General features: G+C 36.2%; 3 protein-coding genes and 3 long non-coding RNA genes across 13 annotated transcripts; 4 read left to right on the top strand and 2 right to left on the bottom strand.

Moving 5' to 3' along the window:
- Window positions 1-5,191: 5,191 nt before the first annotated feature.
- On the top strand, window positions 5,192-6,903 carry LOC130646922 (uncharacterized). Of its 2 annotated transcripts, XR_008982791.1 has the most exons (3): window positions 5,227-5,342; window positions 5,936-6,089; window positions 6,419-6,903. It is a non-coding gene; the product is annotated as an uncharacterized LOC130646922 (long non-coding RNA). The 2 variants fall into 2 exon arrangements; XR_008982790.1 differs by lacking the exon at window positions 6,419-6,903 and having other exon boundaries at window positions 5,192-5,342; window positions 5,936-6,206.
- A 16,063-nt stretch (window positions 6,904-22,966) lies between these two features.
- LOC130648294 (uncharacterized) lies at window positions 22,967-23,734 on the top strand. Its single transcript, XM_057454333.1, has one exon. The coding sequence runs from the start codon at window positions 22,967-22,969 to the stop codon at window positions 23,732-23,734; it is 768 nt and encodes a 255-aa protein (XP_057310316.1).
- Window positions 23,735-36,039: 12,305 nt separating this feature from the next.
- Window positions 36,040-37,556, bottom strand: LOC130647460 (uncharacterized). Its single transcript, XR_008982857.1, has 4 exons — window positions 37,403-37,556; window positions 37,182-37,287; window positions 36,875-36,959; window positions 36,040-36,798 (listed from the first exon to the last, which is right to left on the bottom strand). It is a non-coding gene; the product is annotated as an uncharacterized LOC130647460 (long non-coding RNA).
- Window positions 37,557-63,027: 25,471 nt separating this feature from the next.
- LOC130646919 (uncharacterized) lies at window positions 63,028-79,432 on the bottom strand. Of its 7 annotated transcripts, XM_057452579.1 has the most exons (24): window positions 78,831-79,432; window positions 78,485-78,567; window positions 72,891-73,008; window positions 72,654-72,804; window positions 72,128-72,320; window positions 71,881-71,934; window positions 71,686-71,754; window positions 71,522-71,599; window positions 71,048-71,112; window positions 70,917-70,941; window positions 70,647-70,715; window positions 70,425-70,475; window positions 70,010-70,040; window positions 69,584-69,630; window positions 69,277-69,375; window positions 68,777-68,812; window positions 68,609-68,644; window positions 66,737-68,369; window positions 66,585-66,662; window positions 66,263-66,400; window positions 65,854-65,901; window positions 65,563-65,670; window positions 64,512-64,613; window positions 63,028-64,437 (listed from the first exon to the last, which is right to left on the bottom strand). In XM_057452579.1, the coding sequence occupies exons 2-24, from the start codon at window positions 78,515-78,517 to the stop codon at window positions 64,304-64,306; spliced, it is 3,396 nt and encodes a 1,131-aa protein (XP_057308562.1). In that variant the 5' UTR covers window positions 78,518-78,567; window positions 78,831-79,432; the 3' UTR covers window positions 63,028-64,303. The 7 variants fall into 7 exon arrangements, with proteins under 7 accessions (XP_057308562.1, XP_057308563.1, XP_057308565.1 ...); XM_057452580.1 differs by having other exon boundaries at window positions 78,485-79,432; XM_057452582.1 differs by lacking the exon at window positions 66,585-66,662.
- Window positions 79,433-84,676: 5,244 nt separating this feature from the next.
- On the top strand, window positions 84,677-87,452 carry LOC130647456 (uncharacterized). Its single transcript, XR_008982856.1, has 2 exons — window positions 84,677-86,157; window positions 86,392-87,452. It is a non-coding gene; the product is annotated as an uncharacterized LOC130647456 (long non-coding RNA).
- A 42,170-nt stretch (window positions 87,453-129,622) lies between these two features.
- On the top strand, window positions 129,623-131,887 carry LOC130648293 (uncharacterized). The gene is made up of 4 exons (XM_057454332.1): window positions 129,623-129,877; window positions 129,956-130,404; window positions 130,510-130,730; window positions 130,779-131,887. The coding sequence occupies exons 1-4, from the start codon at window positions 129,623-129,625 to the stop codon at window positions 131,885-131,887; spliced, it is 2,034 nt and encodes a 677-aa protein (XP_057310315.1).
- Window positions 131,888-134,726: the final 2,839 nt, after the last annotated feature.

The following is a 134,726-nucleotide window of genomic DNA, read 5'->3' as shown; positions in this document are numbered from 1 at the left end:
AAACTCAAAAATGAAAAACCTTTAGAGCAGCACGTTTACCAAGTGTATAAACTGATTTTGGGAAACTACCAGCAACTCCAATACAAATACACATTAAAATTAGCTAATGCTTTAGCTGATCATGATTATTGTGGTGTAGCCTTAACAACGAAAACATTATAAGACATGACATTAAAAAAGAGCAAAAAATAGTAAAATATATCCACAAACTAAAACAAACACTACCACCATAATAAATGAAATAATTAATCAAAATATAGTAGCTGTCCAAATTGAAAAATCGTTTACAGTGTATACTTATAAAACAGATGAAATTAAAATTTTACATGCTGATATCAATAAACAAATGAACCCACATAAATATTGAAAATTTGACGTATTTTTAATGTTAGAAAAATTATACTGTTTTGAAGTAATAGACATATTATCAGAACGTATTTTTTGTTATTATTTACCAATAGCTTGTTTTGAAATTTCATAGTTGCAAGTTCCTTATTTAACCTAGTGATTTTTTCTTGGGATTCTGTAAGTTCTTTATTTAGTCTTAAAATTTCAGCATTTGCTTTTTTCAATTTTTTTCTGTATTGCAACATTTAAGGGTTACGTTTTTTAGAAAAGATGTATGAACTAGATTTCGTTAGGGTTCTTCGTACTTTTAATGAGGATGGAATATTTATATTTTGGTTCATTGTATTTCTAGCAGTTTCCAATTTTTGTTTGGCATTTCTAAATCTTTTTTTGTGAAGTTCTGTGGCTGATTTATTACCAAATTCATACCATTCTCGTTTGGTGTTTGACTCCATTCGCTTCATTTTAGAAGTCCAACAAACCCCCCATTATGGATTTTTTCCCCACAAGCAAAACGTTAGCGCCCATTCTTCCGGCCTATGAATTTGGCTAATAGTCCACAAAGAAGTTATATCAATTCTTATAAAATTGTCTTGCCTTTAAACCCATCCTGGAAATAATAGACAGGGTATATCCCTTGATATTTGCGAGGCTAGCCATGTAAATTATGCACATCTATCTATCTATCCTACCTATTAATATTAAATATAGTCGAGAATCCCGTGAAAAAATCCACCTAGGTAAAAGAACTATGGAAACTAGAAGCGGCGGGCGGCTTGAAATTACACGCGCTATATACTACGTTCGCAGTAGATCCTTTCGTGTCCTGGACGAAATGCCTATTGTGCTGTGGCGAACAATGTCTTATTTGCTACCCCTACCTACCGTTTTTAAAAATTTTAATTTGGGCGGAATTAATAAATCTTTCATGAATTATAAGGTTTCCAATGATGTGAAAATTAAAAATATGGCAAAAATGCCCTTTTTATGTTTTAAGTATCCTTAACCCCTCCCCCCACAACATTATGATAAAAATAAAGGTAGAACTGGTTCCTTCTATAATGGCATCAATTTCACTACATTTCCAGTTGAGGGATTAAAATGAAAGTTGTTTTATGTAGCCAAGAGAAGCAATGAAAGCTGCTTGAACTCCATGTCTGCAACCAAATATGCTGGAAATGCAGTTGATATTAAGGTTCATGGCATTGAAGTGCATAATGGCTGCCATAACATAACATAGTAAACTTCTTGGTAGACTTTTTACGTAGTATTTCTTGCAACTTAACACTCGAACACTTCTGGCACTTGTACAATCTTTCTTTCTGTTGCGGTATGGCAGTTGCAGGTCAAATGACACATATGGCTATCAGTAACTGCTATGGCAACAGTTGTTGCATGAAGAAGTTGTGTTGGTGCATTTCTTTCTGGTGATGTGTAATCTTCTATCTGTTTTTCACTTATTGTGTAGGATGTGTTGTTAACAGTTAGTAAAACCTCCATAACTGATTTTTATGAGGTACAAAAAATCGTAAGTGCTACCACTTGTCAATTGAGCATATTCACGCCATAAGGTGACCAGTGTCATCAATCAAAAATCCTTTGCGGATTTGTACTTCATCATTTCCTACCGAAACATATTCTGCCTCGTTCAGGTCCAATACTCCTGATACATTCACATGGCTATTCAATGGAACTTGATTAATGACTTCACTGATCGAGTAGAAGAAGTACATGTTGGTTTTTGGAAATTATAGCTTCTTCGTACATAATTTCGAGTAGTCGGAGACAAAGACAATTTCGTTATCTTTAATAGATACATTCTTGATTTCACACCCAGTTCTATCATTTGCTGCTGTTTCAAATAATCGACGTTTAGACGGCGAGAAACATAGAACACTTTTAACATCATGCTGCGTCTCCAACTCAATATTGAAGTATGCTTTGTTTGATTTCTTGCTGTTTTTCATTGGCGACACAGCCAATGCATACTCAGTGGCAGTTTTTTTCTCAGGTTCTGCGGCTAAAAGAGAATAATGACGACAACACTATGAAATATGAGCTATATGAAAGCTATATGAGATTTGCAGATCCATATTGACCCTTAAAATAAAAAAGAACGATAACTTCAACGTGCAAGCCATGCAGAGGAAGTGGTATTTGCAAGCATCAAAAACAGAATTCTAAATGCAAAGAATACGGAGGTGGTTAAGTCTGTGAGCATAAAAAAACGACAATCTCAATGTCCTACAGGCAAGGGCATAGTATGCAGGCACCAGAAAAGGCATAGGATGGGTAGGTAAAGGCAGGCAAGGAAACAGGAAGAGGAATCAGCAAGGCAGGGTTAGGCAAGGCAAGGGAACGACAAGGCAGGGGCAGGCACCTTAATAGAAAATCTCCCCCCTACAACTCAAAGATTACGCATACTTAACATATCTAAGATATGTATCATATTAGTCCAGAAGTATAGAAAATATTGAGTTGCAAATATTTCAAATTTAATAGCTTAAACAAAGGTCTCAAATTTATATCAGGTCAATATATATACAGTGAATCATGTTAGCAGAATTATGTGCCAATGCAAGTATTTAAATCGGTCATAACGCCAAAAAAACTATCATTTTTTGATAAATCTGGGATTAAAAGATAACTTGGTTCCAATGACAAAAACATTAAAAAGTCAAGATATAGAAATAATCAGAGAAGTCCACGAAAAAGGCAAAACTTTTACCTGGTGCGAGATAATTATGTTTTTCCTAGCCCTGTCCAGGATTTGAACCTGGATCTCTCACTCGCATGAGTGTCATAGCCATTAGACCAACAGGGCATGAATATATCTATATGAAAAACTTTACATGTGTATCTTATATATGCTCACATAGCCTTTTTACTAACTAGGCAGGGGACCTGGCGTTGAAATGTCTGGTTTAGTCACGAGTAACTATAACACCTGGCATTAAACGTCTGGTATAGAGCGATTTATACGTTTTGTAAACTGTGCGCTTTAGTACAAGTATGCAGTTTATCATAAAATTATGTGAAGCACACACAACAGTAAGATGTTACAGGTGCCATATATTTTTTAAATTAATAACTTTTCTGCAAAAATACAGTTTATATGTTGTGCCTTTCTTAGCGAATATTTTTAAAATGTTTCTGGCAAAACTTAAAAAGTGAATTTCAATCCAGGTTGAGCGCTTAGTACACGTAAACAATGTTGCACATCCATATAGGTTTAATACCATTTCAAACAACAGATTAGCGCAACTTCTGTTAAATAGACACACAGGTAACAGCTTTTTGTTAACACTGGGCTGAGTGATTTGTACAGGTATACTTTCGCACATACATTTCGGCATAATACCCATTTTCAAAAAACTATCCTAACTTCAGTTCAAACAAACAGACAGTTAACAACCTGTTGTTATCCTACGCAGCTAAAACAACTTTACTTTGTGGAAAATTTTGTAACATTTAAAAATCAAAATATTTGCAATATTTTAGGGAAAACGTTCCTGTGAAAGATCAAAAATTAATCGTGACATCTGATAGACGTAAAACAGTTTATACGTACGTACAGACGTAAAACTTTTATTGCAATTTCGGTTTAAAGAAACACAGCGAAAACTGCCCGTTGTTACCCTGTCCAGCTAAAAATCAAACAGCAGTATATCTCTATAATAATACGCTAGGTGTGTCTGTCTGTGTGTCTGTGACAGGCAAAGTGGATGTCTTCATTTTCCTTTGATGTTTCCGAAAAATGCATGTCTAATATGTTAAATTTTCTGACGTTACGACGCGACGAAAATAACACTACTTTAACGTCAATATCCTATATTAAATTAATGAAGCCATTACAGTGCACCTAAAACTTTGAGGCCAAATAACTTGGAAACGAGGTGGTGACGTCAATGATTTTTCACCGCGTGGGTAACTAGGGACCAACTAGGACCAATTTGGGTAATTTTCCCAAACCTGGGTTCCCGAATCCGTTTCGGAATGGACGGGTTGATGACGTCATCAAAAAACCTTCAAATCCTAAATATCTCTGCAACCGTTTGTCAAAAATACGCGATCCTATACATTTTCTTGATAAGCGTTTCAAGACCTATACAATGAAGGCAGCAGGTATACAAATTTTTAAAAAAAAAATTAGGGGGGTTTGACTGGCCATTGCTGACATCAGCAAAATGTTAAAACCCTTATGTCTCATTAACTGCTTATCAAAAAGATATGATCATATACATTTTCTTGGTCAGCGTTTTAACATCTGCATAGTACAGGCAACGAATAAACTAAATTTCGCCAAATATTTTTGTAATTGCACTGCTGACGTCGGCAAAAAATCTAAAACAACCTACTTTTCCATTGTCCTTCTGCCTAAGTGGATTTTTCCACGGGCCTTATCTACTAGTCTCTTATAATAATACGGAGAGTGTGTCTGTTTGTGTGTCTGTAACAGGCAAAGTTGATATCGTCATTTTCCTTTGATGTTGCCGAAAAAAATCTCTGATGTTGCCGAAAAAAGTATGTCTTCTTTGTCGTGAAAAGCCGCGAGTTTTGTGTGGTTTGTTAAATGAAGTTCTAGCACAAAGTAACGGAAATTGTGTTTGCAAAAAAGATGGCTGTCCTTTTTAAGCATTTGTCTTCTCTTGCCTTCAAAATAAATCTTTACAAAAGCATTTAAAAAGGGGCATGGTATATAAATGAAGTATAGAAAGGTTTCTGTAAGGTTTGTTTATGTTTTTTAAAGTTTTGATGATATTATTGATGCGAGACATGTTTGTTAGCTAGCATTGTTCTGCCCAGATTGCGAAAACGGCCCGTTTAGAACCGGGACAGCCGGATTATGTACGCATGGTCCGATTATGTTTTTTTAGCCCTAATTATGGCGTGGTGACCGGTTTATGAACGCTGATATAATGGCAGGCAGGCTGTGATTGGCATTTCCTTCCGACTTTTGTAAATGAAACATTGACGAATCTTTATGTACGTGGGTAAGTTTATTTTATCGTTTTAAACACCTGTTATTCCAAAGAACTAATTTCAAAGCTGTGAACGTGGTAATCTGATAAAAATGAAGGTTTTGAATCTGATAAAAAATCTTCTAGAGGATGTTTAATATAGCTAAGTTTTTCGCGCAAATTAGGTATGGGGTAATGTAGCTAGCATGAAACATTAGTCAAAGATACATTTCTTCTCGATATAAAGCAGTATTTACAATAAAAATATGAACTAAAAAGGGTTTCACACTCGTTATTTTATGTTAATTCTTCGTTGTTCTGATAAAATGTTTTCTTATAAAAAGAGTGTATAGTACGATAATTTTCTCTGCTTTATAGTACGATAATTTTCTCTGCTTCACCTTTTTGATAAATGATAAAACCATGTTAAAGAACATAATATGAATATAAACAAAGGTCTGGGGTAGCCAAGCTAGATTCAGCCTTAGCATATTGAAAAAATCTATGTCTAAACCGAACATAAAACGTGCTGTATATATTCACAATATCAGCCAGAATATATTCAAACAATGGTTTTTCTCAAACCGTTGAACCATCTCCTCTCTCGTTTTTTTTTAACTTTTTAGAAGCTGTTGTTCGTGGAGTCCAATGTCGTTGGAGTGTTGACAATGCTGTAATATATGCAAGAACTATTAATATAAATATAAAAAAACTGAGTATGGACGTTACTATTTCTTATTGTCTTGTGAATGGAAAAGCACCATGTTGATGGTTTTCATGGTAAATATTTTTATGTACTATATGTTTCTTCTTTGAAAATTGATTATTTTTCATTAATATGAAGGTCCACTTGTAAGTTTTTATATTTTTTTTTTAAAAACGTGTCAGTACTTACAACCAGTTTTGCAATCGTCTTCAATAACATGTGCTTCATTTGTGACGTTCTTCGAATTCGTATTCTCTTCGCCTACACAATTGATTCACAACAAAGATTAAACACAAAATTCATAATAAAACGTCAATTTTAATTTCAGTTCATTTGAAGAAAAAGTACATACCATCGTGTGGCTGTTCAGCATGACGTTTGTAATTCATTTGTTCTTTAACAGGTATGGAGAAAAAGTCGATGTCTTCATCATTATCAAAGTTCGAATCAGTGATAACCTTCAACTGTTTTGAAACAGTCGGTATGATTGTGGTTGATGGTGGCTGTCGAAATACCAGCTCATACGGAGTAAATCCTGTAGCGCTGTGTTGTTGTGTGTTGATGACATCTATTAAAAAAATGAAAAATAAGTAACGACAATTCGATCTGCATTTCGGAACTATTGTTATCAACCTACAACATATTTGTGGCAACCACGAGCTCCAAGGTTTAGTTTCACTGGCACACTCAGCTATCATGACTGATATTTTATGCTCCACATTGATATGAGCCTGTTCTATCATGCCTTGACTCTGTGGATGGCGAGGACGACCACGAACCACCTGAATCTCCCCTGGCCAAGCTTCGATAAGATAATCTACTGATTTTTTTACAAATTCTGAATATTTTAGTTCAGTTGTGTGTGAACTTACTTGGAAGCGTTTCATGAAGCCATTTGATATAATAGGCTTGATTGGCGGTACAGTCTTCTGTGGCTGTTTTAAGTGGCAAGTTTCGCAAAGATTGATATACTCTTCAATAGCCGATCTTGGGATACCCCAAAATGAACTTGAAACCTTAGTAGGAAAAATACGAATTGAGTAGTTATTTGTATCAATCTTTATATTTTGTCTTGAGTACAATTTTTTATGTAAATATAGTTATTAATTCTGATAAGAAAACACTAATACCTTTTTGAATGTCTTTTTCACACCAGCGTGTTTTAATTCATTACAGTGAATTGAGGGTATGATGTCAAAGAATTCATCTACGTATGCCACTCTTAAGTAACCTTCAGGTATCGATTGATTACTTGTATGGTTTTTCTGAAAAAAGTAACGGTTATAATAATTACTTACATTGTTGAACATCGAACTAAAAATTTGAAATCACTTCACTTACAGCTTCTTGTGAAGGCACAATCAAAATATCCACCATTCCCAGCTCTTCGCAGTTCATCAGCTTAAACTTCTGGGTCAATAATCTGAAGCGACGTGCTTCTGTACCCTTTTTACTGTCCGACTCATTGCTTTTTAAGTTCTGGGAAATTTTCTTCTCGAATTCTCTTGTTATTGTGCCACTCGTTGGTCTTTTACCAGTGCCTGTGTAACGCTGGGCAAATTGTTCAAATTTTTGGCGATGAACTTCCATGGCTTAACTAAAACTAGTGTAGCTCCGACGATTGAAAAATTTAAATGAAAGTTTTTTCAAACGTTTTCTTCGAATTTGTAAGAAACTAGACATCCTGTCTGGCGAAAGAAAAAAAGGCTCCACGTACATTGCGAATTTCGTTTCATTTGCGATACTTTCCTATTTGCTTGTCACGAATGATATAAAAGCCGGTCGGCCCCGATTACGTTCGTTGTGTAAGTGTCGAATAATATTTGACTGTCATACATAAGCCGGCCTTCCCCGATTATGTGCGTTCTATAATAAGTGAGAAATAATAGAAAAATGTCATACATAAGCCGGTCGGCCCCGATTACGTTCGTTCTATAAGTCTCGAATAATATTTCACTGTCATACATAAGCCGGCCGGCCCCGATTACGTTCGTTCTATAAGTGTTGAATAATATTTGACTGTCATACATAAGCCGGCCTTCCCCGATTATGTGCGTTCTATAATAAGTGAGAAAAAATAGAAAAATGTCATACATAAGCCGGTCGGCCCCGATTACGTTCGTTCTATAAGTGTCGAATAATATTTGACTGTCATACATAAGCCGGTCGGCCCCGATTACGTTCGTTCTATAAGTGTCGAATAATATTTGACTGTCATACATAAGTCGGCCTGCCCCGATTATGTTCGTTCTATAATAAGTGAGAAATAATATTACACTGTCGTATATAAACTGGCCTGCCCTGATTATGTTCCTTTTATAAGTGCCAAATAATATTTTTTGAGTAATAAGCCGGCCTGTCCTGATTATGTTGCCCTGATTATGTATTTTCTGCCCTGTTCTTAACCGGGGCAAGCTGCCGTACTTAATCAGGCCAATGTTCATTATCCGGGCAGAACAGCATCAACCACAACAACAACAACTAGCTAGCTAGAGGTAGCTAGGAATTTATAAATATGTAGCCATGTTCTTTATACCTAGCTAAGTCTCCAGTTTATATTTAAGTGACCAGCTATTAGCTGCTGTAGCTACCTTATGCTAGCTTCAGTTTTATGTTGCTTTTTACATGTAAGCTAATCTTAGTGGTCTTTGCTAAGAATGTGACTGTAACTTATTTTAATTGACATTTTAAGCTTAAATTAACAAGCCACAACAACTTTTAAAAAAGTATTACATAATATTTAAGAAGAGTTTAAGGACTGTTTTTAAGCAAATAATGTATTTTTCACAATTTGTGTATGCAAATAATGTATTTTTCACATTTTGTGTAACTAAACTTATATACATCGGTTACATGCAATATGACGAAACGATTTTTATTTAACATGTAGTAATTCTGGTTCCTTAAGTGTAGTGATTTTTTTTGTTCTAGATGTTCTGACTAAAATGTTTTTGTTTATGGCATTTTGTCTCAATTAAGAAAAGTTTCAACTTTTTTGAGGGAGTACAACACCGAAAAAACTTGTGTTTTTTTTATATTTTGTATAAATTCTTACCGCGCAGGACTCTGTACAACATACTGAAATGACTGATCCCTCTCTATTTATAAATTTGATGCGTTCCAAATCACAGTTTTTTGAAATTTTGGGTAATATTTAATGAGTACAAGATGCAAATACTGATTTTTGTTGAATCAGAAGTATTTCCTACAACCATTCTTTTTTTACACTTTTGTGGAGAAAAAGTGTATGCAATATCATCAGAATAACTGATTTTGTTGCAAACTGTTTTTCTTTTTCACATTTTGGATTGAAATATTGTTATAAAGGGCATATATCAATAGACATATATATAGCAAAATAATTAAATTCTGCAAACTTTGATTTTGTCGTTCACCTCTCATCTTTTATATTTTGATTAAACTTTTGAGGAAAACTATAGGAATTATTTAGAATTTGTATTTTGTGTTGCAAATTTAGTGCAAAAATTTAACTGTTGTGAGGGAGGACCATATTCAATTATATATACTAAAAATAATAATTTGATATTCTACAAGTTGTATTTTTGTATGCATTTAAATGACTGCTTTTTCTGAGTTGAATTTGATGGGTTTCATATCAATTTTGTGAAAGATTTTATGGCTGAAGACAATATAGAACATGCCAATTGAACTGATTTTTGTTCATATTTTGATTTGCTCCTCATAAACCTTTGTGTTCTACCTTTATTGTAAACTTTTGTGAGGAAGGACCATATATATATATACAATGTTTTCAAAATAATGATTTTTGTTGATTTGAAATTTACTCCTTGCTCATTGCTTTTTCGACATTTCAGGTTAAAATGTTTGGTAAAGTCAGTACGGATCATTAGACAAAAAATTGTTTTGTTAACCGGTTAATTTTTACATTTTGTGCATATTTTTGCGGGAGAGGATGGTATGCAACCGAATAAATGATTTTTCAAAGTTTAACTTTTTGTTTTTAGGTGTTTTGTGTTTGTTTAAGTTTGGCTTTTTGATATTGTTCAGGTTGTATTGTTGTATAAGCATTTAGGGAAAAGACAATGTTTAAAATGCGTAAAGAACTTATTTCATAGATTTGTGCTTACTGTTGCAAGCCTTTCTTTTCGACACTTCAGATTAAAATATTGAAGGTTTTCAACATAATCACATAATAAGATGTATACATATTTGAGATATGTGTTATTTCTGACATTATTATTATTGTTGTCGTAACTGTCTGGGTTGTGACTGTCAATGTTGTAACTTTCTACTAACTAGATTTTACACCTTGCACGCCGTTGTTTTTCATATTTTGTCTGAAGTTTTGTTGGGAGGATTTCATGCGATTTGACATTTGATATTTTGTGTTAGATTTTAAAAACTTTTTTGTTAAATTATGACTTATATACTTTCTTTTTATGCATTTTCAGATTATTTTTTTTAGTAAAAGGCATATTCAATATACTGAAATATTTGCTGATGTCATCAAAATTCAAATGACAGAACTTTTCAATTGTTGGGAGGATTTCATGCGATTTGACATTTGATATTTTGTGTTAGATTTTAAGAACTTTTTTGTTAAATTATGACTTATATACTTTCTTTTTATGCATTTTCAGATTATTTTTTTTAGTAAAAGGCATATTCAATATACTGAAATATTTGCTGATGTCATCAAAATTCAAATGACAGAACTTTTCAATTGTTTTTCTGCCTAAGTGGATTTTTCCACGGGCCTAATCGACTAGTCTATCTATATAATAATACGCTAAGTGTGTCCGTCTGTCTGTGACAGGCAAAGTTGATATCGTCATTTTCCTTTGATGTTGCCGAAATTTCCTTTTAAGTCACTGAAAAAATTATGTCCATTTTGCTGTGGGTTTACTTTGTTTACATCACGTGATCAAAATGGAGCAACTTGATTTGCTGAAATAAATTTAACGGCTTTCTTTACAAAAATGGTGTCCCTTGACACCGAAAAAAAAACAACAACAAAAGAACGGTCCCTCTGTTTTGAAAAAAGTAATTCAGAGAAAGAAGAGTCCAAGAAGTGAAGTAAGAAGTGGTAGTTAGAGCTAGAAGTAAAGTAGTAAAGTTAGAATTAGAAAATAAAAGCTGGAGTTTGAAGTGGATTTAAAATCAATAATAGTAAGAACTTTGATGTATTCAGACGTTTAGTTTTTATGTCACTGGAACAAGCAGACTCGCATTTTCCAAGAAAAGCCTTAAATTCTTGAAGTTTTATATTTTACCGCTTTTTTTAAAAAAAACCTAGCCACCATATTTGTTTATTTTTTTGTTGCATAATTAATGTATCCCCTGGCGCGTAACTAATGTGTTTGTCCTAAAATTCAAATTTATGGCGTCGTAGATTAGTGGTTATAGCTCTTGTACTCTGTGCGGGAGACCGGGGTTCGATTCCTCTTGACGGCGATTCAACATGGGCGAGTGAATGTTACCATAGCCCCGGGTTAACCCAAGCCATGTGAGGGAAATTGGGAAGATGGCACACTGTGTGGGCCGTTGGATGTTGCCGGGAGTTGTCTAGTAGAGCGTGGGCCCTAATTGGGTCTGCGTCGCTCAAAATGAGCATTAAATACTCTAGGACTCTCCATCTAAGCCATGGCCCCTCCTGGAAATAATAGACAGGGTATATCCCTCGATATTTGTGAGGCTAGCCATGTAAATATGCACATCTATCCATCAAAATGCTGCATAAAGCTGTTAGCTAACTAACAAACGGAAAACTTTGGTTTGTTGAACTTACTGCTTATTGTAATGTTATTATTTTTACATTACTATTGTTTCTCTTTATGTGTGTTTTACTAAGCATAAATAGCTAGCTTTAGTTATAGCTAAGTGTTCCCAGTTTAGATATATTTAACTGGGGGTCTTAGCTACTGTTAGCTAGCTAATTTAGCCTCTCCAAGTCCTGCTCTCTTATCCCATGGCTAGCTCTAACCTATGAATTATGTTGTTATTCCTTTTTTTTAATATGTATAGCTGGCTAACTTAGAGTTTACCTATCTTAAACTTCTCTTCTTTTATGAGCAAAATATTTCAAAGACTTAAACTTTGGACAGGATAGTAGGATGTATTTTTCTAAGAGTATAATTATTTTCACATTTCCTGTAAACTTTACAAGGGGACCCAAGCAATTTTTTTCAGAATTTAAAGCATGTGTGTTAAGTTATTTTTTATTGTTTTGTTTCTGACATCCTGTTAAACTTTTGTCAGCCTACATGTAAAATTCCAGGTTATTTTTACAGGGGGTTGTAGACATTTGATTGGCAATTTTACGTGGGGTTATGACTTTATTTTAATTTATGAGAGGATGGTATGGTTGTTTGTGTTTTTGTTTATGTTGCAAACTGCTGCTTTTTAAAATTTTGTGTAAACTTTTGTGGGAAAAAGACCACATGCAATATACTGAAAGAACAAATTCACGTTTTTGTTAACGTTTTTGTTAAGAATTTTAAAATTGTAATAATAACTGTGTTTGGTGATAATGAAAACTTTTTTGTTTTTAATATTATATGAAATGCCTGATTTTTCTATGATTTGATGTGTTTCATAACCTTTTTGTGGAAGATTTATGGGCAATGGCAATATAGGACATGCTAAAAATAGACTGATTTTTGTTGATTTGGATGTGCTCCTCAAAAACAAATCTGTTTTACATTTTGTGTAAACTTTTGTGAGGACATACCGTATATACACTCTGTTTTCCAAAAATAATATCTTTGTTGATTCAAATTTACTCCTTATTCATTTTTGACATTCACGTTTAAAATATTTGGTAACGGTCACTACAGATCATCGTACTCAGGAAAAAAATTTTGTATTCTTAACCTGTTCATTTTTACAATTTGTGTATATTTTTTGGGAACAGGATAGTATGTAATCGAAGGAATGATTTTCCAGATATAAATTTTATGTTTTTTGATACTTTGATTGAATTATTAAAGGTTTTTCACAAAGTAGAGATGTGTTATTTCTGACTTTATTATTTGTTGGTGTTGTACATGATTCTATACATTATTTTGATTATTGTTTCAAGCTCTACACATAATGATCTTTGTTGACTCAAGTTTATTCTTTGCTCATTGATTTTTTGACATTTAGGTTTAAAATTGCTGGTAAAGGGCAGTACGGAACCAAAAGTGAAAAATTTTGTGTTCTTAACGGGTTGATTTTAACATTTTGTGTAAATTTTTGTGGTAGAGGATGGTATATAACCGAAATGACTGATTTTTCTAGATTTAAATTTGATGTTTTCCAAACTATGGCTTTTTCGTATTTTTGTATAAGTTTCTAAGGGAAAGACAATATATAAAATGTGTAAAAAGTTTATTTTTGTTGATTTGTGCTAACTCTTGCAGGGCTCCTTTTTGACATTTTAGAATAAAATACTAAGGGTTTTCAACATAATCACTTTTAGGATGTATATACATATTTGAGATGTGTTATTTCTGACATTGTTATTATTTGTGTTGTGGCTGTTGGTGTTGTGATTGTAGGTGTTGTAACTGTCGGTGTTCTTACTGTCGGTTTTGTGAGTTTGGTGTTGTGAGTGTCGATGTTGTCAGTGTCGATGTTGTAACTTTTTATCAACTAGATTTTACACCTTGCAAGTTGTTTTTTTTTTATTTTGCGTAAGATGTGAGGATTTAATGCGATTTGATATTTGTCTATATATTAATATGTACGTCAGCAGTGCATATAAAAATAAATGTCCTTAAAATCTTATACAAAATGCCAAATGTTTCCTCTTTTCGTCACAAAAATCGTTTCAAATATCGTGCAGTGGAGATTCGGCTTTAAGGAATTGATTGACTCTCTAACAATAACTTTTTATTTATATTATTCCGAAATGATACACGAGACATGGTACACGATGAAGAAGAGCACGACAATCTATCTCTTATAATAATACGGAGCTTCTGTCTGTGACTTTTGCAAAGTCGATAAAATTTCTTTGATAAAGTCTATAAAACATCGTCTATAAATTTGTTCTGTAGATTATCAAACTTTGACGTTAGAGCAATATTGACGTCAAAGAAAGTATATTAAGATTAGTGAAACCATTGCATTGCACTTTTAAATTTAAGGCTAAATAACTTGGAAACGGGTAGAAGTAACTGACGACATCTCCTGCGTGGGTAACTAGGGACTACCTGGGACCAATTTGGGTAAGTTTCCCAAACCTGGGTCCACGAATCCGTTTCGGAATGGGCGGGTTGATGACGTCATGAAAAGACCTTCAAACCCTAATATCTCTGCAACCATTTATCAAAAGTACATGATCCTATACATTTTCTTGATCAGCGTTTCAAGATCTATGCGATGAAGGCAACATGTATACAAATTTCTAAAATAAAATTTTAGGTTTTGACGGGCCATTGCTGACGTCGGCAAACTTTTAAAACCCTTGCATTTCATTAATCGCTCATCAAAACCACACGATTATATACATTTTCTTGATCAGCTGTGTAAGCTCTACACAATGGAGGAAACATGAAAACAAGTTTCTCAATTTATTTATTGTTTATTTGCACTGCTGACATCAGCAAATAATCTAAAACAACCTATTTTTCCATTGTCGTTCTGCCTAAGTGGATTACTCCACGGGCCCTATCGACTATCTATATAATAATACGCCAGTTCTGTCTGTCTGTGACTTTTGCAAAGGGGATTATATTCTTCACAATTTCCTTTAACAAATTCTATAAAACATCGCCTATAAAATTGTTATGTAATTTACCAAACTTTAACGTTAAAATAGTATTGACGTCAAAGGAAAGTTAATTAAGATTAGTGAAGCCATTACATTGCACTTTTAAATCTAAGGCTAAATAACTTGGAAACGGGTGGAAATAACTGACGTCATCTCCTGCGTGGTTAACTAGGGACTACCTGGGACCAATTTGGGTAAGTTGTCCAAACCTGGGTCACCAAATCCGTTTCGGAATGGACGGGTTAATGACGTCATAAAAAAACCTTTAAACCCTAATGTATCTGCATCCGTTTGTCACAGGTACACGATCCTATACATTTTCTTGATCAGCGTTTCAAGATATATACGATGAAGGCAACAGGCATACACATTTCTGAAAAAAAAAATTTTGTGTTCTGACATTCTCTGCTGACATCATCAAAATTTAAATGACGGTTGTTTTTCTCTGTTATCCTGCCTAAGTGGATTTTTCCACGGGCCTTTTCGACTAGTCTATATAATAATACGCTAAGTGTGTCTGTCTGTGACTTTTGCAAAGTGGATAAAATTTCTTTGATAAAGTCTATAAAACATCGTCTATAAATTTGTTCTGTAAATTAGCAAACTTTGACGTTAAAGCAATATTGACGTCAAAGGAAAGTATATTAAGATAAGTGAAGCCATTGCATTGCACTTTTAAATTTAAGGCTAAATAACTTGGAAACGGGTGGAAATAACTGACGTCATCTCCTGCGTAGGTAACTAAGGACCACCTTTGACCAATTTGGGTAAGTTTCCCCAACCTTGGTCCCTGAATCCGTTTCGGGAATGGACGGGTTGATGACGTCATCAAAAAACCTTCAAACCCTAATATCTCTGCAACCGTTTGTCAGAAATACACGATCCTATACATTTTCTTGATCAGCGTTTCAAGATCTATACGATGAAGGCAACAGGCATACACTTTTTTAAAAAAAAAAGTTTTGTGTTCTGACATGTCTCTGCTGACGTCATCAAAATTTAAATGACGGTTATTTTTCTCTGTTATCCTGCCTAAGTGGATTTTTCCACGGGCCTTATCGACTAGTTTTTATTTATAATACGCCAGTTCCGTGTGTCTGTCTGTCACTTTTGCAAAGTGGATTATATTCTTCACAATTTTCTTTAACAAATTCTATAAAACATCGCCTATAACATTGTTCTGTAATCTACCAATTTTACCGTTAAAAATAGTATTGACATCAAAGGAAAGTTAATTAAGATTAGTGAAGCCATTACAGTGCACTTAAAATTTGAGGTCTAATAACTTGAAAACGAGGCGATGATGTCAATGATTTTCCCCCGCGTGGGTAACTAGGGACCACCTGGGACCAATTTGGGTAAGTTTCCCGAACCTGGGTCCCCAAATCCGTTTCGGAATGGACGGGTCGATGACGTCATCAAAAGACCTTCAAACTCTAATATCTCTGCAACCGTTTGTCAAAAGTACATGATCCTATACATTTTCTTGATCAGCGTTTCAAGATCTATACGAGGAAGGCAACAGGTATATAAATTTCTAAAAAAAAATTTTTGTGTTTTCACGTGGCTTTGCTGACGTCAGCACAATTTTTAGACCCTCATATCTCCTTTGGCGTTCCTCGAAAACATATCATCCTATACATTATTTTGATCAGCGTTTCAAACTCTACACATTACAATCAAAGAATAAAATAAATTTCTCTAAGTGGATTTCTCCACTGGCCTTATCGACTAGTCTCTATAATAGTACGCCAGTTCCGTGTGTCTATAACAGGCAAAGAAGATGTGCTCATTTTTCTTCCTGCGTGGGTAACTAGGGACTACCTGGAACCAATCTGGGTAAGTTTCCAAAACCTGGGTCCCCGAATCCGTTTCGAAATGAACGGGTTGATGACGTCATCAAAAAACCTTTAAACCTTGATATCTCTGCAACCGTTTGTCAAAAGTACATATTCCTGTACATTTTCATCATCAGGTTCAAGATCTATACGATGAAGGCAACAGGTGTAGAAATTTCTAAAAAAGAAAACTTAAGTTTTGACAGGCTTTTGCTGACGTCAGCAAGATTTTTAAACCCTTATATCTCTCATTAACCGCTCATCAAAACCACACGAACATATACATTTTCTTGATCAGCAGTTTAAGCTCTACACAATAGAGGCAACGTGAAAACGAGATTCTATTTTTTTGTGTGGATAGGTTGCTGAGGTAATCAAATTTCATTTTTATCCTATCTCAGTGGATTTTTCCACGGGCTTTATCGACTAGTTATTGAATAATCCCCGAATGTTCTGATGTAAAATGTTCAATCCCTTAACACCATAAAATGAATCAAGGTTGCCAAAAAACGGCCATGGCTCAATATTTCCACAGAGTAGTAACAAGCTACAGATGAAAACATTTCTGTATATTTTCATAGGTTCACTTTTCTGAAAAACACATCCAAACAGTTTCTTTGAGACAGCAACATGTACTAAGTTTCTACAATTATCAGTTATTTCATTCTTTCCATGTACAAACAATCCAATTTTAAGGCGTAGTGTAAGGTAAAAAACTGCTACGAACAGGAGAACGTCCGTCCGTGTTGCCGCCATCATACGGAGGAGGGCGATGTTAATAATACTGATTTTACTGAAGTGAAAAGTATCATAGATACTTCCTTTGGCGGCGAAGAAGTTTTTTACGAACGCGAGAGAATAGGACTTAATCTCGAACTTCAAACTATATAGGGGAATTTAAAATTATTAAAAAGTAAAATGATTTCTTATGATAGTGAGATATGTAGACTAGAGGCCAATATGAAAGAAGTAGAGGGGAAGAAAGCACTGCCTGGAATGACTGAACAACAGATAGAGATTTGGAACAACGACATTGCAAAGGCCAAGGAAGATATTGAAAAGCTGCAGGATAAAAAAGCAGCAACATTAAAGGCTCATGCTGAACTAGCATCCACGATTCAAAGCCAACTTAAAAATATTAAGGATACATTAATGAAAATCGCGGGAGACGATACGTCACTGGTTGAAAAACTTAGGATTTTATTCAAAGAGCAGAAGATTACTATAGCGAGTATCGTTTCCGCTGTTGGTTTGCTCATATCCATCATTGTTTTAGCAGTGACAGGAGGTGATTGAGCTGGTGCTGAAGCGGCAGGAAGCGCTGGTGGTAGTAAAATTTTTGTACACAAACAGCTAGAAAGATTGGGAAAATTTTTAAAATATTAGGCAGGGAAGGCTGGTGCGGCTCTTCCAGGAACCATAGGGACGGTAGTCTCCTTCTTTTTCAAAATTGCCGCAAAAGTTGTTGAATTTGCAGCCAAACATCTATATATGGCAATTGCAGCTGCCTTTGCTCTTGTTGTAGGTTACATCGGTAGTAGGAAAGGCAAAAGATCGTAAATATTAGTCTAATTTGTTGATCAAACACACTAGACTTTTCTTACTCTTTTAACCATATATACGCGATGATGAGGCCTATTCCAGTTGTTACTAGCACAACCTTGTTGTCCGCATGTTGCTCTGCCTCTATTACATGCTTACCGAGTATTGTCTCGTGCTTAGAGAGCTTTGTTGAAGTATGAGGCTCCAACGTGGTTAGATCAGGATGGTTGTGCTTTGGTTTTGCCTTTGAAATGGGCTTATTCACCATATTCAGATCGACTTGAGCTTCAACGTTTACATTTGCAGGTACAATCAAGACATTGCTATTATACCTTTGAATTTTACCTAAATGAAGATTCATGTCTGATGACAACATCTACACGCTGGGCATGACAGCAAAATTGACTGGAGATCTAGCGTATTGGAGCACTTTCTGGAAACGTGTTATATCTTTCCCTACATTCTCACCCAGGAGCACCATATTTTTAAACTTTTGTAACAGGATTTGCCTCGCCGTATAGTTGTCTGCACCGGAACCTAGTAAGGATGCTTTTCCTTCAGACTGAGACCCAAGCAAAAAGACCACGTAGACGCGAATACTTTCTCTCTCAATTTTGTCAAACCCTCTGCTGTAAGTCCCTGGCTTATTGGCATGATAAATTTTGCGTAATCTACATCAATTTGGGGACACCATGAACTGTTGGATAGTGAAGCACCCACTGCTTTAAATTTATACAAACCATAGGGATCTGCACCGTATTCACGACACACTTGTGCAAATCCAGATGTCGAATAAGGATTCTTGTATTGGCTAAACCCATCATTAAACGGCATGAGCACTTTCATTCAACCAAGTATACGACGCATATGATAGTAGACATAAAATTTAAAGATAGAGTTTACAAGGGGTAAGGATCCTCTCATATGTTTGGCAGAAATCCCCAGTGCTGTTTTTGCGCAATGAGATTCAAAATTAACTTGAATATTTCAGTAATCCAATGCTTGCCCATCCCATCTAATTCGGACAGGATCGTTAAGGTGAGTCTTTGGAACTTTGATGGGATACTTGCTAAACTCTGGGAATACTACAGGGATACGCGATTCTGTTGAAACCTACAGATCCTGATGTTCCAGATTTGTGATACCCAGAGGCCATTCTCCCCTGTTTGATTTATATTTTGCTTTAGGGTTAAACGAATAAATATTCATGTTTCTTATAATAAGAAACATAAAGCAACTATTTATTACTGATATTGTTAAACCGACAGAATCTCTTTGATAATAGCCTTATTTTGTCTGTGTGTCCGCGAAAGCCGCGTCCCGTAACGGAAACACGAAATTTTTAAAATGCTCACCAATACCAAATGCGATATATTTTTATCCACTTTGTTGTGACGGATAAATATAAAGGACGGGCGTACCCGTGGATTTTTCCACGGGCTAACGACTAGTCTCTTTAATAATAGCCGTATTTTGTCTGTCTGTCCGCGAAAACCGCGTCCTGTTACAGAAACAAGAAATGCGATATATAAAGGACGGGCGACCCCGTGGATTTTTTCACGGGTTAACGGCTAGTCTCTTTAATAATAGCCATATTTTGTCTGTCTGTCCGCGAAAATCGCGTCCTGTTGCAGAAACACGAAATGCGATATATAAAGGACGGGCGACCCCGTGGATTTTTCCACGGGTTAACGGCTAGTCTCTTTAATAATAGCCGTATTCCGTCTGTCTGTGTGTCCGCGAAAGCCGCGTCCCGTAACGGAAACACGAAATTTTGTAAATTACGTGCCGATACGAAATGCGATGTATTTTTACCGACTTTGTTTTGACCGCTCGCGCGTTGAATACCATTCACAACGCCTGATTCTTTAAAAAAAAAACAAGATTTTCGCGACCAGAAAGAATCCAAGATCTTCGCGGAACGAAGGCCATTTTGATAATGGTCGTGTTTGTGGTCAGTGTGTGAGGTTTGTAGGCCTGTTTGACTTTTTTATCTTCTAAAAGCCTTATATATTTGTAATATTTGTTTTCTGTTTGTTTTCAATGTTAGGATAAATATATTGTCACGTTTTTTAGCCACGTACAGATCTTAAACGCACCAGTTTTAGGATGTTTGGCTAGGAACGAAGATTAGCTAGTTATAGCTACTAGCTAGCTAGAGCCTCACTTATTGCTATTCTGTTTGGTATAAGAGCTTTTTATCCTAGCCAACATTTATTTTTATGTTGAGGCTGTGGCTATTTAGCTAGCTCCTTAAAAAGTGAAAGTATAAATATGCAGTTTGGCTACAACAATATTCTTAAGCAATATATAATTTTTATGCAAAATGCAGTTAGCTAGCTAGGTATAGCTACATATTTTATTATTTTTCTGCAAACTTTTTCTGCAAATGAAGTGGCTGAGCGATTGTTTTGGCTGGACGAGTAACGACAGGCTGTTCCCTGTGTTTTTATTTAAACCGAAGTTGCAATGAACATTTTTGGAAAAGGGTAATACGCCTTATGCGCCTGTTCAACTGTGTTTAACTGTACCAAGCGGTTAGCCCAGTGTTAAAAACAGACTGTTTTTTGTAAAAGGCTGTTACGCCTATGGGCATGTGCAACACCGTTTACCTGTATATACTAAGGTCAGCCCACCACTGTGACAATTAATTTTTAAACTTTCTTGGGAATCACGCCTGGACTAACCGCTCGGCCCTGTGTCTGCGAGAAAGTTTTTTTCAAAATGGTATTATTCCTATACGCTGTACAAAACGGTTTAACTGTACTAAGCGCTCAGCCCAGTGTCACGATTAATTTTTTAACTTTTAAAAAGACTTTTCCACAAAATAAAATAATATTGACCGATTGTTTTTGCTATGACAGGGTAACAACGGTTTGTAAACTCTGTTCATATCAGCTATTGTTGCGGGAAAGTAATTTAAAAAAAATATGTTACAGTCGCACACTATAATGGTGTATGCGCTTAACTTGATTTACGCCTGTGCAACACGGTTTAACTGTACTAAGCGTTCAGCTCAGTATCACGAGTAATTTTTTAACTTGCGCAAAAAGTTATTCCGCAAAATGAAATAAAATTGACGATTGTTTTTGCTATGATGGAGTAACAACACTTTGTAAACTCTGTTTTTACATCAGTTATCGTTGCATGAAAGTTATTTTTTGAAAAATATGTTACAGTCGCACACTATAATGGTGTATGCGCCTCAAACGACAACGACGACGCCTCAAAATGATTAACGACATACTGTATACCTGTACTAAAGCGCTCCACCTGATCGTGTGGGACAGTTTACGGCTCTTATTAAGCGCTCCACAGAGTGTTCAATGCCGGATCACACCTTTACTTGTGGCTTAACCCGGCGTTTCGACGCTGGGTTTCCCGGCTAGTCTCTTTAATAATAGCCGTATTCCGTCTGTCTGTTCGTGCGTCAAAAGTGACTTGTGTTAACCACGTACGAAATACAAAATCGCAGGGGCAAGATACCCGTCGGGCCTTCGCTGGCACAGGGACGATTTCCGCTAAAATAAAGGTCCAATCAGGAGCGGAGTTTTATACAATTGACCAATCAGAAACTAAAGCTCTTTATATTTCTTAACAACAATTTTTACGTTGCCCTAATGTCAGTCCGAAATTTGGCAAGCAGATCTGAACAGCTCAGCGCTGCAGCGCTGAGCTGTTCAGATCTGCTTGCCAGATCTGCTAGGTGTTTAGCTACCTAGCTATTGTTTTTCTTATGACTATGGTTTGGATTTTATATTTTTTGAAACATCTGTAAATAACATTATGACTTGGCTATCCCTTTCCTCCAAGGCTATCCTAAGCATGTTGGGTTGGTGGTATAGCTAAATGAAATGTGTTTAGCTACCTAGCTATTGTTTTTCTTATGACTATGGTTTGGATTTTATATTTTTTGAAACATCTGTAAATAACATTATGACTTGGCTATCCCTTTCCTCCAAGGCTATCCTAAGCATGTTGGGTTGGTGGTATAGCTAAATGAAATGTGTTTAGCTACCTAGCTATTGTTTTTCTTATGACTATGGTTTGGATTTTATATTTTTTGAAACATCTGTAAATAACATTATGACTTGGCTATCCCTTTCCTCCAAGGCTATCCTAAGCATGTTGGGTTGGTGGTATAGCTAAATGAAATTTATTCTTATTCATGGCTGTTGACTAAAACCTCGTGCTTAACTCAGTCAAGCCATCGTAAGCGCTGGTGAATGGAAAGTTTTTAAACTGTTTGCTTTATTTTTTGCTATGTAATACTTCTATTTGTATTTTAACAAGATTGCTGTTTCTTTTAAAACTACTTTTCGGGATTTTTTTTTTGTTTGTTGACATTTTTATTCACCTTATGTTATAGTTAGCTAGCTAGCTCAGCCACCTGACACCTGAAGCTTTCTATTAGTTCTATAGATGGATTGCGTGTTTACGGAACCGAACGCATGCGCACTAGGTGGCAGGATAGTAGCGCCAGTGAAAACAAGAGGTTCTGGTTGTGATTTGTACTTATATTTGAAGAAATGCCTGATTCTTGTGCAGTAGGCTGCTCCAATAATCACACTGGCACTGATGCTGACTTTGATACAGGTGTAGACAATGTTGAAAATGATACAGAGCTGTGTACAAAATCTTCACAGACTAAAGTTACATTGGAAAAATTGCAGCAGGAAATTTTTAGTCTCCAAAAGGAAAAAGAAGGCATTCAAAAAGAGTTATCTGCAGCTAGGGTGGAATTATTAGAACTTAAGAATGATGTGGTTCAACCTTTAGAAAATGCTTCAAGCACCAAATTTTCTTATGATACTGTGGTTGTGCTGAAAATATGTTGAATTTTTATACTGGGATTACCACGCCTGCTTTATTTGAATGGTTTCTGTCGTTATTTGTTAGAAAAGTGAGATATTTTAGCGAAAAACTTTCTCATAATGATCATTTGTTGCTGGAGCTTCTGAAGCTAAAACTAGGTCTATTAAACAAAGATTTAGCTTATCGTTTTGGCTTGCGCGAGACAGTAGCTTCTCGAATATATCGTAGATGGATCCCTATCATATCTAGAGAGACATGCCATTTAATAATATGGCCTGATAGAGAAGCCTTGCGACGTCATTTGCCAAACAGCTTAAAAAAAAATTTTCAGAATTGTACATGCATAATTGACTGCACTGAAATTTTTGCTGAACGACCATATAACCTAAATGCACGTGCACAAACATGGTCCAACTACAAAAATACTTGCACAATGAAATATCTTATCGGAATAACACCAGCTGGGGCTGTTAGCTTTTTGTCACGTGGTTATGGTGGTCGAATTTCTGATAAGGAAATAACAACACAAAGTGGATTTCTTGATAAGTTGCAGCATGGCGATTGTATATTGGCTGATCGTGGTTTTACGATAGCACAAGATCTTGCTACTAGGGGTGCTTACTTGAAAATACCTAAATTTGCATGTGGGAAAGCACAAATGAGTGCAAGTGATGTGGCGATATCCCGGAAAATTTCCAATGTTCGTATACATGTAGAACGTGTTATTGGAAGACTTCGAAAGTTTCGTATCCTGCAATTATTCCAATATCGCAAATTGACTTAATAGATTCTGTTATGTCAGTTATATGTGTGTTAGTAAACATTAACAAAAGTGTTGTTACACAATAGGTTCTTTATTGTAATGTTTTTTTGTTTTTGCATGTTTCGCAAAACCATTTTCCAAAAGGTGCACGGAGTAAATTTACACAGCAATAATGATACCATTCTATTGCATAATTTTTGCCATCACATGCAATCATTGGTAGGAAGCTTGGTCTTTTGCAAATACAATACAGCTTTTCTGTGTTGTCACTTTCCTGATCCATGCTTCGTGTCACAATTTCTGGCAAAATTATTGTGAAAAAAACATGCTCAATTTTTGATATTAATTTTTTACAAAATTCTGTGTCTTATGGAACATTGGATAGTTTATAATTTTTATCACTCCACAAAAAAGTAACCAAATTTTGTGTTTGTTACAATCATTTGCTGTTGGATTTGGAAATAATACTGATGATTTGTTTCCATGTTGCCATCCGAATCAATAGGGAATGTTTTATCACACTCAACATCATCCAAACCTGAGCTGTATTTATAAGGACATTTTATTTCTAAAACGCCTAAGCCGTGACATTTACACAAAACAAGAGCATCAGGTGATGCTCCCATAAATGGGTATTTTTCTGACACATGTAAACCAGTTTCTTTTACAATAACGTTTTCATGATTTTTTGTGAACACCTCAACAAATCTTTTTCTAGCAGTTGCTTCCATGTCAATACCATATTGTTGTGCTCTTACAGTTATATTTGTAGAATATTGCATGATTGTTTCGGTAAATTTTTTTTAGAATTTTCATTATTTAGGTTTAAACTGTATGCTCTTTTTGAGACAGATGCTGTGATTCTACCTGCTCTATGAATTTGCCATGCTGTTGACAAGCGCTGTTCTCTTGTTTTGTACTGACTGTCACAGTAGCCATTTTTGTATTCGTAATAAAGCTCTCTGCACTCTGATTGAATTTCTTCAGGATTATTATTAACAAGAAAACCGTCCGGTTTGATCACACATTCGTATTGTACACATACTTTGTACTTAAATATTGTATTGATTATGTTTATATCTTGTATCTATGGCAACGTTCTTGTTTATATAGACCTGTTGTATAATTTTATTTTACTTGAAAATGGGTGTATGACACCCGAAACGTCGTAAAATGTTGTTTTAATTTGTACACATACACATGGTGTCCAAGTTTTAACATAAAATATTGTCAATCGAATTTCTAATGTCTCATGTAAAAACAACAATTTTTCTTATTTCCAAATCTCGTTTAGACATATCGAACCTTACGATAATCTCTGAGCCTCCACAGTGAGCCTTCCTATGCTTGGGTTTTATATTATAGAATTTTTTTTTTTTTTTTATATATATATATATATATATATAGTTATCACATTTCTTAAAAGTGCTGGCTGCTACGGTTTCAATGAGCTGTTTATTTCAACACAGCCAACGTTTTATCTCTAACGAAGTCTTTCAGAGTCGAAGGAGCCTTCCGCTGATATACAACTATAGCCTATGCCTTTCCTCTATTTAATCTATCAACAACCATTTAACAAAACCTAAATCTACAACTCTTATTGAAACCTAGATCTCCATGCTTCTTGTATCATTTTTATTCTAAACTTTTTATTCTTATTGTTGTTATTATTATGTTATTATAGGGATAAGAACCATTGTACAATGGAACCCGAATAAATGTCAAAAAAAAAAAAAAAAAAAAAAAAAAAAAAAAAAAAAACAACAACAAGAACTGAAGCGGTTTGAACACTCACACAACACTATGATGATAAATAATTAAAATGTATTTATTAAAATATAAAATATACAATAATAAAATTTGGTATAAATTATTAAGGCACAAACTTAGAGAAAGAGATGAAAATAAATTGAATCGTATTAAAAGTTGTGACTATTTTTCGATAACTGAGATATGGCTGGAGAGCAAACAACACGAGTCAATTTCGAACATTATAACATTGTCAACATACAGTAAATCAAAACAATCATTTCAAGACAATGAACACCCTCATTTGATGCGAGATTTCTCGAAATTCGAATAGAATAAATATCTACTGGTTTCATTATTTTGGGTATACTATATAAAGCTACACGATAATAAGAAAACAACAAAAAAACGCTGCTATACGCAAAAAAACAATGCATAAACAAAAACTTTTGGTTAATATAGCGCGTTATTGACAGTTGTTGTTCCTTTCGTTGCGTTCTCACCCACACAAGGTGTGAGTGAAAAGCAACAAGAAACCGGAGCGGTTTGAACACTCACACAAATCACATATAGCAGTTTTAGGCTATGTGATATAAACTGAATAGCACGATTAGATCCTTGCGAAAAAGTTATGGCTCAGCACACAAAACATTTGCTACTTCACTTGCTACACTACATGCGTACGAAAACATTGCATTGCTTTTGTTTGACTCCATTTCGAACATAGCCTACTGATAAACCCGGACTTTACTGCGTTCCTCTGGGTCTATTATGTCTTGTTAAATTTTCTGTACAGAATTCTCAAGTTGTTGAGAATCCAGAATCGGGTAGAAAAACTACAATATAATAGAAGCAGTCAATCGGTGAATGTGGTCAGTAAATGACGGCAGAAAAATGTTTTGTCTTCTAGCGTTCGGATTTCTCAACATTGGTTGGGGTTAGCATCAATTTTTTGTAAATCTTTTGTATTGTTGTTAGCAACATGCTTCAAGCTCAGATGTTCAAAAACAACGGCTGTCGTTCTGTATTAGGGTGTGAAAATATTTAGGTGGAGTGTGTGAAAATATGTGCGCTCACTTCGAAAGTTATAATGGCAGGTGGATGATGACGTTGGTCGTTCGATATAGAGATATTATTCAACTTTGTCCCCAGTACCCATAATTTTTAGACACTGTAACCAATCAGAATGTTTCAATTTTCCACCCTCGCGATATATACTGGTTTCCACAAAGCATACTCCACTTGAACAATATTCTATTCATAGGGGTATTTGTTTTTCCCGGCCATATAAACTGATCACAAATAACATGAAAAAGAAAGCAGTAATGGGAGATATGGACCTTCAGATCAAAAAAAAATTTGTTCATTGATAACTTTAAAAATTTTTCCCCATTTGGACATTTTCTGTCGTGATCCCCGCCCACTTATCTGAAGGTTTATTATCGTTTGTCAGAGAACTACCAATCTCGTTCTCATGACTTCTTACCTGAAGGAAGTAGGCTTTTTTTTGTCAACACGTCCTGGGATCGAGGTTGAGTGAACTATGTAATAAAAAATACATGAAAAAACAAACAAACAAAAAAATGCCGAATAATTAACTTAAAATCTACTGTTGTGCATGATAAAAACAGACACACAGAGTTTCTCACTCATAGAGTACTTTTTCTCTCATAAAAAACAAGCCGATCACAGAAAAACGTGAAGAATAAAAAAAATGTGCGTAATATAATGCAAGTGACAGTTCTAACATAAAATAATAGACCCACCGGTTCACAACTAAATAAAAGATAGCAAGTGAGCGTCACATATTTCAACACTCCCACTTGACGGTCACTCCGTCACGATAGTTATTTCGTCAATGTCAAATTCAATGTATCTTGGTCACTCCAAGTTCTAAGCGAAGCTTCTCGAACTGTGGTCGAGGGAGTCCCTTTGTCAATAAATTGGCAATCATTTCCTGTGTTGGACAGTATTTCAGCTTAATCTCCTTGGTCGAGACAGCGTCGCGTATGTAATGGTACTTGATGTCAATGTGTTTTGTTCGTGAGTGATGTGCGGGGTTTTTCGCAAGAGCGATTGCACCTTGGTTGTCTTCAAAAATCATAGTAGCATTTGCCTGTTTGAACCCCATACCATCAAGCAGGACTCGCAACCATACTGCCTCTTGTGTTGCACTGCGTAATGAAACGTATTCAGCTTCGGTCGAAGAAAGCGCAACGATTGACTGACGTTTCGATTTCCATGAAATCGTGGAATTTCCGATTTGGAATACGTAACGGAAGTCGATTTTCGTGTTACCACATCTCCGGCCCAATCGGCGTCGGCGAAGCCACGTAAACAGTTCATCGTTTCGTAAGCTTTACTCCACTTGTACACCAAACCATAGTCGATGGTTCCTTTAACGTATCGGAGAACTCGTTTAACACCAACCCAATGTTGCTTTCCAGGTTTTGACATGTGTTGACTAAGCACTCCCACTGCAGCGGACAAGTCTGGTCTGGTCCCAATCGATGCGTACGTCAGGCATCGAGTGACAGATTGATACTCTTTCAGATTGACTTGTTCTTCGTCATCTCTCAGCTTTTTGAACTTTGTGTTGGGTTCGAGTGGAGTAGCTACTGGCTTGCAATCTTCCATTCCAAATCGTTTCAGCACAGATGATAAGAACGCGTGTTGGTCGATTGTAAGTACCCCATCCTTACGGTTTCGTTTGACGGCCATCCCAAGAATGTAGTGAACTTCCCCTTCGTCACCCATTTCGAAACGTTCACCTATCTGTTTCTTTTCGGAGAGGAGTTCTTTGTCGTTGTTTGATGCAATCAGCAGGTCGTCGACGTATACAGCAATAAGGAGGATAACTTCCTGTCCGTCCTTGATGAATCGTTTGAGATAGATGCAAAGGTCAGCATCGTTTTGTATGTATCCTGATTCCTTGAGGTATTCGTCGATGGTTTTGTTCCAGCACCGTGCAGACTGTTTCAAACCATAGAGACTCTTTCGCAATCGACAAACTTTGTTCGGATGTTTCTTGTCGATGAAGCCTTCCGGTTGCTTAACGAAAATCTCTTCCTCGAGATCTCCATTTAGGAATGCTGTTTTACCATCCATTTGGTGGAGGTTTAAATCAAGTTGATTAGCAATGGCTAGTACAGTACGAATAGAACTATACTTTGCGACAGGTGAGAAAACTTCGTCATAGTCGACACCGGGTTTTTGAGAGTATCCCTGTGCAACAAGACGAGCTTTACACCGGGTGATCTCGCCTTTAGCATCACGTTTGTGCTTAAAGACCCATTTACTGCCAACAATGTTCTTACCAGGGGGTAAGTCAACCAAGTCCCAGGTTTGGTTCTGTTTCAGCGAATCAAATTTATTACGAAGTCAGACCACACTGCTTAAAGCTTCTTTAATGGTCGTTGGCTCCTCAGTGTCCATAGCTGCGACCGATGCCGCCTCCATCAGGTTTCACCAATTACCTGTCAGAACGTTCAGTCTGTCAGGTGGTCTCCTTGCTCGTTGTGGTCTGGCATCTTCTTCGACAGCGACTTGCGGTTCACCGATGTTGTTTCCTGGTTGTTCCGTTTCAGCTTCTGCCTCAGCTTCTGCCTCAGCTTCTCTGAATGTTCCAGTGAAAAATTCGTGAGTTACGTTGTCCGATTTTTCGATGTCAAAAGCGTTCTCTACGAAGATGACATCATGACTTCGAAGCATCTGTCTCGTTTCAGGATTGTACAGTTTGTACCCGTTTTCGTTCGCAGGGTATCCAACAAAAACGCATGGAAACGATTTCTTCTGGAGTTTTCCATTACGTTTTGATTCAGGAATATGCACGTACGTTTTGCAGCCAAACACTTTCAGGCCACTAACTTCAGGCTTTTTACCGTGCCAAAGTTCATAAGGCGTTGCTCCCTTCAGTGCAGCAGTAGGACTTCGGTTCCGTGTGTAGGATGCGGTAGATATAGCTTCAGCCCATAGGTTAAGGGGTTTCTTTGCGTGATGCAGCATTGATCGTGCAGTTTCCAGTAGGGTGCGGTTCATGCGTTCAGCAACTCTGTTTTGTTGTGGAGAGTATGGAATGGTCGGTTCACGTTGAATTCCTCGATTGTTGCAGAATTCGTCAAAGTCCTTTGAGAAGTATTCACCACCATTATCTGAGCGAAGGCGTTTTATAGTTTCGTTCTCCACGTGTAATCGTTCGACTTTCAATCCAGTGCGATTTTCAACAAGGTTTACAAACTGCCCAAACTTTTCAAGTACTTCAGACTTTTGCTTCATCATGTAGACAGTAGTGTATCTTGAGAAATCGTCTATAAAAGTCACAAAGTACCTGGAACCTCCCACTGAAGGTACATCCATCGGTCCACACACGTCACTGTGAATCAGCTCGAGCAATCTGGTTGTGGTGCTTTGCGATTTCTTTGGGAATGATTTGCGATGCTGTTTCCCCATTGCACATCCTTCGCAGATTCGATCGACGGCTTCCTTGGTATCGATATTCAGGCCATTTACCATCTCTTTATCGTTTAAGAGTTTGAGGTTGTCGTATCCCAGATGACCGTATCGTTGGTGCCGCAGCTCGATTGAATCCTGTTTGATTGTTTTCCCGATACAGCACGTTTCCTCGTTTCGTGGCTTTATCGTGTTAAGTTTGTAAAGTTTACCGTACTTATGTCCAATAGTATACTGCTTCCCCTCCTTGGTGATATCGCAATCCTTGCCTTTGAACTGCACATCGACTCCCTTATCGGTTAGGTAAGATAGAGAGAACAGTTTGTTTTGGATCTTCGGCACGTAAAGTACGTCGTGTAGCACAGTTTTGACCTTTTCATTTTTGCTCAAAATGGTCAAATGTACATTTCCTTTCCCGAAAGCATTCAGCACGTAATCATCGGCGAGTTTTACCTTTATAGGCGTTTCAAAACTGGAATAGTCTCTTAAGCTTTTCAAATTATGGGTCATGTGAGAAGAAGCACCAGAGTCAATCCACCACTCATCGTCGTTTACTTCAGAGGATTTCAGAGCTAGTTCATTATCGTGATCATCGTTAGCGAGATTTGCGTTTTCTTTCTTCTGGTCACTTTTCTTCTTAAAACAGTCACGAGCATAATGTCCTGGTTTCTTGCAGTAATGACATTTACCGGATTTCTTGTTGTTGGGCTTCGACGAAAAAAGGGCATCACCAGAAGTTTCAGCTTCAGCAGGCTTTTTCTTTTCGCTTTCGTGAATAAGCCTGTCCCTAACATAATCCCAGGTTAGATTGTCCTCAGCAATTGTTTCAAGCGCCGTTATTAAATGGTTATACTCTTTGGGTAAACTACTAATAAGAAGAATAACTAGGTCCTTTTCTGCAATAGCATCATCAATCGCTTCCAGGTGTTCTGACAATGTCTTAATGTTGTTTATGTGTTCAGTCATATTTTGACCTCTAGCCATCTTTACTGAACATAATTTTCTCCGATAGAAAATCCTTTTTGAAAGTGTTTTTTGCTGAAAATGATTTTCAAGATTTTCCCATGCTTCCTTAGCCGATTTCGTGGAGCGAACGTAAATTTGTAAGTTTGTCGAAATTCCCAAACAAATGGCGGCAAACGCTTGGTTCTCGCGTTTCTTGATTCGACGTTTCTCAGCCTCCTGCATATCATCCTCTATGGTTTCATCACCGGTTACAATCTCCCAAAGATCTTTTCCGATTAAATACATTTTCATGTTAAATTTCCATGAATGATAACTTTCAGCAGTCAGCTTCTCAATTTTGAAAGTTGCGTCTTCAGTTGCCATCGTAAAAAATCAAATTCAACAAAACAAAATTATTTCAGTACTCGATATAACATTAAAAAGTGTCTGGGCACATAACCTGATAAAAACAGACACACAGAGTTTCTCACTCATAGAGTACTTTTTCTCTCATAAAAAACAAGCTGATCACAGAAAAACGTAGAGAATAAAAAAAATGTGCGTAGTATAATGCACGTGACAGTTCTAACATAAAACATAAAATAATAGAACCACCGGTTCACAACTAAATAAAAGATAGCAAGTGAGCGTCACATATTTCAACAGTGCAACCACAAGACACTCAATGTTTCAAACTCCCAAATATAGTGACAAAGTGGATTGAATCCGCGGGCTTAAAACTGGAATTCAACATTGTGCTCAAAAATTTGTTTGAGTTTGGCTCAACCAGCGCAGCTTACAAAACAACCGATTTAAAAAATATTTCCGCAAACTAGTCTTGTAAACAAATCAGAGGGTGAATCTAAAAGTCTAAAAGCTACCTATTTTCGTCCTTGTGCTCAGCTGATTTGAAATCAACGAAATATTTGAGTACCAATGTGTTAACCCTATTCGGTCCGGGTTTTTTCGAACATACTATGACCGGGGGGGGGGGGGGGCGGATTCCGCCCCCCCCTCAATAACTTTTCATAGGGTTGTTCATTTTGAATCAAACTTGGCACACTTATAGTACGTCATAAAAGGAACAAAATGGCGCCAAAAAAAATTTGCTTGCGTCAGCACATTTTCTGTGACGTCATCAAAAGCTTAAAAATTGTTAAAAATGCCACTATCTGCTTAAAATATAATTACTTTTGTTCTAGAGCGAATTTTTACATTCTGTTTGAAGTTTCTGAAAGCTAAATAAAAGTTATTTAACATATCTTCCGGTTTTTACATGGATCGGATAAAAAATTGCCAAAAATTGCCCGAAAATCCGTCTTTTTCCGATTTTCGGGTAAAAGCCGACAAAATCGGGAAATCGGATTAGTCACGTGTTCAAATTATTCAAAATGATTCTTCTAAATGAAACAAAGTTGTGTTGCAAGTTTCAAGTTCTAAGGATAATCCTAACAGGAGTTATTATATTTTTTCAATTATAAGGATTTCATAGAGATTTTTAGGGGTAGTTTCGAGTAATGGCCAATATCAAAGCCTCTAAAAGGTATGGGACCTAAAAAATTTGCATGCAGGTGTCTAATAGATAAATGTTGAAACTCAGTAAGTATTATAGCCATGTAACAAAGCAATCAGGAGTTTTTAAAAAAAAACCGTCAGGGGGGGGCGGAATCCGCCCCCCCCCCCCGGACCGAATAGGGTTAAGCCTCTGATTCAGCCTCTGAAGCAATTTTCAGGAAAAAATTACCCTGGGTTCAAGGTTGTTTTCAATGTAGTAAATTCGACTCTTATTACCAAATGTTCTCTTAAGGGTCTGTTTATATGGAGGCGGGATGGCTTGGTAAATGAGCTGACTCACTTGCCGGGCTGGTTTTTTAATTGTGGTGAAAAAACTTGTCTCGGTAGGCGGGCTCTGATAATCTTAGAACAATAAAAATATTAAACAATACAGAAACTATAACTGAAATATTAATAACAGAAGAAATTGATTACGTAGGCATGAAATTTCTGACCCAGCAAGTGAGCTGAATGAAGTGTTCATATGAGAAAAAGTTCATCTCGCTTACAGGGGGGGGGGGGGGGGGAGGGGGTTCGGTTGTGATAAATGAGATCCCGCCTACCGAGCCAGCCTGGTTGAACATAAACAAATGAAATAAAGTATAAGGAAAATAGGGAAAGAGTGAGATCTCGGTAAGCGAGCCAACCCGCCAAACGGGCTCATATAAACAGCCCCTTACCGTGACAAAATTTTCAGTAAAAAACAATCAACAAGATTTTTTTTTGTGCATGACCTGCATACTATTTTTTAAACATAAAATGGTAGCTTGCAAATAATATACTGAAGTAAAATGGTAGCTTGCAAATAATATAAAGTTAATAAAAGAGAAATACAAATACACGAACGATCAAAATTTGAAATTTGGTATGACCAGATTTCACACTGTCTATGAAGTCGCTACGCACTATTTTTTAATAGAACATACAATGATAGCTTACAAATACTATACCAAAGTAACTATAAAAATAACAAAAATTGAAAATGTGTTCGTTCTTGGGTAGTTTTTTTCAACACCCTGTCAACATATGGAAAAGTTTACAAAAAACAAATACAGATATCATGTCTGTCAATTATGAAGGATGTCTCGGAATCTTTTAAAAGAGCAATTGTCAAAGCTTCCTCGTTATTTCCATTAAGCTTGTACTTTAGCGCATACTCGAACAGCTGTGGTTGGAATATTGTGATTTCCTCCTTATTATCCTGGGTAGTGACCTTAGCTATGCGGTTCACCTTCAGTTGCGAAGAACGTGAAATAACACCGCATACGCACTTTACAAATTCGCAGTCGGGAGTAAGGTGATTAACGTCCTTACCACACTTGTGACATTTGAGTTGTCGGTTGACAATCACAACATCAGCCAGAAGAAACTTTGCTTGGCGATAAACTTTGGCGCAGGTTTCAAAATGAATTTTTTTGTTGTTACTTCGAATATTGTTTCCGGACCCGTAGCGAGCACCTTGTCATCATCATGTAATACACGAACGATTGCATTGGAAATTTGGTATGGTCCAGTTTTGACACTATCTATGAAGTCATTCCATAAGGTCAATGGAATTACATCGGATTCGTCGAATAAGTACACTTCCATCTTCCGTGAAGATCCTTCTCTGAAGTTTGTTTCGTAGCAATCTATGTAACAATAATAATACGCTGACAATGGATTTTCCAGTGGGGGAGAAGAAGGAGAGGTTGTGTTCTTAATTGATACAATTTTCATGCAACTTTGTGTGGGTGTGGTCTTCACTTGTTCAGTTGTCGAGCAGGCAAAATGAGGCATAGCTTACTCGCATGTAAATTTAATTTACCTTTTTTGTCAATGTATCCTGTGACAGTAACTTCTTGCCGATCATACGAATTCAACTTGATGTCTTTAATTTTAAGTTTTGGTGAAATAGATTTCGAAAGCTTGCAGTGAGGAAAAGATGCTTTTTCAAGAACTTGAATTTTCGTTCCTCTGCTTATTTGAATGTCGGTTGCAGCATTATTTTTGAAATTTGCTTTCCTTTTGAAATTCTACAACTTAATCGGTGATTTTGATTGTTGAGCTTCATCTAACGTCGACTTTACATCTTTATTGTACACCACTGAATCATACGTGCTGGAGACTGTTTGCAACTTTAGATTAAAGTACTCGACTTTGCCATTTCTGCTTTTCTTAATTGGTGACACCTCATGAACGTAAGCTGTCAAGCTCTCATCTAATTTGAAATTTAAAGTGAAATTTTACTAAAAGTGGTAGCTGGCTAGAACTTTGCAAAATGTTCCTTGAAAAAAGAGAAAACAGTGACAAGGTTTTTCTTATTTGTAAAAAAGAGAAACTTCTATTCATTCACCATTATTCATGTAGATAGAATTTAATAAAATATATAAGTGAACTTGTATGAATAGAACTGTATCAAAATGAGAAATCTTCTCGTGTTTATTTTTTGTAGAAAAAATTTCTGGCAAAATTTCTGGTGAAACAAAAACTTTATACCAATCAATATTGTACCTTTTGGGACATTGAGAGAGAAAAGGGAAAAAGACAATAAAATACTGAAAATTCGAGGTTAAAACGTTATAGCCATAGCAGGGAATATCCTTCGAAAAAGCAGTGACCAAAAGCAAAAATACCTCACCTTTTTTATAAGATTCCCCCCCCCACCATTGTTTGTTGAACTACCTTGACCTAAAAATGAAATTTAAAATTTATTAAATCCAAGCAGAAGGAATTTACCTTAAAAAATCAAATCAAAAATCATATCCGCAACTGACTGAAAAAAAAGACTCCCTTTTCTTTGAGCCATTTTCGCACTTCACTTCTGTAGAACATGTGCGTGCGTGAAGTTTTTAAAAAACCCAACACAATTAGAAAAACACCAACCAATCAAATTCAAGAACCTTTCAACCAGGATGCATTTCGGCAAAATAAAGAATGAAACGTGGCAGCTGGAAAAATTCGGAACTACTTGCTAATGGTGGAATTCCACTATGCGAAATATTCGCCTAGTGGAATTCGTGCGAACAGCCACAATTCAACTTTATACTACTTTTCACTATCAAAACAAATATAGTGTTGAATATACCTCCTTGAATACAAATTGACTACGAACACAAGGAGGAGCTCACGTGATAAAAACAAACGACCCAGGGAATAGAAACTGCGTTTTTTGCCTGTAAATGGAAAATTCCTCGTCAGAAAGAAATTTATCTCACAGTAGGTTTTCTAAATTTTATGCTAATTAGATTGATGAAGGCTATAGAAAATGAGGAAACTCTAATAACTAAAAAAACTGTTTTTTGCTGATCAGGAAATTGTACGAAAACTTGTTTTCTAAACTCTTTTTTTCTCGATACTATGTAGAAGCAATGTCTATGTAGAAAGACAAGTGAGGGGTACAGGAACTTTCAAACATGTCTAGTTAGGAGGATGACGCACCTTATATTAGAGTTGAACCGTGGTTGAACTGACTAGGGTGATCTGCGCCTTCTTAGACCGGTGTCAGAGCTGTTTTGTTTACGTTGCAAATAACGCACTAAGTAGTGAGAAATGTAAAACATTTGCCATTTTTCTGCCGAGAAAATTCTTTGAAATGCGTTACACGCGAAAATTTATTCCCGCGAAATTATCAAAAGACGTCATCTGCGAAAGTTTATTCCCACGTTTGCGGGCAAAAGACTTTCATATTCTTAGGTTTTTCCTGTAATTATTCACACTTGTTAATATAAAATCGTTTAGGTTCTCTCGCAATTGGCAAAGCAATTTGCAAGGGGCAATCAGTTACTCAAAACGACACAGTTCAAATGAAGTGTATGTATATTATATATTCACAAATGTAAAACAAAGTCAATGGTCTCCACGGGTCGATTTTTTAATTCCGGAAGCATCATCTTTATCTTCTACTGAACATTTCGTGAAAGAAGTTGTTGTGTTTTTTTCGAGCTGAGATTAGGGATGAAATAGTATTACGACCTATCAATCGTATCGAAGTTCGTACTTCTTCTATGCGTTGCGAACGAACATTACGAGCTATCAGTTGTACACAAATTCGCACTTATATACGTTGCGAATGAACATTACGAGCTATCAGTTGTATCGAAGTTCGCAACTCTATACGTTGCGAATGAACATTACGAGCTATCAGTTGTATCGAAATGCCACTTCTATACGTTGTGAAGGAACATTACGAGTTATTAGTTTTATCGAAATTCGCACTTGTTTACGTTGCGAATGAACATTACGAGCTATCAGTTGTATCGAAATTCTCACTTCTATACGTTGCGAATGAACATTACGAGCTATCAGTTGTATCGAAATTCGCACTTCTATACGTTGCGAATGAACATTACGAGCTATCAGTTGTATCGAAATGTATCGAAATTCGTACTTCTAGGCGATTGCTCCATCTAAAAACGATTGAAGTTTGCACGTTATTCAGAAACCATAACAAAGTTATAAACGATATCTGCAAAAATTTCTTACCAACAATGTTCTTTTTGAATTTCGTATTCGTTCCAAATCAATACGTAGTAATGCATTTTGTCAGCTACATTGATGCTCCAAAAAGCTACAAAGAGAGACAAATCGTGGAACGAATCACATTGCAGTACTTCCACAAATTTCGAGTGTGATAGCCTACTTATAGAACAACCGCATATGAATCAAAAATAGACATCGTTTATCTTGCGTGTTTGCGTCTCAAGAGCTTTTAGATTTCTTATATCCTTGAAAGTGATACATTTTTTAAAAGTAAGGAGTTCCGAAAAATGAAACACGAAATTAAACTTACTGTCTGTTCATTCCCAATTGAATTGAAGAGTTTCGTATGAAGTTCTGGTTCGTGGACTTGGTTTGATTTCTTGATGTCACTCTTTTTTGCGTGATAATGTTCATTTCTGAAAAAATGAGATGAGATAGTAAGAGTTATTACAGTATGTACTTTACTTTCCGCGCATTCACCAGATTATTGACGTTTTGACGTGTGTATAAAGTGAAAAGAATACCACTCACCAGATATTCATCACCCTTAATTAACACTTCTAAACAACAGAGTCGATGCATTTCTCGATTAGTCTCTTTGACATTCCACAGCCTTTAACAATACCAACATATATTCCTAGTGCCTATAAAAAATTTTACATTCTTATTGCAGACTGACTAAAAAATCGATTCACTTACTTTTTCTCAGTACAAAGTCACGTACTATACAGATATAGTCATAAATAAAATTACAAAGCTATAGCATGTACAAAGAAAAATATACAATGAATATATACAAACATTAAACCTGGAAAAATTGAAAAAATATAAAACATATCATCATTGCCTAACGATGAAAATATATTCGATTTTAGCTGGACGATGGATGGGCTAAGTTTTACTTCTGCTGAGATGAAACTGAGATCAAGGCAACAATGTTCATGTGGTGGGCAACCAGGCTTTAAAGCTTCTTTGCTATACTAAAGTTGACAGCATCATGATCAGAAAAGTGTACACATTTTACAAAACATTTCACATCATATGATAACACAACACTGTTCTTTATATAAACATGATCAAGAGTGGCTCCAGCTAAATGGGTAGGTTCGGTAACAATTTGAGTGAAATCATGCATAACATCTGATAATCTTTGTGGTTGAGCCTGTGCATTGATGTTGAAATCTCCAAGAATGAAATGTACACTGGTATTTTGAACTGCGCGAGATAGGGCATCATAAAAATGTTCTAAGGCATCATTACATTTCCATAGATAACCAATGCATTAAAAGTCTCAGCTGAAAATTATGTCTTAGTAAACGAAAACATTGTAACACCTTGACCAAACTGATGATTTTGTACATGTATGCTTCTTCTGAAAAAAAGTGAAATGCTTTGAAACTTGTCAGTGTTACAATTATGAAGTGGACTGAAATTCACCAAATAAATATCGATACTTTCAGTATCTTTCCCAGGATTTAATTGTGTTTCTGTTAGGCATATTATATCATGCAATGTAAGCGCTGCATCGAAAGATATGTCAACAGCATGCCGAGATAACGATCTTGTGTTCAACAGTGCTATAGTCAATACATCATGTGATGGGGCAGAAAATTTTTGAATCTGCTGAGAAACACACTCATTTCGTAGTCTATCATACTCCAACGTAGCACGAGAATTGCATTTGATAGCAGACCTAGAAAGTTTTCCTGTCAAACACATACCATTCAAAGATGTAACTCTGCTAAGTGCAACATACATCTGGCCATTATTAAATGAATGCTGCTTCTCCAAATCAAAGCTAATAACAACTTTATCCAGTGTTAAACCTTGAACTTTGTGTACAGTGCATGCCCAGGATAGCATTAGTGGGAACTGAGTACGTTTGATTACAGGTGATGTATCTTTGCTGATTTTCAGTTTGATATTTGCCTCTGCTCTCTCGATTGGTACCCATCTATTTGAACAATTGCTTTTAAATATGGCCTCCTTGCCTGCCTTGGGGTCATCAAATAACACGTATATCTTCGAAACTTTGTTTGCATTGTCTGCTTTTACATGCTTGACAGTACCTATTTGGCCATTGATCAGTCTGTCAGCAATATTAATATTGACTGTAAGCATTACTTTTGCACCAACTTTGATTTTTAATTCAGTAGCAAGACCCCCGGTTTCACTTTGATTGCGATTCTTCAATAATGCCTTTCGCAACATTCTTTGGAAGTTGATCAATGGATTGTATAGTAAAACAGAATGCATCAACAGACTCTAGCATAATATTGTTGTGTACTTTGGCAGGAGCATTTTCTGCAAAGATATGGAGTGCATTTGCAGGTTTATTAGAATCATTTGGAGAAATTACTCTATTCTTCAATAACTCCTCGTCTTTTTTATCAAGTTTGCCAATTCTCACATTATTTATTCTATATAATAGTACGCTAAGTGTGTCTGTCTGTGTGTCTGTGACAGGCAAAGTGGATGTCTTCATTTTCCTTTGATGTTGCCGAAAAAAATTTTTGATGTTGCCGAAAAAAATATGTCTTTTTTGTCGTGAAAAGCCGCGAGTTTTGTGTGGTTTGTTAAATGAAGTTCTAGCACAAAGTAACAGAAATTGTGTTTGCAAAAAAAATGGCTGTCCTTTTTAAGCATTTGTCTTCTCTTGCCTTCAAAATAAATCTTTACAAAAGCATTTAAAAAGGGGCATGGTATATAAATGAAGTATAGAAAGGTTTCTGTAAGGTTTGTTTATGTTTTTTAAAGTTTTGATGATATTATTGATGCGAGACATGTTTGTTAGCTAGCATCTATCTATCTAGAATGTGACTGTAACTTATTTTAATTGACATTTTAAGCCTTTTTTTTAAGCATTTTAACAAGCCACAACAACTTTTAAAAAAGTATTACATAATATTTAAGAAGAGTTTAAGGACTGTTTTTAAGCAAATAATGTATTTTTCACAATTTGTGTATGCAAAAAATGTATTTTTCACATTTTGTGTAACTAAACTTATATACATCGGTTACATGCAATATGACGAAACGATTTTTATTTAACATGTAGTAATTCTGGTTCCTTAAGTGTAGTGATTTTTTTTTGTTCTAGATGTTCTGACTAAAATGTTTTTGTTTATGGCATTTTGTCTCAATTAAGAAAAGTTTCAACTTTTTTGAGGGAGTACAACACCGAAAAAACTTGTGTTTTTTTTATATTTTGTATAAATTCTTACCGCGCAGGACTCTGTACAACATACTGAAATGACTGATCCCTCTCTATTTATAAATTTGATGCGTTCCAAATCACAGTTTTTTGAAATTTTGGGTAATATTTAATGAGTACAAGATGCAAATACTGACTTTTGTTGAATCAGAAGTATTTCCTACAACCATTCGTTTTTTACACTTTTGTGGAGAACAAGTGTATGCAATATCATCAGAATAACTGATTTTGTTGCAAACTGTTTTTCTTTTTCACATTTTGGATTGAAATATTGTTATAAAGGGCATATATCAATAGACATATATATAGCAAAATAATTAAATTCTGCAAACTTTGATTTTGTCGTTCACCTCTCATCTTTTATATTTTGATTAAACTTTTGAGGAAAACTATAGGAATTATTTAGAATTTGTATTTTGTGTTGCAAATTTAGTGCAAAAATTTAACTGTTGTGAGGGAGGACCATATTCAATTATATATACTAAAAATAATAATTTGATATTCTACAAGTTGTATTTTTGTATGCATTTAAATGACTACTTTTTCTGAGTTGAATTTGATGGGTTTCATATCAATTTTGTGAAAGATTTTATGGCTGAAGACAATATAGAACATGCCAATTGAACTGATTTTTGTTCATATTTTGATTTGCTCCTCATAAACCTTTGTGTTCTACCTTTATTGTAAACTTTTGTGAGGAAGGACCATATATATATATACAATGTTTTCAAAATAATGATTTTTGTTGATTTGAAATTTACTCCTTGCTCATTGCTTTTTCGACATTTCAGGTTAAAATGTTTGGTTTTTTTTATATTTTGTATAAATTCTTACCGCGCAGGACTCTGTACAACATACTGAAATGACTGATCCCTCTCTATTTATAAATTTGATGCGTTCCAAATCACAGTTTTTTGAAATTTTGGGTAATATTTAATGAGTACAAGATGCAAATACTGACTTTTGTTGAATCAGAAGTATTTCCTACAACCATTCGTTTTTTACACTTTTGTGGAGAACAAGTGTATGCAATATCATCAGAATAACTGATTTTGTTGCAAACTGTTTTTCTTTTTCACATTTTGGATTGAAATATTGTTATAAAGGGCATATATCAATAGACATATATATAGCAAAATAATTAAATTCTGCAAACTTTGATTTTGTCGTTCACCTCTCATCTTTTATATTTTGATTAAACTTTTGAGGAAAACTATAGGAATTATTTAGAATTTGTATTTTGTGTTGCAAATTTAGTGCAAAAATTTAACTGTTGTGAGGGAGGACCATATTCAATTATATATACTAAAAATAATAATTTGATATTCTACAAGTTGTATTTTTGTATGCATTTAAATGACTACTTTTTCTGAGTTGAATTTGATGGGTTTCATATCAATTTTGTGAAAGATTTTATGGCTGAAGACAATATAGAACATGCCAATTGAACTGATTTTTGTTCATATTTTGATTTGCTCCTCATAAACCTTTGTGTTCTACCTTTATTGTAAACTTTTGTGAGGAAGGACCATATATATATATACAATGTTTTCAAAATAATGATTTTTGTTGATTTGAAATTTACTCCTTGCTCATTGCTTTTTCGACATTTCAGGTTAAAATGTTTGGTAAAGTCAGTACGGATCATTAGACAAAAAATTGTTTTGTTAACCGGTTAATTTTTACATTTTGTGCATATTTTTGCGGGAGAGGATGGTATGCAACCGAATAAATGATTTTTCAAAGTTTAACTTTTTGTTTTTAGGTGTTTTGTGTTTGTTTAAGTTTGGCTTTTTGATATTGTTCAGGTTGTATTGTTGTATAAGCATTTAGGGAAAAGACAATGTTTAAAATGCGTAAAGAACTTATTTCATAGATTTGTGCTTACTGTTGCAAGCCTTTCTTTTCGACACTTAAGATTAAAATATTGAAGGTTTTCAACATAATCACATAATAATATATACACATTTATATACGTATACATATTTGAGATATGTGTTATTTCTGACATTATTATTATTGTTGCGTAACTGTCTGGGTTGTGACTGTCAATGTTGTAACTTTCTACTAACTAGATTTTACACCTTGCACGCCCTTGTTTTTCATATTTTGTCTGAAGTTTTGTTGGGAGGATTTCATGCGATTTGACATTTGATATTTTGTGTTAGATTTTAAGAACTTTTTTGTTAAATTATGACTTTCTTTTTATGCATTTTCAGATTATTTTTTTTAGTAAAAGGCATATTCAATATACTGAAATATTTGCTGATGTCATCAAAATTCAAATGACAGAACTTTTCAATTGTTTTTCTGCCAAGTGGATTTTTCCACGGGCCTAATCGACTAGTAAATCTATTAATACATTATCACCTTTTTGTCTCATTACCTCTGTAAGCTCAGCAAATTCGAAAAGCTTCCATATAGATGCACCAAGTTGAGCCAGTCACTTTTATAATCAGCATACACAGGTCGTTGTTGAACAGGTGGCAGTTGATATAAATCACCACATGCTATCACTGTAATGCCGGCAAATGGAATCTCATCACGACATGCAAATATTTCAATTAAACGTAGATGAATATAAAATAACTGCAAGTTTGATACCATAGAAATTTCATCAACAATAATGGCCTTCAGCTCACTAAGTTTGTTCCGTAAAGTACTCCTCCTTTTGTCATTTAAACGTGGCAAATTCTTTCCAAAATGACCAACAGGTATTCCAAAAGCTGTATGAATAGTAGCACCATTGATATTAATTGCAGCAACACTAGTAGGAGCCACAAGAAAAACTTTGGGTTTGTTCAGGTCCTTAGATTTATATGAAAGTACCTTGGACATTGATTGATATATGGTTTTAATTAGATGTGACTTTCCGCAGCCACCAGCGCCAGTCAAAAAAATATACAATGGTGTAACTTCTATTTTTCTTATTGCCGATAAGTTTTTTATATACCTGCAAGCCCAGTCATATACTAAATCGAACACTTGTCTTTGTTTGTAATTCAAGGATGAAATCATGGGATTCAATTCTGCATTGCTCAGGAATTCTGAATTATTTGTTGAAACATTGATTTCACTGTCAAAAAGTACAGCATCTGCAACAACATTTTCATCATCCACAATCTCATCTATTGTTTCAATCATTTCATCTTGAACTTCATCATTTTCATGAGCAGTAAAAGCATCTTGATTTGTAAGCAAGTCTGTACGCAAGTTTGATAAGGCAGTGTCAATTAGATCACTAAATGGCTCAAATGTTTGCTTATGTTCATTTATAATTGATAATACACCAGGTTCGTTGGGTTTTTCAACATAACTGTCAGAAGCAGATTTCAAGTCACATTCATTTCGAAATGGATAGTATAACATTAGCAAATGATGTGCATATAACTCAGGGTATTTATGTTTATTTGGTGTATATAATCGTAACACTTGTTTAACTTTACGACACTTCAATTTTTCATTGGATGACATTAATGGCAATATTGCAGGGAACCAATTTGTTATATGGTTCCTTTCTATGTTGTCATCACGTAATACAGTTGGCTGGCTATCATTTTCATCATCAAACCTTCCAGCAAGGTAATAATTTGCAAGAAATTGTGCGTAGCAAAATTGATCAAGAATGGCATATTCTGCTTTTGCAAATGTTGGGTTGGGTCTATCGACATACCGATCTAGCATATTTCTTTTAAACATATCAGTACTATCTTCAGGAAGTTCATCAATTTCATGTTTACTGCGACACATTCTATAGCGCTTTTCTGGGAGGTTGGTGTTGGCAAATACAACTTTTGGAAATGTTTTCCTGAGCCAAAGTTCTGGCATTATTAAATATACAGCTTCTTGAACAGAACATTCCCTTTTTGTAGTGAAAACCTTTGCAATCAATTTCATTTGCTCAGTATAGGATTTATTTGAATTGAAAGCTTCTTTCGCTGCTTGTTTCATGGCCTGAGAAGTCTCATCTTCACATTTTGAGAAATATGCACACATATATGTCACAGCCTTGTAGTGGTTGAAGACAGGTTGAATATCAATATTTGCTTCCCATGCTAGAAGACCTTCATCAAAGTAATTATTTATGAAACACGAATCAGGCGGCCTCTTCAAATAAAGTTGAAAGTCGCTATCATTAGAAATACTCAAAGCATTATAATATTCACTTTCTGGAATATCAAGTTCATCTAATATTTCTGATATTGTTGGAGTAATCTCGAAATTCTCTTGATTGGAATTCAAAATATTTTTCTTTTTTGGATTCAACTCTGTGTCAATATAGTCTTTAACCTTATTCAATATGACTTCCTTATTCTTTAAAATTTCACTACGTTCATCTGGATCTATATCTTTTGACAGTGGCAAAGCAACAATAGTCCTTTCGGAAAAAAAACGACCAAAATGATACCGACATGTTTCATTTGTATACTTTCGACAAGATTTAGAATGAGAGTGCACCTGATAAGTTGTTACTAAGTCAAATAATTCACGTTCATGTTCACGATCTGGTACATATGCTTTAATAATTGCATCTACGAATTGTATGTATTTATCAATATTGTTTTCAGTCAAAACAGGAGCATTCAACACCCACAAAAAGGAATGAATATGAGGACTTCCACGAATCTGAAACTCTACACGAATTGCACAGTATTTAACCTTACCAAGAGGTCCATCAACTACAATTTCCTTAAAAGAAAGCTCAACACGATACTGAAAATGCCTGGCAAGTAGAACAGGATTCAAGTTCAAAAATCTACATCTTTCAAAGTATGTTAGGTTGATTATTTCCTCATCAGTCAGATTCTCACTATTCAATTTTGCTATGATAGAAATCAATTCATTCCATCTTAAATCCGCACAGCTCAATGTCATAAAAAATGTTGGGAGACCGAGTTGCTTAACCATTGCTAGAACTTCCGAGAGAAATCGCTTCCAATATGCTGGGGTACCTTTGATAGGACTCATAAATTGAAAACCTTTATTTTCAGCAATACAAGACTGCACTGTTTCAGAGAAATTTTTGGACAACATACCAGCTGTGAGAGAATCTGTCTTAACCTTTTTCACAGCAATATTGATTTGACTACTCATATTGAGTTGTTGCAGAGTGGACAACACATAAAAAATGTAATCAGAGTTTGAGGCAAATTTTTGTTTATAATTCAACAGCCGCTGATTAAAATACTTTGTTGGACTAAGCTTGATATCACGTTCAACTTTGTAGCTAAACTTACCAGTTGGGAAAAGATAAGGATGAGCTAATTCCTCACAAAATTGATCATTCATCATTGAAAATGGTATTTCACCTTCTCCTGGTGCTATGCTAATATCCTCGGCTTGTGGTACATTTGACAACATCATACTTTCATTTGCATTAAACCTATGAGCATTTAGTGGATTTTCAACTTCTTCAAGTTCATGATCATTGCTTTCTGAAGTACATTCTGTTTCTACAGGGTCACGTAAATCTACCAGTGAAGACGGAATCAAGTTTTCATCAATGGTTATATCAGAATACAATGGGTTGTTCTGTTTCAAGTAAAGCAAAGCCAATTTCACAGACTGTGGGTTGACAGCTTCAAAATATACATGTCCACGAAATGAAAGTTTACGCTTCAATTTAATCATAACTATACCGTTACTGTCAGCTCCATGTGGAAGTGTACTAACAATAGTTTGACAATTAATAGGGACATTGCAAATAGTTCCTTTTAGCTTAGGAGATTGACCTTTCGGCATAATTGTTATCTTTTTGAACAATATTCGTCTAGCAATAATGGTCTTTTTCAACCTATTAAGTGTTTCTAATTCATCAGGAGAATCAAACATGTCTAACTTGTTACAAACAGCCTGTGCAGGAATTTCAGATTTCAGCAACTTCTAATGGCAAGTCAAACAAATATAAGCACTCCCATCACTGCTTGAAACATAACATACAAGGTCAGTTGTGTCAATTTTGTAATTATCATTATAAAAGACAACTACAGATTTTCTATAAAGACAGGGATTGCATACAATACATATAAATACTGGTCCTTCTTTTATAGCCTTTTTAAAATTTTCAATTCTTTTCAACGTGCTCATTTCCTGAGATTTTTGTATTTGATGGAAATCACAATTTCGCTTTAACTTTTTCAGATGTTCAGGGCTACCTATTTTGCTTTGATATTTATGTCGTTGTGAATCTCGCTTCTGTTTCAATTTGGCTTTGTGCTCTTGGGTGCCCATTTCGCTTTGATATTTATCTCGTTGCTGTTTCAACATGGCATCATGCTCTTGGGTGCCTATTTTATTTTGATATTTAACTCGCTTTTTCTTCAACATAGATGCATAACTTGGGGATGTTCTATCAGAAGCACTTTCAGAGAGCTCAATACATTTACGCTTTCGTAAATTTCCACGAAACCCTTCGAGAAAAATCTTTACCTCTTTCACCACATTTCCGTTAATCAAGATTTGCACATACTGGATATCACATTGGATATTTCTGAAATCATTGGAATTATCTCTATAAAAGTCACTTATATACTTATGTACCTGACAAAAACTTTTAAACTTCAAAAGAACTGAAAAACCGTTTTGGCAGCATTGGCCTTCTTGATCTCTACTATGAGGATCAAATAGATAAATGAAATTTTTATCCCATATAATCGCTGAGCTATAACCACATGTATTGAAAATTAATCCATTACCGATTGTGCATAGAGGCATTATTTTATGAGCTTCAAAATAATAATCATCACTTAACAACACTGAAAATCTGGCAAGGTAGGTGATATCAACATTGAAACCTGCAATCTCTAATACTGAAGGTAACTCTTGGAACTCTATTGGCCGATTCAACTCTAACTTTTTGAAATTAGTATTTCCATATTCTAAAATGCTGTCCAAGTCAAATCCCTTCCAAATTGAAATTTTTTTTATGGTTCACCAACAAATAGCTGATAGGGAATTGCATATACACTGTACACCAGCAGTTTCACCAAACCTGGGATCACCTTGATTAAATGAACCAATAACAGACTTGATGAAAAAAGTAGGTCCTGGATTAGTTTCCACATCTCCACAGCAAAGCAATAGCAATTTTGATGCACATATCAACAAATTGCAGTAACAATCTACTATCAGGAAACAAAACAAAAAATATTTCAAATAAAAATACAATGAATGATCAAAAATTCTCAAGTAAATTTCAAATAACAAATTCCTATTACAGTTGTCATGCTTGTTCTCGTTTCTATGTTTACAATAGAAAATACCCATACATACCCGGTGATAGGCCTGTGCAGTTGTCATGTTCGCAGATATCAATGATTGTATGATTAACCAAGTAACCACTGTATTTACGAACTTAACACCAAACAAGTGAAATATAGCTAATAGTATATATAAACGTTGATTGCGTTGGTAACAGACAGAAGGGAAGTGTGCAACAATAGCAACACAAGACAAAGTGCGCAGCAAATACAGCACAAGAAATAACACTAGCCAATGATTATATTATTCAACAAGTACGGTCAGAGTATTTTCAAGTATATCAAATAAAATTAATGGGTGCTTCAGAATTTAATGGGTGCTTCAGGTAGCACTAAATTCTTCTCAAAGAGGAAACTTCTTTCTCCCCAATCGATTCCTTCGCTGGAGATGAATGCGTGCTGCATGCCAGTGGTCGGTCGAGTAAAATTGATGTGATTGGACGGTCGGTTGAGAATCTTAGAAATAAGGAACTTGCGCAAACCCCTATTTTACGAACGTACGAGCCTCTGGGACGCGGAAATCGGTCCCGATCGTCGGTCGTTTTGATGTTTACAATCGAACTTGCGCAAAAGTCAAAAGGTGGCGAACGGTGGCGCGAAACACTTGAGAATGGTTTCTAGAGAACTATTATGTACTGTTTACACTATTATGTACTGTTTCCATTATTATGTTTTATACGTTTGGTTCATCCTACTTATCATTGTATATATATATATCTTTAGATTCTAACATTGCAAACATATTATAAACATATTGTGAAGCAAATGGTCTCCATGCCTATCTATGTTAGAATCTTTTATTGACTGTTAATGCTGATTGGATTTAAACATTATTGCATAAATCTTATAATGGATATTATTGCTGCCAATTGACATTGGATAGATTTATTTACACTATTTTTGTACAACCACAACACAGAGCCGACTATGCCGTCTGTTGATTTCCCGATCCCGGGATGCACATATACAACACCAGACTTAGATGCCGTTATTGTTGCCGCACTACTCAACACCCACGCCACCACTCATGCTGCACCTACTCCACACGTAGCTGGGGCGGCCGTGAGAGTCAAAAGAGTGAAACGCCCGACAATCTCATCTGTTGGTACCTCAGAAGATTGGAAGTACTTCTTTTCTCGTTGGGGCGAATGCACAACTGCTACGAAAGTTACAGGTAAAGACAGGATCTTGCAACTCTTGGAATGCTGTGACGAGGTACTTTGCAAGGATCTTACCAGATCCACTGTCGGTTCGTTGACTGACAAGACAGAAGAAAACGTCCTCGAAGCTATGAGATCCCTTGCCGTCAGGGAAGAGAACGTCATGGTCGCTAGGGTTTCCTTGAATAACATGCACCAGGACCGGGACGAGTCGATTCGCTCCTTCGGTGCACGCCTTAGGGGACAAGCAGGTGTATGCAAATATGTCACCGAGTGCCCTGCATGCCATGATGATGTCTCTGCAGAGGTATTTCCGATACCGACATTCAGTTGGACTTACTGGGCCACACGAAGCAGGACATGACATTAGAAGAAGTACTTCGCTTCGTGGAAGCGAAGGAGGCTGGTAAGAGGTCGGCGACACGTCTCCTTGACCATCAGGCCGCCGGAGCGATAAAGAGTAGCTACAGCAAAACCAAGAGGGATGCCCTTCTCTCCCAGAGCACGAACACTGGCCACGAAAATTCTACATGCTCCTACTGTGGAATGAAAGTTCATGGTGATAAATCCAACGCGGCTGTACGTAAAACGAGTTGTCCTGCCTACAATCATATTTGCGGACACTGTCAGCATGCACATCACTTTGAACGCGTGTGCAGGAGTAAAGACAAAACCAAGTTCAAACCGAAGTCCCAGGCTGCACGTGTTCATGACATCGAAGGGGCAGTCTTCGATGCCTTATGCTCTATAGAAACGCCAATCGGAAAGCCACTGGGCCAATCGACGGCTGGTAAGTATCGCTACAACCCATTGACCAACCATTGGGTGGAACAGCCCTCGAAACCACAACCATTCCTGAACCTGTCCGTTCGAATCGTGGACGAGGACTACCAGCAACTGGGTTTCCAACCTATCATCAAATTCAACCCAAAGGCAATTACTTTACGAGCCATGGCAGATACTGGTTGCCAGAGTTTCCTAGCCGGCTTTCAATGCATACAGCGCTTAGGGTTAACTGTGCACGACCTTATCCCCGTCAAGATGAGGATGCATACGGCCAACGATCAACCAACCAATATCCTCGGTGCTGTCATCATACGGATTTCTGGAGTGAACCGTCACTGTGGGACCACAGAAACTCGCCAGTTCACATACATAACGAATGATTCAGACAAGGTTTTTCTTAGTGAAGGCGCCTGCATCGACCTTGGGATGATCACCAACAACTTCCCAACGGTTGTTGAAACAACGGCCAATGCAGTTGCTGGAGGAGATGCCTCGGCAGACAGCTCAACAACGAATTGCGCCTGTCCGATGCGCACGCTGCCGCCACCACTCCCTACTGAGTTACCACATCCTGCGACCAAGGATAACCGGGTTAAGCTACAGAACTTCCTTCTCGACTACTATGGTGCGAGCACCTTTAACACATGTGAGCATTAGCCCCTACCGCTGATGGTAGGACCACCTTTAAAGCTAATGATTGACAGCGATGCTGACCCTGTGGCCTTTCACACACCCATCCCGGTCCCCATCCACTGGCAGAGAGAGGTCAAAGCTGACTTGGATCGGGATGTCCAGCTCGGTGTGATAAAACCCGTTCCTGTAGGAGAGCCAGTTACCTGGTGTCACCGCATGGTCGTGTGTGCTAAGAAGAACGGAAAACCCAGACGAACTGTGGATTTCCAGCCCCTCAATGCGCATGCAACAAGAGAGACCCACCATACCCAATCGCCATTCCATCAGGTACGATCCGTGCCACATAACACTAAGAAGACGGTGTCTGATGCATGGAACGGCTACCACAGTGTCCCATTGCGTCACGAAGACCGGCACTACACCGCGTTCATCACGCCCTGGGGTCGCTACCGATACTGTACCACCCCCCAGGGTTACATATCTTCCGGGGATGGTTATTCTCGAAGATTTGACGAGATCGTTTATGACTTTCCCAACAAGATCAAGATCATCGACGATGCGCTTTTATTAGCAGATACATTGGAGCAGAGTTTCTTCCAAACATGTCAGTGGCTGGATACTTGCCGGAGGAACGGTATTATACAGAACCCTACGAAGTTCGTGTTCGGAGCGGACACTGTCGAATTTTCGGGCTTCGAGATAACAACTGACGATGTGAAACCGTGCCAGAGGATCATTGGAGCCATCGCGGATTTTCCAAGACCTAAACACATTACCGATATAAGGTCTTGGTTCGGACTCGTTAATCAGGTGACTTACGCCTTCAGCATGACCGATAAGATGATACCCTTCCGTGAGCTCTTGAAATCGAAATCAACCTTCTACTGGGATGCTCATCTGCAACGCCTATTCGAAGAGTCGCAACTCAAAATAATCAAGGAAATTGAGCATGGAGTCAAGATCTTCGACAAGTCTATGCCAACTTGCCTTGCAACCGATTGGTCTAGAACCGGCTTAGGATTTTGGCTCTTCCAGAAACACTGCAGCTGTCCAGGCACCATACCATTTTGTTGTACTGAGGGCTGGAAAACTGTTTTAGTTGGCAGCAGATTCACTCATCCCGCTGAGTCACGCTACGCGCCTGTAAAAGGCGAAGCATTAGCCGTAGCCGACGCACTGGATAAAGCTCAGCACTTCGTACTGGGATGTGAAAACCTGACCATCGTCGTCGATCATAAACCACTTCTTGGACTGTTCAACAACCGATCACTAGAAGATATTCCCAACAACCGGCTCAGAAACCTCAAGGAGAGAACGTTGCGATATCGTTTCACTATGCACCACATCCCTGGCATTAAGAATCGTGCTCCAGACACAGTCTCCCGCTATCCCACCGGTAGTCAAACTCCAGATAAGACGCACCTACCGGATGACGTTGCTCACATCGACGATGATCAGTCGATATCGGCATTGATCCCCTTCGTAACACCACCTCTGCATCGCATGATATACGACGAGGCCCATCCTACGGTACGCACTATCGACACCGATGCTGCTGTAGAAGAGGGTATGCGATTCACTGCTATATCCACTATAAACTCTCACTCTCTGCAGTCAGTATCATGGGACAGAGTCCGCCTGGCGACTGCCAGCGACACAAATATGAAAAATCTGTTGGAGATAATTGAATCAGGCATGCCACCTAATCGTCAAGATCTCCCTCTGGACCTCCAACCATACCACCAGTTCAGAGAGAACCTATCGACAGTTGATGGTGTTTCAGTATATAGGGACAGGATAATTATACCACCACAGCTTCGCAAAGACATCCTTGCTGCGCTCCATGCCGCTCATCACAGAGTCACGTCCATGACAGGTAGAGCAGTGTCTTCGGTCTTCTGGCCCGGTATGATCACAGCCATCATTCAGCAGAGGAGCAATTGCAGCCACTGCAACCGCATGGCACCTTCTCAATCTGACGCACCACCTTCACCGCTTAATTACCCGGAATACCAGTTTCAGTACATCTGCGCTGACTTTTTCCACTATAAGGGCCACTACTATCTCGTCTGCGTCGATAGGTATTCCAATTGGCCTATCGTGGAAGAATCTTCCGGCGGAGCGCAAAGCCTTATTATCATCCTTCGACGCACGTTCGTCACCTATGGTATCCCAGACGAATTGTCTTCGGATGGGGGCCCAGAATTTACTGCTGCATCCACCAAATCCTTCCTGAATAATTGGGGAGTGAGCCATCGTCTGTCTTTCGTGGCATTCCCGCATAGTAATTGCCGTGCAGAAGTCGGTGTGAAGACAGTCAAACGCATGATTACAGACAACACTGGGCCCAATGGTGAACTTGATACTGATGCCCTCCAACGAGCAGTACTACAGCATCGCAATACGCTTGTTTGTTTGTTCGTAAATTTATTTATAGTCGGTACATTATATACAAGTTTCGTGAAAAGAAAAATTATATGCATATCTCTAAAAAGTAGTGCTAATCAAAACCGACTAAAATTAAAGTGCAAATAGAAATAATATTAAATAATATTAATTGAATGAGAGAAAATATTTTTAAATTTTTATATATACAAAAAAGAGTAAAATTTAACTAAAAGCGTGTTTGGGACAATTCACATACCTCACAAAAACATTTACTTCCATTCCAACTTTTGATCGCATTTTTAAAAGTACTAAGAGACTCTGAGGATTTCAAGTGATTGGGTAATTTATTCCATATTTTTGGCCCCAGGGAAGAGAGACTTTTTGTTCCAAAACTAACGGTATCTATATTTGGGACTGTTAAATTATTAACATTTTGTGATCTCACTGGTCTACCACTCCCATGAAATTTAAAGATATCTTTAATGTATGTCGGATTGAGTTCGTGCAAAGTCTTATATATTTCTGTACATAATGTTTTAAGTCTATAGACGCTCATTTGGTATTTTCCTGCTTTCAAAAGGAGTTCGTCGTAAGTACTATCATTATCATTTAATAAGAAACGCAAAGCTCTCTTCTGAATTTGTTCAATTCTCAACAAAGATTTATATAAAGAGAAATTCCATACTAAAGGGCAATAATTAAAGTTAGAGTATATAAAACTTTGTACCAGCGCTAATTTGGCTTTGTGAGATAAAAACGTGCTAAGTCTAAACAGTGCATTCAATTGTGCTGATGATTTTTTGATAAGTTTAGAAATGTGAGAGTCGAAATTCAAGCCATTATCAATGGTCACTCCTAATAATTTAACTTCGCTTTCTGTTTTAATTAACTTGTCACCAATTTTTACCACTAAATCACAATTGTTACATTTATCTCTGGTGACAATGATTGATTGAAATTTTTTTGGATTCGCCATCATTTTGTTATTTTTCAACCACACTAGTGCTATATTAGATTCACATTCTAAAAGTTTGAGAAAGCAGAAAGGGAAATGTCATCAGCATAATTATGTACACTGGCTTTTTTAATAAAATAAATAAAGTCATTAACAAAAATGTTAAATAAAATAGGTCCTAAAATTGATCCTTGGGGTACTCCAGACAGAATTAATTGGAAAAGACTATGCTGATTATTTATGCGGGTAGATTGCTCTCTGTCAGAAAGGTACGATAAAATTAGAAGTAGGGCATCCTGGCTAAAGCCATAGGCATTTAATTTAGCAATAAGTAAATCGTGAGGCACGCAATCAAAAGCTTTAGAGAGATCCATTAAAACTGCACCAACTACGTAATGTTTATCTAATTTTTGTTTCCATTCTTCCAATAATCTTATAAGTACATGTTGTGTGCCATATGATTCCCCATAGGCTGATAAAAATTCTGAAAGTTTTTTATCAATATAATCAACAATTTGAGATTTAATTATTCTCTCATAAAATTTTGAAAATATATTTAAAATGCTGACTGGTCTATAGTTGTTCATACATAATTTATCTTTCCCACCTTTATCAGTAGGGGATACGGGAGCGCGTTTGGCTCTCCTCGGAAAAACAGAAAGACAAATACTGTTGTTAATGACATTTGTTAAGGGTTTTATCAAATAAGGTTTTGCTAACTTCACCATTTTAGCCGTTATCTTGTCCTCTCCAGATGCCACACCTACTTTTAGATCCCCGAAAAGTTTAGAGACTTCATTTTCCGAGACTTCCTTAAAGTTAAACAACATTTCATTATTTTGATCAACTAGTGAATTTTTAATTTCAAGAATACTAGGGTGATTTTTATATGTTTCCAGAATCTTTGAGACTTCATTTCTATTTTCAGATTGATAATTTCGTAGCGACACTGGTTTAACTCCATTATATTTTTCAACTATATGTATGTACTCTTCATTGAAAATTTCAGCTAATTCATTTTCATCCGTTACTATAATATCATCGTGAACAATCATAATTTCATTAGAGCTCTTACCTGATTTGTTAGTAAGGAAAGGTTTGACAGTGCTCCAAAATTTCTTATTCTGAATAATGCCACCCTCCATAACACTATTAAAATGCTCTTTAATCGCCTGTCGTCTCATACTAACACACTTATTTCTTTGTTTTTTATATTTTGCCCTATTTTCATCTGTTCGATTTTTGTTAAAATTGTTTTTAAGACGAGATCTTGTGTAAATTGCTTTTCGTAATTTTTTATTCATAAACGGGGCTTCGTTACCCCGAACTAATTTAATTTTTATAGGTGCATGTTTATTAATTATATTTCGAAATTTCAGTACAAGGTTCTCATAACTTTCATTTGGATCTATGTTATCACAACAAAAATCTGTGCTCCTCACTTCTTCAAGAAAAACTTGCTCATCAAATTTTTTAAAACACCTATACGATATCTCTTTCGATTTTAAACGTACTAAAAAAGTCTTCATAAAAGTAGAAATCATATGGTGATGGTCACTAAGTCCAGTTTCAAAAGATTTAGAATTATGGAAACATGCATGTTTATTTGTTAAAAACACATCTATTCGTGATGCACGAGTATTTGTGAAACATGTTTTTTGCTTTATTAAATTTTTTAAATTGTAGGTTTCGCAAAAAGTTTCAAAACTGTCAAAACCTGTCGAACTTGAGTCATCACAATCAATATTTATATCGCCCATGACTACAACATTATCATAAGTTTTGAAAGCCAAATCAAGTGAGCGTTCTATCTCAATGAAAAAGTTACTTAAGTTAGAAGATTCTGGTGGTCTATATACACTAAAATGGCCCATTTTTTATTTCTCACTGTAATCTCAGAACAAATAACTTCATTTTTCTTTGGCTCAAGGTTCGATAATTGCTTACAAATCAGCCCTTTTTTGACGTATTCAATAAGTCCCCCTCCATCACGCCAAACCAGGATACCACGATGTCCCCAGCCATGTGTTTGTTTGGTAGACCAATCAAGGATTTTATACCGATCCTTCCCGGCAAATATAAACCGCACCCAACCTGGCAGAGCACCCTGCGGGACAGGGAAGGGGCCCTCCGAAACCGCCACATGAAGGTTGCGGAGAGGTTGTCTGAACATACACGACGACTCCCCCCGCTTCTGGTAGGTGATCGCGTCAGGATCCAAAACCAAATCGGTCCTAATCCCCGGAAATGGGACAAGACCAGTTCCGTGGTAGAAGTCAAGCAATATGACCAGTATGTCATACGTACAGATGGTTCCGGCAGAGTAACGCTTCGTAATCGCAAGTTCCTCCGGAAGTATGTCCCTGTTCGTCAGCCAACACCACCAGTCTCTATTTTGGACACACAGAATGTACCACAACCAATTCCGGCTACACTTGGTCACACCTGTCTGCAGCCTACATCATCCGATACGCCCATGCCCTCAACGGGTCCCCTATCCTCAGATGATCCGCCGACCGCGCGATCGGTCCACCAGGAGCCGAAATCACCTAACATCCCATTGGATTCCGAACCACCAGTGGAGCCGTGCCCGGCCCCTTCGGGCCTTCTGCCGCCTCGTAGATCCACCAGGGCTCGACGACAGCCATGCAAGTTGAAGGACTACGAATTGTCATGACATTCCCCGATCTCTACACTTTCGTCATCTCTGTTGCCACGATGACTGGGGGGAGATAGAGAACTATTATGTACTGTTTACACTATTATGTACTGTTTCCATTATTATGTTTTATACGTTTGGTTCATCCTACTTATCATTGTATATATATATCTTTAGATTCTAACATTGCAAACGTATTATAAACATATTGTGAAGCAAATGGTCTCCATGCCTATATCTAGTTTCATTGATGAAGAAGAATATTTTTTTTTTCTTGACGAAACACGAAATAAAAAGAAAAATCCTGTGTTTCCCTATTGGGAGCAAGATAAATTTTCTCTTGATAAATGGTCAGATGATGAATGTTGGGCAGATTTTAGATTTAGAAAGACAGATTTGTTACGTTTGTGTGATGCCCTAGGGTTGTCAGGTGAAAGAGTTAAAACCGAAAATCGGTTGACCATAGACCCAATGGAGGCCTTACGTTTGACTTTGCGTCGCCTTGCCTTTCCATGTAGGTTTTCAGATCTTATTCCGCGGTTTGGGCGGTCTGTACCTGATATGTCCTACATATTTAACAGAACTTTGGATATCATACACAATAGATTTGGACGACTTCTCACATCATTCAATCAGGCGTGGTTGTCAAAGGATGCTTTGAAAGATTTTACAGACTGTATACACGCAAAAGGTGCCCCCCTTGATAACTGTTGGGGTTTTATTGATGGCACTTTAAGGGGGATTGCTCGACCAGGTGCAGATCAGAAAGCCATGTACAGTGGCCATAAAAGAAACCATGGCTACAAAATGCAATCTGTTTCCACTCCCAATGGTCTCATTGCGAATTTGTTTGGTCCAATTGAAGGCTCGAGACATGATTGTTACCTTCTTGCACAATCTGGCTTTATGGATATTCTCCAAAGATATTCAATTGCTCCTGATGGCACAGTTTTATGTGTTTATGGTGACCCTGCATATCCTCATAGGGAGCAGCTACAAACAGGTTTTAAAAATCCCCTATTGGAAGAAGAACGTGTTTATAATGAGCGCATGTCATCAGTCAGGGTGTCAGTTGAATGGGTGTTTGGTGATGTTATCGAAAGATTCAAATTTACAGACTACTCAAAGATGCAAAAGATAGGTTTAAGTGCTGTTTCAAAACAGTATATTGCATCTGCTCTCTTAAGTAATGCAAGGACCTGCATTTATGGCTCTTGCACATCAACATTTTTTAAATGCCAGCCCCCAACATTAGAAGCGTATTTATCTGGATGATTGAAATTAAAACGGCTATTTTTATAGCCACAAATCTTCTAAGAAACAATATTGAGGCAAATGTATATTTTCTTGACCGTAAAACTCATTTTTTTTGGACGTTTAATCGCAAAAATTAATATCGCAAAAATTTATCCTGCATTAATTTATACGCTTAAGGACAGAAAATTCATAAATTCTTTATAAAATACATAAACGTTTTATTTTTCAAGTTTCTGTAACAGCAACTGCATCATTTGGCTCTGTTGAGCTTGCATTTGCAGTAATGAATCTTGAAAAAGTTTCTGCTGGTCTTTCATTAAACCAGTTTCTTCCTTTCTTAAGTGCAGTTCCGCCTTTCTCAGCTTCCTTTCCTCCTCTCTATCTCTCATCATAGATTCATTTCTTTCTCTAAAAAATCCATACTGTCATTATCCTTGTTTTTTTTTCTTTTTCCTGGATGTCCCTTTCTTTCCATACACCTTTTCCTTATATTTATAGCTTTTTCGCTGTCATGTTCTGTGTTTTCTTTTTTACTCTCAGTTGCTTCTTTCTCACAGTCGCGCTCTAAATCAATTAAATTCTGCATCAACTGCTCCAACTCACTGTATGTACATGTGATTCCACTGCCTTTTTCTTCTGCCCTCATTTTTCTTAAAAACTTGTCTTTTACTATCTGGAACCTCTCTCTCACCACTCTTTCGGAAACAGGAATTGTTATGCTTGACTTCTCGCAATTTTCTGCAATGTCTTGCCATGCCATTCTTCTTTGCGTTGATCCTTTCTTTGTTTGAAAGGGGTTTCTTACTGATATCTCCTTCATCAGGATCAGTAAGTCACCCTCTTGCCACCTAGACCTATAGACAGGAAGCACAAATATATATAAATTGTAATAAATATACCCTTTTGAACTGGAACATTAATCAATGCTAAATAGTATAATTTACCCCTTTTCTGTTAAACTGATGGTGTTTTTTTGTTGTTGTTTTTGTGGCGGTTGAAATTTTGATTTCGTTATGTTACCTGATGATCCCAATGTCTGACTAAATATATAAAAAACTTTACAACTAATTCCTATTGCAAGATCTACTAGTCTAGCAAACTATATAACTATTAAGGCTAAAATATGATCAATTTAATAATATTTACCCTTTTTCTGATGAAATAATAGGTTTTTTTTGTTGTTTTGGTTTTGTAATTGTGCACAATGATCCCAATGTCTGACTAAATATATAAAAACTTTTATTGCAAGATTTATATACTGGGAAAGCAAACTAAATAAATTTCCTTTTTCTTAAAAAAACTGAATATATATATATATATATATATATATATATATATATATATATATATATATATATATATATATATATATATATATATATATATATATATATATATATATATATATATATATATATATATATATATATATATATATATATATATATATATATATATATATATATATATATATATATATATATATATATATATATATATATATATATATATATATATATATATATATATATATATATATATATATATATATATATATATATATATATATATATATATATTAAAAAAACACTTTATTTAAAAATAAAATTTACGAAGCTTTTCAAAACAGTGTTATATTATCAAGGATTTTTGGCTGATTTTATAATAAATATATATATATATATTATATAAACTATTTAATATACTAATACAGCTAAATTGTGATTCCATCTAGTTTTTTTACCTATTAAATTAAGCTAAATTATTAAGCTATTTAAGCTAAGCTTTTACCGTTTTTCTGTTAAACTAGTTGATGATGTCTTTTGTGTAGGTTCGTTCTTTTCTTGAAATTGCATGGTTGATGATAATATTGAGTGACTAAATAAAAAGAACTTAGTACGTTGTACACTTGTTTCACGCTGCGAGATTTACTTGGCAACTTCTAGAGATCATGCAGTCAGCATATAGCTGTGCTACACAGTTTAAATTACTCTAAGACCTTTCAATCATGTCGGAACTTTGTGTTGTCTAACAAGAAGCTAGCCAGCTAAAATGTAGCAAGCTAGCTATAGCTAAAACTATTCTTTTTACTATATATATATAGCTAACTAGCTAAATAAAAAGACTATTCAACTATACTATAATAAAAAGGCTCACTATTCAACTATGCTATAGCTAGCTACCTCGCACATAATTTATCCCACTCTTCCACAGCTTTTTTGCCATCACTCCCATGTACTATAAAATCTGTTGGAGTTGAATTTGTTTTAAAAAAACTTTGTCCTGTGTTGTCTCTAGAACTTTCGCCAGGTGACGGTAGAGATTTGCATAATTTTTGCAGTATATCTTTGTTTATAACAATTCTTTTCATCCTGCTTATGCTTAAGAAGTTTTCTCTCTGACTTTGTTTATGCTTGTCAGTTTCATTTTTGCTTTACCATTTATTTGCCGCACATTTTTTTCACCCTAAGCACTTGTGCCTGAAGAAATGATTGTATAAATAGTCTTAGGTCACAACCACTGTATCTTACGTGCCTACGTATGGTTTTCACGTCGGCAAGAAAAGGATACGGCGCGGGGAAGTTATGCAGGGTGGTTATTTCCATAGTCATAAAAAAAAGATAGTCTGGACAGTAACAATAGGCCATTGTTCTATCGTTTTGTGGCCGTTTCTAAACTCGGGCCCATTCTCTGGAATGCATCAAAATCTAAAATGGCGGTTTTCTAGCATGTTTGTTAGGGAAATCGAAAGTTTTGTTTGCTAACATTGGTTTTATTTTGGAAAATTACTTCGAAATTGTTATTTGATACGTTGAAAGTTGTTATGCCTGGTGCTAATTGTTCTATTTACGGCTGTTCAGTCTCACGTCGACCAGAGTATAAGGGTTTATCGTTGTTCAAAGTGCCAGCTGGAAAAAGCGATTTCGACAAGACATGGAATCATATCTCAAAGCTTTTTCATGATGATTTAGATTGTGGGTTACACTTGGTACCAAAAATTACAAATGAACACATTTCTTTGACACCCTTTTCAGTCATAAATGTGCGACTTGCAGCTCAAGTGTTGAGCGAATCTGTATTTCAAGCTTTACAGACATATGGTCCACCGGATGCAATTGGTACGGCCACATATTGCAGGATGTTGGACAAATTTTTTGACTGTATGAATGTCAGCAATTCTGTGGAATGTGTCAGAAAACAAAAACCATTTCTAAAACCATATGAAAACCTTGATGATGAACGTTTCACATGGTTGATTGATACCTTCTTAAAATACTTCACCGACTGGAAAATTTCTATCGCTGACCGAAATGATGCTCAGTATACTGATAATGCTAGAGCGAATATGTTTATTTCTTGGCAAACCTATGAGGGACTTCAATTGACCGTTTACTTCAGTATTGAGCTCATAAAATACTTGCTATCTCAAAATGTACCTTATGTATTTACCGAAAGATTTTGTCAAGATCCACTTGAAAATTATTTTGGCCAGCAACGGTCAATTGGACACCGTAGAGATAATCCTTCACTTAGAGATTTTGGTTACAACGACAATACAATTCGTACATCAAAATTATTTCGACCGATAGCTGGTAACTGCTGCAATGATGACCCTATACTCGCTACAATAGATGTTGAGACTGTTCCATGCCGTAAAAGAAACAAAAAGAACTAACTTGTACACAACGAACTAATTAAACGGCTATTTTTATAGCCACACATTTGAAAAAACATATTTTTGGTATTAATCTTGCTCATGAAGTTGCTGCAATGTGAACTATTTTTGCAAGGTACGTATTTTTTCAAAAATTTTTATTTGCCTTTATTTTTTTGAAGTTTTCAAATTTTTCAGTTTCACGGTTTTTGGCGATGATAAAATTAGCTTACTTTATTTTCTTTTTTACTGTAATCTTAGTACCTTAGGCAGAAATTTACGAGATTTAATTTAGCGATTAATGAAAAATTAGAAAAATATTGAAGAAATCTTTTTTGTGTGATACATAAACTTTCAAGAGCTGAAAAACCCCAAAAATAATTTTGATTTTTTAAAATATTTGCGAAACATTGTATTGAAAAAATTATTTTCTTCCTTCCCAAATTTTAAGCGAAAAGAATCAAAATTCACGAAATCTGCTATATATAGGGATGAAGTTCAACATATTTTTTCTATACAACAGCAATAAAAAATAAGTGCCTTACCATATATATAAAATTCTGGGACACAGTATCCTTCTAAAATATAAAGTTTATATGCCATTTGCCATAATAATGCTTTTTTCAAGTGTGTGGCTATAAAAATAGCCGTTTAATTAGTTTGTATAAGAGGTTCAATGACCTTTGTCCAGTGATACAGATGATTTTTTTATCTCGGTTCGAAGTGATCTGGTCTTCTTTTTTTTCGAGGCAATTTTATCTTTCACCAAAGAAAACGTTCGCACACGGATGTTAAGTGTTATCAAGTGATCCAACAAATTCAACGCTATTTCATATATATATATATATATATATATATATATATATATATATATATATATATATATATATATATATATATATATATATATATATATATATATATATATATATATATATATATATATATATATATATATATATATATATATATATATATATATATATATATATATATATATATATATATATATATATATATATATATATATATATATATATATATATATATATATATATATATATATATATATATATATATATATATATATATATATATATATATATATATATATATATATATATATATATATATATATATATATATATATATATATATATATATATATATATATATATATATATATATATATATATATATATATATATATATATATATATATATATAACGCTATATCAACCTTAGGTGGACACTCTGAAAATTCGAACTAAAAGTGGACATATAAAAACCATGTTTTTTCGCAAACCCTTACCCCCTATAACCTTTATTTTTGTATAAGGAGTATTCTTTTTGTCTGCGTATGCGCCCTGTATGCCTTTTTGCCTCTTAAAAAAAATTTGAAATTTTTGTGTCTACATAACGATTCCATATGATTTGTGTCTACTTTAAGAAAATTTTTACATTAGATCGACTAAATGTAGACAGATATATATTTTATATACATGAGCGTTAAACCCGATCATCTGATAATTATTAATATTGAACTGCAATATTGTCTTTTTAAAGACATTTGTCTCATTGTTGTAAGTGATATTTTTTATAATCTGTATGAAAACAAAAAAGAAGCACACGTTAGCAGCTGTCCAGTTCGGAGAAAAAATATAAAGGAAAAAACACAAATTATAGCATCCTTAACATGTATTTAAGAGTATGTGAATTTGTACCAAAAGTTTGGTTACAATTTAAGAACTAGCTTAATGAAGCAGCAAAATGCGTGGAAGTGGTTTATGTGGGTACAAAACCAACAAACAACGAATGCAACAATTGCGCTTTGTAAAGAGGATCTTAAGCAACATTAAGGGCATTAAAACTGTTGCTTTTGCATGTATTCGATCCGATACGTTTTTTACAGGGTTCACATACAGCTTTTAAACCAAATTTTTCCCTGACTTTTCATTGAATTCTATATTCTTTGCCCTGAGTCACTGAGTGGAAAGGCCATGATTTCCCAGCATACAATCAGTAAAAAAAACCCTTTCAAGACATTTTGTAGTTTGCAAACGAACACAACTTATACTGTTTTTGCTATGATGTAGTAACTACGGGTTATAAATTTTCCTTAAATTTTTTTAAGATTTTGAGGTTTTTAAGGCTGCTGGGTTTGTTTAAAAAGATACAAAACTAAGAGTGTCAAAATAAAAGTGTATTCCTGAAACTTCCAAACACATGACATGCGTAGTAATAGACTCCTTTGAACATAACAAAAATCAAAAAAGAAAGAAGAACACCTAAATCTATAATATGCGTTATTAAAAACAACAGAACAAGGGTAAAAATGAAAAAAAAGGGTAAACACATAAAATTCAGTATTTTCATACATTTTTATATGCAAACAAAAAAACAAAAAACGATTAATCATTTGCTGCTTCTTCGAATTTAAATAAACGAACCTGGATAACCAAGCAGTTATATCTTACTAATTCCACAGAAATTAACTTCCTTTTCCTTTTTCTCATTTGACACTAGTTATATAATGGGGCTGCGTAAGGAAGGACTGAGAAATCAAGAAACGTACGCTAAATGATAATCTGTTTAACGCCTTAAACCTTCCTAAATGTATCACCTTGTACGAACTATATCACGAATAAACGAGAAATAACTGTGTAAACAAGATACCTTCAGGGAATTAATTTTCGCGGGGACTTATTTTCGCAGAATTTTTTTTTACTAGAATTTGGCGGGAAAAAAGGGAATTTATTTTCACAAATTTAGTGTTGAAGAAAATTTCGCGGTAACTTATTTTTGCGAATTATGCAAATTTGGAAAAACAACTATTCCGGTGAGTTATTTCGAAACAACATACAGAAGAGAAAGGAAAATGTCCCAGAGAAAGTTATACATCATTGTCTTTTGTATCAGGCCGATTTGGAAATTTCCCAGATCAGGGATATTTAAACTTTTCGCGGCGACGTATTTTCGCGTTTTTGGAAAAACTCCGAAAAAACCGCGAAACTTAATACCCGCGAAAATTAATCCCCTTAAAAGATATACTTCACTTATGAGAGCCAGTTTTCTTATCACATACAGTTATGAAAACCACACAGTTCAAAATATTTTTCATGGGAGAGGGGGGAGAGTTGAATTAAATTATCGTTGATCATACATTTTGATTGTTAAAACATGATTGAAACCTGTATAGAAATTATCCTCGTGACTTTAACACTTTTTCTTGCCTTTCTCCCCGTCTAAGGGGTGACGGAGTGATGTGTTGTTTAGACTTGAATTTTTTAGAGTATACTCAAGAAAATTTGATGATGATAAAAGCTGTCACATTATTTATAAAAACATGTATAGTGTACATGTTTTTATAAATGTACTTTTGTAAACATAATAAATAATTATAAACATGTACTTTTATGGTAACGTAAAAATAATAAAAATAAAAGAAACCAAAGCTCTATCACAATTAAACAATGTTCATTTTCTTTTTTTTCGCTTCCGCTTGTCGTGCTATTTTTCCTCTTTCATTGTTAATTTTATTTCGAACAGTTCCAACAGTAATTCCTTCCTCGTTGGCGAATTTTTTCAGATCATCAGAGCCTACACATACACAAATATTAGATATTCAAAAACATGTTTTCATAATTAGTGCAAAACATACATGTCATACATACAAGGCCATCCATTTTTTTTATTTTTTATATGTCTTGCAAATTTTTTGTATAGTTTATCCTCTTGCTCTGACGACCATTGAATGTATTTTCTTTCTTGTTGACCTGTAAAAGAAAACATTACAAGATTAATTTATACACGAAAAGGGCATACAAATTTCAATGATTTCATTCTTATTTCGTCCTCCAATAGAAGAGAAGAAATTGTCGCGGAAGCAATTTTTGCGGATGGATGCTTTCAAAAATTGTATGAAATATGCGAAATAAAAAAGTTACGAATAGTCTCATTTAGTTGCAATTGAAAATCTTTAATCAGATTGTTGGAATCTCAACTTTGCGGATGTCCGCCCTTGTCTGGTAATTTGTGGAATTTTGGTTTGTGAAAACAAATTCGCAAACATTAATTCCGCCATCTTTATTATCATTTTCATTTCTTTATTTCAGTATTTCTTTAATGAATTTTTTTCCATATTTTAAAAAGGTTAATTATCTATATTATAATACCCGTTTACGTCTGTCTGTCTGTCTGTCACGCAAAATGGTAGCTTAGCTGCGCAATAGCGAGAAGCACGCAATGCGGTATAAAAAGGACGGGCGAACCCGTGGATTTTCCACGGGCTAACGACGAATAGCGAATTAATAATTATTAAGTATTATAGGGATTAAGATAATCTATTTCTTTTTATTAGTTTCTGTATATTTTCGGACTCCAATTTCAAGAATATGGAAATAAATATTGTGAAAACGGATACGATGATTTCGGATCTAAGCTGTCTGCGAGTTGTATCAAATAAACTTTCGTGTTCAAGTACAATAATTTCATTTATTTGACGCAAAATATTCCACTTTAGCAATATTTTCATTTTCGGCAATTACGCAGCAATTTTTAAGATATTATTCTTTTTAGCTGTTGTTTATCACCGGTAAGTACAATCAACTAATTTTTGCAATTTCATATACTATATATAGACAGACCAAGAAATTAAAAAATATGGTACTTTTTGATTTTTCTTAGTAAGGAGTTATACAGTATTGTTGATTAACAAAACCTCACCAGTGCATTTTACAGAATTCTCGAGTTCGCTATCTTCACTTGATTCAGACCATTCAGAAGGTTCATCATCGTTCACATTTGTAAAATGTTTGGATTCTTCAGATGTTTCTAAACCGTTAAAAACATTGTAACTTTATTGAAAAATCAGGAAAAAATTAGGGAAAATCAGAATATAAAGCATCACTTTGCAAACAACCAGTAACTTGTTTATAAAGAAGTTAAATGCTGACAAAAAACAAACAACACAGGATATCATTTTGAAAACACAAAATCATGGAAATCAAGACATACTTTGAGAAACGTTCTTTTCTTTTCTAAGTGCATACTTTCTCGTGGGTGCTAAAAGGAAAACGGCTTTCAGTCATTTTGCAATCAGGTATTGTAACAAAGTTAACTTACACAACAGAAATACTAAAAAAATTGACTATTTATACTGTCCTTCCCTAGTAACAAATATTATGTGTGATGTTTTATGACGTCACTATAAATCTGAGATCGTGTTTTCGCTATTGACCATCTAAGTCGAATAGGTTGGTTTTTCACGTAAATTTTGTTTACATAGGGGCTTTTATTCGAAGCCCTGTTCTGAAAACAAACATTTTATTTGCAACGTAAGGCTCTAATGATTCAAAAACGAAAATGTTTCCAATAATACATAATATTTTGTGAATAAAATCTTATTGTTACGCAATGAACTAACCGCAAGTTTTCTCTTTTTTAAATGTATCGTTTCGATGAGTTTGTCTTTTTTCTCCCACTTGTACACTTTTCTTCATTTTCTTTTTATTCGGTAATTTTACAGTGTTCGCTTTACTTGTGTCTTTTTCAGCATTTTCATCTACAAAATACATTTACAACGTAATTCAAGCCTGTATGTAGGTAATTACGAACAAGTTAGACCTGAATAGAATGAAGAGTCAAAAGAACTTACTTTGGAAGAATTTCAAAATTAAATTTCTTGTTTGACTGCTCACAAGGAAAAGAAGTATGCCAATATGAACAGCCATAATTCTAAGTTTTACCTCTAAATTTTTTTTCATTTTCTTCAACTAAGTTAGGACCCTTTTTCTCGAAGTTATTGTCATTCTTTATACTTTGCGCTATAAGAAGATATGCGTTTGTTTCACTTTTAAAAAATTGATACACAAGAATAGACTACAGAAAAACAGCTCACCATTATCAAGGACAGATAGATGTTTCCCAGTTGACAATAGTTGTCGATGAGCAGCTGGTGCTTGGTATATCGTTTTGTTAATTCTCTCACTGTGCCCAAAATGATCATAGGCCAAACTCATATCGGACTCTGATAGACCTAAACCAGCAATTAAGGTACTAAGGCGATGTCGGTTACTTGTACCACTAATTCTTTCTCTGTTGGCAATTGGAAGTTTTGCACAAACATTATCTAAGCTATGCCATCCAGAGCAATGATTATCAGAACCTTGGGTACTGGGAAATATGTATGAGTTTTCTTCAAGGACACCAGCATCTTTCCTTACTTGCTCGTTAGCCAACAACTTCATTGCAGCAACAGTATCTTTAGGAATAAAAACAGGAACTAAATGGTTGACTCCTTTTCCCGATTGAAATGTGATCTTTGTCCCACTGCTTAAGTTAGTTTCTTTTGCAATATCCTGTATCCGCTGTTTGTCTAACCATTCATCCTTTTCAGCTTCAATCCACTGCGTAACGGTTAGACGCGATGGTTCTCCACCTCTTCGGCCATTATACAGCACAAGACGAGTGCAAGCACAATCACGTAGTTCAACAAACGTATGTCTGTCCATGATGATAAATGGATCTGATGATAAGTGGCGTATCCTTTCAATCACATAATCTCGAATTAGTTGGACATCGCCTTCGTTTGGAAGTTGTGCAGGTTTTTTAGTTTTTACATTCCTTCTCATGTTTAAATCATACGTTGCGTCAGCGAATATTTCATCTTTGCGTAATTTCAGCAATACCAAAAAGTTTTTAATTTTTTCTGCATCAACATCATTATTTTTACCAAGGTAATAACCAATTAGTTTTTCGGCGGCGTCTTTCAACACGTAGTACAAGGCTGCCTTAAGTCCTGACTTTTGAACTTCCAAATCAGAATGAGTGTAGGATTCAATAGAATATTTCAGCACCTCAAAATTTTCCCTCAGAAACATGTCACCAGCATTGTTTTTGTCATTACAACAATCTCTTGGTACTTCCAACACCCTATCTTTAAATCTGGAATAAACATGTGCCAGACGACGCATGTCGCTTCGAACAGACCGTTCAACTTCCATCTTTTTGTTTAGTCTTCTTTTTATTTTGCCATAGAGGCGATGACCAACCATCAAAATAACGGGATCCGATTTGGCAAGAGTACCAACGGCATCGTCTCTGATGATGTTCAAAATTCTCTGCTTAAATTGATCATCCGATAGCTTCCATGACTCATCACTAGTACAATCCAGAGCAATTGTAACAGGAAATTGACAGGAGTTCTTTGAGCAGTCTGCCTTGTGCCTAGCTTTAAAGGTTTTGGCATAAAATCCTTTGCAGGTGGTGCACATAACAAGTGGGTCATCTGAATCGTTTTGCTTTTCACGCAACAAATTTCTACCGCCCTCCTCAATTTCTTTAACATTATGATTATATATGCCAATTTTTCGAAAGTTAGCGAAGGCTCTCAGTCTTTCTTTTCGAGGCATGTTCAAAGCATCCTTTACATCTGGATGATGCTTATGACATAAAGTGATGTGTCTATTTAATTTCGAATGCTTGATCTTTTTATCGCAAACAAAACAGGGTCTCAATGGTCTTGAGTTTATCTACGAATAAACATCACGCCTAAGCTACTTAACCGTTTATTCTTACAAAATGTTTAGCATCAGATTTATCAGATTTGTCGGAGACAAAGGGGTTCAAATAAGCAATTTAGGAAAGAAGCCAATATTACAAAAAGAAGCTCTTGAGCATCAGTTATTCTTGTTTCAGCAAAGAGTCTGGATTCAACTTTTAAATGCAGTGACTTAACGGCGTCAACGAAACACACAAAAAATAAAATTACCTGTTTGGCTTCTTTTTCCTCAGATTTTCCCACTTTCTAGTAAAAAAAGCAAAAGGTTATAAAAGTTAATATATCAAGTGCAAAACATAAGAATACATTTTTAGCATCCAGTGAAGTTATGGATTATCTTGTCAAGATCTTTTAAAATAAACAAAAAATAAACACTACCTCGTTGGCGCTTTTCTTTACAGATGTTTCTTTCTTCTAATAAAGATACAAATCAGGCTATAGGAAAGATGTCAATCGCAACATTATGTACATACATTATGTTCAATTCTTATTTGATTCGATTGCTACGGCATGTCATATCCTTCCAATGTCAAATGAAACGCCGCCTTTAGTTCGTTTGATGTAAATTCTAGGCCTTATTATAATATATAAAATAGAGTCGCTTTTTATAACTAGAACAAACTAATAGTTACACAACATCGGGTATTTTAGAAGGCTAAAGAGGTACATACTTAAAAATATGATTAATACTTTCGACATAAAATACCAATAAACCCTATAATTAGAAGGAACCTAACTTTAACTTTGGATTTTAAAGATTGCGTAAAAAAAGTCAGGGATTAAGAAAGAGAAATGACACTATGCGTAAAAAAATGATAACGTCAAAGATTGTAGTTATGCAAACCGAACATTCTCCTTATAGGACCACGGAACATTACCTCTATAGCAATACTGTTCTCCACTTTTCCTTCCTCGTCTGTATCAATGATTTCCATATCGTCTTCAACATTTAATCCGGAATCATTTTTCACAGAAATCTGAAAGAATCGGCATTAAACAATTTATTTTAGTAGGGTAATTTTATAGCATAACGTGTTATTTACCATAAATCTTCTTTAAATACTTATGATCAATTAAGATAAAAACCTTTTGATTTTTACGTATCCATTTACACTTTCCTCGTTTGCATAACAAAGTATTGTATGGAATTTCGGAATATCATACACTAAGCTGCTATCAAGTTACCTCACATATGGATGGACTGTCCGTAGTAAAATCAACCTCAAGATTGTCTAAAAAAATTAAACCTATTTGAAACCAAAATAACAAAGGACACTTTTTAGCCAATGGACCAATTAAAATAAATACTTAAAACAGACACAGTATGGCTTTTTTAAAACAGATAAAAACAGTTTATAAAATGGGACTTGATAAAGGTGAGCGGGTTAGTATTTACGAATAAAAGCGAGCAGGTTATGAGTTCTAAGTTACAACAACAGAGTCCTTTTTGGAAATCCAGTTATATATCATATGAGAACATGCTTTATTCAGAAGGATTTTTTGAAGGCCCAGAATTCGAATAACAACTTAAAATCATTGCACTAAATGCAAAAAGAATCAGTCACATTGGAGCTTAATAGAAAATTAATTTAATGTAGATGGCAGCTTTACCTTTATCAATACTTGTTTGCACACCTGAAGCCTATGAACAAGACAAATGTGACTTTTACTTTTAAGTTAAATTAAATTAAAGAAGGGAAGAGAATAAATTTAGTTAGCAGAATTTTTTCATGGCATACAATTAATATTTATGCTATCTTTATACTTCCTAGATTATGGCAAACAAGCGTCTAGAGACTTTCAATTTAAAAACGAACACGCGAGATTATAAACTTAGAGAATTGACCACTGAATTATAAAATAGCAGTTGTTTGGTATCTTTGACGGCAATAAACAAATCACTCAATCTATTTATGGCGTTATGATTTATAATGAAAAATGTTACACCATGAAAATTTTACAGCGTTCATTTTCACAATTTTAATGAATTAAAATTGTGGAAGTTGTTTTGAAGTTCCTATCATACCTTATACTGAACTGATAGTTTTCTAGTCTGTATCGGAGTTGAAACTGTGACCTAAGAGCATTTAAATTTATATAATTGATAGTAATTTTAAATGCAATTATGTCTAGGAAGCATGACATTCAACAAAGTATGTATTACAAAAGCCTATACCAGTCCGATTTCCTCATATGGACAAAGGTTTAGGTTTAATTTCTTGAATACGCAAAATTATAAATTACTTACAGACGAAATATGATTCAAAGTATCCAACTCTGAAATATCTTCTGCCTCTTCAGAATCTTCAACCATGGACTAAAAGGAGAACAAACATTTTTATTGTTATCAGCAATTATGCTAACACAAACAAATTATGATTTAAATTAATTTAACATTAGTGCCGTAATTTCTGTTATGTAAACCGTCAATGTAATCATAGAAATATATATGACCACAACAATAATAAAGCAAAACTAAAAAGTCCATGAATAGTGCACCAAACTCAAATAGGCTTACCATAAAGGGAAGTAAATTTATTAACCTAGTAAATAAAGACGTAAAGAATTTAAATAATATTAAACTTTATAACACCAAGACTCTCCATTGCCAGCACTGTGACATTAAGAAAAAAGAAACAAAAATTATACATGTTGCCACTTGATTTTAGTCCCTCATCTTCACTGTCTGAAAAATCTGGCACCATATTTTCCATCTTAAAAATAAAGAATGTTAAATTTAACAAGAACTAGTTTAAGATTTGGCACACTCAATTTACAACATTTTTTAAAAAAGTTTGTCTTATTCCTATGCTAGAACAGATTGTGTGCTATGTTTCATAAAGCTTGTATTTCTTAGCAGCCACTCTGAAAACGAGTCTTAGAAGCTTTGAATCAAAAATAACAATTTTAAAAGAACCAGGTATGTAAAGATTCAATTCTCTAATAAAAAAAATCATTTTTACTTGGCAGCCCATGGCTCAACTGGGATTTTGTACCTGGCCTTTAAAAAATAATAAGGTGATGCTTTTCCTTAAACAGCAAAATGTAGTAGCTTTACCACTTTACATACTTCAATTTACATTGAATTTTTTATAAAATTAGAAAATATAACAAGTTTATCACCTGAGTTGCCACCACATCATCAAGCAATTTTTTGAGAATATCTGTAATGATACCCACATTTTCGTCATTATCCTCCTTCTAAGAAGATATTATCAGTGTTCACATTTCAAAAAACAACATTCGTTTTGCTATATCAACTGTGTCTTATTTTTTATCACGTTTACCTTTTTTGCAATGACATCAGAGGTCAAGTTATTCTTGCCTTGGACCAAGGTCAAGTTCTTACTCAACACCTGAAACAACAAATATCATAGAAAAGGAAGATCCCAAGAAACTAGAAAATGGATAAAACATATTGCTAATGGACGACCTTATTATATGCACACTTACTATTTATTACATGTAATATAAAAACTTACTAGCCTATCTGAAACTAGGTCTTCTAAATTGAATGGTATATTATGTGTTGGATCCTACAAGAAACAAACAGTTTTATTTGACTGTTCTTTCATATATGTATATATCTTTTATCCTAGAAGTTTTTTTTAAAACATGTCCGAAAGCTGTGTTCAAAATAAAAGCTGTTTGACATACAACATACTTGCAGACAACAAGCTTAGGCATACTCAAAAGAGGAAAATATAAATTTTGTTAATTGTGTGCTACCTTTTGCCATTCTAGCCCTGAAATTCCATAATTGTATCGCAGTTCAGTTCCTAAAGGAATGTCATAGGAAGCAAACAAACATATGAATGCATTTCCACCCTCCTCGATCAATTTTGGATAACAATTCAAATATTTCCGATGACTTGAATGGTTCACATATTTTCCCAGCCTGGTCTCATTTGTAGCATCAACACTAAAAATTTAAAAAATATATTAAGACATAGAGAACTATAGAAGGGAACTGTTTGTAGTTTCGTTTTTATCTTTACCATAAGATGTTTTAAATCAAATTGCAAAAAATCCAAAACAGAAATTGTTTATGTCTATATGTAATTTGATGTAAAAGCTAAGTAGTCTTAACTTCCTGGTGCTACTTTGGTACGTCAAGCTTACATAAAACACATCTACACTCCAATTCCTAAATAAGACCTTCTATTTTCACCTTAGCTATTAGGTGAATGTGATCCAACTTCAAGTGCCTCCCCAAATGAAACTGAAAACAAAAGGCATTCTCAATTCGACATACCACTTTTTGTCCATAAAGAAAATAAATGATCCACAGGAAGTTGGATACTCTAGCTCTAATCTCTCTCCTTCCTTTCTTGTGAGAACTTTTCCAGGATATTGCAGGACAAACTGGTGATGTTTCAGGGGCAATGTTGTAAACACACCATATCCTACAAATATATGTTTACCACACATCTATTCTGTAATCATTAAGAAGTTAAGTTATAACAGTTATTCAAAAAAATAACAAATTTACCAATGTGATCATTAATCCATTTCTTTACAAATGATTTTGGATCAGTTCCCCTTTTACAATAATATAGTGCAGTTTGTCTTGGCGATTTAACATCATTAGCTCTACTTCTTTTCGTTCTCTAAAGAGAATTAAGTAATACAAGTGAGTCAGTAAAATAATGCCGAAATTATCATTTGAAATTGGACATATCAAAAACATAAATTTTAAAACTTAAAGTGGACATATACATGGATATTTCCTTTATACATATTTTTGAATAGTTGAAACTAATATGTCGAAATTGTCATCCTAAAGTGGACATATCAAAAACATAAATTTTAAAACTCAAAGTGGACATATACATAAACATTTCCTTTTTAAATATTTTTGAATAGTTGAAACTAATATGTCGAAATTATCATCCTAAAGTGGACATAACAAAAACATAAATTTTAAAACTCAAAGTGGAAATATACATACACATTTCTTTTTTAAATATTTTTGAATAGTTAAAATAATTTTATCTCAAAATTATCATGCTAAAGTGGACATGTCAAAAACATAAATTTTAAAACTCAAAGTGGAGATATACATAAACATTTCCTTTTTACATATTTTTGAATAGTTAAAACTAATATGTCAAAATTATCATCCTACAGTGGACATATCAAAAACATAAATTTTAAAACTCAAAGTGGACATATACATAAACATTTCCTTTTTACATATTTTTGAATAGTTAAAACTAATATGTCGAAATTATCATCCTAAAGTGGACATAACAAAAACATAAATTTTAAAACTCAAAGTGGACATATACATAGACATTTCCTTTTTAAATATTTTTGAATAGTTGAAACTAATATGTCGAAATTATCATCCTAAAGTGGACATAACAAAAACATAAATTTTAAAACTCAAAGTGGAAATATACATACACATTTCTTTTTTAAATATTTTTGAATAGTTAAAACTAGTCGAAATTTTTCTTTACATATTCTTGAATATTAAAAATAATTTTATCTCGAAATTATCATGCTAAAGTGGACATATCGAAAACATAAATTTTAAAACTTAAAGTGGACATATACATTTTCTTTTTACATATTTTAAATAGTTAAAACTAATATGTCGAAATTATCATCCTAAAGTGGACATGTCAAAAACATAAATTTTAAAACTCAAAGTGGAAATATACATACACATTTCTTTTTTAAATATTTTTGAATAGTTAAAACTAGTCGAAATTTTTCTTTACATATTCTTGAATATTTAAAATAATTTTATCTCGAAATTATCATGCTAAAGTGGACATATCGAAAACATAAATTTTAAAACTCAAAGTGGACATATACATAGACATTTCCTTTTTACATATTTTTGAATAGTTAAAACTAATATGTCGAAATTATCATCCTAAAGTGGACATATCAAAAACATAAATTTTAAAACTCAAAGTGGACATATACATAAACATTTCCTTTTTACATATTTTTGAATAGTTGAAACTAATATGTCGAAATTGTCATCCTAAAGTGGACATATCAAAAACATAAATTTTAAAACTCAAAGTGGACATATACATAAACATTTCCTTTTTACATATTTTTGAATAGTTAAAACTAATATGTCGAAATTATCATCCAAAGTGGACATATCAAAAACATAAATTTTAAAACTCAAAGTGGACATATACATAGACATTTCCTTTTTACATATTTTTGAATAGTTAAAACTAATATGTCGAAATTATCATCCAAAGTGGACATATCAAAAACATAAATTTTAAAACTCAAAGTGGACATATACATAAACATTTCCTTTTTACATATTTTTGAATAGTTAAAACTAATATGTCGAAATTATCATCCTAAAGTGGACATATCAAAAACATAAATTTTAAAACACAAAGTGGACATATACATAGACATTTCCTTTTTACATATTTTTGAATAGTTGAAACTAATATGTCGAAATTATCATCCTAAAGTGGACATGTCAAAAACATAAATTTTAAAACTCAAAGTGGAAATATACATAGACATTTCCTTTTTACATATTTTTGAATAGTTGAAACTAATATGTCGAAATTATCATCCTAAAGTGGACATATCAAAAACATAAATTTTAAAACTCAAAGTGGACATATACATAGACATTTCCTTTTTACATATTTTTGAATAGTTGAAACTAATATGTCGAAATTATCATCCAAAGTGGACATATCAAAAACATAAATTTTAAAACTCAAAGTGGACATATACATAGACATTTCTTTTTTAAATATTTTCGAATAGTTAAAACTAGTCGAAATTATCATCCTAAAGTGGACATGTCAAAAAAATAAATTTTAAAACTCAAAGTGGACATATACATAAACATTTCCTTTTTACATATTTTTGAATAGTTAAAACTAATATGTCGAAATTATCATCCAAAGTGGACATATCAAAAACATAAATTTTAAAACTCAAAGTGGACATATACATAAACATTTCCTTTTTACATATTTTTGAATAGTTAAAACTAATATGTCGAAATTATCATCCTAAAGTGGACATATCAAAAACATAAATTTTAAAACTCAAAGTGGACATATACATAGACATTTCCTTTTTACATATTTTTGAATAGTTAAAATAATTTTATCTCAAAATTATCATGCTAAAGTGGACATATCGAAAACATAAATTTTAAAACTCAAAGTGGACATATACATACACATTTCTTTTTTAAATATTTTCGAATAGTTAAAACTAGTCGAAATTATCATCCTAAAGTGGACATGTCAAAAAAATAAATTTTAAAACTCAAAGTGGACATATACATAAACATTTCCTTTTTACATATTTTTGAATAGTTAAAACTAATATGTCGAAATTATCATCCAAAGTGGACATATCAAAAACATAAATTTTAAAACTCAAAGTGGACATATACATAGACATTTCCTTTTTAAATATTTTTGAATAGTTGAAACTAATATGTCGAAATTATCATCCTAAAGTGGACATGTCAAAAAAATAAATTTTAAAACTTAAAGTGGACATATACATAGACATTTCCTTTACATATTCTTGAATATTTAAAATAATTTTATCTCAAAATTATCATCCTAAAGTGGACATACCAAATACATAAATTTTTAAACTTAAAGTGGACACATACATAGAAATTCCTTTACATATTCTTGAATATTTAAAATAATTTTATCTCGAAATTATCATGCTAAAGTGGACATATCAAAAACATAAATTTTAAAACTTAAGGTGGACATATACATTTTCTTTTTACATATTTGAAATAGTTAAAACTAATATGTCGACATTTTCATCCTAAAGTGGACATATCAAAAACATAAGTTTTAAAACTCAAAGTGGACATATACATAAACGTTTCCTTTATACATATTCTTGAACTAATATGTCCCAATTATCATCCTAACATGGACATATCAAAAACATAAATTTTAAAACTCAAAGTGGACATTCATATTTCTTTTTAGATATTCTTAAAGAAAGTTAAATTTATATGCCAAAACTATATATTAAAGTAGATATGTCAAAGTCATAACTCGTAAAACTTAAAATGACCATATACATAGGCATCTCTTTTGATATTACATGTCTTTTTTGATAAGAAAATGAGCCTCAACAACCTTAAAATCTTAGGAAAGTTTTAAGAAAATCCCCGTCCTCCACGTGTCAAGATGCAATTTTTTAGACCACTTACAGTTACCAAATCACCACAGTTTCAAAAAAATACAATCAAGTTTCTTTCTTTTAGTCAAATATACATCCTAATAAAGTTTTATCCTAAAAGTAACAAAATAAATCTTTTTTTTATTAAAAATGTCTTCAATAAAATACATAAATAAAAGCATTCAACTAGTTCAATTTGGGAAAGTCAAAATAAGGGTACGTCTCAGTAAACGGTCACCACTCACACACCACAAAAGTCATCTCTGGCGTACCACAAGGAAGTGCGCTTGGACCGCTCATCTTCCTGATCTTTCTGTAAAGGACGCATCTCTCTCAAGCTTTGCAGATGATACAAGACTTACAATGAAGGTTAGCTCTGAAAGTGACATTGAAAATGTGCAAGCAGACCTAAACTTAGTCTACGAATGGAGCAAACAAAACAACAAAGAAAAAAGTGACTGACGTCCGTCGTCCACAACTTCAAAAGTTAACATAAGTAACATAAGTAATGATAAACATCATAAAGTGCACACATTGTAAAAGTTGAGTCAGTGGACACGCAGACATTTCTCTTACATATCCCTAAAAATTTTAGAACTGTTATGTCGAAATTATCATTGTAAAACTCAAAGTGAACATATATATGCATAAATATTTCGTTTATATGTTCTTGAATACTTAAAACTTATGTATTGAAAATATCATCCTAAAGTGGACATATCAAAAATATAAATATTAAAAATCAAGGTGGACACATATATAGAGATTTCCTTTACATATCCTTAAATACTTAAAACTAATATGTTGAAATTTTCATCCCAAATGCGAGTCAACAATTACAACTTCACACACAACAATCTGGAAAATGTGCCTTGAAACAAGCAAAATTCCACCCATTTTTAAAACTGCTACCATCACCCCACAGCACAAAGGTGTCAATGCTCAACATAAAGCATGAGATAATTGGAAAACAACAACATGGGTAGCAAGTTTTCATATTCGAAGCATGTACATTTGTAAATATACTGGCATATAAAAGTACTTATTTCACTTAACAGAAATAATTTTACACCCAATTAAGAAAAAAATAAATTTACTTTTCGTTTTGAATGTATAGTTGTGACATGTTTATCACTTTGCACAAGATTAGAAAGTCGTACATTTGAATCTAATAGCTATATAATAGCCTCATTTGAATGTGAATCTTACGGGATGGTTTGCACTCACTCGCACTCACTTACTAAGCATGAATAATATATAAGCATTTAATTTCTGATTAAATTTAAAGTATATATATATATATATATATACCTGAGTTCATGTTAAAAAAATCAGAGGCAAAGAAGGGTATATAATTACTTGGTCTGTAGAATAAAAAGAGGGTGCCGATAAGAACCATCAAAAACAGTTCTTTTAAGAACTTCGCTACCACATAGTAAGTTTATTTTAATTTTTATAGTTTTTATGAATCATATCAGTGTCTGTTTCCTTTTGTTTTTCGGGCATTGTTCGGGCCTATGCGGGTTTTTTCGGGCGAATACCGAATTTCTTACAAAACGCCGAACTAGCCGGAAAACGCCCGCACTTTTTACGGCGTATGCGGCTTATCGGCACCCTCGTAGAATAAAACACTACTAACATGTTTTCAATTAAGTCATGCAAAACTGAAAATTCAATCCTGTTGATTAGTGGCCACCAAAAAGTTTTGTATCCTAGATGTAAAGCTCCGGATATCATGTCATATATAGCTATTCTGTGTTGCCTGGTGAAAGAGAAAGTTACCAAGAAAAATGAAATCACAGAATTAAAATGTTCAGGTGACACACAGCAGTTTCCTAAAGAGCTTTCACTAAGTGGCAAGAATTAGAAATGCTGAACACATAGTCCAACAACAAAATTTAAATTCCTACTTACAGTATTGTATTGAACTTGAGCTACCTTGGCCATTTTTTTAACAAAATGGATAGCTTAAATCCACTCTCAGTGCTCACACAACCCTAAAACATAGGAAATATAGCAATATATATCCATCTAAAGGTAGCCAGATACTTAGCTAAAGCTTAGCCACTTATATATTTTTTTGATTTTTCGATAACTAACATTGGTGGCTACTTGTTTGACTACATAAATAGAAACGTACATTAGCTAGCTAACCACTCTTTTCTGGCTAGTTAGCAAAGTAGCTGAGCGAAACTTGGCAATCAGATAAATTATATTACTTGTTTCTGCACATTGAGGTGAAATATAACATAGGGTTTACCTCATCTACTTTATTCACATAAACAAGGCAGAGAAATTCCATAAAAACAAAATAATTAACACTTTATCGTTCCCACAGGACAATCCACATGATAAACAAAGGTGCCATTATGGATGTACGGCATGCCGGCTGGTGAGAATATGTGCTGAAAATTTTCGCGGTATTTTTGCAGGCCAAACCAATAAAATTGCAATATATCTTTTATACCGACATAATTTTGCATAAAAACAATATAATTAGGAGCCTCCTTTGTGTTACAGACCACGTCATCAAAACGACCGAGATATAGCCTCCCGCTGCTTCAGAATTGCAAGATATATATCGTGTCCACCTAATGTACGAAAATTACAAAAGAGAGATATATACCCCAAATCCAATATGCCTATTTTTTAATAATTGCGCTGCGTAAAAATATGCATACAGTACCTTAATTAGTACTCTGTTAGGCCCTTAAGAATGACAATTAGATGTCATTATGACTGCGTTAACAAAAGAGGGTTAGAAATTAGCGCAAACGTTACGTGGACACGAAAAATGTCCACATTACGATCGTGTCCACTTTACGATAGTTTTTTTTGCTTTAGTTGTCCACATTAGGGCGATTTAGCAATATATATATATATATATATATATATATATATATATATATTAAAAAAACACTTTATTTAAAAATAAAATTTACGAAGCTTTTCAAAACAGTGTTATATTATCAAGGATTTTTGGCTGATTTTATAATAAATATATATATATATATTATATAAACTATTTAATATACTAATACAGCTAAATTGTGATTCCATCTAGTTTTTTTACCTATTAAATTAAGCTAAATTATTAAGCTATTTAAGCTAAGCTTTTACCGTTTTTCTGTTAAACTAGTTGATGATGTCTTTTGTGTAGGTTCGTTCTTTTCTTGAAATTGCATGGTTGATGATAATATTGAGTGACTAAATAAAAAGAACTTAGTACGTTGTACACTTGTTTCACGCTGCGAGATTTACTTGGCAACTTCTAGAGATCATGCAGTCAGCATATAGCTGTGCTACACAGTTTAAATTACTCTAAGACCTTTCAATCATGTCGGAACTTTGTGTTGTCTAACAAGAAGCTAGCCAGCTAAAATGTAGCAAGCTAGCTATAGCTAAAACTATTCTTTTTACTATATATATATAGCTAACTAGCTAAATAAAAAGACTATTCAACTATACTATAATAAAAAGGCTCACTATTCAACTATGCTATAGCTAGCTACCTCGCACATAATTTATCCCACTCTTCCACAGCTTTTTTGCCATCACTCCCATGTACTATAAAATCTGTTGGAGTTGAATTTGTTTTAAAAAAACTTTGTCCTGTGTTGTCTCTAGAACTTTCGCCAGGTGACGGTAGAGATTTGCATAATTTTTGCAGTATATCTTTGTTTATAACAATTCTTTTCATCCTGCTTATGCTTAAGAAGTTTTCTCTCTGACTTTGTTTATGCTTGTCAGTTTCATTTTTGCTTTACCATTTATTTGCCGCACATTTTTTTCACCCTAAGCACTTGTGCCTGAAGAAATGATTGTATAAATAGTCTTAGGTCACAACCACTGTATCTTACGTGCCTACGTATGGTTTTCACGTCGGCAAGAAAAGGATACGGCGCGGGGAAGTTATGCAGGGTGGTTATTTCCATAGTCATAAAAAAAAGATAGTCTGGACAGTAACAATAGGCCATTGTTCTATCGTTTTGTGGCCGTTTCTAAACTCGGGCCCATTCTCTGGAATGCATCAAAATCTAAAATGGCGGTTTTCTAGCATGTTTGTTAGGGAAATCGAAAGTTTTGTTTGCTAACATTGGTTTTATTTTGGAAAATTACTTCGAAATTGTTATTTGATACGTTGAAAGTTGTTATGCCTGGTGCTAATTGTTCTATTTACGGCTGTTCAGTCTCACGTCGACCAGAGTATAAGGGTTTATCGTTGTTCAAAGTGCCAGCTGGAAAAAGCGATTTCGACAAGACATGGAATCATATCTCAAAGCTTTTTCATGATGATTTAGATTGTGGGTTACACTTGGTACCAAAAATTACAAATGAACACATTTCTTTGACACCCTTTTCAGTCATAAATGTGCGACTTGCAGCTCAAGTGTTGAGCGAATCTGTATTTCAAGCTTTACAGACATATGGTCCACCGGATGCAATTGGTACGGCCACATATTGCAGGATGTTGGACAAATTTTTTGACTGTATGAATGTCAGCAATTCTGTGGAATGTGTCAGAAAACAAAAACCATTTCTAAAACCATATGAAAACCTTGATGATGAACGTTTCACATGGTTGATTGATACCTTCTTAAAATACTTCACCGACTGGAAAATTTCTATCGCTGACCGAAATGATGCTCAGTATACTGATAATGCTAGAGCGAATATGTTTATTTCTTGGCAAACCTATGAGGGACTTCAATTGACCGTTTACTTCAGTATTGAGCTCATAAAATACTTGCTATCTCAAAATGTACCTTATGTATTTACCGAAAGATTTTGTCAAGATCCACTTGAAAATTATTTTGGCCAGCAACGGTCAATTGGACACCGTAGAGATAATCCTTCACTTAGAGATTTTGGTTACAACGACAATACAATTCGTACATCAAAATTATTTCGACCGATAGCTGGTAACTGCTGCAATGATGACCCTATACTCGCTACAATAGATGTTGAGACTGTTCCATGCCGTAAAAGAAACAAAAAGAACTAACTTGTACACAACGAACTAATTAAACGGCTATTTTTATAGCCACACATTTGAAAAAACATATTTTTGGTATTAATCTTGCTCATGAAGTTGCTGCAATGTGAACTATTTTTGCAAGGTACGTATTTTTTCAAAAATTTTTATTTGCCTTTATTTTTTTGAAGTTTTCAAATTTTTCAGTTTCACGGTTTTTGGCGATGATAAAATTAGCTTACTTTATTTTCTTTTTTACTGTAATCTTAGTACCTTAGGCAGAAATTTACGAGATTTAATTTAGCGATTAATGAAAAATTAGAAAAATATTGAAGAAATCTTTTTTGTGTGATACATAAACTTTCAAGAGCTGAAAAACCCCAAAAATAATTTTGATTTTTTAAAATATTTGCGAAACATTGTATTGAAAAAATTATTTTCTTCCTTCCCAAATTTTAAGCGAAAAGAATCAAAATTCACGAAATCTGCTATATATAGGGATGAAGTTCAACATATTTTTTCTATACAACAGCAATAAAAAATAAGTGCCTTACCATATATATAAAATTCTGGGACACAGTATCCTTCTAAAATATAAAGTTTATATGCCATTTGCCATAATAATGCTTTTTTCAAGTGTGTGGCTATAAAAATAGCCGTTTAATTAGTTTGTATAAGAGGTTCAATGACCTTTGTCCAGTGATACAGATGATTTTTTTATCTCGGTTCGAAGTGATCTGGTCTTCTTTTTTTTCGAGGCAATTTTATCTTTCACCAAAGAAAACGTTCGCACACGGATGTTAAGTGTTATCAAGTGATCCAACAAATTCAACGCTATTTCTTTTTCAACTTTTTCAGCAGAAATATTTCTCAATTTATTGTACACAAAATGTATGAATTTTCCATAAGTTTTGATACCATTTTTTTGCTGTCTATTTGTCTACCAAAATTAGCTGTTGATTCGCGAAATGATGTTTCGACTTCGGTAAATATTGCATGAACTTCTGCGGTAACACTCCATAGACCGCCTCTATCCTTAGCTTTTATTAGGACATCACTTTCGCAACTTTCATCGGCCGATTGCTTGCCAACTATAAGTATGTTCAAACATTGAACACCCAACATACTCTGTGTAGCTTTTGAACGTCTCAATCGCCTGTACATTGTGGAAAAGACATAACCACTCAAATATTTTATGATATTGATTTCCTTGGCACTGTAACATGGTTTCGGAAATTCAACGGTGTTTTCTTTCACAATAGAACCTGTGATATGAGCCAAGACATGATTTGCTACCTCACAACCAAGTAGAACTGAACATTTCCGTGATAATTTCTGAAAGATGACTTCATCTGCTGATATACATTTGTAAAATTTTGGATAAAATTTCTCAGCATTTCCCTTGAATTGACCAATTACATCACGAACACAAGCATATGATGCATTTGCCTCATCAAGTGTCACTGTGTAGCCATCAAATTCTTCACGTGTTTTCTCAGAGTAACAATCATCCTTTGCTAGCTTCAATGCACTAGCGTTTACATATTTCTTGAAGTATAGAGGATGTAGCAACTCTTCAGGGGTCTTTTTCACATTTTGTGATGTCGAAGCAATGGCAGAATCAGTATTTGTGGGTGCGTGTTTTACATTACGATGCCTGGTTAAACCACGTTGACTTTTGCATACTTTTTCGCACTCAGAACACTGAAATCCCGCGGCAGGAACCTCATCATTGATTTCATCAACTATTCCCTCGAACTCTCCAGTAAAATCTGTATTATTTTCGAGAATATTCTCCTCAAGTATCAACAAAATAGCATCCAAATCTTCATCTCCAAAGTAATCTTCGGCTGCGGCAGCCATCTTGCTGATTTTAGTGTATTGGCGCTCGGGCCACCCCCATTTTGACAACATGATTAGCGAGAACAATAGAAACGGCCCCGAGACGCCAGACTATCTTTTTTCTTATGACTATGTTATTTCCAAAGCAATTCGCTATTCCCAATCTTTAAAGGTACCGTCATCCGTCAATTTTGAGTTTGCGCAAGTTCCCTAAATATTAAAATGCCCCACGTTGAGTGGGTCATATTTCTGTTCAAAGTCAGTCATGAATCGTCAGCCCTACGGGGCGGTTTTTATATATTCAATCAAAATCGGAGCAAAAGATTAGCCCTACTTTGGGTATATGTATGCTCAACCTCGTCCCTGGGGGCATTTTGTATCTTTTCTAAAATCCGGACGGCGACTAGCCGCCCGGGATAAAAAAAGAGACAACAGGCGCTGCAACCTTGTTCCCAGCGCTTGTTGTCTCTTTTTATCTCGGGACGGCGAGACGAACCGTCGATGTTAGAACAGATGCAAGATGCCCCCTGAGGACGAAGCTGCAGGCGCTGGGGGAACGAGGTTGATGTACCTTAGGAGTACTAATTTTCGCAGATACATTTTTTCGCGAATATCGCGTTTTTTGACCATTTTTGAGAAATTAAATGCCCACGAAATATTTCGCGATGTTAAATTCGCGAAAATTAATACCCGCGAATTTCTTTGATTTCCGCCAGCGAAGGCGGAATCTTTAAAATCGTCTGAGGAGATAGATAGAGAGATAGATAGAGATAGGGCGGCAGGTTGGACGCCCGAAACTTATCCAGGCTAAAGCCCAAATCCTCGTTTTGACAATTTTTTTTCTGAGAACGAGGCTAAAATGAGATTTAAGCCAATAAGAATCCTAACAGTGCAACAAATTGTTTAATTATCCAATGAACAATACTTTATTGCGCCCCGCCGAAGGGGCGCACATTTAGTGGACCGCGGGTATATAGTGTTTGTGTTGTTAGAAATTTTTTTCCCATTCTCCTTCGCGGGGGACTTCTGATCGATCTTCCGACACGGCTCTGATATAACACAAATGTGTTTGGTACCACCAAGACAAAAAAACACTCATCGAGCAAATCTTTTTTTGTCTCGGTGTCCTTGTTGTCTCTAAAGATTTGAATGCGATAAAACATGTTAATCGAGATTCTTTTGTTATGCTAAATATGGAGCTTTGTAATACGAGGCTTCGTTTGCCTCGTTTAATGTGCTTAATTGTGAATTTATCTTCAAGAATAGATTTGTTTTTGTCTGAACCACGTTATTGCTAAACCTGTTAACGGTGAGTAAGTGAAAGGATTACTTTATGTCTTATATGAAATTAAACTTAGGACGGTTCCGGGAGTTGATCCAAAGGCGCAATACACCATTCTCCGATTTCAGCTTGTTCTGTAAAATACATAATTACTGCGTGGGACCTCGGCACTAATCTACATTTTCGTATGTAAACAAAGCTACGATGGCACTGAAGGGTCACACTTACAAAAAAAATTGAGACTTCTATTCAAAAAATTTAGACTTCTGTTTAAAAAAACAAAAACTCGTATACAAATAATTGAAGTAACTAATATTGAAAAACATGCAAACTTCTATTCATAATAGTAGAAACTTTCATTGAAAAATTCAAAAAACTTCTGTAAAAAAAAAATTGCGAACTTCTGTAAAAAACTTTGAAACTTCTATAACTTTTTTTGAAAGGTTCTATCGGCTACCGTAAAATTAATGATACTAAATTATAAACAAACATGGACGCCGTGCTGGAGCAAATTGTACGCAGCCAGGTAGAATCGTACATGATGAATACTTCAAAGTCAACAGCAAGTAGTTATTGTAATGCAAACAACCCCGATGACGGTTGTTCAAGTTCTTCGAGCACTAGTAGTGCTAACAAAAAACGGAAAACAGAAACTCGTCTTGGCAACTTATTGTCAAGAGTTCGTCAAAAGGCCTCATCATCCTCTTCGAAAAGTTACACACCTCGAAAGATCAAAAAAGTACAAGTGAAATGGGAGCGACATAAGGATCGGAAGGATAGGAAGGATACGAAATAGTAAAACACAAAGATGGCGGTGGATATCGATTCACCAAGGTGGAAGTTGGAACACCATTGAATTTTGAAGAGCTTAAATACAAACCTTTGAAGTTGTATTTTGACCAAAATGACTGTAATAGTTACATAGAGGCAGAATCAGAGTGCATGAAGTCGTTATGTGGTCCAAATGGGGAAACATTAGATGAAGATGAAGACCTTTGGGCATACATTGAAAGGAAAGGTCTATTTTTATGGAAGTGTTGGTTTGTTTTATCAACTAAATCTGTAGCATATGACCATGATAACGGGTATGAAGAAGCTGGTCAGGAAACTTTGAGTAAACAAAATGATTACTTGAAACTTTCACTGAGAACTTTTGCCATGCAATAATAGTACCAAAGGAAATTAGCAGGCGACGTATATGTTCTGTTTGTAATTGCAGCTATATCGGAAACCAATTATTATTTGCATCCAAAATAATGAGTATAGTGCTTCTTGTATTGCAGATATCAACTTGAACTTGTTTGGCAATTTGTTTGAACCTTCCTGTGTTGATGATGATCAATAGCTATAGCAACCAGTGGGAACGAGCCTTTGAATTTGGATAATGCAAGCGCAAGTTCTGATGTTACAGACGTAGTACGGCACATTGCTAAAATACACCGCATGACGATAAAGAAAGAGTTGATGGATTTATTTATTACTAAGCAGGTGAGACCATTTTGTATTTTACAATAATTAAGACCCTCTCTGAATACAATAAAACAATAATAAAAACACATGTCTTATTGAATTAGTTATCTTCTTTAAAGTCCAGGTATCCTAAGTCATAAAGTCCAAAGTATTCAGTTTATTATTTTATGTTGCTTTTCTATAATAACAGTTATCTTGTTGCATATATAGAATATAACACAATGACACATTGTATTTTGGTTTTCATCTTAGATCAATGTGACAGATGACATCCAATATATATGGATTGATCCTCGTGGCCAAGAAGAAAATGGTGCAGGGTCAAGTGTTTCTCGGGATATTTATTCTTCATTCTGGAATGAAGTATACAATGCATGCTTTTATGGCGAGCAAGAAAGAGTGCCACAAATGATTTGTGCAAACAAGAGTGGTGTGCAATTGGCATGATCATTTTAAAGGGGTATGTTGACACTGGTTACTTTCCAATCAGTTTGAGTCGAGCATTTTTATGTTTTTGTTTGTTCGGAGAAGTTCCAGAAAAGCTACTGATATCTTCATTCCTGAAATACTTGTCATCAGATGAAAGTCAGTTGGTGACAAAAGCCATTGGTAAAAACGAAGGTGAGAATGTTATTCACAGTGATGAATTTGCTGAAATTTTGGAACAATTCAAATGCAAAACTGTAGTAACAGAATGAAATGTGTAATCAGTTATCATTGAATTAGCTCGCCAGGAACTTGTACAGAAAAGTCACATTATAGCCTCATGTTGGGAAGTTGCCTTTTCAGAACTTTAAAAGAAGCCAGAATTTTCATCCATGGAGAATATTGTGAAGTTTTATGAAAGATTGGAACCAACCACAAAAAAGGTTGTAGCCTTGGTCAAAAATGTCCATACGAGTAGCAGTGCTGAACAAGACTCATTCAATTATTTAAAGCGGTATGTGAGAGGTTTGGAAACCATTATGTTGAAAAAATTTATGAAGTTCATAACAGGCTCAGATAACATGGTTGTTGATACAGTAGAAATAATTTTCACGCGACCGCAATCGAATTTTAGTCGTAGACCAGTAGCTTACCAAGCTTAGAACTTCCTTCAACTTATAATAATTATTGCGAACTCCGTAAAGAATTCAGCAAGAATTCTGAATGGGAGCTGGACATCATTTAAACTGATTTTGGATCCTTTTTTGTTTTGTTGTTATGTTTGAACTGACACAGAATAGAGTTTCCAGTATTCTGTTTTGTTAACACTTTTTTATACAATTTTTAAGAGGGTTTTTAGGTCCAATAAAAAACTTTGTTTCGATTTATTTTCATTGTGTTTTTTTTATCAATTGTATAAATATCTGGGAAAATTGAAGAATGCCTGAAAATTATGAAGGGGTCTGTTTCATACTTCGATATTAAACACGTAATACTAAATTTGGATTAAAAAAAGAGTTTCAAGAGTTACTATGTTCTATGAATACTGTTCGATATTTGATAGCAAGTACATGTACAGACGTAACGCATCTGAAACAACATTAGGAAAGTCCCATCCATTTTGCTGCATCAAAGTTTTTGCGAACTCCTTAAACTCGGGGGAAACATCTTCAACTGTGTTGTGGGTAACGCATGGATAAAATTGTTCAATTTCATCAGCATCTACGTTTATTAGGCAATCAGTGGAATGATACAAATGTGGCAAGTAATACATTACATCCGGTCTTCCACGGGGGCCAGAGTTCCTACTCTTAGAAATAATGTGTGAATTCCACTCATCCCGAACAGTCTGTAACTCCTTGCAGATTAACGGCATAAAGCAAAAACGTATGCAATCGACTAACACAGGATCCGAACTCGTAAAAACATTTAGGTCGGTCATATCTCTGAAAGATGATTTCCACCAACCAATGCGATCACGCTTTAAGGTAGACCAGTAGGACTCAATTCTTTGATTTTCCGGGGAAAAGATAATACTAAAAGAACCCAAGCTGTTTTGACTGTCAGTTGAACTATGTAAATAAACATGAATTGGCTCAATTAAAGAATGTTCGGTACCGTCATCTGCCTTGATCTGACTGGGTATGCCTCCCAATTTCTTGATCGAGTCTAAATAAAATTTTGCTACGATTTCCGGGAGTTTATTGGAGGATCCCACTTCAAGCCAGATTAATTTTCTCGAGAAGCCATCAATACAACCGTGGATCGAAAATCCAATGGGTTTCAATTTGTCATGACCGTCAATGTGCCATGCGTAATTAGGCCCTCGCGAAACATATTTGCGTCTGTGAAGTCGTCTGTTTTTTCGAAGAATTACTCCTTCGGGGTTTAACGATTTTATTATCAATCTTACGTCTTCGTGACGGCAAATAATTGACCTAGACATCATTGCTGCTCGCATTCTACGATAACCTAAGATGGAACCACTACCATTCATCTCCTGCTGGATTGCTTGAACAAGTTCCTGTTTTGAATTACGATTGCCCTCTACAGCTCTACGTTTCAAGCCATGCTGTCTGAGTCTTCGTTTAAGAGTCAATAAACTAATTTCAATCCCATGAACATGTTTCAATAACCCAATTATTTCAGAATATGAAAAGCCTTTTACAAAATAGTCTCGGATGACATCCATCCTTCCTCTTCAGCTCTTCCTCAGATCATCTCTATTTGGCTTGATCAAGAATTTTCAAGTTTTAAAAACTGTGGAGAGTTTCAAGTATTTATGAAAAAAATGAAATGTGTTATAAAAGTTTCAAAAACAATTTGTAGAAGTTTTTATAATTTTTTATAGAAGTTTCCCTGCCTTGATACAGCAATTTAGTACGGGTATCTGAATATCGTAGTTGATGACAAATTGCTGTTTTTGTACATAGGCTTCCCTCTTTTTGATATTTCAATACCTTTTAACATACAGCCAAACTGGTCAATAGGCAGGGGTTTTAAACCCCTGCCCTTGAAGGGGTAAATTTACTACCCACAAGAGTAGTAAAAATTAGCGCCTGCTTACGACATATCAACATCAAACATCCCTTCGAATAGATCACGCGTATCATCGTCCGGTAACGTGAAGTTATTGAGGTAATTATTCTCACTGCCTAGGGTATCGTCCCTGAATCGGCACCAGGCATGTACAGCATTCGGATCGTCGCATTCAGGTTTCCTAACGGCCATCTCGGGGTACATCTCCCCTAACGTGCTTATTTTTGCACCAAGTTGCCTACGTTGGCATCGGATCATATAGTGCCTATGCATGCCATTTTTTCCATGTTCGTGGGGATCGTTTTTATCAACCACGCATAGCACGGTATCATATTGATATCGGTGTGGAACATGCCTATGCCGTAGTTCCGAGTTGTCTTGCTTAAGAACACTAAGCTGTTCATCCCTATCCTCGAGCTCATCCCCGAGTGCCATGAGCTGGTTGTCCCTATCCTCAATTTCATCACTGAGTAAGGCCAGGGCCCCATCCCTGTCCTCTAGGGCCTGACGCGTGACAAAGACGTCATGCCCATTTTTCGCCTTACCGAAGGGGTGGGGCATCTCGGAGATGCCCCCTTGGACCCTACTATTTCAGACCTGGTAGATAGGAATGATGGAGGTATCGTCATATTCTTAACCTTTTCGATACCCAGGAAATGTTCCAAATCGGCGCGCTTAAACATGGGTTGATCATGGTTGTTGGTTAGGGTTTCAATGGCTCGTGCGTTAAACATAACTTGCGACGACATCTTTCTATATACCGATGCCTACCCAGGGGATTTCATCGTGGTCAAAAATGATAATTGTAATACTCTTTGGAGTATTTAAATTAGCGCCCGTTTAAGTCATAGTCCTCTAGGTTAATTTCGGCAAACACATAGCGATAAATCTTGTTAATGATGTGAAAAATGGAGAAGTTGGGGGCATCGGGGTTATATCGTATAAAGGTGCATCCCAAGGCTTGCTCGATATGTTTTTATCTCCTTACCTCATAACCTATATCCCTATCAGCGTGTCCAAATTCATCACATTCGATAGCTAACCTATACCTCAGGATGTACAGGTCGATCTTATATCCATCAATATGATGCTGTATCACCATATCTTTACCGTCAAAAGCGGTGCGGATGTTGTAAAGGGTGCCTTCCTCCTTGGATAAAAGCTTTATGTTTTGGATTTCCATACCACAACGCCACGCAATTTTAATGGCATCCAAACTTTTGCATCGAACCAAGATTTCCGTAACAGCCTCGGCGGAAATAAATATATCATGCCCATTTTTCCCTCCTCCTAGCATACCTAATCAGGACGAGGCTGATTGAGAAAGTTTATCTCTACGTTGTCCGTTAATATTTCTGTATCCTGTTCGAATATTTGCAATACCCAAAAACCTAGCAAGATCAGCCCTTTTGAACCATGGAGCCCCACAATCGTCGTATATCATTTCTACGTGTGGGGTAATCACCATAACAACCTTTTGAGATGACATCTTTTTGTCATTTATTCAGGTAGATTGTTTGTCCGGTCATTTGAGAATCTTCCAAGTCCTAGGATGTTCTAACCTCACGTACAAGCATGCATGCTTGTACGTGAGGTTAGAACATCAGATTCTTGGTTAAAGCAGTGTAGGACTGCGTGAGTAGCCACAAACTATGCTTGCGGTGCCTGCCCGAAATAGCCAATTCAAGTAGGGATTGTCGACGCTTGTCGAGGCTTTCATCGGCTATGACGTCGTCAACCACAAACTCCGTTTCCTCGCCTGCCAATAATGAGGACAATTTTTGGATCCATTCAAACATCCATTCAATCAGAAACACGTAAGGGTCCTTCCAAAGCGATGCCCTTTCAAGGTATGTCTTATTCCATTTCAGGGTAGGGCACAGTATTACTATATTGTGATAGTGCTTTTTATACTCCTGCTCGAGGAGGTTCAAAACGCGTTGCGTCTTGACACAAGAAGTAGGCCCTGTGAAGATCGCCGTGCACGGTTCCTTCACAATGTCTAACATTTTATTCAATAGTAGCTCCACTTCCTGTTATGAATTTTGGGTATATCGCGGCAAATGCTGAACATATGAAGACACCACCATGATTATTCACCAAAGACCCCCCGCAGGCAGGGCATAGCTTGGTATTTTGCGTCTGGTATTCGGGGGGTAGCGGAGTATAAGTTAATTTTCCCTGTAGGCACCGCAATACCTTGCGGTACCTTTTGATGAGCAGTGCCTTCTCCGGGCCGACAGACCCGCCGTACTGGTGTAAAATGTCATATCTGAACAGGGTATAGAGAAGTAGGTAATTCTTATCCTGTTTAAGCCCTCGAATTTCCTTTTCAATAGTAGGAGGGTCTATTTCATGTTCGATAGCATGGTCCTTGCATTTGATACGCCGCCTTCCCTTCGCCTTGTCCAGGCAACTTATACAGCTTTTTGTCCTACCATTCCCCCTAATCTTGAACTTGTCAGGGGTTAAAATGTACTTGCACTTTGAACATGCCTTGCTCTCCATTTACTATCCAGGTACTCGCCTTGTGTATTGCCCTGGAAACCTCGGCAAGCGTCGGACTAATGCCAGTTTCCACATACTTAAATGGAACCTTGTTATGTATATGCAAGTATTCGTAGAGCTCCCAGGTATAAGCCTCGGAAAACTGGGCTTCAATATGGGCCCTACATATAGTCATGAGTTCATACAGAGGCTGATTTCCGGGGCGTACGTGCCGCCCCCTTAACACTTTCTTTCTAACTAGGCACCATATTCATGTCCTTGTAGTTTGACCATTTCCCTTGATCTAGAAATTTTCCATAGTAAGATGGCGTTTGCATTTTTGACATTTTATACCCTCCTCCATATTGATTTCTATATCTCTTGAAGATATAGAAATTTCACTAGGCGCTCATTTTGGAGGTATCAATGATTTCTTGTACCAGCCCTGCTTGATCGCGTATTCGTCGAACAAGATCGCCGCCGTCATATAGCCGGCGAGTTTTAGGCCGTCCTCCAGGTCCATCTTTGCCCCAGGCCTAGAAACTCCCAGAGCCTTCTTTGCACCCATAGCTACGAGGTTTGTATAAGATACCAGCCTGAAGGATCCCATAAGGAGTCAATAACCATTGTTTCCTTGGGACTAATTTTGCTATCCATGTGCTTGCTTGTTGCCATTTATATTATAGCATCCTAAACATTTCGATATTTGGTTCAGTTTAGCCCTGTTTTCCCTGCTGAGGCTCTGGAGTCGCCGGCTTGTTAGATTCATTTCCACCCCTACCAAATTTGTACCAAACTCCGACACCTATGGCAAGCACGGCCAGTGTGCCTATGCCATAGATGTAGATACTGTCCGTTGACTTGCTAGGGATTGCCGCAGGTTCTTGATCACCTGGTGAAGAACCTTTGCCCACGTTCTTCTGTAAGTTGGCCTTGTTCTTTCGGTTTCATTCAGCAAGTCTCTAGCCGGCAGCGACACGACCCTCGTTCTTCTTGTTAATGACTCTCTCTTCTTGTTTTCCTTCTTGTTCACTCATTTGTTATAAGTATCCTCAAAGATCTTTCTCCTCCACCTCCTCCTTTTTCTTGTCCATATATCTCGCGTTATGTCCTGCTACCAAGATAGGTGCTAAACACCTCCCAATAGTGCAGTACACCAGAATACCAAGATCTGTCATAGAGTCTCTGATTATGGTCTTCTTCGATATCCCTGCGCAATTCATCTACATTGTCGATGTGGACGAAGTTCCTAATCAAACTTGCATACAGGCTAATCACGTGAGTAGTCATTATTTTTCCCCTTCTCTTGTAGCTCACGTTGTACATATTCGGTATGGACTTTATCGATGGCCTCATCTGGAGCCTTGTCGACAAACCCCTCTGTGCATTTCTTTGGTAAAAGGTGCCCTTTGCCTTTGCGTAATGCCTGCTTCAGGACTTGACGTTTATCGTTGGGTTTCTCTACATGTTCATATTCCGCAGATGCATAATCAAATACTCGTGTAAGATCTGACATTCTCTTTATTATACGTCTATATCGAAAAAAGCAAAACGCGATCATGGCATACGGTAGGATTATAGCGATATACAAACACACCTCCATTTTATTCCCTTGCAGACACTAGGCGGTAATGGCCACGGGCAAGAGTCGTAATTTGATCGGGTTGTACGAGCCGTTTATCATCTGCCCTGTTGAGTGCTAACTTCGATACCTCTTGGGTATATACCTGATGGCTCTTGTTTTGAATTAGCACTTGGCTTTTTTAGATATCAATGCCCTTCTTAAGACATCGCCGGTAATCGCCAAAGGTGATGGATTTTTTCGTAACGCACTTTTTTACGCCCTAGGCTTTCCTGTCACCGCCCTTCTTTGTAAGGCTCTTATAGGCATATAGTTTGGCCCTTAGGGTGATAAACTCGGTCATGATTTTACCATTCAACTCATCCTTCATCAAGCCGACGACCTTCTTGTTCTTCCCAATGGGCCTGTAATCGTCCTTGCTACACGCACTTGTATCGAAGCATGTCTCATCATAGTTGGCGATATCCCTGTAAAAGTCCTCCGTTCGTATATGGTACACGAACCTATCCGTATCCATGTAGCATAGCTGCAATTTGCTACCATATTTGGTCTGCATATAGTCGTAATGAAACTCATACATTACCATTTTTGATAGACCCAAGATGACCTGGCCTATATATACAGGCTTGTTCATCTTGACCTCTGTTTTACCCCTCTCAACACCTAGGAGGTGCTTACTAAACCGGTTTTCACCCTTGAAATTTGGCTTCATGACGAGCTTCATGTACTTATCATTGTTGGTGACCAGCTGGATGTTGCGGTGGTTCCGGATATTCTCCATTGTCTTGCCAAATACGCTCAAATTCATTAGCTTGTAGAAATCCTTCTCGAACTCGTTGTGGCAGCTGTTCTCAGCCTAGTGTTGTGATCTATATAGCCCTTAAGCCATGGCTTTTGATTTAACTGGATCACTCTGCGTACCTTCCTCAGCTCAAGCCCATGCTTTATAGCTTCGTGAAGGCCCCTTATATGGACCACATATCTACGTTTATGCCCCAAGTTTGGCACCAGTTTATCGCCCTTGTGGACTATAGTGCGTTCCGGCAGGAACGGCAACTCATTATGCTTGTCATCCAACCTCTCCGGGTAGTCGATATCTACCTCTAAAATGTACTCATGTTTATTGTCCATAACGAGCTTTTCGGTAAATGCCTCTACGTTCGATACCCATTTGAAACCGTCCGTTGGCAGGTCTTAACGCATCGCCCACCCGTATAGGTTGTTGCTATCCAGGTAATACATGTAGGATGATTCAACCTCTGGATCGTACTGCTCTCCCATATACTTGTTACTAGCCTTGGCGTACCGGTGTACGGCCTGGGTTATACCTTTTTCGAACATCAGGAATCAGGAGCATGTCAGGGTCTGTGAGGAGCTCTAACCTTATCCCGGCATACTTGAGTGCTTCTTTCCAGGCTAAGCCAGATGCACTGTAAAAGTGCGCAGGATCAAGCTTGTAGTTCGTCAAGCACACGTCCCGAAACGTTTCAAAAACGTCGGCCAATAACAGTACGTCCGTAGCGAGGTACACATCGTGATAGTCGCCCATAGTAACATTATCACCCTCTGGAGTTATACAATTCTATACCTTTTTTGCGTAGTCATATTCCTCATCACTGATCCCACTCATATTCAGCTTGCTGTATAATGCGCATGAGTTGAAACATATCATCCTTGTTGAAAAACCAATGGAGATTTTTGCACTGTTCGTCGGCGAGGTTGCTTGCTAGTTTGTCTAACGAGGATGGCATTAGCCGACAGCTATCGATGAATCGAATCTCTATTGTCCTATACGTCTCGCCATCGCCATATCCCATGCCTTCAAGTGGTACCTTGATTTTCACATTGAAACTGATATATTTTTTAGTATTCTCTGCTATGCACCCAATGTCCTGGGTGTCATACTTCTCACCCAGTTCTCGGATAAACAGGTGTGCGTCGTACCCCGAGAGATTGTGGAATATCACAGGTATATGACTAGGTATCTTGTATCTTAGGTTGCAGATCGCGCGCGCTGCACCTCTGTACAGCCCCGTATAGTGGGAATGGTCTCGAACTTTATGGCTATACTCACAGTCGTCAAACGGCTTCATGCAGATGTGGCATTTCGACGCCTCGTCATGTTGCCTTTTTAGGACCTCTGTTAGAGGCATCATGGGCTGCTGTTGGTAGGTGTAGTATAGCCGTGTCACCTCGTCCTCCAGATGGTTAACGAACTTCGTCACACAGTCCTCGGCCCTGTATACTGTTAGGGGAGCCACCACACCTTCATAGGCGAATTTGGAGTATGTGCACCATCCAGATGGTACTCAGCTTTTTAGTCTTTGTTCCCCTTGTATCTTCTACCGGTATCAATAAGCTTTCAAAATCCGCATAGATGGCAAAGGGTACTTTAAATTGTTGTTGGCCATCCCTATAGTATAGCCATTTTTCAGCCTCTGTCGGCATCGTAATTTTAACTGCCTCGTGGTCCTTGCAGTAGCCATAATGCTTATCCGTGATTCAACCGTGTTGAAGGACTGTAGGCAGTTTAGGAAAAAGTGCATTGCATTCTTATTCTTCGAGGTCTCCTTGCCTAGGAGCCTCGATAGACTTTTGACGGCTATGTAGTGACTCTTCTTGTCATCTGTAATAAGCAGTAGATTCACCTGCTTGCTATGTCCGTCCGATCGTCGTAGGATGTTGATCTTCTTTCTCGTTATGTATAGGACGTTTACCGCAATCTCCTTGTTATTCTCCTCGAACTTATATATGCTCTTGGTGCTTGTCGGAAACTCTATACCCTCCCAGTTATAAAGGTCTACGTAGTGTCTCAGTTTGATGATACTTTGTGGATCTCTTTTAATCTCTGTACGATGTAAGGATGTTATAACGGCCCACCTGAAGCACTCCTCATCTTCATGTTCTGGGTTAATAATGGCCTTTTTCGAAGCTATCCATTTAGGTAGTTCAATATACGATGAACCTCTTGTTAGCCTGATTTTGTGGAAGTCTACATCAAGGTGCATGATTCGACTAATCGTGAATCCACTTTGGGGTAGCGCCGCATGTTCTACGTGTGTTTTGATTGATGTAAACATCATATCCAGCATCTCGTTTACGTCGCTGCCTTGAAAAATTGACGTCATGTTACTATTGAAGGCCTTCTTCACCTCAATGTACTCATCGTTGGCCCCCTCCATATTTGATGGCTTCTTCCACATGATTCAGAGGGACAGCTGTACCTTCACTGATCCCATATCTTCTACCTGCTCCTCATTTAAGGTTTTCACGTTGGGCCGCACCATCCCTATATACCCATCTACGTCGGCTCCCCCTATACCCGGAATGCGGAAAGTTTGAAAGGTCCTGTGGAGAGCATGCTTATGTTCCTGTGGCGTAAAATCTTGCTCCGGTTGTTCATATAGATTTTGGATATCTTCTAGATAGTCTTCGCAGCCTCTTTTTCTACCTTGTCATGAAGCGTAGGTTTCGCGCTGGCTGCCCTATTATAGAGATCCATCACCCTTCGTTTAAAGGCTGTATAATATGTTTTGACTTCCTCTTTTATAGGCTTTGGAACGGCGTCCACAAGCCAATTATACCATCCCTGCATCTTATCCATTACAACAGAACGGTTTTTTGATAACTCTTGCTGTTCATAGAGGTCCATCTCGGATGGGGGCAATAGCCAGTTGTGCTATTTCCGGATTTTACCCCCTATGGTTGGACGATTTTTTGATAGCTCCTGTTTCTCGAAGATATCCATATCCCCCGATGTTATAGGTTTAGCTGGTTGCTTAGGTGGCCTCCAAGCGTAATGTGGTACATTCTCCGATGTCACAGGTTTAGCTGGTTGTTTAGGTGGCCTCCAAGCGTAATGTGGTACATTCTCCAATAAAGAAATCAATTCGGCCTTGCGTAGCTTGTAATGTCCACGGCTTTTCGCGATATCACATAATTGTTTCACAGTGCGTGTGTTCATTTCTTTATTGTATTGAGTTTTTGTTTTGCCAGAGGATTTCATTCTGCTCGACTAACACATCTTGACTGCGCATGCGTTGATTAATAGCATCACAAGGGAATTCCCCCTACAGAGTGCGCTAGAATTTTTTGACTCATTTACAGCATTGATGACGTCAGCATTCTATAGGGACTTACCCTTGCACAACACGTCATATTATGGACTTTACCCCACTAAGCACTGCATGGAACTGGATCATGGTACTGGATAACCGTGGTTAAGCACTGCATGGTACTGGTTATACATGGTACTGGATAACCGTGGTTAAGCACTGCATGGTACTGGATTAGCAGGGATTTGCTGTGATGTGTGTGCGTGCGCGTGCGCGACTGCACTAGAAGGAACATTTCCATATCTCTTAAATTTAGCCGGCTTCCGTATATCCGAGCATAAGATCGAACCGTTGTCAAAATTTTACAACGCTATCAGGGACTTCCCAACCCCAAAGTCAACTACCGATATCCGTAGCTGGTTTCGATTAGTCAATCAAGTTAGCAACCATTCCCAACTGCATGACATCATGGCACCTTTTCGCCCCTTTCTTTCTTCTCGACACTCGTTCAGTTGGAATCCAGAGCTGGATTCTGCATTCAAGAAATCCAAGGTTGCCATTATCGATTCGATTAAGGAGGGCATTGAGATCTTTGATACACAACGTCACACATGCCTTTGTCCTGACTTTTCGAACCGTGGTATTGGATATTTCCTAATGCAAAAACATTGCTCATGTGATATGCTATCACCCACCTATTGCCCTCAAGGCTGGCGCGTTGCACTTGCAGATTTTCGGTTCCTGATATCCGCAGAACAACGTTATGCTTCGATCGTTGGGGAGGCACTTGCCGTAGCTTGGGGTTTGTAACAGACAAAAATTTTCACCCAAGGCTGCAACAATCTTCTTATCGCGACAAAACACAACCCACTAGTCAAGATATTTGGTGATAGAACTCTTGATGAGATCTCAAATACACGCTTATTTCGTTTGAAACAACGAACTTTGCCCTGGGCTTTTGATATTATCCACGTCCCAGGCAAGACTGCATAGTTATGCAGCCGATGCTGCTTCCCGTCATCCTACGCCGGAAGGGGAGGTCTTAGGACTCACCACTCTCTATTTAACTGAACCCATCATTGCTGCTTCCATTTAACGTGACGCGAAATCTACATTGTCAGTTTCTTGGGAACAGCTAGCAAAAGAGATAGTGAATAGAACGGACACGAAAAGTCTCCTCACCACGGTACGTAACGGTATTCTAAATAAGGCTCGTCAAGTTCCGCAAATGGTACCGTACTGTCAATACCACCTTGGTTTCTATGAATTGGATGGTGTAATCTTGTACAACGACAGGATAGTTGTCCCTCCCTCACTCATATCACGTATTCTTAGGATCCTTCATTCGGCTCATCAAGGTGTTTCAACAATGTCGAACAGAGCTCGCTCAGTTGTCTTCTGGTCAGGAATGACGGACTACATCAAACAAACCAGATCCGCGTGTAACGACTGCAATACAACCGCTCCGTCTCAAGCATTACTTCCAGCCACTGTTACTGTCCCACCATCGAGTCCCTTTGAAGAAGTGTTCGCTGATTTTTTTGACTACGGGGGAAACCACAACCTTGTCGTTGGTGATCGCTTATCGGGATGGGCTGATGTGTTTCAGTCACCCCACGGTTCACTACAATCGGGCGCGGATGGCCTTATTGCATGCCTTCGTAATTATTTTGCTCGTTTTGGTGTCCCCCTTGAGATATCAAGTGACCGAGGCCCAGAATTCATCTCCTCGAAAGTCGACTCCTTCCTGAAAGTATGGGGAGTACAGCATCATCACTGATCCGCAGCATATAATCCTCAATCTAATGGTCATGCTAAAGCGGCAGTAAAAACGACAAAACGTCTTCTTCAATCCAACACTGGCCCATCAGGTAGCCTTGACTGCGACAATTTCTTACGAGCAATGATGCAACTTAGAAACACTCCAGATCCGGATTGCAACATTTCACCGGCAGAAATAGTGTTTGGTAGAGAACTTCGGGATGCCTTCTCATTCGTAAACCTTTTGGAGAAATTCAGCAACAAACATGTCCGACCGCTTTGGAGAAACGCATGGGAGCAGAAAGAGCTTGCTATGCGACAACGTTTTCATCGCTCAGCCGAGAAACTTAAAAACAGTGTTAAAAACAGTAACAACGAAAAAATTACTTTTTACAGTTTATGTAAATTCTTCTCTAGGATATACACGCTGTCAACCTCGTCCCCAGGGCATCTTGTATCTTTTCTGACCCCTGGACGGCGATATGAACATGACCCTGGAGGAGGCCTTGTCACGTGACCCTCCAACACAGTTTTTCTGTGTTAATATTTAATGAGATTTGTCTCAAATAACCAAAGTTTTATATATAACCTTGCAGAGCTAAGCGAGCTCGGCGGATTTACGTAACAGATACGTGCGGCGAGTTTGTTTTTGTTCCAACCCGTGTTGTCCTCTAAACCATCTTGGGCAATATTTTTCGCGTTTTGTAAATTACCTAACTTAGCACTGTGCTAATCAGACATCGCGCAACCTATAAAGGCAAGGAAGCGGGAAAACTTTGTGGAAGTCAAGAGGTAGCCACAGTTTTTGTTTTTAAACATAGTTTTCTTTTTTAATTTCATTGTCCTGATGGCTACATTGACACCAAGCTATCTATGTAGCTAGCAGTTGCTACATTTATATTCTTTTATATTATATTGTTTAGAGTTGCACGTTATACAAAATGGACGACATTAGACTTAAGTTTGAAGCATGGTTCGATGAGGAGTTACAAAAAAATACAACTCTGATGTCCAATGAAATGTTTAATTTTATTGTGGAGTATTTAAACGGTGAAAGAAAAGGGATTCCAAGGAAAGTGGAAAAGAGGGTTAAAAGGAAACAGTACAGGGTCTTCATTAAATTTACACAATATCCTGTGTGTTCCAACCAAAGAAAAGGTTTGTTTATCAATATTCGACATATATTAGTTATTTTTACATCTATACGAGTGAGTGGGTGGTAGGCTGCAGGTAAAACAGATAGTGATTGACATATACACTAATGTATGAAAATAAATCAGGAAAGCCTTTAAATAATAGACTGTTTATTGTAATAATACACAGCTCAGATGCTCTCTTTCACTAGGCATTATATATATAGGTAAGTTTTAAATAAGTTTTATCTTTGTATAAAGTTGTTTGTCCATAATAAAGTATATATATAATGTATATATAAAAGAAAGAAAAAACACATGTATTAGGACAAAATATATTTCGGCTAACAAGCCTTCATCAGTTGTAAAATATAAAATCAAGTTACATCTTTTATGTAAAATTGGGCAAATATAATACGCTTGAGCGATTAACAGCAAAAGCATTGCTATATAAATACGTTTAGAATAACATAAACAGTTTTAAATCCTGTGGGTATAAATTGCTAAAGGAGAAGTATTTGCATATGTACATAGTTAAAATTACGGATGTTTTAACATATAAACAATTAAAAATGATTATGTACAGAATTTTTACAATAAAAAATCTATTGACAATTAAAAATGTGGTAAATTAGCAAAAGAACAAGTAAACCGATCATTGCTTAAATTAATGACACTGTGACGTAGCTGGGAGAAAGAAAATAAATAAATCAACGAGTAAGAGATAGACATTTAAGACATAACGAAAACATAAAACAGTCCCTACCCATTCCAGCTGGACAGAATGTGCAGAGTACACATTGAAGTTTTAAAGTACAGGTGATATCCCAGGAATGGATGAATGGGAGACCGTAACTTAGACTTTATCAGCAAGCAATTATCCGGCACATAGAACCGGGTTGTATAGAGATCAATCATTAGAATATGAAACCTCACAACATCCCGGACTGGGTCTTATAACTTGAATGCCCAGCAAATGCCCACCTCCATCTAAGCCGTATAGGTCGTTCCCATCCGCCTAAGACCCGTTATACCTTAAGATTTTCCCAAGCTGTACCGTATTATCTTCAATAAAAATAAAATACAATCTAGTGTATATATGTGAGGAGGCTAATAGTGTAACATTTGTTTAAAAAGATGCCGCTACGGCAGTTACACTAAAAAAGATAAGCGGAAGAAAATGTTAGAGTGCACGAGTTCTTTGAGAGCCTAATTAAAGGGACCTGTGCACTATGCGAATATAAAGGAAAGAGTAAGTTTGTATGTCCTATTGATAACAATAAAACGACAGTGGAAAAGAATAGAGATAAAGAAGTTTAAAGAGGAAAGTTGAGGAAAATCTCACTACACTTGATAGAAAATAAAAAAATAACACAACATATACACAACAAACGAATGTTACTCCTCAAAGCCTAAAACCACCAAAGTACTACTAGACATAATGTTCTAGTGGACAAACAGAAAGCGAAGTAACTTGGCCACTGTCACTGCGGTTAGACAGTGTAGCAGTAATACGCTAAGTGGGGTCACTGGATTTTCATCCAGTGTCCAAAGTAGATCCAAACTCACTGCACAAAACAAAAACAAAAAGTAATAATACTGAATAAAGGAAAAATACAACATTAATAATCGAAGGTAACCTCACGCTCATTAAGCCCATTAGGTTGAAATGAATCTAATTTGTGTTGCTAAAAGGATTCTTTACGTCTTAACCATGACAAACTTTCGGCATGGTCAATTAACGTAAATGACCAATCTGACATTCCATTATGATGAGGCTGTTTAAAATGAGAGTGAAAGGAAAGCTGTATAATAGGCTTCCCTGAACTGAATTTTCGGTGGCTGCATTTATAGTTGTTAAAACGCACTCTAAACTTAGCGCTGGTACTACCAACATACTGTACGCCACATTTTCTACACTGTGCCAAATAAACAACATTATCAGAATTACAGTTCATTTTCTTACCTTGAATTTTAAAAGAAAAAGAAGAAGATCTATTTGTGAAAGAATTTGTTTCTTCCACATAATCACAAACACCGCAACGTTTGCTACCACACTTTTGACTCCCCCCACATACCTTTTCCTTCACAGGCAATTTTGCCCTAACCAGCAAGTCTTTAAGGTTTTTCCCTCTCCTAAAACCAATTATTGGGGGTGCAGCAAAGACGTCACGGTGTTCTTGATTAGGCGTAAGAAGAAGATGAATGTCCTGCAGAATATTTTTAACCTTAGAAAATGCAGGGTGATACGTGAGATTGAACACAAGTTTTTTAGAAGTGTTTTTATTCCTCTCCCTGTCAAGTAATTCATCTCTCTTAAACTTCCTTGCTCTCAGTATCTGTTCTCGCACCAACTTATCACTATATCCTCTTTTATGAAGCCAGACCTCTAGTTCGTTGAGATTCTGTTGAGACGAAGAGCCTGACTGTAAGGAATAGCCTTTTTTGAGTGAAATACGTGACAGGACGTAGCATGCAGATACTGATGTGTATCTGTTGGTTTAGTGTAGAGGTCAGTGATAAGTTGATTACCCTCCTTTATAACCTTAACATCTAAAAAATTAACACTTTGTTTAGAATATTCTGCCGTAAATTTAATGGTTGGGTGACAGCTATTAAGTTGCTCTAGGAAATCTTTAAGTGCATTTTCACCATGCTGCCAAATCAAAAAAATATCATCTATGTATCTCCACCACACTAACGGATTAAGTGCTTGCGACCTCAAAAATCTTTCTTCTAAAATACCCATAAACAGAACCGCATAAGGCGGGGCCATTTTCGTACCTATTTCAGTACCCTGTTTTTGTCGAAAAAAACGCCCATCATGTTCAAAAACATTATTCTTGAGGACGCATTCAGTTAAATCAACTAAAGTGTCTGTGGAAAAAGCTTTATCCTCGCGAGCCTCTAGAGCTTCCCTGATAGCTGCCAATCCATCTTCATGAGGAATATTGGGATAAAGACCAACTACGTCAATAGTGCATAAAAGGAAATCAGCAGGTAATGCAGGTAAATCTCGTAGTTTTTTAATAAAATCATTAGTATCTTTAATATATGAGAGATTTGAGATGTGAGATTTTCCTCAACTTTCCTCTTTAAACTTCTTTATCTCTATTCTTTTTCACTGTCGTTTTATTGTTATCAATAGAACATACAAACTTACTCTTTCCTTTATATTCGCATAGTGCACAGGTCCCTTTAATTAGGCTCTCAAAGAACTCGTGCACTCTAACATTTTCTTCCGCTTATCTTTTATAGTGTAACTGCCGTAGCGGCATCTTCTTAAACAAATGTTATACTATTAGCCTCACATATATACACTAGATTGTATTTTATTTTTATTGAAGATAATACGGTACAGTTTGGGAAAATCTTAAGGTATAACGGGTCTTAGGCGGATGGGAACGACCTATACGGCTTAGATGGAGGTGGGCATTTGCTGGGCATTTAAGTTATAAGACCCAGTCCGGGATGTTGTGAGGTTTCATACTCTAATGATTGATCTCTATACAACCCGGTTCTATGTGCCGGATAATTGCTTGCTGATAAAGTCTAAGTTACGGTCTCCCATTCATCCATTCCTGGGATATCAGCTGTACTTTAAAACTTCAATGTGTACTCTGCACATTCTGTCCAGCTGGAATGGATAGGGACTGTTTTATGTTTTCGTTATGTCTTAAATGTCTATCTCTTACTCGTTGATTTATTTATTTTCTTTCTCCCAGCTACGTCACAGTGTCATTAATTTAAGCAATGATTGGTTTACTTGTTCTTTTGCTAATTTACCACATTTTTAATTGTCAATAGATTTTTTATTGTAAAAATTCTGTACATAATCATTTTTAATTGTTTATATGTTAAAACATCCGTAATTTTAACTATGTACATATGCAAATACTTCTCCTTTAGCAATTTATACCCACAGGATTTAAAACTGTTTATGTTATTCTAAACGTATTTATATAGCAATGCTTTTGCTGTTAATCGCTCAAGCGTATTATATTTGCCCAATTTTACATAAAAGATGTAACTTGATTTTATATTTTACAACTGATGAAGGCTTGTTAGCCGAAATATATTTTGTCCTAATACATGTGTTTTTTCTTTCTTTTATATATTATATACACATCACATGCATTGGCTTATACATTTTTATATAATGCATATATATATATATATATATATATATATATATATATATATATATATATATATATATATATATATATATATATATATATATATATATATATATATATATATATATATATATATATATATATATATATATATATATATATATATATATATATATATATATATATATATATATATATATATATATATATATATATATATATATATATATATATATATATATATATATATATATATATATATATATATATATATATATATGTATATATATATATATATATATATATATATATATATAAAATTTTTTTAATACCTTCTACCAAAAAAAATTTATGTTAAGTAAATCTATATTATAATATATATAAATATAATTTAAAATGAGTTATTATAATTGACATGCTTATTTCATGCATTTTATTCGATTCAGATTCTAAATGGAGGAACCACTGGCGTGGCAGTGGGTTCAACTCCCACCTGAACCACTTAAATAATGTAAAAACTTGTTAATATGTATTGCATTTAAAACAGATAAAAACAAGATATATCAACATGTATATAAATGTGCTTTTAGAATAACGAATTATCAATTCTTGGAAACTACAAGCGTGTAGTTGTTGGCACACAAATATTTGACATTGTTGAAAAAGCACATAAAGAGGCTGTACATTCTGGTGTTGCAAAAACATATGAAAAGGTTCAGCATGTATTTTAGTTTTTAAATAGAATAATGCATTTATTGCGTTTTCATCATATTTTCTTCTATTTTGTCTTAAATATGGTTGGAATTAATTATAGATATCTCCAACATAAAAGACAACATACCAAGAACGGCTGTGGAGTTCTATATTCGAAATTGTGTAACTTGCGCATTAAAAACCGTTCAAATGAAAAAAGCTCCATTAAGAGCAATTATTCCAACTGGATTTCTTAAACGTATACAGGTACACCATTGTATTTTTGTAAGCAAATGGTTTGTGTTACAGTTGTGAATTTTTAGTTTGTTTTTTATTTAATTTTAATTCGTAATTTTTTGCCATGATAAATAACAAAAACGTTAAAAAAAGAATGTCAACCTAAATGTTTACCAATTTGATTTTTTGCATAGATTGGTTTTATTGACATGCAGACAAAACCTGACGGGAATTTCAAATGGATTGGACATATTGTGGATCACTTTTCGAAATTCCGTATCATTTTTCCTCTAAGAAGTAAAACAGCAAAGGAGACTGCTGAGAGGTTTATTGATAGGTTTCTGGCAGTATTTAGCTTGCCTAAAATAATCCATTCAGATAATGGAAAAGAGGAGTAATTGGCTACCTGAAATACAGTGTAAATATTTCTCAAATCTAAAATTATTTATTATCTTATCTGAAACTGCGATATCCCATAAGAATTAGAGCTGACGTGTAGAATAAAATGATGAATATAAAATATTTTGTAATTTATCATTTCAGATGCAATGAACTCAACAGCTGTCCAAAGTACCAAAAAAAACCCATTCGAAAATGTGTTTGGTCAGACGCCCAATGGTTCAGGCGATTTACTACCTAATGTTATAGACGAAGCGGTTACAAGACATCGTTGAAGACGAATGTGTTGATTTTGATTGCGATCAACCAAGTAACTATTTTACCAAACCTACAAAAGTAAAGTCATCGGAAGAGCGTAATATTTCTGTGGAATCATTGGAAGATACTTCCAAAGATCCCTTCATAACAACATCTCCGAAACGAAAAAAGCAAGGGAAGATGTTGCAACAAATTTAGTAGCAAATTCAAAAATGATGTCAAGAAAAAGAGTAAACGTTGGGCATGGGGGACTTGCAACAACATGTTAGAGAACGGACGCAGCATCATTTGTGAAAGATGTCTTACCTGGAGCCATTTTAGTTGTACCAACTTAGATCAAAAACCCTCTGGTGATTGGCTTTGCGCCCGATGCATTGACAGTGTCACAGGTATTAAATAACATAATTAAATATTATTAATAGAAGAATTTAGTTGCACATACTATAACACTTGTTCTGTCTCCTATGTAGGGGGAACCGACTCCGACAGAGAAGAAAAAGAAGAAGTGCTGGTCCTGCTATTACTTATACATTACGTGTAATGGCGGCTAGTGTCCATGTACCCGACTCTAATTGAACCCCCATATTACCAAAATAAAAGGATGTTTAAATTTGGTACCGAGACTGTTAATTCAAAATACTTTTGTGCCAAGGCGGCTCCATTAAGTATCAAGGATGTAAACATTGAGAAGATCGTGCTAAGTGATCCCTTTAGCGCCAACAAGGGCAGGGATGAGCGCACTTTAATTGGATATAATAACGATGGCAAGATCAGGCATCTAACGATCAAAACACCCAAGGAATTATACTCCAATGGCGCCTCCCGCTACGATAAAGAAGCATCACTCACCATGTCATTCGACATTTACGATAAATCCCGATGGCTGGGGAAGTTTAATAGCATCATGGATAAAGTACAAGCCTTGAAAGGGGCAAACTTTGCTAGCCAACCCGTTCAAAAGAGAAGTATATTACCACAAAAGTGAAAGAATGTGAGGGCGAGGTCAGAACGGCTTTCAATCCCAAAATAGTCCCTTTGGGGAAAAGCTGCAGGTGCCAGGCCATTCTCAAACTTGGTAGGCTCGGATAAAGCTTTGTAATTTCGCTCATATTTATTCTATAAGAATATGCATCGTGAGTCCTACGAAAGGGTTCTTCTCGTCTTGATACTCGTCTATAAGCGTAAACTCCAGCCTGTCTGTTGAACTCGTAAGTGGGAGGTATACGGGGTTATTGAAACTCCAGGTAAGCATGTCCCCCCAATCAGTCAACTCTTTGATGGGGATCATTGTCAGTATATTGGATTTCTCACTACTTAAAAGACAGTAATCCGAATCCAACTGGTTACACATGAGTCTCAGCCGCTGGTGAACGTCAGTCTTGTAGCGGCTGTCATGGTCTCCCTCTGTGAATAGTACCTTGGCATCAGCCCCATAACCCATAATGTCCTGCAGTGGTTGATCAATTAACCTAATTAATTGATTAATTATCAATTAACACCGTATCCCTTTTTAACCCAGAGTCCGCAGACTCAGTTCCTGAGCACAGAGATGTTGATCTTGCCCTCAGATTGACTGTTGACTATGGCCACTAGATCCTCGATTCTATACAACCTCGGCTCAATTAGGATGAGCACTTCCAACGGCCCGATATTTATCCCGTCCCTCCCTTTTTATATGTTGAACTCGCTTTGTAGAGATTCCACCACCGGGGGCGGATACTGATCGTTTTTAGAGCGATTCTCGTGTCCTGCCCTAGATAGTCCTCAAGTATCGTAGGCTTTTCGATATCTGTGACATACAGCTGCTTCATGTTTCTTAAAAGAAAAGATGCGCATTTACTCGTATAACCCTAGAGCAAAGTATGTCCCTACACATGGGCGATATCTCGAGACACTCAAGGGTGATGATATCTCAATACAAGACATCGTTATTGACGCGAAGGGGTCCTCGTTCAACGTAAAATTCCCCAACATTTTCGTCGACTACGAGTTCCACTCTGATGCGGTGTTAAATACATGACAAAGCCACCCCTTCAGCCTCTGGTCCACTCAGCTCAATTTTGCTACCTACTGCGCAACTTTAGCTTGTGGTATTTCTATGCAGCATCTAACCACCTCTTTGCCTCTGATTCGCTCTGTTTATTGCTTCCACGTGTACTTCCAGATTCGTAAAATCCTTCAAGATCTTGAAGTGTCCCTACCGGGTTCCGATAGGTTTCGACGTCTCAACAACCCTTTCAACAACCAAAAATTCCAGCAATTAGCACGTGAACTTGGGGTAAGCGACAGCGAGAGTGAGTGGAGGAACGAGACTCTCTTCAGTAGTTGACAAGCTATTCGTAAAGCCTATCCCAGCAGCGGGCCTAGTTATTTCGATGAAGATTCATGGAGTCGATGGATTATCGAAACCTCTCAAGGTCTCACTCGTATAGGCATAGAGAAGCTTTTTCAAAGCGTAAGATTTCACGCCTACTTAATACTTCAGAGCCAAGCTAACGCGAGGTCCAACATTATCGGCAATCAAGGTAGTTCAATTGATGCCCAACGCTTGTACTTGACGACCCTTGAAGAGCTGATCCTCCGACCTAGTGACACGGGTGGGAAAAATTCCAAAATGTGCTCAAGTATGCATGTAGCAAGGTCGATTTCTCGGTGGCGCATGGAGTATATATGATTCCTCGCAACATGAGCCTTCATATCGGGAGTGTCATAAATTTTACGAACAAGATACTCATCAGTAAGGAGTACTTTTCGATTGGTGTTAACCCGCAGATTAACGCCGGAAAGGGGTCGACCCCTTGGAAGGATCTCGCAGCTGACGAAACATCAAGCACCAAGTCATGAAACGTGGCAGGGTCCCACCCCACCCCAGATCAGGCCTGCGGATGTTCATGATAATAACAAGGCTACCGTTATCACGTTGGTAGTAGGACTACGCCTCGTATACATCTGGATGAAGAAATAGGTCTAATGTGTTGATCAACATATTAGACTCTCTATGATCTCTTTCCACCCTTACTTCTCCTGTTGCCCACATACGCAACAACAATACCCATAGCAGCAACCAAAGCCATGTACAGATGCTTGACTGCAAATTCCACAATCTTAGCCGCAGCTCTGAAAAAGAACGATACAACACTACCAATAATCCCCGGCAGGGCTGAGCCAGCTTTACCTGCTAGGTACTTCAGGCATTTCCCGAGTCTTTCAAGCCGTTTCCGTACAAAACCTTTCCCACCCCCAGCGGCAGCATCTCCAGCAGCACCTCCACCACCTCCAGTAACAGCGAGCACGATGGTTGATACGAGAAAGCCAACGGCGGAGACTATGCTCGCGATAGTCAAGCCTTGTTCCTTGAACAATATCTTGAGCTTTTCTTTAGAGTATCCTTGATTGCTTTCAGTTGTCTCTGGGTGTCTGAGAAAAGTAAACCGTGCGGCCCTCTAAAGATCTCTGAATTTTCTCCAACATTGCTATCTAAGTGGTGTCCATCCTTTCATCTGTTATTTTTACAGCTGGTGTAAATTATTCTATAATATTTATAAGTGCTGTAATTTTTACTACATGTATGATACACCACAAAATGACTAGAAAGTTACTAAGGGTTGTATCTATTCTAAAATTGTACGGTGTATAGCTAGGTACCTCTAGCTACAAAAACCCAGCAAAACACTTTACAAATTCACGCCACTAAAACACCTTCTTTGATTGAAACGTCACGCATACATTACTTTTCTCTGCATGCTTAATTTTAGGCGAATTTTAAGTCTATTGTACCAGGGCCTCGTACGCGTTTCATCCTCATATCAAAAAACGCTACAGGCCCTGGGATCGTGGTTGAGGAGATCATACAGATCGTCTACCTTCGATTTGAGCAATTCTCCCCTTGCGTAGATCGTGATATCTCCGCTGGCGATTGACCCTGCTCTTCTGATGTTGGGGTGGACCCAGGAATTTCCTCGGATCTACTGAAAGATTCCTCCTCTCCCCCACGGGTAAGGTCTTCCTCCGCCGTGAAATCGTCATCAAATCCTGGATTATCTGTTATTTATTCTACTCTCATAACGCTACTAATAAACATATACGGAATTGAACTAGATCCATACGCAGAAACGAGGACTATGTTCTCCATAAAGGGGAAGAGACAGCGTGTGAAAGTATCACACACACCCAGCATGATTAACCAGAAGGAGGACTTGTACGTGGACATTCCCAATATGGGCATGAACATTGTCATTTGCCCCGGCTCCCTCAAACTCCTCTTTGATCTTGAAATCACGGGGACCAACACGAATCGCACGATCGTTAATAACATTGGTAAGACCCTGGTGCGAGACCTTCGCATCACTCTAAATAGAGAGGTGCAGAACATTAGCGACTACAGCACCTTTGCGGTGTACAGGGACCTTTGGCTGCCTAAATTTGAGCACGAAAACGAATTGACACTCGAAGGTATTGGTGTGCCAGATGGTGCAACCAGACAACTCCAAGTGAAATCTACATTTAAACCCGGAGATGGTGAAGAGAAGGCCATCGCGAAGGCGTACGGCAACACTTTTTGCATCCCGCTCGGCAAAATGTTCGAGCTGACGAGAGACTTGCCCTTCTATCAAGCGGGCCTGCACGACAGACTACAGTTTGTGCTACACTTTGCGCCATATAGAGCCGTCATCAAAGATGAAGACACACCTCGGTCGGGGTCTGGATCCAGTGCGGTAGAAGATAAACCTGCGGATGCAACTTACAAAATTACCAATATTACGCTCGAGTTTGACAAGGTATACCACGAAGGCCTGGCTAGTACTATGGTGTCAAGGCATTCAAGGCTAGTGCTGCCGTATGAGCGGGTGCTCCGCAGCAAAGTTGTGAAAATGCAAAAGGCGAATACCAGTTACACCGTGGAAGGTGAACCGAACGAACTATACAGTCACACCATGCTACCCAAGGACCATTTCAAGCAAGTTGCGGGGCTGTTTGGAAGTGCGCACTCTACAGTAACCATAGGCCAGTTCCTCACGAGTAGATACGCACTCTTCATGGACTTTAGAGTCTCCAACGATAATAAGCTGCACGGTTCGGGTAGGCCCTTGCAAAGACTTTGCGATGGGATCACTTTGCACATGACCAAGGAGGCCGACCGAACCGGTGATATTACATGTTATGTATACTTGCTCCAAGACGCGCAGTTAAACATTTTGGATGGTAGGCAAGAACACAATTTTGTATTTACCATGTTGGATAAATACAAAAAAATATGGAAAGCAAGAGCTGTCAAAAGTGTAAAAGGAGTCTTTTATTGGATGCACCCAAGGTGATGAAAAATGGTAAACAAACAAAACGGTGCATCAAATGTCTAGATGCTGCCAAGACGTCACGCGATCGTGCAAAGTGCCCTCATAAAAGACAGAGGTCCCATTGTAAAGAATGCAAGGGCAGCCAAATCTGCCCTCATGAAAAAAGGAAATACAGGCGCGGTGGGTGTAAGAAGGCCAAACAATAAATGGCAACAATCGGTGTTCTTGTTAAAGATGCCGCAATTAACGCATTGGCATTCTCCGGAAGTAATTTTCTATTCTCCAAACTCTCAGGGCAACGTAAGAGGCGTGACAAAGCGATCGAACAACTTCAAGCAGCTCAAGAACGGTGGGTCCGTGACAGACAGGCCAAAATCGATTGGTACAACAAGCAGCGTGAGATCAAGCGCCAAGCGGGTGAGAGCTTGAAAAAGCTCGATGAAGGCATGCGAGAGTACTATATCGCGACGATCGAGAAGGCTCCGCAGTTCTCGGACTATTACGAACCTTCGCATCAACAAAAGGACGGCGAACTGACGTTCATCGTGGGCTCTCTGGCTATACTAGGTTTCGTGGTGTACATGTTCGCTTAGAGACTCCATAAGAGTTAAATGTAAGAACGCCTTTGACATGTAATAAAGATGTCAAAAACGAACGTTGTTACCAAGGAAGAAGCCAAAAGGTAGACCAAATCTACTATACCCCGGAACATCTCTTGACTGGACTCAAAGCTATCAAATTGCTCTCCGAGCAGAGTAGTCTCTCCAAAAAGAGAGTTACTCATTGGCTGACTCGTCAACTTGCTTGGCTACGACATATTCGAGGCCCTATACGTATCGACTACCCGCACTTCACCATTACGAAACCCAATGAGATGAATCAGTTTGACTTGCTCTACATGCCGCATGACAAACTCTATGGAAGCACCTACAAATACATTTTGACGGGCGTCGATGTAGCTTCTCGCTACAAAGTGGCGAGACCCTTAAGAACCAAGAAAGCCAGCGAAGTCGCTGACATGATCAAGGACATTTGCAAAGCGGGACCTCTTCGCTATCCGAAGACATTCCAGTGCGACAACGGTAGCGAGTTCAAGTCAGATGTGACGAAGCTGCTAGAAGGCAAAGGCGTCGAATTAAAGCGAGCGACTACGAAGTACCACCATACTTTCACGGCTTTTGTCGAGTCGTACAACAAGGTGCTCGCACAGAGACTGTTAAAACCTCAAGATGCTCAAGAGGTGGTCACTGATGAACAAAGTAGCACCTGGGTCAAGCAATTGTACACTATCGTGAAAAGTTTGAACAATAGTAAAACGGCTATGATCGACATGAAACCTTCGAAAGCAATCAAGCTGGATGAAGTACCGCTTACAAAAAATGAGCAGCGTCCGGATGAAAAGTCTCTACCCGATGATGGCTTATACTTGTACTTGCTACAACCTGGAGAAGAACACGGTGATGCTAAAAGACGTGCGACAGACGCTTGGTGAAGCAAGAAAACGTATAGACTGGACCGTATCGTCACAGGTACGAGGTTGTTATACTATCTCGATGGTGGGCCCGATCGAAGCTTCGGGGTTGAGGAATTGCTGCTAGTTCACAAAGGTGCTGAAGTACCTCCGGACCATGTAAAAGAATGGTAATTTGTAGGTTTGTTAAGGTGAACCACTGGTTCACCTTAATATTGCACCCCGACCTCTGTCGGTAAAAAATGTATCATAGCCCTCGATATATTACGCGAGCCACTATGATGATGGAACCTACAGTGGCAAGCCTCCTGATCCAGTTTGCCTAGTTTCGAATTTGGCGCATTTCCCCCCGTATGTTGGTCAGCAACCATTCCGTTTCGGTGCATTCCGAGCTCAACCTCGATTCCAGGGCCTGTAGCGTTTTTTGATATGAGGATGAAACGCGTACGAGGCCCTGGTACAACAGACTTAAAATTTGCCCAAAATTAAGCATGCAGAGAAAAGTAATGTATGCGTGACGTTTCACTCAGTTATCCGCGTCCAAGGTAGCTGAAGAGATAGCTGATGAAGAACAAGAAAACAATGGGGGACAATCTATCAAAGATACGATTGGATAATTATGAAATTTATGAACGATCGAGAAATTTGGTCCACAACTTATACAGAATGTCACCCATAGGCTATTCGGATTGGTGCAGCATGACGGGGGACTGTGGTATACACGATCGCGAAATATTGACACCAGTGGCCGATAGATTCCCATCACACGCGTGCATTCTAGAGACAAGGGGCTTTATGAACGAGAACGTGTATAAAGGTCGATATTATATCCGGGTTATTTTTGTAGGTTTTCAACCTACAAGAAATGAGCGAAAAACAAGCACAAGAAGTGAGGGTAATTACAAAGCCAGTAAAACACCCGGGAAGAGTAGCGCAGGGCCACAAGTTGGCTGAAATCATGAAGAACAGGAACCAAGAAAAGAAGGCGGCCAAAGCAAGTACTGGTACCAGTCGCGTACAGTCAGGTGCCCTTGTCGGTGGGGGCCTCCTTGCCCTGCTCGCAGGGTGTCTTGGTGTATTCTACATCTTCCGTAAAAAGTCGGTCCAGCAGACGGCTGAAAACATTGGAGCCACAGGCAGCCAAGCCAGAACCAAAGCCTGATATTGACATTTTTCGAATGCACTAAGCCATAATATAAATGAGTTCAAACGTGACGCCTCAGCAAAAGGAGATCATCGATATGATATACGAGTCGGTAGTGGACCTTGGGTTCACGTTCGTATATGCCATGGCAGGTAAAAAGTTCCTCGGGATTTCGAGCCCCAGTACCAAGATGGATACGGCAATATTTACAGGCCCCACAAGCTGCGGAAAGACAATTTATGTGTGGCGCTCAATGTTGAGGATGATAAGCAAAAACTGGCTATGTTATTGAATTACGTTGGGGAAGAAGTATACGATATTTACGATAGTTTATTAGTTCCTGGCACCGATGAAACACTAGATAACGCATTTGAATTATTTAACACACATTTCAACCCGAAAACGAACGTAAGCTATGAAATTTATATATATATAGATCAATGATTCAGCGTGAAGAAGAAACCATCCAACAATATTTTATCAGACTGAAGCAACAAGCAAAAATGTGAATTTGGAGCAGCACTTGATACCGAGCTAAAACGTCAACTCCTCGAACTCTCAACGACAAGTAACAAACTGAGAAGATACTCATTCAGAAATCCTTCCTTAACTCTAGCACAGTTCCTAGTTTACGCAAAAACATTAGAAGACACAAACACCCAAGCTATTTTAGTGGAAAAAAGCGACCAAAAGGATATTACACAAATCAAACAGGAAGAACTCAACCGCATCGACTGATCAAAGGAAACCACACCGGGTAAGAAAAACTTTAATCTGCATAGACAATCTTCAAAAATATGCTTTTACTGCGGTGGCGAATATCCACACCAAAATAAATGCCCAGCAACTAATAAAACCTGTAATAATTGCTACAAAATCGGACATTTTGCGAGAGCTATTCTAGACGCAACCCCAGGCCACTAAACAACGTCGATGTCGATACGTCCGACGAAGAGCAAGTCGCGCGGTTGTTTTCAATCCACTCTCCTGTTTTCAGCATTGCCAAGTTCCATTGCCGTGTAAAAATCGAAAAATTTCCTGTCAGTGTTCTGATTGATTCCGGGTCTGCAATAAATGTTTTAAACATGACTACTTTTAACACTATTAATAGACCGTTTAACGAAAAGTTGAGATTGAGAAAAACAGATACGAAAATTATCACATACGGGGCGGAAGAACCATTAATATCGCTGAAAGGGGTTGTCACGATGTTAGTGGAATCAGGTCGGAAATTTCTAACAACAGAATTTTATGTTGTTGACACTCATCACAGAAATTTATTATCAGGCGAAAGTGCGCTCAGTTTGCAGTTAATCCAGTTGCCACCAGTTGCAAACATCAAAGAAATTCAGCACATTTCAAAAGATCAAAAGCCACCTGAGAATGTACCGAAGCGCCTCCAATCTATATTACAGCAGTATCAGGACACGCTATTCAGCGGCAAAGTAAGCCAACTCTACGATGGACCCGAAGGGTCAAGATTTCCAAGAATTTTTTTCAACTTTTCCGATATTTTTTCAACTTTTCCGATATCTTTTTCAACTTTTTTTTGCTGATATATTTTCAACTTTTCCGAAATTCTTTCAACTTTTTCGAAAATTTTTCCAACTTTTGCGAAATTTTTTTTCAACTTTTCCGATATTTTTTTCAACTTTTCCGATATATTCTTAACTTTTCTGGAAATCTTTCAACTTCTTTGACTTTTTTATCTCTGCCAATTTTTTATTTTTTCCGTGTTTCTGTATTCTGGATACCGTTTTGTACCTTTCCGGATTATCCGGGCTATCAATCTGTAAACAAGATAGAGGACGTTGTAGAGCGTGCAGTAGCAGAGAAAAAGACAAAAATGGAGGACAAGGAACAGAAAGCAAAAGACAAAATAAACGAAATTCTCATGAAACAAGACTTAGTGGACTACTAAGCCAAATTAGGAGTAAATCTAACTCTGTGTCAACAAAAGAGAACTTAAAACGAGTGCAAATAAAGTGGTACAGACGTAATGAATTTTTGAACTCTTACCAACTTATAAGAGTAAATCAAGGTGGTGCCTGTAGATCTCTAGAAATCGACGAAACCAGCTCATTTAAAGACATCAAATCTAAGTCGACCGTATTTATTTTTTGACAATTGTTTTAAGAATTCGTTTGGAGAAAACACGTTAGAATGTACATTATCAATTTGTGATGCAACATTGACAGAGTTAGATGAAGAATTGAATGTCTTTGAGATGTCAGAAAAAAAGGATTTCAACTTAGTAAAATCTTCTTTGTGCTAAAATCAGAATTAACAAATTTCAATGATGACTTTGTCAGTAATGATTTGTCAGGAAAATGTGATAATGATGGTGACGATGTAGCACAACAACATAATAATGATGTTTCATCTGATGCAGCTCTTTCTGTCACAAGAAAGAGAAAAATATGTGTTGTATTACAACACATATTTTTGCTGCCTTGTTTGTGTACAAAATACTGGATTTAACGAATCATTGTCTGCAGACCAAAGAAAAAGTCAACAAGAACTACCAAGTAATATCACTGACTTGACCACGTATGATCTTTTTAATGGTGAAATTACTGCTCCACCCACACCAAAAAAAAAAATGAGGCAAATACAAATTCTTGTAATCTTGAGCATCCCGCAACTTCGGAGGAGCTAAGATTATTACGAGTAGAACACTTTGAACCAATTACTCCAAAAATAAAGAAATATACCTTCCACATTCATCGCACAAAACTTTCAACAGATTTACTAAATCATTATATGAAGAACAAGGTATATATAAATTTAACATTCTTATATCCAATTTTATATTCCCCAATGTTTAACCGTTGTTTTAGTCATCCTCAGGCAACACTGCATACACAAAATACACAAAGCTAGTTAAGCTAGTATAATATAGACAATTACATGTTGTTACACATTTGTAAGAAAATGTTAGAAATACAGAAATAACCTAAATCTAGTAGCAAAAATATTTTCTATTATGCTTTCTATTTAAAACTAAATTATATGGCTTGATTTCTTGTTGTAGGTAAACATTGCAGACGAAATTGACTATGTGTTTATTGATCCCCGTGGAAAGGAAGAAATTGGAGTTGGAAGCGGCATTAAGCGAGACGTATATACTGCATTTTGGCAGGAAGTTTCGAACAGTTTGTTATTATGTTAGATACTCTGTTGTTATTGTATGTTATTATTGATAGTGAGTTAGGATAATATACTTTTCAACTGATTCAATATGTTATTTTGCCTTCAAAAATAATCTAAGAATATTCATTAATTTTCTGAAGTAGAAATAAATATAAGTCTAAAGCTTCTGTTGAATTTTGAGGCAAGCCTTTGCCTTCTTCATGCATAAATGTGGTAGCAAAATCTTGAAATTCCTCAGAATAATCTAAAAAATTTGCAGTGACATCCGAATAAAATTCATTTATCTCCGCTGCATCTACTTTAATGATCATGTTTTCTGCTTCAAAAAGGTGGGACAAGTAAAACATACTGTCTGGTCTTCCCCGCGGTCCAGCGTTGCGACTTTTTGAGATTATGTGCGAATTCCACTGAGTCCTGATTGAATTAAGATCATTACGAATTAATTCCATGAAACAAAATTTATACAATCAACTAAAACCGGGTCATCATTTGAAAACAAATCCATGTCAGAAAGGTCTCTTAAGAATCTTCGCCACCATCATATTCTGTCCCTCTGTAAGATAGACCAGCAGTAAGCTTCTATCCTTTGGTTTTGAGGTGGTGTTATGATACTAAATGATTCCATCGCCTCTTCATCGTCAGCGTCGAGGTTTCTGAGAAGTATGTGTATCGGTTCAATCAAAGCATGCTCTGTACCATCATCAGCTTTGATCTGCATTGGAATACCACCAATTTTTTTAACTGTGTCAAGGTAATACTTTGCCACAATTTCCGGCATTTTATTTGTAGGTCCAACTTCGAGCCACATTACCTTTCTTGAGAATCCATCAAGACATCCATGTATGCTGAATCCAAATGGTTTAAGTTTATCGTGTCCATCAATGTGCCAAAAAAAAATTCTCAGAAAAAAATTCTCAGAAAAAATTCTTGGAAATAATATCGGAAAAGTTGAAAAAAATATCGGAAAAGTTGAAAAAAATTCGTTGAAATTTTGACCCTTCGGGTCCATCGTACAACTCAAAGATCAAGAAGTGAAGTTTCACCACATTAACAAAAACGTAGTCCCAGTCGCTCAGAGAGAAAGAAGAATTCCATTCACCCTACGTAAGAAAGTTCAACAAGAAATTGAACGACTCGAAGAGTTAGACATCATAGAAGACGTAACTGGCAAACCCACCCCGTGGTTGAGCCAGTTAGTAGTAGTACCGAAAGCCAATACCAGCGACGTTAGGCTATGTCTAGATATGCGAAATGCTAATACCGCGATAACCCGCACAAGATACCCTACACCAACGTTCGATGATTTGTTCGTACAGCTTGAATGAGCCACATGTTTTACCAAGCTAGACATGAATGCAGCGTTTCATCAGCTGACCTTAAATGAAGACTCAAGATTTATCACCTCATTTCAAACAGAAGACAAAATCAAAAGATACAAACGACTCATGTTCGGCGCCAATTCAGCATCAGAAGAGCTTTAACATGCCGTGCGTACAATTCTATCTGACCTGAAAGGAGTGGCCAACATTACTGATGACATCAGAGATAGGAAAATGCCGATGTTAGTGCAATTCATCCCTCATGATCTTAGCGCAAATGCCCTTTAAAATTCACCGTTAAAATTCATCCCAGGACAATCGACCTTCGAAGCCCTTCAAATCTCCGTCTCATGTTAGGACAATTAATGTAGTCATCCGAATTCGGAGGTTTTATTATACCACCGCAAAAGTAATTTCAAATTAACGCTAATTTGAAAAGTAATGTGATACCGTGTTGTCATATCTCCACCCACCCCTCCCCACATCCCCCTGAGCCCTATGTTCCTTCATATCGTGTTATACTATTCCTCTAGGTGTTTATAATGGCCTCTAGCTAGTGTAGAAATACCATCAACGATAATTCTTTTGTCATCATCTGCATTGAGAGCGAGCTTATTTGTTTTTACGGTGTGAATATCATGCTTAATCGATTGGAAAGTCATCTGCTCTCTGTAAATATTTACACCATCGAGCAAGCATCCCTTGTAATCATCAAACCCTATGGTCTTCTTCACCACACACTTCTTAACCCCCTTGCGCATCTTGCCTTCTTTTCCGTCGAGCTGTTTATATGCATAGGTTTTCGCTCTTAGGGCGACAAACTCCGTCATTACCTTACCACCTAACTCGTCCTTCATCAGACCAATGATCTTTTTATTCAAACCTAATGGTAGAGGTCTACCATCTTTCTTATCGTACCCTGATGTGTCAAATCTCAAAGCTACATCGTCGGCGATATCTTTGTAAAAGTCGTCGGTTTTGATATGATAAACGAATGAATCTGTATCCATGTAGCAAAGCTTTAGGTTGTCACCATATTTTGGTCTCATATAATTATAGTGGAACTCATACATAACTATCTTAGACAAGTCGAGAATTGCCAGTCCTAGGTAGATTGGCTTGCTCAATACGGCTTTGATTTTTTGCATTTCGACACCCATCAGTGTTTCTGAGAAACAGATAGCACCCTTGAAGTTGGGCTTCATCACCAGCTTTTCATATTGTTTTCGACTGGTAGCCAAACGTATATCTTTGTGCTTACGCTGGTTTTCCATAGTTTTACCGAACACACTGTTGTTCATGAGCTTGAAGAAATCTTTTTACGAAGTCATTCGTTGATTTTGTACGCAAATCAGTGTTAAAATCTATGTACGACTTTAACCATGCGCTTTGCTTAAATCTAAGTACTCTATAAACCCTCTCAAGAACAAGACCATGCCCCAACGCTTGATCAAGCGCACGGATATGAATCACATAGTTCTTCTTGTCTGAAAGGCACGGTGTCAGCTTTTCGACGCCATTAATCTCCTTCCTCTCTGGTAGAAAAGGGAGATCATTATGAGAATCATGAAGTTCTTTTGGATAGCTTACATCAACTTTGAGGAAGTAACCCTTTTCACCGTTTTTATTTGCCAACTTTGAAATCATTCTAGGCGAAAATTTACTCTCATCGACCCACCTAAATCCTCCTGTCGGTAGCTTCTGAATCATGGCCCATCCATACAGATTGTTCGCATCGAGATATTGTAGATAGGTGGTCTCTTCAGAAGTCTTATATTTTTCACCCATATATTTGTTATTAGCTTTGGTGTGCCTATGAACAGCCTGACAGAGACCACCCCTAATACCTCGCTCTACGAAGAGAAAAATATCTATATCATGCAACAAATCTAGCTTAATCTCGGTCTTTTTCAAACACACCTGCCAGGCTAATCCCGGAGCAGTGTAAAAATACGCAGGATCCAGTTTATAGTTTGTCAAGCATGTTTCCCTAAAAGTCTCAAAAACATCAGCAAGCAATAGAACGTCTGTCTTGAGGTAGATATCATGATAAACACCCATATTTTCAACTTTCATGTCTTTCCATACCTTTTGAGCATGCGCATAGTCGGCATCACTGATACCACTCATGTTCAACCTGCTATAAAAATCATCTTTCGCCGGAAGTTTAGTTTCATTAAACCTATCGAATGAATCAACATATTCATATTAATGAGCAATTCAAAATAATGAGAAGAAAGGATGTATACCCATGTATACATCGTTTCTTCTCATTATTTTGAATTGCTCATTATCATTGAAGAATTTTCGAAGATTTTTACACTGATCATCAGATAGATTGTTTACCAACGAATCCAAGCTGCTAACCATGAAACGAACCGAATCGATGAATCTCAGCTGTATCTTTTTGGCTTTAGTCTCTCCATTTTTGTCAATGTATCCGCCAACCTTAACATCCGTCGAGAAAGAGATATATTTCTCTTTATTTTCAACGATGACGCTCACATTTTCTTTTCCATGCTGCTTCGCAAGCTCTTTGATAAATAGATGTGCATCGTAGCCACTCAGATTATGGAAGACAACCGGAATATAATTAGGTACCTTGTATCGGATATTACATTCTCGATGAGCAGCCCCACGAAACTTGCCGGTAAAATGACAGTGATCTCTAACCTTGATGTAATCCTTGTCATCAAATTCTTTCATGCAAATGTGGCATTTAGTGGCATTTTCATAGCCATCACGTTCTTCTTTTGTCAGAGGAGTCATTGCTTTCTCGGGAAACATATTGTATAGCCTTTTCGCCTCAGAAACTATATGATTCTTAAAGCGTAAAACACAGTCCTCACCGCGGTAAAACGTCAGAAGGTCTGGAACTTCACCATGAGCATATTTTCTATAACAACAGAAACCTGTGGGGATATGTTTACCTAGTTTTTCGGTGGATGATCCGCATTTTGTCTCTTCTTCGGGCAACTCTTTTGTGAAAGCTTCGAAATCAGCATACATAATGAAAGGTGCTTTGAGCTGATACTGACCCCTATTAAATTTAACGGTACTTTCTTTAGGAAATTGAATCTTAAGTTTGTTTGAGAGAGCATACTCAAAGTGGTCATCCCTATTTTGTTCGCTTGGAAAACCAGAGAGACAATTCAAGCAATAATGCTCCTTATGTTCGTGCTTCGAGTTGTCCTTGCTCAGGACACCGCTCAAGTTCTTAACAGCTATATAATGTCTCTTATCCTTTTCACACAATTGAAACAAAACAACTGTTTCTTTGCGATCAATATGTTTTGACTTACGACACAAATAGACATCTTCTATCCCGTCTTTTGTTAAAACATGCACAGCGACATCGGGGTTCCTTCTCTCAAACAAATCTATCTTGTTTAGCGCCATCGGGAAAGATAGACCATCCCAGTCATACTTATCATGCTTCTTAAGGATTGAGATACGCACAGGATTACTTTTGATCTGCTTGTGGTTAAGCGCAGCGATAATAGCCCACCTAAAACATTCCTAATCATCTTCATTTTTAGGATTAATCACAGATCGCTTTCCACTGAAATTGACAGGTAGAGGTAAATAAGAGCTACCTCTCGTTAATTTTAGCTTATGAAAGTCCACATGCATATGCAAGATTTTATCGATTGTGAATCCACTGTTGGGTAGCGCAGGGTTTTCAATCTGCTCGATTATCTTATTACGCATCCGATCGAAAACATCAGAAATGTCGCCCTTGTTGTGGATTATCTCCATATAGCCTTTGAACGCTTTATCGACATAGATCCTTTTCTTACCATCCTCCCTTACCCATCGCACCCATAAAGTCGCCTGGGTCTTCAACGACTTTTTCAGCTTGAGCACGCCCCTCATCAACCTCTTAACGATAGGCTGAACCTTTTTGAAAAAGACTTTGACGCTCTTCTTCCCATCGGAGGTTATGTTAAACCTTTTGTAGGATCCATCAAACGCTTCTTCAATAGGAGTATAGGGTTTTTCCCCTTCCACCTCTTTCACCTCTTCCTCCTCTTTCTCTCCGCTGCCCTTTTTATACAAATCCAGAATCTTATCCTTCAGGGTTCTGAAAGCTTTACTCGTTTTCTCCTTAATAGCTTTAGGTACATGATTTACTAACCATTTCCTCCATTCATTCAACTTGCTTTTTACCTGTGGTCTATTTTTTACCATTTCTTGCTGCTCAAACAAATCCATGTCTTGTTGGCTAGGAATAATTGTGACAGGTTTGACATTCCTCATCGGTCTAGGCGCTGGCACAGGTCTAGTAGGTCTCGGCGCTGGCACAGGCCTAGTAGGTCTAGGCGCTGGTACAGGTCTCGGCGCTGGCACAGGAGGGCGGTATTTCGCGTTAATTCAACAACAGTATTTTGAGAAGCCATAGTGGTGATATGTTTGTGACATATTATCACGATTATAACTCTTTAAGATCTTTTTCACTTTTCCACCATCGGGTTTTGTTACTCGCATTAAGTAACAAACAAGCGAGGTCAATTTCATTTCATCTTTTTGGAAGCCCTCTTGTCATTGTAACGTTTTTGAGAGCTGAGATATCTCTCTCTGTTGTTTTGAATCCAGGTTGAGATGTATTTAATCCAAGCTTGTTGAGTATCAGGATCAACAATATGAGATGGATCCTTTTCATTCTTTTCAAGCACATCAATCAACTTAGCTTTAGTCATTAGGGAAATATATTTTATTTTTCGTGACGCACATAATTTTTGTAGCGCCTTAACTTTCAGTGATTTATAGTCTGATACGAGAGTATCGCGGTGTAATTCGGATTTATTAGCCATCTTTATTCCTTATATATAATCAATAAAATACGTTTAAGGCACTTTTGTCGTGCTACATCATAACAAAAATAAAGGTGTGGATAAATAAAAAAATGTCAAACTCTAAACTTCAAGAGATTTACTATCAACCTCAAAATTTATGAAAAGGACAAAAGGCTGTTCAAAATTTAAGAGGATTTGGTTTCAAGCTAAAGGAGATTAAGAAGTGGCTATCAAAACAAGCATTTTGGCAAGTACCTGCTCCAAAACATGTTGAAAGACCTCATTATAATGTGACTACTCCTAATGATTTACATCAATTCGATTTATTGTACATGCCTGGTGACATATTGTATGGTAATAAATATAAGTATATTTTGTCTGGAATCGATGTTGCTTCCAGATACAAAGTAGCCCGACCTTTGAAGACTAAGAAAGCCAAAGAGGTTGCTGCTATGATTGAAGACATTTACAAAGCTGGACCATTAACTTATCCGAAAACTTTCCAATGTGATAATGGTTCAGAATTCAAAGCAGATGTATCAAAATTGTTGAATAAGCATAAGGTTGAAATTAAAAGAGCGACTACAAAATATAAGCATACCCACACAGCTTTTGTTGAGGCGTTGAACAAGATACTTGCTGATGAAAATTTATTCAAAATACAAGATGCTCAAGAACTAAATGATTCAGAAAAGGTATCATCTACATGGGTTAAGCATTTATATAAACTGATTGATAGGTTAAACGATACAATGACGCAGATGATTGGTATAAAACCAAAAGATGCTATTAAAATGAAAGAGGTGCCTCTTGCTAAACGAGAGAATTATCCACCTGAAGTAGAATTATCTCAAGATGGTTTGTATAGATATTTATTACAACCAGGTGAAGAACATGATGATAGGCAGAGACGAGAAACTGATAAAATATGGTCAAAAACACATATAGATTGCGTGAGGTAATAGTGCAACCTGGTAACCGTGTAATGTACTATGTTCAAGATGGACCTAAACGAGCTTTTGTAAAAGAAGAATTGATGTTAATACCTGAAGATATAGAATTACCTCCTAATTATGTGCAAGGTTGGTAAAAAAGGGGCGATGCATAAAACGTATCTTTACTTGTTTCTAGTAAAGATGATTGTGATTTTGTCTTGCAGGGTTTAGCGCCACATAATGTCATAATTAAAAAACTGCCTTTCATGATTCTTTTGAGAATGCTCAAGACCTTTTGATCTAACAAAGGCTTCTCTAGAGTTCTAACTATAATCTTTTAATTCAATGCAAAGTTTTGAGGGTAACCACGTCTTATATATATATTTCCTTTTATGTCTTGGACCTCTGCATACATAGCTGTTCCAGAACCAGCTTTAGACGCAGGTGTGTCTATCTCACTCACAGATTTAACAAGGTAAATCCGTTTTCAGGTAGCTCTCTCCATTTTATGATTGGAACAAATCGTTCCATGTTTTGTTCAAATGTTTCAGCTGTTGGAAATTCCATCGTTTGTTTCGGTTATATATACGCGATTATATCTCTTTATACCACTTTCAAATATTAATTTTTCAAATAGCATATGAAATATATGAATGGTACACAAGCACATATTACGACCTTTGTTCTGGATTTAACGTCTTTTTTAGATTTTTAGTTTCTGCCATTAAACTTTTCTCATACTGATTGCGTGTTTCACTCTCCATCTTTCCATCTGTTGTGGTCATTTTTTCTAGAGCTTCGTAGTATATACCACCCAAAGCTTGAAAGTCTTTGTGGGTAATCTTTCCATCATTCAATGCTTTTGAGATAGTGGTTTCAAACACAGTAATTGCAGATGTTACAACATCATATAATTTCATGGCTTTGTCGAGTTTCTTTTGGTATTTTTTAATCAACGCTGTGATAATGCTAGTGGAAATAGAACCGGCTAAGGCTACGCCACCTAATCCGACAGAAATGGGAATTCCAATAAGAGTACCGCCTGTTGCTATTGAACTAATACCAGAGCTAATGGTTAAAGCGCTTGAGCTGATATTTAAAAGCATTAATCGGTGTAGTGCTTTGTTGTATTTCTCATATTTGGTGTTGAATTTGTTTTTTAATTTTATCCACTTTTCAAGTTGAGAATTCACAATACTTGTGTTAAACTTGTCTTGCTCACTCGAATGCTCAGGAGCAGTGGGTAACTTTGGATAAATTTTAAAACTCATTTTTATTTTAGAGGTAAATTATCTTATAAAAAACTACCCTCTAAATAAATAAAATGGCAGAAATTGACATTGACCCTTTTGGTGAACATGGAAAACCTGATGAAGGTACCGATGAAACGCTTCCTCTCATACCTACTGGAGACCATACAGGTGTACAAATACATACATCAGGTGAAAAAGAAACATCATTCGGAGGTCTCAGTCAGAATACTAGAGTTTTGCAGGAAATAGGTGAAGGGCTGTATGATAGATTATCTGAAAGATTCCAACCAAAACCTGAGGTGTTATATACCGACCTGTTTGAAGTTAGGGATGGTGAACTATACTACAAAGACGATAACAGGCCATTGACAAACAATGGAAAACTAAGGGTAAGATTACAGCCCGACAAGCTGCAGCTCTTAATAAACTTGATGATGAGTTACCTTCAACGTCTACATTAACAAATGCAACTGACATTGAGCTGGTTACAATTATTGAAAATATAAGTGATAGCACAGAACATCTGGTAAGCCAATCAACTGATCATAAATCAACTCAGACCGGTGATCTATTTGAATATCCTATGCGTGAATTGTTAGGATTAGATAGATCATTGAGAAATATACGAGGAAGTCTTCAAGATGAAGTTGCAAAAAAGGTTCAACTCGAACAGCATATTGATAGAGAAAAAAACAAATTGGAAGAGATGGAAAACACACCAAATATGACTGAGAAACAACAAAATGAAATGAAAGAAAGGTTGAAAGGTTTGCAAAATGAGTTGAAAGGTCGACAGGAGATTATCGATATTCTCAAAGGTAAACTTAACAGTCAAATAAGAAGGCTTCAAGGAGACGATTACTAAACTCCTTAACAAAGATACTACATTGAGTGAAAAGATACGAACACTATTCCGTGAACAAGGTATCACTGTTGTTAGCATATTAACAGCGTTTGGTATGGCTATTGGTGTCCTTGTAGAAGCTTTATTACCTGGAGGTGGTGGGTCAACAAGTCAATCACAAAATCCTAACAAAGGTGATGATAAAAAGGACGGTGCAAAGGAATGGATAAAAAACAAGTTGAAGGCGTTAGGGTCTCTTTTAGGAAGTCTAGCAGGTAAAGCTGCAGCAGCTTTACCAGGCATATTAGGATCCATCGTATCATGGATACTCAATCGAGCGAAAAAAGTGGTAGGTTGGTTGAGCCAAAACCTATGGGCTTTAGTAGTTGGAATCGGAGGTCTAATATACACCTATCTCATGACAAAGCGTTAATGCTTTTACAGCTTATATGTTACATGTATCATGTAACATAGTTTTTGCTCCTTATCTCTCAAAATACCACACAATTTCACCAATTCCAAGCATACTTAAAGTATTAAATGCCAATTCCCTTTCATGTTGATCCTGACTCGATGTATAAAAGTCGCTCAATACAGGCTCCCGTGGTAAAGGTTCAAGTTTATCTCCAAACACTTTGCTATATTCGCGCATTGCATCGTTTAATTCTATGAATTTGCCTTGAGCTTTCTTTCCAAGTCTGAGCTGCTTATTAATAAAGTCTATTCTCTCTTGTCTTTTTTGTTGCCATAAAACCTGGGCTTTTTGTAATTGTTCAACTGCTAAATCATGTTGCTTTCTTTCCTTATCGATTCTGTCTTTGGATAAACTTGAAAAGAGATAGCTTGATCCTGTAAAAGCTAAAGCGTTAGTTAAAGCACCTCCTAACATCATTGCAATTGAAGCCATATATTTAGGTATTGATATTTTCAGGTAAAATTTCTTGCCTAATTAAGTATTCTCTTGTTATTTCACTAGCAGCAACAATAGCAACTAGTTTTCCAGTATCTTCCAAATCAAACTTCTGAATTGAGGGAGGTGACATTTTTAACACCTTTTTTCCTAGCATCAAATAGCCGATAGCGAAAACGCAAACGACTGATGCGTGATAAAAATCATTGACGATACTTTTCTTGTCCATGTTATTATATATTGTGAGATTATATATTGCAGGATTATCCTTTTATTCCATTTCAAGTTTATTTATTTTTACAGGTATTTTAGATTTTTGTGGAGAGGAATGGACATTATTTGGCTTAGTATTTTGATCTTTCTTTTTATACACAAAATAAGCAAAGCCGCCAACTAAACTGAGAGCTATTATTCCACCTATAGCGTAGTTAATAGGCTTTTCATTTGGTTTAGTGGTAGAATCTGCCTCTCCACTTTCTTTTTGAGATGAGTGTGTCTGTATCTGTATTATCGACTCTTGTTTTAATTCTTCTCGCTTTTTACGGTTGTATTCCGCCAACTTCTTACCTGCTTCAACCTTTTTTGGGTTCTTCGTTGTCACTTGAATGGGGATCTTTTCTTCTGACATTTTTATTATCTGCTATATTTATATTATTTGGGTTTAAATTTCTTCCATTGATATAATGCCTTCCGGTTATAAGACCAACACTGAATGGTGCTAATAATGAGCCGAATTTATAATACAAATCGCATGTGAATCTTTGAAGGGCAGAGTTTAAGAAGGGGTCATTTTCCAGGTCATTACTCAATGCATCTTGATTGTTTATTCCTAAGACTGTACAAGCTCCCATAGAATACATGTGAATGATTGATTGTCCTAAGGACTTCACCATCTGACCTGATAGTTTAGCTTCATAGATACTAAAAAGTGTTTTTACCTCTTCATCTTTGAGCTTTTGAATTTCCTCTTCCGTATACATTTTCCCTAAGTATAGCTTGCTATTTCCAGTTAACACACACTCATGCAATTTTTGCTTTTTATCATCCTCAGGTGGTGGTGGAAATTCACCTGGAATATCATGTCCAATTAAATTATCGATTGCTGTTTCCGCCATTTTTATTATGGAGAGGTATTTTTTAATACAAAAATAGCAAAAGCTCAGTAGGATGCTTAATAGCATGAAGTTGACATATTCTATCATTTTGTTATATCTGTTGTAATTTTCTTATATCTTCTTGTATCTGTGCTGTAATTTGTTAAAATTTGCTATATAAGAGTTTGCTATCTTCTTATAGTTTTGTTAAAATTTGCTATATAAGAGTTTGCTATCTTCTTATAGTTTTGTTAAAATTGGCTATATAAGAGTTTGCTATCTTCTTATGAACTTGTTAAAATTTGCTATATAAGAGTTTGCTATCTTCTTATGAGCTTGTTGAAATTTGCTATATAAGAGTTTGCTATCTTCTTATGAGCTTGTTGAAATTTGCTGTATAGCAGTCTTATAGCAGTCTTGCAAGAGCCTATAGTATTCTTATAGCTTTGTTACAAGAGTATTGTAACAAAAAAACGTCAACTTGCTCAACGAATCACATACGTTCTTGGGTGTTCCATTCTCATGACTAAATGTGTTTGTTTACCATCTTTTAGCCTTTCCTTAACCGTCTGTATCTCTGATCGTGATTCAATGACATCATTCTCTTCATGAATAGTTGCGAGATTTTGTCTATCTTTTGGATACCACATATATAACATTTTAGCTTGCCGTCGTAAATTTTTCGGTATAGCGGTGTATGATTGTGTGAGTAACCATATCGAATGATTTCGATGACGACCTGAGATTGCTAGTTCTAGCAAAGGCTGTCTCTTTTTGTCTAATTTTTCATCAGCAATGATATCATCAATCAGGAATAATGTTTTGTATCCAGCACAGAAAAAGTCCATTTTCCTAATCCATTAATATAACATACCTTCCGGCTCAATTAAAATAACGAATTTATCAGTCCAAAACCATTTTTGTTCTCTGTATGTTTTATTCCATCTTAATGTTGGACATATAATCACGATGAAATCAAAGTGATCAAAGTATTCATTTTCTAATAATTTTACAATACGTTTAGATTTTCCACAACCTGTGGGACCAATGAATAATGCCCGTATGAGGCTCTTTCATGTAAAGTGTGTTACTTTGTTTCGCCATTTTATTAATACAAGATAGACATAAATTCACCGTTTTGAATGTTTAATTGGGCGTCCATGATTAAATATATATAAGCGTTTAAGGAGCCTTCAGTTTCAGCGGTCCTTTCAATTTGTAAAGTGATTCCTTCACTTGCATTTTCAATACGTCGACCGGTCCCATGCAAAGCATTTTCATCTATGGTTCTGAAATCTAACCATAGAGAATATTTGTCTGTCAAGTAAAGACTTTTATATCGTGTAATTGCAAATGTTTTTGGATTTCGTTGGCATTGTCATCTTTTGGTTTTCCTTCAGCAAAATACTTGCAAATTTCATTGTAATGTTCAAACGGCTGCATCCCTTGAGCAAAAGGTTGGTTAGGCTTACCCAACTTGCATCGACTTGATCCTTACTAACAAATCATCAAGCTTTCAACACACTAATGTTGTGGAAACAGGCTTATATGACTTCCACAAGATGACTGTGGCTTTTATGAAAACTAAATTTAAGAAGGGTAAACCGAACATACAACAATATAGGGACTACAAAAAATTTGACCATGAAACTTTCCGGGGGGACCTTTTTAAATCGTTAAATGAAACCGATTTCTTAGGTATTGATCTTGAAGCATCTTTGAACAAAGTCATGAACACTCTTAATATACATGCTCCAAAGAAAACGAAATATTTGAGAACCAACCAAGCACCTTTTATGAATACAGAGTTAAATAAGGCAATAATGACTAAATCTAGACTAAGAAATAAATACTTAAAAAACAAAAGCGATGAAAATGAAACTGCTTTTAAAAAGCAAAGAAATAAATGTGTCAAACTAGTACAAAAAAGTAAAGAAACCTACTATAACAACTTAGAGATTAAAAGTGTTACAGATAATAAAAAATTCTGGAACACAGTTAAACCTTGCTTTACTGAGAAAGTCAAAAACAAAGAGCTGATAACATTAGTTGAAAATGGAAAAACTATCACTGATGACCTTGAAATAGCATCGATTTACAATGATTATTTGTGCAACCTTGTTCCCAATCTTAGAATCAAGCTAAATGAAAATCCACAAAATGATAATATTTTTAATGATAAATCTATTGAGAACTCGTTATCGAAATTTGCTAATCATCCAAGTGTTGTCAAAATCAAACAGTTTTATGGCGAGTCTGGTAAAAAGCTTTCTTTTAGACGAGTAAGCCTATCTGATGTTACAAAAAAAATTAAAGATTTGGATAAAAATAAAACTACACAGCAGTCTGACATTCCAACGAAAATAATACAGGAAAATTCTAACATTTTTGGAAATGTTTTGTGCAATAGCATAAATTATAACATCGAGTAATTCAATTTTCCAAAAAGCCTTAAGAACGCAGACGTCATTCCAGTTTTCAAAAAGGAGGACCGTACGGACAAGTGTAACTACCGCCCGGTCAGTATACTGCCTAATATCTCTAAGATATTCGAAAAATGCTTATACGAACAAATTGAAGCTTTTTTTCAACCTATTTTTAACAAGCAGCAGTGTGGTTTTTGGAGAGGTTTTAGTACGCAGCAATGCCTTATAGCAATGATCGAAAAATGTAAAAAAAGCCTAGATAATAAATGATCTTACGCAGCGTTATTGACAGACTTGTCTAAAGCTTTTGACTGTATAAATCACGATTTACTTATTGCTAAATTGCTCGCTTATGGGTTTGACAAGGATGCTTTGAGATTAATACATAGCTATTTAACTGGCCGGAAACAAAGAGTTAAAATAAACAACTCATTTAGTACGTTACTGGACATCTTATTTGGTGTGCCACAAGGGTCTATTTTAGGCCCACTACTCTTCAACGTTTTCCTGATAGATTTATTTCTGATAACGATTGAAACTGATATAGCTAGCTACGCAGATGACAACACCCCATATACGTATGGGTCTGATAAAAATCAAGTTGTAGAAGACCTTGGAAAAACAGCAAAAAGAATGTTTATATGGTTTGCTGAAAACGGTATGAAAGCCAATGAAGCAAAGAGCCATCTTCTTTCTAGCTTACCACTTGATACAAAAGCTGTCGTTGGAGACACGTACATTGAAAACAGTGACCAACAGAAACTGTTAGGGATAAAAATTGATCGGAAATTAAAATTTGATTTGCATGTAACGGACTTATGTCAAAAAACCAGCCAAAAACTACATGCGTTAGCGCGTGTTGCACCTTACATGGATACTCAAAAAAGAAGAGTTATTATGAAGGCTTTTGTTACCTCTCAATTCAGTTACTGTCCTTTGATATGGATGTTCCACAATAGAACACTGAATAACAGAATTAATAATCTGCATGTAAGAGCACTTCGAATAATCTATTGTGACCATACATCAACATTTAAGGAACTGTTACATAGAGATAAATCAAAAACGATACACGAAAAAAATCTTGAAACACTAGCTATAGAAATATATAAAGCTAAAAACAAACTCTCACCGGATATAATAAGTGATATTTTTCTGTTCCGTAGTAGCACTTATAATTTGAGAAATGAAAGAGAACTTTGCTATCGCACAGCAAAAACGTCTACTTATGGCACTGAAACTATCTCAAATTTAGCGCCAAAATTGTGGCAGATGATACCATCAAATATAAAAACATCTGAAACGTTGCAAGAGTTTAAGTCAAAAATTAAGAAATGGAATCCAGAAAGTTGCCCTTGTAGGTTGTGCAAACTGTATATTAATGGATTAGGTTTTATTTGACAGGCAGACTTTTATTTAGTATTTATAGCATTTTGCGGTTTGTTTTTGTTGTTTTTTTTCCCGAATTTTCTGGCATACCACTTCCTTGCAGTATATAGGATCTCAAAAATAAAAGCTATAGTCTAACCATCCTTTATTTCAGGATGATGGTATGCAAAGCAAAGAAGTCAAATTAACTAAATTAATTGCCTTCTTCATTGACTTTAATTAGCGACTTTTCTCGAGAAGCTAGAATTTTTTATTTTTTTTTACACGTCAATGTAAAAGAAATTGTTAATAATAATAATAATATTACCTTCAACAATGACAGATACCTTTTTAATTTTCGGATTGTAGAATTTACCGGTATTTCGTTTGTAGGCTTGTTCGTCTTCAAACAAAACCAATATACCCTTCAAAGATTTACAAGGGGTATTGAAGGACCAATTCCAAGTAGTGTCCGACTTGTTTACTCTAATTTGTCTATGTCTCAAAATTCTATCGTATAGTAAAGCCATGTTTTGGTATTCATATGAAATGAATCTGGCCAAGTTGGGTTGTGTCACAATCTCATATTCAAGAGATATGTTGGAAATTTTATATTTACCGTCTGGGGCTACCTTTTGACCTGCGGCAGATGTTGGAGGATTAGAATAAATAACTCGGTTATAGTCGTTAAATGTGATTTCGTAGCAGAGCCTATTACCTAATCCAGCTTGATAATATGGGATAGTGCTATCTAACATTTCAAAATCGAGCGGAATGATAAACTTGTTTTTGTATGCATCAGCAATGGCTTTGTCTGAGACATCAGATGTGTCTTTATCTGAAGCGTTGATCCTCAATTTCATACAGTTTTCTGTACACCCCTCATCAAAGATGATACCTTGTCTTATTGCATTTCTTTTTTCAGACTTGGTTAGCCATAAATCTCTGTAGCACCCAAAAAGGTCAAAGTCATCAATGCTCAAAATCTCGCTACCCTCAAACTTAACAGCCAACTTTTTAACAATCGCTCTTCCAATATTAGAGACCAATGTTCTTTTTGTGTTAGATTTTGACTCGAGTTCAATATCAAAACTTAGTTTCGACGTCCCAGGAATAATAACGTCATCACTACCCAAATTAGGAAACCTAACCAACAATAACTGGTTTTGATCAATCTCGCTTGGATTGTGTGTGACAATTACTTTTTGACGTGAGCCTTTTACACCACGAGCAGTTCTAAGTGAATGTTCAGGATTTAACCTTTTTCCGTATTCCATGTTTTAATGTTTAGTTTGTCATTACTTTTATTTTATTTTACTTTTATCTCAGTTATCGAATGTTAAAAACAATGGCCAGTACCGGACCATCCTTTATCGGATCACCATTTTGATCAGTGATTTTCAACGTAAGTGATTGAAATATACCATTCTTGAGTTTTTTATATTGTAGGTTTTTGGGTTCAAAACGTATGACATCGTCATACCTGGATACATGATATGTGAGCAGGTCGTCACTAGGTCCACCATTTTTAAGATTGTTTGTATTGTCCAATTCATTCAGATGGAAATGGAGTTTCGTTATGTTGGCTAGCCTATTTGTTTTGATTACCCGAGGGTCTTTGATTAATGGGGTGACATTACCCGCCAAAAGGGCATTCAATTCCCTAACCGCGTATTCCCGTCTAGGTATTAGTTTCTCCGCTTTCCCCTTACCGATGGAAGGAGTTAGTTTCAATGGTGTGGTTATTTGATAGGTAACATTGTCTGCAAACATCTCGATTACCGCAATTTCTTTAGAACCATCCATATTTTGAATGGGGTAAGATAGATACATGGTCCCTTCACTATTTACGTCATTTATTGTAATATACATTATTATATTAGAGGTTAGCATTATATAAGGTAAAAAGAATGGAGAACATTTTTAAATACAATCCCAATGCGAACTATAAACCGAATGGTGGACAAGACCTTCAAATATTGGATGGGAAAGATTTATACAAACAAACGGTTGTTGTCTCTGGGGATGGTTCCTTTCCCACAAGCCTTCCCAATATTTTTACTAATTACTTAATGGTTCAAAACGAACAACGTATGAAAATTTTGCAGAAACAACCACTTGGTGTGCTTCAAGTGCTTGTGGAGTCACTTCTGAACACTTGAAAGAAGGTCGCCCTATGATTAGATCAGTATATCGTTTTCATGTCTATTATCGCATTAGACGAATCATTAAGCGCTTTCAGACACCTCTACCTTTTGAAGATAGTTTTAATCAGTATGACAATCCTTATTTAAACGAAGAGTTTTTAAAAATCTGTAGTGAATATGGTGTCGATTCTAATCCTATAAAATACAGAGGTCAATATTTTTTCAGCTCGTATCAAAAAAGACGTAAAAACTATCCAACACCAGGTCTAAGTTATTTTACAGACGACTCTGTGACACGATGGATTGTGGAAAAATCTAACGGCTTTACAAAAATAGGTCTTGTAAAAATTTCAGACAGTGTTAGAGCATATGCCTATCAAGCCTCAGCTCGTTCTTCTATCTTAGGTAATAATTCAAGCGCATTGACAGCTCAAAGAGTTTTTATGAACAACTTTGAAGACATTGTTAACCGTAGAGTTGATATTCAAGAGGACATTAAACGTTATCAGGATACCTTAAATTACGCTTTAAGCAAAGTTGATTATTCAGTTGGACAAGGTATTTATATGTTACCTAGTGACATGAATCTAAAAATTAAATCGGGGGTGTCTGGTTACAATAATAAAATACTCATATCTAATGAGAACTTGAGCCTTGGAAGAAATAAAATGATTAATGTTATGCAGGAGCATCATATTTCAAACAAGGTGACTAGCTCCCCAACA

Source organism: Hydractinia symbiolongicarpus, chromosome 6 (assembly GCF_029227915.1).
Source record: "Hydractinia symbiolongicarpus strain clone_291-10 chromosome 6, HSymV2.1, whole genome shotgun sequence".
Lineage (NCBI taxonomy): Eukaryota > Metazoa > Cnidaria > Hydrozoa > Anthoathecata > Hydractiniidae > Hydractinia > Hydractinia symbiolongicarpus.
The sequence above is the reverse complement of the archived record's forward strand: the minus strand, read 5'-3'. Positions and strand labels throughout refer to the sequence as shown.

Bases quoted from the DNA above. Each gene is read 5' to 3' on its own strand.
- LOC130648294 (XM_057454333.1), top strand. From the start codon at position 22,967: ATGTTGAATTTTTATACTGGGATTACCACGCCTGCTTTATTTGAATGG.
- LOC130646919 (XM_057452580.1), bottom strand. From the start codon at position 78,517: ATGGCCAAGGTAGCTCAAGTTCAATACAATACT. The intron at 72,321-72,653 runs GTATGTCGAATT...TTAAATTTTTAG, and splicing joins TTCTTTATGGACAAAAAGTG to TGTTGATGCTACAAATGAGA. The intron at 64,438-64,511 runs GTATGTATGACA...GTGTATGTGTAG, and splicing joins TAAAAAAAATGGATGGCCTT to GCTCTGATGATCTGAAAAAA.
- LOC130648293 (XM_057454332.1), top strand. From the start codon at position 129,623: ATGACTGTGGCTTTTATGAAAACTAAATTTAAGAAGGGTAAACCGAAC. The intron at 129,878-129,955 runs GCAATAATGACT...GCTTTTAAAAAG, and splicing joins TGAATACAGAGTTAAATAAG to CAAAGAAATAAATGTGTCAA. The intron at 130,731-130,778 runs GTAAAAAAAGCC...CGTTATTGACAG, and splicing joins TATAGCAATGATCGAAAAAT to ACTTGTCTAAAGCTTTTGAC.